Genomic DNA, 144179 nt, shown 5'->3' on the forward strand with positions numbered 1-144179 from the left:
CATTCACCGGCTTTCAATCCCCCCCGGTCCCGGCTCCGCCACATTGTACTGCGCATTGATGTCACACCACGCAGCGCACAAACATCCGCCCACCAGCCCATTTCTGATTCCTGTACTGCTGCGAAAATCCTTCTGTTCTTCTTGTGGCTGTGACTACTTGGGCTCACTGGCACTGTCCACTGGCTCACACAGTCCTACAGGTGAGTGCAGCTACCAGTCTAGGGGGGAAGGAGGGTAGACTGAAAGACACAGAGTGAATGGGGGGTACAGGCTGAGAGGCATATAATGAATGGGGGGTGCAGACTAAGAGGAACAGAGTGAATGCCGGGTGCAAGCTGAGAGTCAGAGTGAATATGGGGTGCAGGCTGAGAGGTAGAGAGTGAAGGGGGATGCAGGCTGAGAGAGAACATGAAGGGGAGACAGGCTGAGAGGCACAGAGTGCAGGAGGTGCAGGCTGAGGGGGCAGGGGCATTTCAACAGAGATGGGGTCCCGTGTGCACCTCCGGGTGGGCCCCCTCCTATGTACAGCGCTGTATACCAGAGTCTACATTGCGCTCGCCATGATCCGGAGACCAATTTGGCTACCGCGCATGCACTGCGGCCATTTTGGTGGTGATTTCCGCCATGAACGCAGTACCCGATGCTGGACTCTGGAAAGGTAGTCTTTTCCTGCAATGCCACACCCCTTCCAGTGAAGCCACACCCATTTTATGTGACCACGCCCCTATTTTGGCACGCACGCAAGGCAGTGTTAGACATGTCCCTTTGACGATGCACCCACGCCTATGGTAAAAGGCCTATTAGTGATGCTAACTGCTAAATGTGCATCTGCATACACTGTTGCTTTGGGTCTGCCAAATAGCCCCTGTTGACGCACCATGGTCCATGCGACTGCGGGAAGTGTCTTTTTTTTTTTTTTTTTAAGTTGAATTTTATTAGTATCACCAAAAGCTGCAAGATGCAACAAAACTACATTGGTAGCGTACACTTTTACTGGGACTTGTGGTACTTGTACATCTACAGTATGTGCGACTAAGTCGCAAATGTGTGTAAAAACTAAAAAGGATTCCAATATGAATGGCCACAGCCAGGGGTAAGTTCATACTAGTAGGATGGAGGTGACATACAGTAGTTGTTGGCCCCGCTTCACTCACATTCACTACCAATGAATGTGAGCAGCACCCAGACACGCACACCCTCTTCAGGTGTGCCGAGTGTGTGGGGGCATGTAACTAATTACCTGGGCCCAGGCTTGTTGGAGGGGCCTGGCCCGGGTCATCTATGAAGATGGACATGGACCCCTCTGCGGCTGCCTGTGCTTCCAGCTGCAAGGTGGAGGAGACATTAGGGTGGGGGGAGTGTGCACTCAAGAGAAAGTCTCTTCCCATAGGTGCTACCTGCTGTTGGGAGGCTGTGGGAAGGGCCATGCCCAGTGGCGTAACTTCCGTGGGTGCAGGGGCTGTAGCTGCCATGGGGCCCCGACTGCCTGTAGGGCCATCATCACCTGCACTTTACATCCGAAAATAGAAACGGCCTTATCTTTGGGGCCATACAGGGGCAGGTCTGATGGGCCAGAGTACTCGCAGCTATGGGCTGGGCAGGGGGGAATATACCCCCCTAGGATGGACCCTTATAGAGGCAATTGGGCTGGTACTCAGCAGGCTGGAAGCACTAGCTGCAACCTGTGCACCACGGCCAGCAAAAAAATAGGAGGCTTTTTTTTTAAATTCTTAAGGAGGCGACCAGGTATGGTTCAGTGGGCAGCCCAACTCCCTGCCCTCCACCATCCCAGGCCAGGATGATGTCAACCACAGGTGGATTATGCCAGAGTTTGTACCGGGGTGCGAAAAAAGTGGCTGTGCTAACCGGGGCTGACTACTGTAATTGCCACCCCAAAAGGGACCACAGCATCGTGGTACACCTTTATGCTTCTCATCTCCATCCAGCACTGCCTCCGTGATGTGAGTTTCTGCCTGTAACCATCCAATCCTCTCCTTCTCCCACTGTATGAGCTACTATAGCCATTGTTTGCACTGCAACTCCTGCTTGCCCCCACATTAGGCACTCTTGTAGCCAGACCTCAACCCCCCACATCCAGTAGTGTACATCCATGTAGCCAGCCTTCAGCCACCTCCCTAGTATGCACCCCTGTAGCCAGCCTCCAGCCACCCTCTGCAGTATGTACCCCTATAGCCAGCATCCAGCCACCCCCTATAATGTTTTCCCCTGAAACCAACTTCCAGTCATCCCCTCCCTCTCTGACACCCTGCAGCTCACCCCAAGGTGGAGACCTGTGCCCCTCTACCTCTTTTATGTGTGACACCTTGTACCCCCTACCTCCCCATGTATGACGCAGGGTACACTAGCTACTCCTTTTTGTATGACACCCTATACCCAGCTGTCCCTGTGTGTATGGCACTCCATACCCCCCTACCCCACCCCCCGTGCATGACACACTATAAACCCTCTACCTCTATTTATGTGTGTAAGACCCTGTACTCCTCTACTCCGCTCCATGTATGACAGTGTAACCCCCTACCCCTGTGTGTGACACCCTGTACCTCTATACCCCTGAGTGTGTTTGTGACACCTTGTACCCCCACTCTACCCCTGTGTGTGTGTTACCCTATTCCTTCCCTATCTGTAGAAGGGTGGCCCTTTCAAAATGTTGCTATGGGGCCTCACTTTCACCACCTCAGCGGCACTCAGACAGGGAGGAACACTGTTGCACATGCTCCCTGGGCTTCTTGCTTATTCCTGCTCTGGGGTGCATAAAGCGGAACCTGGAGCAATAGAGGAGGTCAGTGTGCACCCTTCAGGGCTGTCGCCCTTTGTCTCCTGTATTTATGCCCGTAGCAGCAGCTATTCCTTCTACTGCATTCCATTTTGCTGAATATGAAAGCTAGTACGTGGTTTGTAGCAATTCCTTTATAACATAAGCTGCACCCTAGCAGTTCTAGTACACAGTGAGCAGCTTTGCATACAGCTACAGTGCGATTAAGATGCAGTATATAGTGCTACCCATGATAGAGAGTGTTGGCGTCTCACGCCGTTTGGTTTGGTGTAAAGTCGCTAGTAGCACACATCTGTAAATGAAGTTTATTTACTGCTTCACACACAAATATCGTACACACATCACACCTTTCTGGATTCTGGCACATAGAAATGCTTTGCACAAGCTTATGCAAGTTTGTGAGTCCAGTGGAAATAAGAGTATTTATTTATTTATTAACAGTTTCTTATATAGCGCAGCATATTCCGCTGCACTTTACAACAGGACACAATTAGAAGACAAAACTGGGTAAAAACAAATAGTCATAGAGATAGGAGGGCCCTGCTCACAAGCTTACAATCTATGGGATCACTTCAATCTCTTCAGATATCAGTTTAGTATCATGTTAAGACCATCTTCTCATTCATTTTACCTTTCTTCCTAAAATACTTTTGGGTTCAAACTCATTTTGTTATTAAGATAATCAATTGGATTAAGACTCCATGAAGCCCTAAGTAAAATACTGGTTTGGGCTTCCACTTTCAACCTTTCTTTGTAAATCCTCCCCCAAACTTATAAACAGGTTAGGTTCATCCAGGCCCCTCTATGCCCCACAGTATAGAATGAGATGGTCATGTGCAGCCATGCCAATCAGAAGGTAGGGCTGTTGTCACGCAATGAACTATGTGACATCATAGCTGCACTGAGGCTGAGTAACACAGTTGTGCTTTCTAAAGGGAGGACGAAGGACAGGAAGAGATAGAGCTACCATTTTATAGATACACTATCAATCTATAAAATACAGTTTTTATTCCTCACCCTGAACTGCTTGGACCCCATTCTCCCTATTACCGCGACCATAGAATGCCATGGTCCAAATCTAATTTTTTATATCATGTATGAAATAGTTGCACTCTACCAGTAATCTTAAATTATATATTTATAGTATTTGGCCAAAGTTGACATTTATCCTGTCAAAATGGTCATAATATCAACATTGACCATGTCAACAATCATCATTTAGACAGTGACGAAATGTTGCCATACCATCCTTAGTTGTCCAGCTGTGACTAACCGGCTCCAGCACGGATTCCGGGTCCCAGTGCTCATGTAACATCGCTTCCAAGTGAGACCTCTGATCATGTGATGTTCCAATAAATATTATTACCCTATACCGAACCCTAACCTTTCCTCTGATGCCTAAACCTAACCTCCCCCCACAGTCTAATTCCCTCGTCTGCAGCCTAACGCTAATTTTACATGTTGACATTCTGAGAATGTCAACATATTGCCTGTGACATTTTAACAATATTGACAACATTGTGGATTCAACATTATGTCTGTCAACACTGCAAAAATGTCAACATTCTGACTAGAGATGAGCGGGTTCGGTTCATCGGAATCCGAACCCCCCCGAACTTCACCCATTTTACACAGGTCCGAGGCAGACTCGGATCCTCCCACCTTGCTCGGTTAACCCGAGCACGCCCGAACGTCATCATCCCGCTGTCGGATTCTCGCAAGATTCGTATTCTGTATAAGGAGCCGCGCGTCGCCGCCATTTTCACTCGTGCATTGGAGATGATAGGGAGAGGACGTGTGCAGCGTTCTCTCAGTTGTGTTCAGTGTGCTGCAAATATCTGTGCTCAGTGTGCTGCAAATATCTGTGCTCAGTGTGCTTGCAAATATCTGTGCTCAGTGTGCTGAAAATATCTACGTTCTCTGCCTGAAAAACGCTCCATATCTGTGCTCAGTGTGCTTTATTGTGGGGACTGGGGACCACCAGTATTATATAGTAGGAGGACAGTGCAGAGTTTTGCTGACCAGTGACCACCAGTATTATACGTTCTCTGCCTGAAAAACGCTCCATATCTGTGCTCAGTGTGCTGCAAATATCTGTGCTCAGTGTGCTTTATTGTGGGGACTGGGGACCACCAGTATTATATAGTAGGAGGACAGTGCAGCGTTTTGCTGACCGGTGACCACCAGTATTATACGTTCTCTGCCTGAAAAACGCTCCATATCTGTGCTGCATTGTAGTATATAGAGTAGGAGGACAGTGCAGAATTTTTCTGACCAGTGACCACCAGTATTATATCAGTATGGTACAGTAGTCCACTGCTCTACCTACCTCTGTGTCGTCAAGTATACTATCCATTCATACCTGTGGTGCATTTTAGTTGTTGTGCGCAGTAGTAGGAGGACAGTGCATAATTTTGCTGACCACCAGTATATAATATATAGCAGTACGGTACAGTGGTCCACTACTCTACCTACCTCTGTGTCATCAAGTATACTATCCATCCATACCTGTGGAGCATTTTAGTTGTTGTTCGCAGTAGTAGGAGGACAGTGCATAATTTTGCTGACCACCAGTATATAATATATAGCAGTACGGTACAGTAGTCCACTGCTCTACCTACCTCTGTGTCGTCAAGTATACTATCCATCCATAAAAATTCGGCTGGGTCTGGAGAGCTGACCAAACAGGCGCAATGCGGCTAAGGTGTTAAAGGCTTAGATAAATGTCGCCACATTTAAAACAAGGAATACAATACAAGAATTTTAAGCCCTTTCTACACACTCAGCGCAACATAAAAATGTATATACGTCCCTTTGTTTTCTTCCTTGGACGTTGGTGACTCCTTCTTGCAGATCTTCTGACAGCTAATCTCTATTCCGTTAACTCCAAAATGTGAAAATAAGAACAGAAATAACAACCACCAATGTGTAGTATTTTCTTATTTGGAAATAGTCTCTATATCAATTGTCTCTATATCGAGGTTTAACTCCAGCGTACCAAGACTCACACAAAATAAAATTAATATGTGCTCATAAAGGTATCTTTGTCCTCTCCTTTTAATCATCCAGTGTTCAATTCACCAAAGAATGTGGAGGTGGTAGTGAAATATTTAGGTGAAGGATAGTCTGGTTGGGAGCGTACCCTCAGACTCACACAAAAGATGCAAGCTGTAAACACATCTAGGTTTCTTTGGGGTATAGCGCACTGCGTACCCAAACTCACAATGCACGACGTAAGATGATTCCCATAAAGGTATCTTTCAGGAATTGTGATCCGTCAGTCCTTTCTCCACCCAGATGTCTTGTGTGTTCAGTGTTAGCGTGAAAAACAAAATATACAATAGTGTGTGGTACGTTCTCATGGGTCAATATATAAATTCAACAAAAAGCAGTTTGGACCAACTCGTACCTACGCACCAAACATAACATGTGCCAAAAATTATTCTATGTGTCCTTCCTTTTAACTCCTTCGTGTAAGGAAAATATACCACAGAGTGTGGAGGAAAAAAATAGAAGGGGGTTTTATCCAGAAAGGAGAAAGAGCCATGTGGGATGCGTACCCAAAACTCACAGAAAGAATGTAGCTGGTAAGCACATCTAGGTATCTTTGGGGTAAATTATACAGCGTACCCGAACTCACATTGGAGGATGTATGGTGACTCCTATAAAGGTTTCTTTCAAACACTGTTTACTCCCATCCATACGTCTCCGACCTTACGACTTTATAGGCTCAGAACCGGGGAAGAGGGGGAAAAATAGAACAGAATGTGTAGTAGGTTCTAGAATATGCTGGTAAACTTAACAACAATAATCGAATTGAAGCCTACCCCCACTCACACAAATAGGGAATGGTGTACACATATCAAGGTATCTTTAGATGTTCTTATCCTAGCAGGTGGAAAAACCGAAATGGGAGCCCCCAGAAGAAAACTGATCACTAAAGGATGCGTACCACAACACTCACAGCAACAATGCAGGGATCAAACACATCACGGTATCTTTGGCATGTACAATATTCCAAAATATCTCGTACCCTGACTCACACTCTGAAGTGGAATGCAGCTCCTATCAAGGTATCTTTAATGGGCGCTCAGTGAAGTGTCTTTCTCTCCAGCTTATATCCACCCAAATGGCATGTATCCACAGGTTTTTTCCTAAAAACAAATTTATTGATACAGAACAATTAAAAAGTCCATGGTATAAAAACCATCCGCATAGAAAAAATGAAAATAGGAAATGTCCACAAAAAAAATGTATACAAGAATAAAACTTTCACAGATGAAAAATTGATGTTGGCTACTCACACTCCTGATGGCAGTATCAACGCGTTTTGGTCATGTGACCTTTATCAAGATAATGTGGAGTGTGCAGGAGCCAAGTATTTAAAGAAGGAGTAGCCAATAAAATTACAACAGGAAATGACATCATGCAATTAGTAAAAAACATACAAATATCACCAATAAGGAGCAAGAGAAAACTTATTGCAAGCTCCAGTGTATTGGATTCAAGATGTTAATCGTCCTCATATACATAGTGTTTTTTAACAGCTTTCAATACTTTAACTACAATCTAATAACAAAATCGCGCTGGCTGGAAGTACCCGGCCGCCGGGGCTGCTGGGAAGTGTAGTTTGTTTCTTCAGTGTAGTTCAACAGATGCAATCCCCGGAAGTGACATCTTGTAGGTAAATGAAAATGACCAACTTCCGGAACTGATGGGAAATTTATTTTTTTCTTTTTGTTTCTCTTGTGTAGTTCCATAGTGTCCGGAAGTCCTGCCGCGGGTGTCAGCGGAAATGACGCTCGTCAGAATTATGGGAAATGTAGTGCGGGCCGTACAAAGGATGTAGTTCAAACAGCCAAAAGCAAAAATGACCCGTTGTGATCACATGACGTTTATTAAGCTTGAACGGGGAGCATCATGGGATGTGTAGTTTATTAGCGTTTCTAAAATAAAACAAATTGTCAATATCATACCGAACTTCTATTGCAAGATAGAATAGTACACCTCCTATTGGTTACATGACCTATATCATTACAAAAATTAATAGGAATGCTATCCATCTGATTACAGGATAAAATAGTGCACCTTCTATTGGTTGTGTAACCTATATCATTACAAAAATTAATAGGAATGCTATCCATCTTATTTTCTTAAAGCAAAAGCAGTACATTATATAGAAGATAGATTCCAATGCTAAATACAAAATTATATGGAGGCAGTCCCAAACAAGTATATGTACAAGTATGGATATCCATACAGGATACACATCTGGAAATACAGGACTGGATATATCTCATAGGAACCACTTTAGTTCAAAGTCACAATTCAGCCCATTCGGACTAAGAGTATTATAATTGTATATACAGTTCATTTCCATTTTCGCTAGACTGCTTACTGTGTCCCTATTCCTCAATGTGCTTTGAACATGTCTTATGCCATAGAAACCAGTGTCAAAGTCAAAAATATTACATAGAGAGAACATACAAACCACACACACATTTAAGTCGCTATACTTGCAAATATGCGCAGCGAGCACAGCAATATATGGAAACACACGCATTTGCTCGGACATGGCACGGAGATGGATTCGGCGCTTGTTTCATACAGTACATGGTTATAATAATGTCAAGCACCAGACATCATGGAGATTTAGAATTGGCTGATGAATTGATGTCATGAATATGTATTATCTGAACAGAACCAGATGCGCCCATCATGTTTGGTATTGAAGCAAGCAGAATGATGTGTGGGTTAGTTTGATGCTGGTTGTGAAGTTGTGGGACATTGCAGCGGATAGATATGATTATATGTATAAAAGCTGAGATCACTTTGTTGAGAACAATGGATGATCAAGCCAACCTTTTACTAAGATTTTCAGGGCTGAACCTGATTAACATATACAAAGGAGAGAGAGAGACCCCTCCCCTAGGAACAGACACACAGGAGGATAGTTCCTGTCTGGGGGGGTTGGGGGTCAGTTTTTTGCTGGTGGCCTCAGAGAACAGATGTAATGAAGCGACACTCAGAACAAAGCTCCCAGAAGCATGGCTGGATCATCACCAGGCACCAAAGGCTAAGTATTGAATTCACATGGCTAGATAAGGAAATATAGACAGATTGCTTTCTGGTTTAAATAGGATATTGTAACTTGGTTGTGTGATTGTTGGGTGTTTGTGTGATAGATCTGGGAATCTGTGATGGTAGCTGGGACATTAGACAACCTGTAGCATAGCATTTGTGGTATTTGTTTGCCTATGGTGATTTAAAATAGATTGTACTGGTTAGTTATAATATATATCTTGTTAATCATTAATACCACCATGCAGTTGCGTTTGGGCATGTGCTTGTGGCAGTGGCGGGCTGAGATGTGTGGTTACATTGTGATCTGGTCTTGTGATGAATATGCTCTGGTTATTGAGATACTGAAGTTGTTTGGAATGTGAAAGTGAATAAGATGGTTCTAGGAAGTTGGATTGAAATTGTGAAAGGTGATTTAGATGGTTTGGAATTGTAAAATCAGAACATATGCATTGTTCTGAGGCTTGGACATTTTGGAATAAAATGGAGTCTTGTGTCTTCTGCTATGTGATTGTGGTGTAGTAGAGAGTGCCATGTGTTTGGACCTGCAAATCTAAAATGGCTGCTGCCGGGTGTTTTCCCCTCCCCCTTTCAACCATGTGTTGCAGTCTTCATGGGAGTTTTCTCAAAATGGAGTCTAGCTTCTGTCCCATGCGGTATTGTAGGGTTGTGTATATAGGGACAGCCAGTATGGGTAAGGTCAAGTATTTTCTCCACAAAGATTCTCAGCATTGAATAACTGCGCAGCGATTGTTCCTCACATGTGTAGTTTTATCTGCAACCATATTGTCTCTTATTTAATGTTATAAGTCATTCTCTCTCTCCTTCCCCTTTTAAAAGTAATTGTGTCTTTATTGTATTTTATGTGTAGTAACTTGGTTAGATATTCTATGTTATTTTGGTAGTGTATAGCTTGTATTGTATTATTCTTTTTGAACGTTCATTCTCTCACTAAAGGCGTTAGAACCTTAGACCGATATTTGATTGGTTATTATAAATGCATAAAGGTTTCTCAGAGCGTCATAGTCGCACATACAGCTTTTAAGCTAACAAGGTTACACTGCATTACATCTACACATTGTCACTGCACAAATGTTTACAGTATAAGTACATTCCTTAAGGTATAGTTAAGGGAGTACCCTTGCGGTACTTTTTGCGCCAATTGCGTACTGTGTTCTTTAACCTTTAACGTGTTTTTAATAGGACAAATATTATAGACATTGTCAATTGGGGAGCTCCTCCGGTCTTCACATATCTGCACTAGGTAACTTCAGCAGACATTATCGGTCAGCAAAGAGTGGAAGGTAGTATCCCTCGTTAAACCGTTTGGAGGTCGGGGATACTGCAGTGCTGACCAGATAAGCGCCTGCTTCACTTGGTAAGGAGTGCTGAGGGAATTCGGGAACTGGAAGGTAAGAACAGTACGTTATTGTCTTTGTAAATCTGGTTTTTATTTCTATTTGGTGCCAACTGCACACGCAGATTGGATGGTTTGTCTGTTTAAATAGGTTTAAAATTATTTTTAATCGCCCTGCATAGCGTGATAACTAAAAGGGGCTGGCATGATGATTTTTCTTTGTGACAAAAGGTCTGTCCCCCATTTTGTGTAAACCTCATGGATGGGGGAGGAGCAGCGGCCATTTTGGGAATGTCAAAAAATATATATATTTTTTTGAACGGCTGATTTTCAGTTGACTCAGGAAATAATCAGCCATCCACTGTCAAAAAGAAATCATCATTTAATGAGTTTTTTTTTATGCATTTGTTTAGTCCATATCATAGTCAATCATAAGTAGTTCAGATAGAGTTTAATAACAGTTAATAATTAAATATTTGATTTAAGAAATACACAAGTATTTTTTTTTTTTTTTTGTAACTGTCTCTCTTCAAGAACCTGTTTTAACGCTGCTATTTGTAGGATGGCCATTGAAATGCAAATGACCTGTGGGACTGGTTTGTTGGTTTTTTTTTTTTTTTCTCTCCCAGCAGTGAAAGAAATTGCACATTCATATGCAAAGTAGAAGCACTAATAGGGTCTCATATATGTAATATCTATATGCGTGTGCTTACATCAATATATGTTATTAGATTAATTTAGAATTGCATGTTCTTTTGTGTAAGTTTCACATCTCACCTTCCTGTTTGCCATTTGCATTGATAACGTGCTAAGAAAGATTTGTTGCTATTAGTAGTTAAAAAGATAAAAAGTAATATTTAAGGGTATAATTGTAAAAAGCCCACATGCAACTCTACCTAAGGTATAAGGAGAGATTGGTGTGGTGCGCGGTAGATGATCGAGGATCATCTACATTGATAAAAGTGTACATTGTGTTACGGTGGATATTTGCTTTGCGTGCACGTGTCTCTAACAAAGGGCTGAGACTCGCGTACGCAACTCAAAGGCCGACGCACGCAACGTATATTACGCAACGGAGCGTCCGGGTACGCCCACGTAACTCAAATCACACGATAGTGTTATTGCAACAGGCGGAAAGGTGGCAACGTGGTAAGTAGCGCAAGTCTATTTTAGTGTCCGAAATTTAGATTAACAGATCCTTCTCCAAATTCACAACACATCTGGTCTAAAGAAAATTTCTGCGCAGAAATAGAAATAGAAACAAAAGTGTATATGTGGTGAGTGAGTGTTTGTTTTTACAATTTTTGAGGTTGAACCACAAGAAAAGTCGAGTTCTCGTGAGGTACATGCGTGTAAGTGACGTACATGGTGGCTAGGGAGGCATCCCTGGTTAAAACATACAATTTGAGCATTAGAGTGTAGCAGACCAGGAGGTCATACTGTAACAGACCAGGAGGTCATAGCAGACCAGCAGGTTTAGGTACAGCAGACAAGGAAGTCCGCTATACAGTCCACAGGCACAACACCAAGAAAGGGTTGGTGCAACACCCATATAGGCCATACAAGCTCTGGCTGAAGGAATTCGCAGCCGTAATTTTCGATTCCGTTGGTCGCTCAGTACATAAGATTAGTTGCTTATGTGCTGAACGATTGTACCGCACGTAATTGTGTGCATTAGTAAACCTGACCGGTACTATTTGTGTACGAAGGTCATAAACGCTATTTGTACATTCTAACGTGATTTGTGTAATTTTTTTTATTTTAAGGGAGGTTCGCTGCTCACTCAGGAACTATCCAACAACCAATAGTTACTGGAAAGAGTAAGTGTTATTCGGATCACCCTCACAGGTTCCAGTAAATAGAGGTTCAGGTCGCAGGGGCCCTGGGTCGAGTACGCCAGCACCATATCGGTGTGATCAGGTCGTATTGGTCGGCGTGGGCGAGTGAGTGGGGTACTCGGTAAACCGCCACCGTCAGCCTATTTTGAACATTTTGGTTTGCGTAAGGGTTGGCTGAATAAAGCAACACCTTCGAACTATGGGGGCCACTTGTTCAGGTAGGGGGCGATCAACCTCGGTTCGGGTTGATTCAGTGAACCGACCAGTCGGGTCGGCAAGGTATGTAATGTGTGAGAAATACGGAAGTCACACAGAAGCTTTATGTGATGAATGGGAGAGAATGACAGTACATGACGGGGAGAAATTCCCAAGAGTAGGTAGCTTCAGCACAGAAGTGTTAACGAATTTAAGGAGAAGGATATGTCTCATTAAATCAGCAAAGAGACGAATCAAGCATTATGATTGTTTGCAGTTATGGCAACAGGAAAGTGAAATGCAAAGAAATGTAACTTACATACCTAACTTTCATCTTGAGAGGAGAGACATGGCAATGGAGAGAATTGTGGTTGCAGAGAAAGGCACAATGTTGTATGATAAAAATGCACTTAGTAACTGTATTAAGAACGAAAGTAACAAATGTAATAATGTTTATAAAAATAAATGTATAAAAATCACAAATGTTAACCTGTGCAAGTCGCACCCCATGTTAAACTTCCCTCAGGATTACCAACAAGAAAGTGAGCCCAGAACGATGTCGGCATCTCTTCCAGCAGCCAGCCTACAAGACATCCAGGTGGACGCGACCAAATTGGTAAAGGCAATAATCAAACCCCCTAACGGAGGGTCAGGTGAGGTCGTGTCCACAGGTACGTACAAAGTTTTATATCACGCACAAACAAATGTACCCCATATTGTAAGACCAAAACAAGGTGATGTAATTGAGTTTAGTCCTGTCAGGGTGAATCACAGTCCCCAATGGGAAGACTGACGATCAGGGAATCATTCCCGTCAAGGACAGTGCAATGCGCCATCCCTGGTCCCGGACAGAATTGAGATCAATCATGTCTGATTACCCAGATCCTAGGAAAGATCTAAGTGTATGATCAAAGATTCACAGAAGGTATATGAACCCCCTAGACAACGACATAATCATGGTATCCAAGGAATCAGGTAGGTACAGGGAAAGCGGTTGATGGTGATGAGCATCCAAGCGTTTGAGGAGGCATCAAATCAACCAAAACCCCAGGCCATTGGCACATGGAGGAACTCAAGGATTTGTGATCTTTGCAAAAGAGAAGGGCATTATGCCAGCAACTGTAATAGCCCACATAAAGTCAGACCCCCTAGACCAAGAAATGAGAAAAGTTAGGACACACCAAATTATAAGCAGGGATCATATAGGAAGAATTTTGGGCCACACCCATGATATGTGGTCAGGAAAGGTGATCATTAGAACTGATGGTAAGCCTGAGGTAACGGTTAATAAATTGGGAGGTCATTCCCTGAAGACACAGGAATGACCAGGTGAAACGTTGTAAATGTATCTGTGAAATGTTTCTTTTTCTCTCTCCCCATCTCTGACGAATATTGGTAGGATTCAAACATTGCATATATACTTGGTCTTTGCAGAAGTCTACCAAACCCCAGCATGACCTATCCGCATCAATGTATCCTGGCCAGATACAGAAAGTGGAGTATGGGGTGGCCGTGGCCTGGCTGCTGAGGGAGGCAGACACACATCACGAGAGCTCCTGTGTTCTGGGGCTTATAACCCACCAAAAACCCTATTCCCGAACGCCCCTTCTGCCTCTACCTGCTTCCCTGGACCCTTCTGAGGTGCCCCTGTCTGTGTCGCGGAGTCGGGGAGCGGTATTTAGAGCTCCCGCGGATTGCGGCCTACAGGGGCTCCAGGAGCCGGGGCCTCGATTTATTCCCCGATCCCGGAGGAAGTTCCAGGGACCCCGAGATCGGGCCGTGAGCTCCCCCTTGACCGCCGGCACCCGCATTACTGAGAGCCGTGACGGGACGTGACCGCTGGCTGATATTTACCTGCCTCCGCTGCTGGGAGCCGCTGAGACCTTCGGCGGCTGGACGGAGCCGCAGGACGCCCGGCGGCCATCTTAGGTGAGGCTCTCCGGCTCCCTGCTCTCTCTCTCCTGCCGGGCGCCGGGGCTCGTGGTCGCTGGGAGGTGCGGCTTGCGGGTGAGGGCCGTGCGGCTGAACCCTCGGCTGGGGGTGACGTCATCAAGTCCACCTGACCGCTGCTGGCAACTGCTGGCAACTATTGTATAAATTCATAACTTTCTGCCCATTTCCTGCTTCCCCTGGAGCTGTCACATCAATCTCAGCCTCTGCAGTCTATTATAGCCAGTTGGCCCCCCCTGAGCATACTGATTCTTGGGGATCATTCTGTGACTAGTGGACCCCTGGTGCTACGGGCCACATATGCATATATACATATATATGATTCAACCGGGCTAAGTGCTGATGCGGCGTTGCTGCGGCCAGATGTAAAGACCGTTAAATATGTGTCTGCTTCCCTGATGTTGACCTAGGACCATGTGGGGGCTACTGCACGGCGATGATCCACGCATCTTTATATTGCCGAGCCATGTGACAGGGTGATACTGCACTACTTTCATTACAGACCGATCTCATGGTGAGAGGCATAAAGAAAAAAAAGGCCAAGATCAAGCCAGACGCGGCCCCAACAACTGCGGCCCGTCATTCGTCGGATCTACGGCAGTTCTTAACTTCACCGACCACAGACCCAGCCGCCTCTTTATCCGTTCCGACCTCCCCTTCTTTACACACCCCGGAGGGCGACATGTCGTCCCCCAGGAACACGCAACCCCCGTTAGCCTCTTCTTCGACCGCAGAGATCAGCGAGATTCTGTCTCATGTCAGATCGCTTCCCACGAAACAAGACTTTTCGGCTCTTGAGACTCGCTTGCTATCTACCATCAAGCAAGAAGTAACTGCGATCAGACATGACATGTCTCAACTTGGGGCACGTGTGGATATCCTGGAACGACACGAGACATCTAGCGTTGACACTTTAACCAAATTTCGGGAGGTGCTTTCTCATCAGCAGAATGATATATCTTTTCTTAAATCACGTATAGAAGATATGGATAATCGCGGAAGGCGGAATAATATCAGGGTCAGGGGTCTCCCTGAAAGCGTTCAACAGGCTGATCTGACGAATGCTTTAACGGCAATATTTGGAGAGCTTATCGACTTGGATTCAAACAAAGACATAGTCTTTGATAGGGCCCACCGTGCTCTCCGTCCTCGTGGCATACCACCGGAAAAGCCCCGAGATGTGATTTGCAGGCTCCACTATTATGCCCAAAAAGAAGAGATAATGAGAAAGGCCCGTCAGCTGGATGGTGTTGATTTTCAAGGATATAGGATTCAGTTGTTTCCGGATCTCGCATGGTCGACCCTACAACAACGCCGAGCCTTAAAACCCTTTACTGATTCTCTTCGGAAACTTGAAATGAAATACAGATGGGGCTTCCCTTTTTCTCTTCAGGTTACTATCAACGGCAAAGTAGCCACTCTCTCCAGACCTGCGGATTTACCGGCCTTCTTTACGACCCTAGGCATACCACCAGTGCTCTTACCTGATTGGGTGGCTTTTCATCAACAACCCGACATACCTGCCGTGATCCCTCCAGATGATGTGTGGCATCAAGTGCGATCCCCGAGGATGCGGGGGACTCATCCTGCTAGTTCACAATCCTCTGAGCCTCCATGACTGGGGGGGGGGGGGGGGTGTCTGGACTTGTCTTTGTGAGGTTGCTCCTGTTATTGCTAGCGTATACTAGGTTTTGCTCCGTTGCGCTTCAACGCGGTGCTCACGTGCGTGATTGGAGAGGTTATGTCCCATGTGGACGTGTATTCTCCTGTCGCTCATGTCAAACATTAGGTTCTCTTCCTTAAATAGTGCTATGTGTTGCCCACACGTGGGATCGGTTTTTGTAACTTTTGTAATTTTTGTAACGTTGTAAAGTTGTAATGGTTTCATGGATGAGTGATGGGGTAACGTCGTTATGTTATTTTGTTCTTGTTTAAGCTACATTCATTATTGCTGCGACGATACTCATATACATAATTGCTCAGCTTTCATGAAACTTGGTTAGATGGTTTAAAGATTACACATATGTATATGTGTATATATATATGTATATGTATATACATGCTTACATATTTTTTTTTTTTTTTTTTTTCTACTTTGTTTTTCTCTGTATGTTTCACCTGTGCCTGTGCGCATTCCTCGGTAATACTTTATATTTGTTTAGCTTCTATTTTGTGGATGGTCGCTCTCCTGGGCCCCCCGTAGGACCCCATTATGCTGCATCCCCTGTTTCTTTGGACTGGGAGTCGGCAGGATTCCGCTCCTGTCCTTTTTGCAGCTGTCCTTTTTCTAGTATTCTCATCTCTGCTTAATATTATGGTACTTTGCAGCGTGGTTTTCCACTCTGCATCTTCTTTTTTTCCTCTCTCTGTTCTCCCTCTCTTTCTATTTCTTTCCCTTGCTGCTCTTCCTTTCCCCCCTCCAGTGTCTGTCGGAAGGATGACTATTGTGAAGCCCTTAGGTGTGCCGTAACGATGGGGGCAAATGATTTACATATCACTACCCTTAATGTTAAAGGGCTAAATGTTCCTGAGAAAAGGTCTAAACTCCTCAAATGGCTTAGAGATGAGAGAGTTGACGTTGCTTTTATTCAGGAAACGCATTTTAAGATGGGACATGTGCCGTCCCTAAAATGTCACTACTATCCTCATGTTTTCCTGTCCAATAATTCTGCCGGCAAGACATTAGGCGTGGCTGTATTATTGGCTCGCCACCTGCCTATCCTTAATGTTACCTCCCATAGAATAGCTGAAGGTAGGGGGTTGCTGGTGAAATGTGACATATACGGCCAACGCTTTTCTTTTTTGAACATATATGCTCCCAATGCTAAACAACCTTCCTTTTTGTCCTCGATTTTGGATAATGCAGAGCCTCTTATGGAAGGGGTGGTGGTGATGGGAGGCGACTTAAATTGGACATTAGATCCCCTTCAGGACAATTCTAAAAAGGTTTCCTGCAGGCCGGAGAGGGAGCATAGGGGGGTGAGACGCGCCCTGCTCGACCACCAGCTGATTGACACATGGAGACTGACACATTCTGCTGAGATAGATTATTCCTTTTTCTCACACCCACATCAGACATATTCCAGAATCGATTACCTGTTTCTGAGTCACCGACACCTACATCTCCTTTCTGATGCTTCTATAGGACAAATTGTGTGGTCAGATCATGCCCCAGTTAACCTCACATTGCGCTTGCCTCCCAGCACACATCGCCAATGGTCCTGGCGTTTTAACGACACTTTTCTGCAAGACGCGGACTGTCGGTCCCGTATCGACAACGCCTTAGATTCCTATATCTGTACCAATGACCTAGACGACATTTCTAAAGTGTCGGTCTGGGAGGCACATAAATGTGTCATTAGAGGGGTTTGTGTCCAGATGGGATCTTTCCGCAAAAGGCAGAGGGAGAAACTCCGGGGTGAATTATCGTCTAAGATACAATCTCTCGAGCTTCTACACAAGAAATTCCAAACCCCACAACATTATGCTGATCTTGAAGCTGCCAGGGCCGATCTGAATAAGCTACTCTCTGACAGAGTCAAATTTTCTTATCGGAAGTGCCGTAGCAGATACTATCAATGGGGTAACAAACCCGGGAAGTTACTGGCCAAAGCCCTTAGAGAGCAACGTGCTCTTACTTTTATACATACAATTAAAAATAGTCACGGTCAGCCCCAACATGAGACACCTCACATCGCTAGGGCTTTTAGGGCATATTACTCCACTCTGTATAACCTTTCCGGTCCGAACGGTAGAGCGGATAAGTTGCCCCATCAAATAGCCATAGCTGAATACTTACGTGACTTAGACTTTCCCACGCTATCCATAAAAGAAGTGGAAGAACTAGATGCCCCTTTCTCTACTGAGGAGGTTAGGAAAGTCATTGAATCTTCTCCCAACGGCAAGAGTCCTGGCCCTGATGGGTACACCATTGCTTATTATAAAGCTTTCAAGGAGAAATTGGTACCTCTACTCACGAGAGCCTTTAATACTATATCAGAACACTCGCCCTTCTCCCCGCAATCTCTCGAAGCCCATATTGCAGTTTTACCTAAGGAGGGTAAAGACCCCAGTCTTTGCTCCAGTTATCGGCCAATTTCACTATTGAATATAGATGTAAAACTCTTTGCCAAACTGATTGCAAACCGCCTTAAACTATTATTACCTAGTTTGATACATGGAGATCAGGCTGGTTTTGTTTTAGGCCGAGAAGCCAGAGATAACACCTCAAAAGTGCTCAACATGATTCACTATGCTGGCCAGCTTTCGTCCCCATCAATCATACTGTCGACTGATGCTGAAAAAGCGTTTGACAGGGTGGACTGGGACTTTTTGTCTGGCATACTGAAACATCTAGGGCTCGGTAATACCTGTCTTCATAGAATCCTATCTCTTTATACTTCCCCGTCCGCCAAAATTAGGATTAACGGTTCCCTTTCTGATTCCTTTTCTATTACCAATGGCACACGTCAGGGCTGCCCACTATCCCCATTGCTTTTTGTCCTATGCATGGAAACATTAGCTCGAAGCATTAGGGCTAATCCGAATATCTCCGGTTTGCTGGTAAAAGGGACTGAATACAAATTGGCCTTATATGCCGACGATTTACTCGCTGTAATTTCGAAACCAGTAACCTCTTTACCAAACCTGATGGTTGAATTTGAGAAGTTCGGAGCCCTCTCTAACTTCAAAATAAATTATTCCAAATCTATTGCCATGAATTTAACTACTCCTTCTGATGTAGTAGAGGGTCTGAAGCATGCCTTCCCTTTTACTTGGCATGATCACAAATTAAAATATCTGGGGGTGCTGCTGTCCAATGATTTATCTAAATTATTTTCCCTGAATTTTAGCCCCTTGTTGGCGAAGCTTCGCCTAGACTTCCAGAAATGGAAGAAATTAAGATTATCATGGTTTGGCAGGATCAACGTTGTCAAAATGAACGCCCTCCCTAGGATATTATTCTTTCTCCAGACCCTTCCAATACATATCCCCCTACTTTGGTTACGTGACGTACAGAATCTTATTCGTGCATTTGTTTGGGGATGCAATACACCCAGGTTTAAACACGACATTTTATTTAGGAGAAAACACCAAGGGGGGCAACAACTCCCACATATTTCTAACTACTACCATGCAGTACATTTGAATAGGATTTTGGAGTGGTCGCGTGCTAAAGATCGTAAACAATGGGTTCTTCTGGAGGAAGGATGCCTTCCACATTATATCGAAATTGCACCTTGGCTTCCTATCCTTCCGAGGGTCACCCACCCCACGGTCTCCCCCACGCTTAAATTATGGGCCACACTGAGATCTCAGAGCCATATATCCTCCAAATGGTCCCCTTTAACCTCCTTTCTCTATAACTCCGAATTTGTTCCGGGTCTCCACGAGATAGCTTTTGCTCCATGGGCAGAGGCTGGGATTTTCAGGGTCGGTCAGCTGGTAAGTTCGGGTAGGGTGCGCTCATTTTCAGATGTTCAGTCTCATTGGAACTTACATAGTGCTGAGTTTTGGAAGTTCCTGCAGGTTCATCATTTCATAACATCTTCCAAGAACCTTTCTGATATAACTAGGGATCTCACCGGGTTCGAAAAAATATGCGTTTCTCCTAGCTCTCCCACGCATACCATCTCACAAATTTATGCGCTTATCATGGAAGACTTTTTTCCGCAACCTCCTACCTTCATGGCTTCCTGGGAGAAGGAACTGCCAGGGCTACCTACACAGATCAACTGGGATTCCGTATTTCGTAACGCCCAAGCGAGCTCTTTATGCTTATCGACATTAGAGACCCTCTATAAACTCATATATAGATGGTATAGGACTCCTCAGGTTCTTAATAAAATGTTTCCCTCCCTCTCGAATCTGTGCTGGAGATGTAAAAATGCCCCAGGGAGCTTTGTGCATATCTGGTGGGATTGCCCTCTTATAATTCCATTTTGGGTAGAGGTATTCAAGTGTTCCGAACTGATAGTGGGGGACGTGATCCCGAAAGACCCGGGTTTCTGGCTCCTCAATCACACCTCCGCGGGAGCACACTCCTATAAACACTCCCTATTGCGACATCTTAGCAATGCAGCAAAAGCGGTTATTCCAACTCTTTGGAGATCCACCTCACCACCCTCGATTAAATTATGGTTTGCAAAGATCGAATACTTTTTAGACATGGAAGACCTTATCTCCTTCTCATCTGGGAAAACCGTTAACTTCACAGCTATCTGGTTCCCCTGGTACGACTTTAAGGACTCTTCTATGTATCGGTCATACATGGCTACATAATCCTCCTCATATTCCGTGTACGGTGTCTTTCTAATATGTCTCAGATCCGTAATTGATAAAGTTCCCCCCCTTATCTTCCAAAGAACTTGTCCTTCCTGCGCAGACACTCTTACCTGACTCTACCTTTCTTAACTTTCCCCTTTTTCCCTTTTTTTCTTTTTCTCCCCTCTCTTTCTCTCCTTTCCTTTTATCCTAAGCTGTTTTATTAAAACGTTCTCCCTTTATATGCTCTGATGTAAGCTTTGCAGACAACTTATTTCCACACTTTGGGTGCTTCAAACGTATTGTACTGACATATATGATATGCAATGATTCTGTACCCTTCTTTGGAAATGTATTGTTGTAATGATCTGTCTGCTGCCTTGATTAATAAAAACAGTTTACATAAAAAGAAAGTGGAGTATGGTGCTGGGGGGAGGGACGGCGCAAAGAAACCATTGGACATGTAGATATGACAGCCTGACGATCTGACAATGTTTTAAAATGTTTGAAAAATGTTTTTTTCCTCTTTTCCTATTGATGGCTATTGTTGATTTAAGTAATATACACATGCATATAAATTGTTCTCTCTCTTTTGTTTTTTTTTTGCTGTTGTTGTTTTCTCTCTCTTCTCACTCATGCTTTCATGTTTTAAAGATGGTATGTCACCCATCAGTTAGACAAATGGTAATGCAAGATTTTTGCTCCTTACAGAAAGATCGCTGGTTTGGAGGGAATATTGCATCACCAGAATGTTCGTTTGGAAGACTGAGAGACAGCACCTTTGAGAAGACAGCAGAACAAGAAGAACAACAAGACGAGAGAACTAATTATCGTAACAAGTTTCTCTCCCCCTCAAACTGATTTTCTGTACCCCATTACAAATTTCTTCTTTTCTCCTCCTGTAAGATGGACTTGCCCCGAGAGACTGTGATATGGATTTTCCTGTTGACCATGACGTTGACCTGAGCAGTCTGTTTCGGTGAGAGTACCAGTGAGGTCGAGAAAGGATCCAGAAAGGTTCCAATGACTAAGACGGAGGTGTAAATTTCCAATAGCAACACAAGCACCGAGCAAAGGCGAGTACCGGAAACGATCTAACAGCCATGTTATTTGTAAACATTGTTAGCTGAAAAGAAAACTGTATCTGTAGGCTCTGTAACAATGTAATTGAGGATGGGTGCATTAAGAAATGCCAATCCAGTTTTAATATCCATATGGACCGGCATCCATTGAGTGACTATCACTCCTTAGTGGGTAGCGTGTTAAATAAAACAGATTGTTGGGTATGCTCTCAAGTACCTCAAGGTCATAGCAAATCAGGGCTAGTACCATTTCCTTTAACGGTAGGGGAGGTACTTGAGCTAAAGGGTGGGAGACCGGTGGACAGGAGGTTTAATATCTCTAGTCCTCCTAGTTTGAAGCTCCACCAATATCATGTGGATAGACCCCTAGTATGTTTTAACATTACCAATCCCCGAAAGCCGGGAAATTGGGAAGTGTCATGGAGTAACCAAACCATGACCTTTTCATATAGAGCAGATAGAATGCCGACAGATACAGAGCTTGTACGCCACATAGCCAGTAGAGGAAAATCTTTCCGGTATAGGTATACCTTAGGAAATAGGATTACGAGAGTTGGAGAGGTATCACCAGGATACTGTGCACATATCGTACAACCTGATACGTGTACTAAGCAGATGGAAGAATTAGGGTTAGGAGATTTCACATGGAAGGTGTGTAATATGGTTATGTCCTACTCCGTCCCATATGTTCTCCCCGATGATGCATATTTCATATGCGGGAGAAAGGCGTATGAGCGGCTTGCCCCAAACTCTGAAGGATTGTGTTATATTGGAAAAGTACTACCTGAGGTAATGAGTCTAAGGAGTGAGGAAACTGTAATTCCAATGGACTTGATTTATGACCCAACGGTAGAAACAATGATGTGATGAAAATGCGATTTCTACGGTCCGTTTCCTTCACCTGTTTTTCCGGTTTCTCCTAGGTAAAAAGACCCACTTTTGACGAGGAGTTTGATAATCCTGTATACAGACAACGGATGGATTAAAGAAGAAGTTTTGACAACCTTATACCCAGAGATTTGATGAACTTTGCCATAGATCCCCAGTTTCCCTAGAAATTTTAAAATTACGCTAGCCCAACATTTTTGTAAATCTATGGACATTGACAAAGCTTTTTGCTCGCACCTAATGGGCAAAAGCACAAAGAAGACTGCATTCAACAGACACCGAACAAGACCTCAATCGACGAATGTTCATTAACCTGACATAGAATACCACTGCATTTACCGTAATTATGTCTTATCTTCATCTCTACAACCCTCAGGTAATTATACACATAGTCGATAGGGAATACAGGCACAGATATCAGCAAGCACATATTCCCCCATTCATGTATCATCAACTAAAATGTGCTTCCCCATTTTGTTACAACCACAGCCGAAAAGAGCTCGGTAAAGTTTGACAGCCCATCCACAGACCCGTACCACGGGATAAGAAGGAATTCAAATGTATACTTCGCAATACCTCGAAGCTTGATTTAAAACACGTACGGCACGATGATACATGACCCCCCAAACACGGATTCATACACACATGCTTCTGCTATCTCACTAGGTCATACCCTCTTCACACCTTCTCCTCTCTCCTCCCTTACCCAACCATGGAAATGTATTAACCCCTGACATATATTTTTCTCTTTTTGAAATGTTTTAGGAAGTGGCAGTTATTGGTGACTGCCAAAGGGTGGACTGTCAAAGTCAAAAATATTACATAGAGAGAACATACAAACCACACACACATTTAAGTCGCTATACTTGCAAATATGCGCAGCGAGCACAGCAATATATGGAAACACACGCATTTGCTCGGACATGGCACGGAGATGGATTCGGCGCTTGTTTCATACAGTACATGGTTATAATAATGTCAAGCACCAGACATCATGGAGATTTAGAATTGGCTGATGAATTGATGTCATGAATATGTATTATCTGAACAGAACCAGATGCGCCCATCATGTTTGGTATTGAAGCAAGCAGAATGATGTGTGGGTTAGTTTGATGCTGGTTGTGAAGTTGTGGGACATTGCAGCGGATAGATATGATTATATGTATAAAAGCTGAGATCACTTTGTTGAGAACAATGGATGATCAAGCCAACCTTTTACTAAGATTTTCAGGGCTGAACCTGATTAACATATACAAAGGAGAGAGAGAGACCCCTCCCCTAGGAACAGACACACAGGAGGATAGTTCCTGTCTGGGGGGGTTGGGGGTCAGTTTTTTGCTGGTGGCCTCAGAGAACAGATGTAATGAAGCGACACTCAGAACAAAGCTCCCAGAAGCATGGCTGGATCATCACCAGGCACCAAAGGCTAAGTATTGAATTCACATGGCTAGATAAGGAAATATAGACAGATTGCTTTCTGGTTTAAATAGGATATTGTAACTTGGTTGTGTGATTGTTGGGTGTTTGTGTGATAGATCTGGGAATCTGTGATGGTAGCTGGGACATTAGACAACCTGTAGCATAGCATTTGTGGTATTTGTTTGCCTATGGTGATTTAAAATAGATTGTACTGGTTAGTTATAATATATATCTTGTTAATCATAAATACCACCATGCAGTTGCGTTTGGGCATGTGCTTGTGGCAGTGGCGGGCTGAGATGTGTGGTTACATTGTGATCTGGTCTTGTGATGAATATGCTCTGGTTATTGAGATACTGAAGTTGTTTGGAATGTGAAAGTGAATAAGATGGTTCTAGGAAGTTGGATTGAAATTGTGAAAGGTGATTTAGATGGTTTGGAATTGTAAAATCAGAACATATGCATTGTTCTGAGGCTTGGACATTTTGGAATAAAATGGAGTCATGTGTCTTCTGCTATGTGATTGTGGTGTAGTAGAGAGTGCCATGTGTTTGGACCTGCAAATCTAAAATGGCTGCTGCCGGGTGTTTTCCCCTCCCCCTTTCAACCATGTGTTGCAGTCTTCATGGGAGTTTTCTCAAAATGGAGTCTAGCTTCTGTCCCATGCGGTATTGTAGGGTTGTGTATATAGGGACAGCCAGTATGGGTAAGGTCAAGTATTTTCTCCACAAAGATTCTCAGCATTGAATAACTGCGCAGCGATTGTTCCTCACATGTGTAGTTTTATCTGCAACCATATTGTCTCTTCTTTAATGTTATAAGTCATTCTCTCTCTCCTTCCCCTTTTAAAAGTAATTGTGTCTTTATTGTATTTTATGTGTAGTAACTTGGTTAGATATTCTATGTTATTTTGGTAGTGTATAGCTTGTATTGTATTATTCTTTTTGAACGTTCATTCTCTCACTAAAGGCGTTAGAACCTTAGACCGATATTTGATTGGTTATTATAAATGCATAAAGGTTTCTCAGAGCGTCATAGTCGCACATACAGCTTTTAAGCTAACAAGGTTACACTGCATTACATCTACACATTGTCACTGCACAAATGTTTACAGTATAAGTACATTCCTTAAGGTATAGTTAAGGGAGTACCCTTGCGGTACTTTTTGCGCCAATTGCGTACTGTGTTCTTTAACCTTTAACGTGTTTTTAATAGGACAAATATTATAGACATTGTCACCAGTAATACCCGAAACTAGTGAATCATGTTTGTTTTTAAAGTGGAGAGACAAGGAATGAGTCTCCAGCCCTTTCTTTACATTCCTAATGTGTTCTCCCATTCGTACCTTAAGGGGACGGGATGTCCTCCCAATGTAAAAGAGGTTACATTTGCATCGAATGGCATATATGACATTTTTAGTGTCACATGTGATAAAGTTTTTAATATCTACATCTATACTATTAATGGAAACTTTCTTGATGTTGCTAATGCCATCCCCTTTCACGTTCCTACACCCGATACAGCACCCACACCTAAAACAAACCTTGTGAGGTAATTCTTGTCAGTGGGAGAGATGGTTGAAAGACACTAGAGACCAGCTTAGTTTTTAGATTAGGAGCTTTACGATAGATGTGGACCGGATTATTGGGTATCAAGGTGCCAATCACTGGATCTTTTTTCAAGAGTTCCCAGTGCTTTTTTAAGACCCGTTTGATTGATTTGTACTGTACATTATATTCCGTGATAAAAGCCCATTCGAATTTTTCATCTTTCTTTTTGTGTTGTCTTGTTTTTGATAATAGATCTTTACGTTCTAATGCGCTACTATGGTCCATGGCCTGAGTCACTCTATCTGTGTTGTAACCACATGCCTCAAATTTCTTAGACAATTCTACCGCCTGAGTGCGGAAAGTGTCATCTCTGCTACAACTCCTTTTAAGCCTAGTGAATTGCCTCACCGGAATCGAGTTCAACCAATTATCATGGTGACAACTAGTGGCCATGATGTAAGTGCCACAATCCGTAGGTTTGGAAAAGGTTTTAGTGTTAATCCTCTGATCCTCTACATATACTGTAATATCCAAAAAAAATCAATGGTTTGTTTATCACGGGCAAAGGTAAGTTTTATATTTCTATTGTTGGTATTCAAAAATGTACAGAAACTATCTAGCGAGTCGTCGTCCCCTCTCCAAATAAAAAGATATCGTCTATATAACGGGCATATGACACCAGGCTCGCTCCGAGCCCGTCGTTGGACCAGATGGTTTCGGCCACCCACAACCCCATGAAGAGATTTGCGTAGCTCGGAGCGAACCTGGTGCCCATCGCAGTGCCCGTTTTTTGTACAAAAAACTGTTCTTTAAACAGAAAAAAAATATTTTCAAGGATAAATTGTATCCCATCAATAACCAGATCTTTCATATCTCCCGGCATCCCTGATTGATTGAGAAAATATCGAGTGGCATCCAACCCTTGTTTGTGATCAATTATTGTATACAGAGAGCTCACATCGGCGGTTACTAACCAATCACCCTCCTCCCATTTGACTGTCTCTAGTATCTGGAGGAATTCTTTTGTGTCCTTTAGGTGTGATCTATTCATTAGTACCATAGGCTGTAGAATGAAATCTATGAACTGTGAAAGGTTGGCTGTAATTGAGCCCACTCCCGATATTATCGGTCTCCCGGGGGGATCGGTGAGACTCTTATGTACTTTAGGAAGCACATAAATGACCAGAACGGTCGGATTTTCAGTAATGATAAATTTCGCTTCCTTTTCACTGATCGTCCCCTTCTTCTCATATTTCTCTATCAGATTTTTTAATTTAGACAGAGTAGATTCCGTGGGGTTATTCCTCAACTTTCTATATGTTGCGGGGTCATTTAATTGTCGCATTACTTCACTTTCATATTTATCCTAGTCCATCACCACTACTCCCCCACCTTTGTCAGCTGGTTTAATTGTAATGGTTTTATTCTTTTTTAATTCCCCCAAAGCCTACCTTTCCTTTGATGTCATATTAAACTTCTTTTTCGTATTTGATTGTAATCATTTTAAATCATCAAGCACCAATGTTGAGAAAGATTCAATGAAAGGGCCTTGTATGTGTTTGGGGAAAAAAATAGATTTGGGTTTAAATGGGGTTGTGGAATCACATTCTAATTGTTCCTGATCTGTTTGATTAGCAAAAAAAATTTTTATGGTATGTTTTCTTGTGAATCTTTGTACGTCTAGGTACAATTGGAATGGGTTAATGAAATTCGTGGGCGCATATTTTAAACCCTTTTGTAGTACCGAAATTTCACTTGTGGATAGATTATGGGAGCTGAGGTTGAATATTTTCACTCCTCCTGGTGGATTATTATCGATCTTTTTTTGTAGGTCATGGGGTTTGATGTTTCCATCATCCCCTATAGCTGCCGTGGGATTACTCCGAATAGACTTCCTTGTTTTTTTGGTTTCTTTGTAGGTCTTCTTCTAATTTTAGGTCTGCCTCACCTCTTCCCTCTTTTGGTCTTATATGCATCTATCTGTAGTTTGTCCGGTGTGTATGATCGTCTAAAAAACGCGGTGTTCTCTCTACATTTCTGAATGGTGAGAATCTATTTGTAACAGTCAGGGGATCCCTCCTTATTTGGTACCGTGTTGATCTATACTGTCTCGTGGGGACTTCTCTCCATTCTGGGGTCCTGTCCCTATAGTTATCATTTTCAACATGCCTTCTACCTGGAATTCTTTGGTTAGATCTTGGAGTAAAAGGTGTCACTGATCTCCGGGGGGGGGGGGGGGGGTATTTCTATTCCATTTCCTGCCATTGTAGCCCCAGTTCTTTCTCCACCCAGATGTCTTGTGTGAGCAGTGTTAGCGTGAAAAACAAAATATACAATAGTGTGTGGTACGTTCTCATGGGTCAATATATAAATTCAACAAAAAGCAGTTTGGACCAACTCGTACCTACGCACCAAACATAACATGTGCCAAAAAAGATTTCTATGTGGAGAAAGGACTGACGGATCACAATTCCTGAAAGAAACCTTTATGGGAGTCATCTTACGTCGTGCATTGTGAGTTTGGGTACGCAGTGCGCTATATCCCAAAGAAACCTAGATGTGTTTACAGCTTGCATCTTTTGTGTGAGTCTGAGGGTACGCTCCCAACCAGACTATCCTTCACCTAAATATTTCACTACCACCTCCACATTCTTTGGTGAATTGAACACTGGATGATTAAAAGGAGAGGACAAAGATACCTTTATGAGCACATATTAATTTTATTTTGTGTGAGTCTTGGTACGCTGGAGTTAAACCTCAATATAGAGACAATTGATATAGAGACTATTTACAAATAAGAAAATACTACACATTGGTTGTTGTTATTTCTGCTTTTATTTAACGGAATAGAGATTAGCTGTCAGAAGATCTGCAAGAAGGAGTCACCAACGTCCAAGGAAGAAAACAAAGGGACGTATATACATTTTTATGTTGCGCTGAGTGTGTAAAAAGGGCTTAAAATTCTTGTATTGTATTCCTTGTTTTAAATGTGGTGACATTTATCTAAGCCTTTAACACCTTAGCCGCATTACGCCTGTTTGGTCAGCTCTCCAGACCCAGCCGAATTTGTACGTATTTTTTCACCAGTGGAGAGAGGACCAGTAAGGCAGCAATTTGTGCTAAAATGTTTACTTGTCGGGAACAAAGACACTCTATGTTTGAGAAGCATTTTAGAGGGGACACTGATCAGATAGAACTATTAGATGGAGATCTACAGGGGATGATGGATAAACTAGAAACCACACTCACTAAGGAGAACAAGTTATGGTGGGAAGGTCACAACATTAGAACGATATCTTACTCACGAGATGATCCCACGGGGCTTAAAAATCCTAAAAACCTCAACATTTGAAACCTCAAGGGAGGACTTCAAAAAGGAATGGGAGACTATTATAGATGCCTGTTCTTTTTCCCTAATGCGTCTGATCATTAAAGAAAGAAAAAGGGAACTAACCAAATTAGATGAGGAAATAGCAGTGTATAAATCTTTAGTATCTCCATACGTAAATTCGGAGGAGTACAAGGATTTAGAAAAAGACATTGAGGTAAGACTAAAAAGAACACAGAGACAATTAATGGAAAAGAAACTAAAGAAGTTTAATAGGGACAAATCTGACTCTGAGAGTCCCCCAGAAGTAGAAAGGGATGATAGTATGAGAGGAAGATATAGAAATAAAACCCGAACATACAAAAGAAAACCCCAGGAATTAGGACAATTAAGGACACAGGGTCACTGGGGCTACAATGGCAGGAAAAGGAATAGAAATAGACCCCCCCCCCCGGAGATCAGTGACACCTTTTACTCCAAGATCTAACCAGAGAATTCCAGGTAGAAGGCATGTTGAAAATGATAACTATAGGGACAGGACCCCAGAATGGAGAGAAGTCCCCCCGAGACAGTATAGATCAACACGGTACCAAATAAGGAGGGATCCCCTGACTGTTACAAATAGATTCTCACCATTCAGAAATGTAGAGAGAACACCACGTTTTTTAGACGATCATACACACCGGACAAACTACAGATAGATGCATATAAGACCAAAAGAGGGAAGAGGGGAGGCAGACCTAAAATTAGAAGAAGACCTACAAAGAAACAAAAAAAACCAAGGAAGTCTATTCAGAGTTAATCCCACGGCAGCTATAGGGGATGATGGAAACATCAAACCCCATGACCTACAAAAAGAGGTCGATAATAATCCACCAGGAGGAGTGAAAATATTCAACCTCAGCTCCCATAATCTATCCACAAGTGAAATTTCGGTACTACAAAAGGGTTTAAAATATGCGCCCACGAATTTCATTAACCCATTCCAATTGTACCTAGACGTACAAAGATTCACAAGAAAACATACCATAAAAATTTTTTTTGCTAATCAAACAGATCAGGAACAATTAGAATGTGATTCCACAACCCCATTTAAACCCAAATCTATTTTTTTCCCCAAACACATACAAGGCCCTTTCATTGAATCTTTCTCAACACTGGTGCTTGATGATTTAAAATTATTACAATCAAATACGAAATAGAAGTTTAATATGACATCAAAGGAAAGGAAGGCTTTGGGGGAATTAAAAAAGAATAAAACCATTACAATTAAACCAGCTGACAAAGGTGGGGGAGTAGGGGTGATGGACCAGGATAAATATGAAAGTGAAGTAATGTGACAATTAAATGACCCCGCAACATATAGAAAGTTGAGGAATAACCCCACGGAATCTACTCTGTCTAAATTAAAAAATCTGATAGAGAAATATGAGAAGAAGGGGACGATCAGTGAAAAGGAAGCGAAATTTATCATTACTGAAAATCCGACCGTTCCGGTCATTTATGTGCTTCCTAAAGTACATAAGAGTCTCACCGATCCCCCTGGGAGACCGATAATATCTGGAGTGGGCTCAATTACAGCCAACCTTTCACAGTTCATAGATTTCATTCTACAGCCTATGGTACTAATGAATAGATCACACCTAAAGGACACAAAAGAATTCCTCCAGATGCTAGAGACAGTCAAATGGGAGGAGGGTGCTTGGTTAGTAACCGCCAATGTGAGCTCTCTGTATACAATAATTGATCACAAACAAGGGTTGGATGCCATTCGATATTTTCTCAATCAATCAGGGATGCCGGGAGATATGAAAGATCTGGTTATTGATGGGATACAATTTATCCTTGAAAATATTTTTTTTCTGTTTAAAGAATAGTTTTTTGTACAAAAAACGGGCACTGCGATGGGCACCAGGTTCGCTCCGAGCTACGCAAATCTCTTCATGGGGTTGTGGGAGGCCGAAACCATCTGGTCCAACGACGGGCTTGGAGCGAGCCTGGTGTCATATGATGGGACGACGACTCGCTAGATAGTTTCTGTACATTTTTGAATACCAACAAAAGAAATATAAAACTTACCTTTGCCCGTGATAAACAAACCATTGATTTTTTGGATATTACAGTATATGTAGAGGATCAGAGGATGAACACTAAAACCTTTTCCAAACCTACGGATTGTGGCACTTACATCATGGCCACTAGTTGTCACCATGATAATTAGTTGAACTCGATTCCGGTGAGCCAATTCACTAGGCTTAAAAGGAATTGTAGCAGAGATGACACTTTCCGCACTCAGGCGGTAGAATTGTCTAAGAAATTTGAGGCATGTGGTTACAACACAGATAGAGCGAATCAGGCCATGGACAATAGTAGCGCATTAGAACGTAAAGATCTATTATCAAAAACAAGACAACACAAAAAGAAAGATGAAAAATTCGAATGGGCTTTTATCACGGAGTATAATGTACAGTACAAATCAATCGAACGGGTCTTAAAAAAGCACTGGGAACTCTTGAAAAAAGATCCAGTGATTGGCACCTTGATACCCAATAATCCGGTCCACATCTATCGTAAAGCTCCTAATCTAAAAACTAAGCTGGTCTCTAGTGTCTTTCAACCATCTCTCCCACTGACAAGAATTACCTCACAAGGTTTTTTTTAGGTGTGGGTGCTGTATCGGGTGTAGGAACGTGAAAGGGGATGGCATTAGCAACATCAAGACAGTTTCCATTAATAGTATAGATGTAGATATTAAAAACTTTATCACATGTGACTAAAAATGTCATATATGCCATTCAATGCAAATGTAACCTCTTTTACATTGGGAGGACATCCCGTCCCCTTAAGGTACGAATGGGAGAACACATTAGGAATGTAAAGAAAGGGCTGGAGACTCATTCCTTGTCTCTCCACTTTAAAAACAAACATGATTCACTAGTATCGGGTATTACTGGTTTCTATGGCATAAGACATGTTCAAAGCACATTGAGGAATAGGGACACAGTAAGCAGTCTAGCGAAAATGGAAATGAACTGTATATACAATTATAATACTCTTAGTCCGAATGGGCTGAATTGTGACTTTGAACTAAAGTGGTTCCTATGAGATATATCCAGTCCTGTATTTCCAGATGTGTATCCTGTATGGATATCCATACTTGTACATATACTTGTTTGGGTCTGCCTCCATATAACTTTGTATTTAGCATTGGAATCTATCTTCTATATAATGTACTGCTTTTGCTTTAAGAAAATAAGATGGATAGCATTCCTATTAATTTTTGTAATGATATAGGTTACACAACCAATAGGAGGTGCACTATTTTATCCTGTAATCAGATGGATAGCATTCCTATTAATTTTTGTAATGATATAGGTCATGTAACCAATAGGAGGTGTACTATTCTATCTTGCAATAGAAGTTCGGTATGATATTGACAATTTGTTTTATTTTAGAAACGCTAATAAACTACACATCCCATGATGCTCCCCGTTCAAGCTTAATAAACGTCATGTGATCACAACGGGTCATTTTTGCTTTTGGCTGTTTGAACTACATCCTCTGTACGGCCCGCACTACATTTCCCATAATTCTGACGAGCGTCATTTCCGCTGACACCCGCGGCAGGACTTCCGGACACTATGGAACTACACAAGAGAAACAAAAAGAAAAAACTACATTTCCCATCAGTTCCGGAAGTTGGTCATTTTCATTTACCTACAAGATGTCACTTCCGGGGATTGCATCTGTTGAACTACACTGAAGAAACAAACTACACTTCCCAGCAGCCCCGGCGGCCGGGTACTTCCGGCCAGTGCGATTTTGTTATTAGATTGTAGTTAAAGTATTGAAAGCTGTTAAAAAACACTATGTATATGAGGACGATTAACATCTTGAATCCAATACACTGGAGCTTGCAATAAGTTTTTTCTTGCTCCTTATTGGTGATATTTGTATGTTTTTTACTAATTGCATGATGTCATTTCCTGTTGTAATTTTATTGGCTACTCCTTCTTTAAATACTTGGCTCCTGCACACTCCACATTATCTTGATAAAGGTCACATGACCGAAACGCGTTGATACTGCCATCAGGAGTGTGAGTAGCCAACATCAATTTTTCATCTGTGAAAGTTTTATTCTTGTATACATTTTTTGTGTGGACATTTCCTATTTTTATTTTTTCTATGCGGATGGTTTTTATACCATGGACTTTTTAATTGTTCTGTATCAATAAATTTGTTTTTATGAAAAAACCTGTGGATACATGCCATTGGGGTGGATATAAGCTGGAGAGAAAGACACTTCACTCAGCGCCCAGTAAAGATACCTTGATAGGAGCTGCATTCCACTTCAGCGTGTGAGTCAGGGTACGAGATATTTTGGAATATTGTACATGCCAAAGATACCGTGATGTGTTTGATCCCTGCATTGTTGCTGTGAGTGTTGTGGTACGCATCCTTTAGTGATCAGTTTTCTTCTGGGGGCTCCCATTTCGGTTTTTCCACCTGCTAGGATAAGAACATCTAAAGATACCTTGATATGTGTACACCATTCCATATTTGTGTGAGTAGGGGTACGCTTCAATTCAATTATTGTTGTTAAGTTTACCAGCATATTCTAGAACCTACTACACATTCTGTTCTATTTCCCCCCCTCTTCCCCGGTTCTGAGCCTATAAAGTCGTAAGGTCGGAGACGTATGGATGGGAGTAAACACATATCTCCCAACTTTCTTCTCCTGGGAAGCGGGACATTCGCGCGGCTTCGCCGCGCGCTCCCGAAAAGGGGGTGTGGCCTACGAAAAGGGGCGTGGTTTCGCGGGACGACCCGCGATCGCGAGTCACGCCCCCCTTTTCGTCACTGAGGGGGCATGCCCAGCGCTCTGTGAGCCGCTGGCATGCTCCCCCCTCCGTCTGCACTGAATAGACGCTGTGCGCATGCGCACAGCGTCTATTCACCGCTGCTCTGCTAAGCAGGGCAGCGGGTGACAGAGCCTCCCAACTGCCCCCCCCCACCACCGCGGGACACTGCGGCCCGCGGGTGGGACAGCGGGACAGTCCCCAAAAAACGGGACTGTCCCGCGAAAATCGGGACAGTTGGGAGGTATGGTAAACAGTGTTTGAAAGAAACCTTTATAGGAGTCACCATACATCCTCCAATGTGAGTTCGGGTACGCTGTATAATTTATCCCAAAGATACCTAGATGTGCTTACCAGCTACATTCTTTCTGTGAGTTTTGGGTACGCATCCCACATGGCTCTTTCTCCTTTCTGGATAAACCCCCTTCTATTTTTTTCCTCCACACTCTGTGGTGTATTTTCCTTACACGAAGGAGTTAAAAGGAAGGACACATAGAAATAATTTTTGGCACATGTTATGTTTGGTGCGTAGGTACGAGTTGGTCCAAACTGCTTTTTGTTGAATTTATATATTGACCCATGAGAACGTACCACACACTATTGTATATTTTGTTTTTCACGCTAACACTGAACACACAAGACATCTGGGTGGAGAAAGGACTGACGGATCACAATTCCTGAAAGATACCTTTATGGGAGTCATCTTACGTCGTGCATTGTGAGTTTGGGTACGCAGTGCGCTATACCCCAAAGAAACCTAGATGTGTTTACAGCTTGCATCTTTTGTGTGAGTCTGAGGGTACGCTCCCAACCAGACTATCCTTCACCTAAATATTTCACTACCACCTCCACATTCTTTGGTGAGTTGAGCACTGGATGATTAAAAGGAGAGGACAAAGATACCTTTAGGAGCACATATTAATTTTATTTTGTGTGAGTCTTGGTACGCTGGAGTTAAACCTCGATATAGAGACAATTGATATAGAGACTATTTACAAATAAGAAAATACTACACATTGGTGGTTGTTATTTCTGTTCTTATTTTCACATTTTGGAGTTAACGGAATAGAGATTAGCTGTCAGAAGATCTGCAAGAAGGAGTCACCAACGTCCAAGGAAGAAAACAAAGGGACGTATATACATTTTTATGTTGCGCTGAGTGTGTAGAAAGGGCTTAAAATTCTTGTATTATACTATCCATCCATACCTGTGGTGCATTTTAGTTGTTGTGCGCAGTAGTAGGAGGACAGTGCATAAGTTTGCTGACCACCAGTATATAATATATAGTAGTACGGTACAGTAGTCCACTGCTCTACCTACCTCTGTGTCGTCAAGTATACTATCCATCCATACCTGTGGTGCATTTTAGTTGTTGCGCGCAGTAGTAGGAGGACAGTGCATAATTTTGCTGACCACCAGTATATAATATATAGCAGTACGGTACAGTAGTCCACTGTTCTACCTACCTCTGTGTCGTCAAGTATACTATCCATCCATACCTGTGGTGCATTTTAGTTGTTGTGCGCAGTAGTAGGAGGACAGTGCATCATTTTGCTGACCACCAGTATATAATATATAGCAGTACGGTACAGTAGGCCATTGCTATTGATATATTACTGGCATATAATTCCACACATTAAAAAATGGAGAACAAAAATGTGGAGGGTTAAATAGGGAAAGATCAAGATCCACTTCCACCTAGTGCTGAAACTCCTGCCACTAGTCATGGCAGAGACGATGAAATGCCATCAACGTCGTCTGCCAAGGCCGATGCCCAATGTCATAGTAGAGAGCATGTAAAATCCAAAAAACAAAAGTTCAGTAAAATGACCCAAAAATCTAAATTAAAAGCGTCTGAGGAGAAGCGTAAACTTGCCAATATGCCATTTACGACACGGAGTGGCAAGGAACGGCTGAGGCCCTGGCCTATGTTCATGGCTGGTGGTTCAGATTCACATGAGGATGGAAGCACTCATCCTCTCGCTAGAAAACTGCAGTGGCACTCCTAGATGGGCCAGGTGTTTGTGTCGGCCACTTGGGTCGCTTAGCTTAGTCACACAGCTACCTCATTGCACCTCTTTTTTTCTTTGCATCATGCTGTTTGGCGGCTATTTTTTAAATCTGCCATCCTGTCTGATACTGCAGTGCCACTCCTAGATGGGCCAGGTGTTTGTGTCGGCCACTTGGGTCGCTTGGCTTAGTCACACAGCAACCTTGGTGCACCTCTTTTTTTCTTTGCATCATGTGCTGTTTGGGGACTATTTTATGAAGTGCCATCCTGTCTGACACTGCAGTGCCACTCCTAGATGGGCCAGGTGTTTGTGTCGGCCACTTGGGTCGCTTAGCTTAGTCACACAGCAACCTTGGTGCACCTCTTTTTTTCTTTGCATCATGTGCTGTTTGGGGACTATTTTATGAAGTGCCATCCTGTCTGACACTGCAGTGCCACTCCTAGATGGGCCAGGTGTTTGTGTCGGCCACTTGGGTTGCTTAGCTTAGTCACACAGCTACCTCATTGCACCTCTTTTTTTCTTTGCATCATGTGCTGTTTGGGGACTATTTTTTAAATCTGCCATCCTGTCTGACACTGCAGTGCCACTCCTAGATGGGCCAGGTGTTTGTGTCGGCCACTTGGGTCGCTTAGCTTAGTCACACAGCAACCATGGTGCACTTCTTTTTTTCTTTGCATCATGTGCTGTTTGGGGACTATTTTATGAAGTGCCATCCTGTCTGACACTGCAGTGCCACTCCTAGATGGGCCAGGTGTTTGTGTCGGACACTTGGGTCGCTTAGCTTAGTCACACAGCAACCTTGGTGCACCTCTTTTTTTCTTTGCATCATGTGCTGTTTGGGGACTATTTTATGAAGTGCCATCCTGTCTGACACTGCAGTGCCACTCCTAGATGGGCCAGGTGTTTGTGTCGGCCACTTGGGTTGCTTAGCTTAGTCACACAGCTACCTCATTGCACCTCTTTTTTTCTTTGCATCATGTGCTGTTTGGGGACTATTTTTTAAATCTGCCATCCTGTCTGACACTGCAGTGCCACTCCTAGATGGGCCAGGTGTTTGTGTCGGCCACTTGGGTCGCTTAGCTTAGCCATCCAGCGACCTTGGTGCACCTCTTTTTTTCTTTGCATCATGTGCTGTTTGGAGACTATTTTTTGAAGTGCCATCCTGTCTGACACTGCAGTGCCACTCCTAGATGGGCCAGGTGTTTGTGTCGGCCACTTGGGTCGCTTAGCTTAGTCATTCAGCGACCTCGGTGCAAATTTTAGGACTAAAAATAATATTGTGAGGTGTGAGGTGTTCAGAATAGACTGGAAATGAGTGGAAATTATGGTTATTGAGGTTAATAATACTATGGGATCAAAATGACCCCCAAATTCTATGATTTAAGCTGTTTTTCAGGGTTTTTTGTAAAAAAACACCCAAATACAAAACACACCCGAATCCGACAAAAAAATTTCAGGGAGGTTTTGCCAAAACGCGTCCGAATCCAAAACACGGCCGCGGAACCAAATCCAAAACCAAAACACAAAACCCAAAAAATGTCCGGTGCACATCACTAATTCTGACTACATTCCATTTATTTGGTTGTAGTCCCACACAGGAAGATAAGATAATGAAGGGACTTGTAATTCTGCTGTGTTAAGGGGGTACACACGGAGCAATATTTACTTAACTTCTAAGCAATCTGACTAGATTTCTTAGAAATTAAGCAAACATCGCTCCGCGTGTAGGGGTGCCGGCGACAGCGATGCGCGGCCCTGCGTGTCGCTATCATTGGCTCTAGATTGGGCGTGCATGTATGCCCAACCTAGTGAGATCACTCACTGCGCTGAGTGAAGTGAGTCCCCCCCCCCCCCCCCCTCTGCCTCGCTCAGCACACATTGCGCTGTGTGCTGAGCTTGAGAGATGTGTGCTGAGCAATCTGTGGTAGATTGCTCAGCACACATCTCCGGGACAAATCTCCCGTGTGTACGGGGCTTTACTTTCGGCCTGTTTGTCCTTTACACATATCTTGACCTGTGCACCATAATTCACAATTACATGAAGCTCGATGGAGGTGTTACTTACTATGAGGTGAGACTGAGTCCTTGTCTCACATCATGATTCATGATGCTCAATCTGACAAACAATTATGAAAATAGAATAGGAGTAAGTAAAAGCATGTTATGAATCAGAATATGAGTAGGGAAATTAATCATCAAAAATGATTGCAAAAGATGAATTGTTGAATAATAGTTGAAGAGCTGTGAAGGTCTTGGGAGAGTGTAATCAGAGAGTCAAACTTCTAATACTACTCATGGCAGTGATATGAAAAACCCTCTGTTGTTCTCAGGTCATCATCATCATCATCTTTCTATGGGGGTCATTCCGAGTTGAACGCTCGCTAGCTACTTTTTGCAGCCGTGCAAACGCATAGTCGCCGCCCACTGGGGAGTGTATTTTAGCTTTGCAAGTGTGCGAATGCCTGTGCAGCCGAACAGTACAAAAACAGTTTGTGCAGTTTCTGAGTAGGTCTGAACTTACTCAGCCACTGCGATCACTTCAGCCTGTCCGGTCCCGGAATTGACGTCAGACACCCGCCCTGCCAACGCTTGGAAACACCTGCTTTTTTCCAACTACTCCCAGAACAGGGTCAGTTGACACCCATAAACGCCTTCTTCCTGTCACTCTTCTTGCAATCGGCTGTGCAAATGGATTCTTCATTAAATCCATCGCCCAGCAACGATCCGCTTTGTACCTGTACGACGCGCTTGCGCATTGCGGTGCATACGCATGTGCAGTTGTGACCTGATCACTGCGCTGTGAAAAATGGCAGCGTGCCATCAGGTCGGAATGACCACTTTTATTTGTAAAGGACCATAAATATCTGCATTGTCTGATATCAGATTAAGCTAATTATAATAATTATGTATATACAGAAGCACAGGGGCGCTTTAAGAGAGGAGGATGCCCGTGTGCTGCCTCCTCAGTACGGGCCCCCTCCCCTCTGCAGGAGCGCTGTAGAGTCTGAGCACTAGAGGGTTCAGACCAGAGCCGGATTAAGGGGGGGCCCAGGGGGTCAGTACCCCGGGCCCCCCTGTCATAAGGGGCCCCCCAGCCAAAACTGCTCTGCCTCGCTCTGGTGCTGCTATTCCCTCTCCAGCCTCCGCCGCCAGCAGCAGCTCTCCTGGCAGCAGCGGAGGCTGGAGATTGCTGCTTGCCCTGTCTAAGTCCCTGATCCAAGCTGCCCGTTAGGAGGGGGGAGGGAGACACACTCACAGCCGCGAGCGGGACATCACACACCCGCTGGCAGTGCACAATCCTCCTCCCCAGCAGCCAGTAGTCTTCTCCTCCTCGCCGCAGCTCCTGTTGCCGGTGTCAGGCATTGTTCGGGGGTATGCCGCAATTCGGGCGTCGGAGCAGAGGAGACAGAGCAAATCTAAGATAATTGTTGTCATGTTGACTCCGCCCCCTCTCCGACGAGCCGTGAATCATGGCATTTTTGCCGTGTGAGCGGGGCCTAATGGTGAACTGTGCCCCTTGCTCCCTGCAATATGTCCTGGTTGCAGCATCTTCATCCCTTTACTCAGGGCAGGCTTTTGTAAGTTTACAGAATGTGTTCTATGTGTGTATTTGTTCTATCTGTGTATACTGTATATATGTGTATTTGTTCTATTCGTGTATATGTATGTGTTTTATGTGTATGTGTCAGGGACGTGCAGTGAGCTAAATAGCTCTGGAGGCACTGGCTGGCACCAGAGCCAGGTTTACATGCAATATATGAGCCAAAGCATACATCTGGGCATTATACACAGGTGCAGCAGTATAAACTCCTTGAAATTTGGTGAGTTTTGATCAGAGGTGTGGGGGAAAGTTAGCCAGGTGAGGCACTGCATCACCTGCCATAGACTTTTTATTCCAGAGTTTTGGCTATAAAAATTATTAGAATAATGCAAAGAAGATATTTCAAACATATTCTTTGTATTTTTCATATACTTTATACAATCAAAACTCTGGCACAAACTTTAGTATGACAGGAAAGGCTCTGCCTCACCTGCCTCACCCTACCGCACGTCACTGGTATGTGTGTGTATGTGGGTATATGAGTTCTATGTAATGTGTTTGTGTATGTGGGTGGGTGGGTGGGTATGTATGTGTGTATGTACTATGTATCTATGTATGTATGCACGTGTATTTGTGTGTGTGTGTGTGTGTGTGTGTGTATATATATATATATATATATGTATACAGTATATATATATATATATATATATATATAAACACACACAAATACACGTCCATGCATCAAAGGGTACCCCCCCTTACGAATCCTGCTCTTGCCCCTGAGGGGGGTGGTTGCTGGTGGGCGGGGGCCCTGTCTTGTGTGCCCTGGGCCCCCCAAGGGCTTAATCCGGCCCTGGTTAAGACTCTACTTTGCATGCGCAGTTCTCTGGGAAAATGGTGCGGCAGACATTTTCCCAGAGCTTTCTCTACTGCGCATGCGCAGAACTCCGCGAAAATGACTGCTGTGCCATTTTCACTGGGTTTTATCAGTGCCGGTGAAGTCGGCGAGGGACTCCGGAGGGGTGAGTATTAAACAAATGGGTGCAGTGTGTGCGGTGTGGGCCCCCTCTGGCCCATGTGCACTGCACACACTGCACCCATTATAGAAACGCCAGTGCAGTAGCACCTTTCTCCTTATAGAACTCAGACACATTGTACATTATTTCAGAGGGTGAGGCGACACACTTATTTGCGGTTTTATGAAATCTTTCACATTGGAGCTTACAATCTAAATTCCCATTCACACCACAACATGGTCCATTTTTGGGGGTCATTCCGAGTTGATCGCACGCTGTAACTTTTTGCAGCCCGTGCGATCAACTAGACGTTGCCTATGGGGGAGTGTTTTTTTGCATAGCAAGGCTGCGATCGCTATGCAACAAAAGTTTTGTGCAGAACAAGACCAGGGTATGAGTTACTTACCCTGTGTGATGAATCCAGCGTTGAAGGTCCAGGAATTGACGGCAGACATCCGCCCTCCAAACGCCTGGACACGCCTATGTTCGCAGCACCACTCCCAGAAAACGGTCAGTTGACACCCTGGAACGCCTTTCTCCTGTCAATCTTCTTGGGGTCACCACTGCGACTGCTTTCTTTGCTAGCGGCATCGCCGGGCTACGGCACGCCTGCGCAATGCAGCCGCAGCGCATGTGCAGATCCGACCTGATCATGTGGCTGCGATGAAGTGCTGCATACATTCAGGTCGGAATGACCACCTTTGTCAGAACTGAAATAAACTGGGGTCTAATTGAGTTCTAATCGCTGCAGCAAACTTGTTAGCAAATGGGTAAAACCAAGGGGGTAATTCAGATCTGATAGCTGCTGTGCGTTTTCACTAGAGATGAGCGCCGGAAATTTTTCGGGTTTTGTGTTTTGGTTTTGGGTTCGGTTCCGCGGCCGTGTTTTGGGTTCGACCGCGTTTTGGCAAAACCTCACCGAATTTTTTTTGTCGGATTCGGGTGTGTTTTGGATTCGGGTGTTTTTTTCCAAAAAACCTAAAAAACAGCTTAAATCATAGAATTTGGGGGTCATTTTGATCCCAAAGTATTATTAACCTCAAAAACCATAATTTCCACTCATTTTCAGTCTATTCTGAATACCTCACACCTCACAATATTATTTTTAGTCCTAAAATTTGCACCGAGGTCGCTGGATGACTAAGCTAAGCGACCCTAGTGGCCGACACAAACACCTGGCCCATCTAGGAGTGGCACTGCAGTGTCACGCAGGATGGCCCTTCCAAAAAACACTCCCCAAACAGCACATGACGCAAAGAAAAAAAGAGGCGCAATGAGGTAGCTGTGTGAGTAAGATAAGCGACCCTAGTGGCCGACACAAACACCGGGCCCATCTAGGAGTGGCACTGCAGTGTCACGCAGGATGGCCCTTCCAAAAAACACTCCCCAAACAGCACATGACGCAAAGAAAAAAAGAGGCGCAATGAGGTAGCTGTGTGAGTAAGATAAGCGACCCTAGTGGCCGACACAAACACCGGGCCCATCTAGGAGTGGCACTGCAGTGTCACGCAGGATGGCCCTTACAAAAAACACTCCCCAAACAGCACATGACGCAAAGAAAAAAAGAGGCGCAATGAGGTAGCTGTGTGAGTAAGATAAGCGACCCTAGTGGCCGACACAAACACCGGGCCCATCTAGGAGTGGCACTGCAGTGTCACGCAGGATGGCCCTTCCAAAAAACACTCCCCAAACAGCACATGACGCAAAGAAAAAAAGAGGCGCAATGAGGTAGCTGTGTGAGTAAGATAAGCGACCCTAGTGGCCGACACAAACACCGGGCCCATCTAGGAGTGGCACTGCAGTGTCACGCAGGATGGCCCTTACAAAAAACACTCCCCAAACAGCACATGACGCAAAGAAAAAAAGAGGCGCAATGAGGTAGCTGTGTGAGTAAGATAAGCGACCCTAGTGGCCGACACAAACACCGGGCCCATCTAGGAGTGTCACTGCAGTGTCACGCAGGATGGCCCTTCCAAAAAACACTCCCCAAACAGCACATGACGCAAAGAAAAAAAGAGGCGCAATGAGGTACCTGTGTGAGTAAGATAAGCGACCCTAGTGGCCGACACAAACACCGGGCCCATCTAGGAGTGGCACTGCAGTGTCACGCAGGATGGCCCTTCCAAAAAACACTCCCCAAACAGCACATGACGCAAAGAAAAAAAGAGGCGCAATGAGGTAGCTGTGTGAGTAAGATAAGCGACCCTAGTGGCCGACACAAACACCGGGCCCATCTAGGAGTGGCACTGCAGTGTCACGCAGGATGGCCCTTCCAAAAAACACTCCACAAACAGCACATGACGCAAAGAAAAATTAAAGAAAAAAGAGGTGCAAGATGGAATTGTCCTTGGGCCCTCCCACCCACCCTTATGTTGTATAAACAGGACATGCACACTTTAACCAACCCATCATTTCAGTGACAGGGTCTGCCACACGACTGTGACTGAAATGACGGGATGGTTTGGACCCCCACCAAAAAAGAAGCAATTAATCTCTCCTTGCACAAACTGGCTCTACAGAGGCAAGATGTCCACCTCATCATCATCCTCCGATATATCACCGTGTACATCCCCCTCCTCACAGATTATCAATTCGTCCCCACTGGAATCCACCATCTCAGCTCCCTGTGTACTTTGTGGAGGCAATTGCTGCTGGTCAATGTCTCCACGAAGGAATTGATTATAATTCATTTTAATGAACATCATCTTCTCCACATTTTCTGGATGTAACCTCGTACGCCGATTGCTGACAAGGTGAGCGGCGGCACTAAACACTCTTTCGGAGTACACACTTGTGGGAGGGCAACTTAGGTAGAATAAAGCCAGTTTGTGCAAGGGCCTCCAAATTGCCTCTTTTTCCTGCCAGTATAAGTACGGACTGTCTGACGTGCCTACTTGGATGCGGTCACTCATATAATCCTCCACCATTCTTTCAATGGTGAGAGAATCATATGCAGTGACAGTAGACGACATGTCCGTAATCGTTGTCAGGTCCTTCAGTCCGGACCAGATGTCAGCATCAGCAGTCGCTCCAGACTGCCCTGCATCACCGCCAGCGGGTGGGCTCGGAATTCGTAGCCTTTTCCTCGCACCCCCAGTTGCGGGAGAATGTGAAGGAGGAGATGTTGACAGGTCGCGTTCCGCTTGACTTGACAATTTTCTCACCAGCAGGTCTTTCAACCCCAGCAGACTTGTGTCTGCCGGAAAGAGAGATCCAAGGTAGGCTTTAAATCTAGGATCGAGCACGGTGGCCAAAATGTAGTGCTCTGATTTCAACAGATTGACCACCCGTGAATCCTTGTTAAGCGAATTAAGGGCTCCATCCACAAGTCCCACATGCCTAGCGGAATCGCTCCATGTTAGCTCCTCCTTCAATGTCTCCAGCTTCTTCTGCAAAAGCCTGATGAGGGGAATGACCTGACTCAGGCTGGCAGTGTCTGAACTGACTTCACGTGTGGCAAGTTCAAAGGGCAGCAGAACCTTGCACAACGTTGAAATCATTCTCCACTGCGCTTGAGACAGGTGCATTCCACCTCCTATATCGTGCTCAATTGTATAGGCTTGAATGGCCTTTTGCTGCTCCTCCAACCTCTGAAGCATATAGAGGGTTGAATTCCACCTCGTTACCACTTCTTGCTTCAGATGATGGCAGGGCAGGTTCAGTTGTTTTTGGTGGTGCTCCAGTCTTCTGTACGTGGTGCCTGTACGCCGAAAGTGTCCCGCAATTCTTCTGGCCACCGACAGCATCTCTTGCACGCCCCTGTCGTTTTTTAAAAAATTCTGCACCACCAAATTCAAGGTATGTGCAAAACATGGGACGTGCTGGAATTTGCCCAGATTTAATGCACACACAATATTGCTGGCGTTGTCCGATGCCACAAATCCACAGGAGAGTCCAATTGGGGTAAGCCATTCCGCGATGATCTTCCTCAGTTGCCGTAAGAGGTTTTCAGCTGTGTGCGTATTCTGGAAACCGGTGATACAAAGCGTAGCCTGCCTAGGAAAGAGTTGGCGTTTGTGAGATGCTGCTACTGGTGCCGCCTCTGCTGTTCTTGCGGCGGGAGTCCATACATCTACCCAGTGGGCTGTCACAGTCATATAGTCCTGACCCTGCCCTGCTCCACTTGTCCACATGTCCGTGGTTAAGTGGACATTGGGTACAGCTGCATTTTTTAGGACACTGGTGACTCTTTTTCTGAGGTCTGTGTACATTTTCGGTATCGCCTGCCTAGAGAAATGGAACCTAGATGGTATTTGGTACCGGGGACACAGTACCTCCAACAAGTCTCTAGTTGGCTCTGCAGTAATGATGGATACCGGAACCACGTTTCTCACCACCCAGGATGCCAAGGCCTCAGTTATCCGCTTTGCAGTAGGATGACTGCTGTGATATTTCATCTTCCTCGCAAAGGACTGTTGGACAGTCAATTGCTTGGTGGAAGTAGTAAAAGTGGTCTTACGACTTCCCCTCTGGGATGACCATCGACTCCCAGCAGCAACAACAGCAGCGCCAGCAGCAGTAGGCGTTACACGCAAGGATGCATCGGAGGAATCCCAGGCAGGAGAGGAATCGTCAGAATTGCCAGTGACATGGCCTGCAGGACTATTGGCATTCCTGGGGAAGGAGGAAATTGACACTGAGGGAGTTGGTGGGGTGGTTTGCGTGAGCTTGGTTACAAGAGGAAGGTATTTACTGGTCAGTGGACTGCTTCCGCTGTCACCCAAAGTTTTTGAACTTGTCACTGACTTATTATGAATGCGCTGCAGGTGACGTATAAGGGAGGATGTTCCGAGGTGGTTAACGTCCTTACCCCTACTTAGTACAGCTTGACAAAGGCAACACACGGCTTGACACCTGTTGTCCGCATTTCTGTTGAAATACTTCCACACCGAAGAGCTGATTTTTTTGGTATTTTCACCAGGCATGTCAGTGGCCATATTCCTCCCACGGACAACAGGTGTCTCCCCGGGTGCCTGACTTAAACAAACCACCTCACCATCAGAATCCTCCTGGTCAATTTCCTCCCCAGCGCCAGCAACACCCATATCCTCCTCATCCTGGTGTACTTCAACACTGACATCTTCAATCTGACTATCAGGAACTGGACTGCGGGTGCTCCTTCCAGCACTTGCAGGGGGCGTGCAAATGGTGGAAGGCGCATGCTCTTCACGTCCAGTGTTGGGAAGGTCAGGCATCGCAACCGACACAATTGGAGTCGGACTCTCCTTGTGGATTTGGGATTTCGAAGAACGCACAGTTCTTTGCGGTGCTACTGCTTTTGCCAGCTTGAGTCTTTTCATTTTTCTAGCTAGAGGCTGAGTGCTTCCATCCTCATGTGAAGCTGAACCACTAGCCATGAACATAGGCCAGGGCCTCAGCCGTTCCTTGCCACTCCGTGTGGTAAATGGCATATTGGCAAGTTTACGCTTCTCCTCCGACAATTTTATTTTAGGTTTTGGAGTCCTTTTTTTACTGATATTTGGTGTTTTGGATTTGACATGCTCTTTACTATGACATTGGGCATCGGCCTTGGCAGACGACGTTGCTGGCATTTCATCGTCTCGGCCATGACTAGTGGCAGCAGCTTCAGCACGAGGTGGAAGTGGATCTTGATCTTTCCCTAATTTTGGAACCTCAACATTTTTGTTCTCCATATTTTAATAGGCACAACTAAAAGGCACCTCAGGTAAACAATGGAGATGGATGGATACTAGTATACTTATGGATGGACTGCCGAGTGCCGACACAGAGGTAGCTACAGCCGTGGACTACCGTACTGTGTCTGCTGCTAATATAGACTGGATGATAATGATATGAAATCAATATATATATGTATATATAATATCACTAGTACTGCAGCCGGACAGGTAGATATATATTTATTATGTAATGATGACTGATGACGGACCTGCTGGACACTGTCAGCTCAGCAGCACCGCAGACTGCTACAGTAAGCTACTATAGTAGTATGTATCAAGAAGAAAGAAAAAAAAAACCACGGGTAGGTGGTATACAATTATGGATGGACTGCCGAGTGCCGACACAGAGGTAGCTACAGCCGTGGACTAACGTACTGTGTCTGCTGCTAATATAGACTGGATGATAATGATATGAAATCAATATATATATGTATATATAATATCACTAGTACTGCAGCCGGACAGGTAGATAGATATTTATTAGGTAATGATGACTGATGACGGGCCTGCTGGACACTGTCAGCTCAGCAGCACCGCAGACTGCTACAGTAAGCTACTATAGTAGTATGTATCAAGAATAAAGAAAAAAAAAAACCACGGGTAGGTGGTTTACAATTATGGATGGACTGCCGAGTGCCGACACAGAGGTAGCTACAGCCGTGGACTACCGTACTGTGTCTGCTGCTAATATAGACTGGATGATAATGATATGAAATCAATATATATATGTATATATAATATCACTAGTACTGCAGCCGGACAGGTAGATATATATTTATTAGGTAATGATGACTGATGACGGACCTGCTGGACACTGTCAGCTCAGCAGCACCGCAGACTGCTACAGTAAGCTACTATAGTAGTATGTATCAAGAAGAAAGAAAAAAAAAAAACCACGGGTAGGTGGTATACAATTATGGATGGACTGCCGAGTGCCGACACAGAGGTAGCTACAGCCGTGGACTAACGTACTGTGTCTGCTGCTAATATAGACTGGATGATAATGATATGAAATCAATATATATATGTATATATAATATCACTAGTACTGCAGCCGGACAGGTAGATAGATATTTATTAGGTAATGATGACTGATGACGGACCTGCTGGACACTGTCAGCTCAGCAGCACCGCAGACTGCTACAGTAAGCTACTATAGTAGTATGTATCAAGAAGAAAGAACAAAAAAAACCACGGGTAGGTGGTATACAATTATGGATGGACTGCCGAGTGCCGACACAGAGGTAGCTACAGCCGTGGACTAACGTACTGTGTCTGCTGCTAATATAGACTGGATGATAATGATATGAAATCAATATATATATGTATATATAATATCACTAGTACTGCAGCCGGACAGGTAGATAGATATTTATTAGGTAATGATGACTGATGACGGACCTGCTGGACACTGTCAGCTCAGCAGCACCGCAGACTGCTACAGTAAGCTACTATAGTAGTATGTATCAAGAAGAAAGAAAAAAAAAAAACCACGGGTAGGTGGTATACAATTATGGATGGACTGCCGAGTGCCGACACAGAGGTAGCTACAGCCGTGGACTAACGTACTGTGTCTGCTGCTAATATAGACTGGATGATAATGATATGAAATCAATATATATATGTATATATAATATCACTAGTACTGCAGCCGGACAGGTAGATATATATTTATTAGGTAATGATGACTGATGACGGACCTGCTGGACACTGTCAGCTCAGCAGCACCGCAGACTGCTACAGTAAGCTACTATAGTAGTATGTATCAAGAAGAAAGAAAAAAAAAAAACCACGGGTAGGTGGTATACAATTATGGATGGACTGCCGAGTGCCGACACAGAGGTAGCTACAGCCGTGGACTAACGTACTGTGTCTGCTGCTAATATAGACTGGATGATAATGATATGAAATCAATATATATATGTATATATAATATCACTAGTACTGCAGCCGGACAGGTAGATAGATATTTATTAGGTAATGATGACTGATGACGGACCTGCTGGACACTGTCAGCTCAGCAGCACCGCAGACTGCTACAGTAAGCTACTATAGTAGTATGTATAAAGAAGAAAGAAAAAAAAAAAACACGGGTAGGTGGTATACAATTATAATATTGTATATATATTAATTATATACAATTATATATATATATATATATTAATTAAACTGGTGGTGATTATTAAACTGGTGGTCAGGTCACTGGTCACACTATCAGCAACTTGCAAGTAGTACTCCTAAGCATACAATCACAATATATATTATACTGGTGTGGCACTCTGGCAGCAAAAGTGTGCACTGTACGTTATATGTAGTATGTATGTACTCCTGAGTCCTGAGTCCTGCTCTCAGACTCTAACTGCTCCCCACTGTCAGTGTCTCCCCCACAAGTCAGATAATACAATACAGTCACACTATCTATCACTTCACTTCAGCAAGTACTAGTAGTAGTAGTACTCCTCCTAATGCTCCCCAAAATTACTACTGTGTCTCTCTCTAGTGAGACTGTCTCACTCTCTTCTCGAATCTCTATAAAGTATAAACGGAGAGGACGCCAGCCACGTCCTCTCCCTATGAATCTCAATGCACGTGTGAAAAATGGCGGCGACGCGCGGCTCCTTATATAGAATCCGAGCCTCGCGAGAATCCGTCAGCGTGATGATGACGTTCGGGCGCGCTCGGGTTAACCGAGCAAGGCGGGAGGATCCGAGCCTGCTCGGACCCGTGTAAAAAACCCTGAAGTTCGGGCGGGTTCGGATTCCGAGGAACCGAACCCGCTCATCTCTAGTTTTCACACAGCTGGCGATCAGATCCGAACTGCCCATGCATATGCACCGCAATGCGCAGGCGCGATGGACAGTTGCAAAGGGTATTGCCGATCAGCAACGGGTTTGTGTGAAGGATCTATTCGCATGGACATTCACAAGGAGTTTGACAGGAAGAAGGCATTTGTGAGTGTCAACTGACCGTTTTCAGGGAGTGTCTGGAAAAACGCAGGCGTGTCCGAGCACTTGAAGGGTGGGTGTCTGACTTCAAATCCGGTCCCAAACAGGCTGATGTGAACGCAGCGGCTGAGTAAGTCCTGGACTGTGTAGAGCCTGCACAAAATCATTTTGTGCAGCTCTGCTACACATGCGTTCGCACACTTGCACAGCAAAAATACACTCCCCCTGTAGGTGGCAACTATCTGATCGCAGGGCAGCAAAAATCGCTGCCTGGCGATGAGACCTGAATTACTGTACCTCCCATGTACACTGCAGGGGGGCAGATATAACATGTGCAGAGAGAGTTAGATTTGGGTGGGTTATATTTCTGGCTGCTTTATTTACACTGCAATTAAGATTTTAGTTTGAACACGCCACACCCAATTCTAACTCTTTCTGCACATGTTATATCTGCTCCCCCTGCACTGCACATGGGGGGTCATTCCGAGTTGATCGCTCGCCAGCTATTTTTTGCAGTGCTGCGAACAGATAGTCACCGCCTATAGGGGAGTGTATTTTTGTTTTGCAAGCGTGCGATCGCATGTGCAGCCGAGTACTACAAATAAGTTTTGTGCAGTTTATGCGTAGCTCAGAAATTACTCAGCCACTGCGATCACTTCAGCCTGTTCTTGCCTGGAATTGACGTCAGACACCCGCCCTGCAAACGCTTGGACGCGCCTGCGTTTTTCCAAACATTCCCATAAAACGGTCAGTTGCCACCCACAGTACCTTTGTACCCGTACGACTCGCCTGCGCATTGAGGTGCATACGCATGCGCAGTAGTGACCTGATCGCAGCGCAGCGAAAAATCCTAGCGTCCGATCAGGTCGGAATGACCCCCATAGTTTTGCCCATTTGCTAACAAATTTGCGATCAGATCTGAATTAGGCCCCTGGAGGCAACCCATGTCAAAGCAAGAAGAGTATAAAACCTCAACATAGACAGGAGCCTGGCTGGCATTGAACCAAGGACCAGTGATCCGGCCCTGTGAGGTAAAAATGGCAACCACTGTGTCGCCTTAAGTCCTGGAAACTTTTGCTACAAAATTGTTAACTTATTAACTAATATTTATTAACAGTTTTATCATTATATATTACCAGTTATTTACATAGAGCACACATAGGGCGGGATGTACTAAATGACATCGCCGCCATTCGTCACGATGCTAAACACATATGTACTTACATGTGCGCTTGGCATTGTAAAGGATAGCTCTTTCGACAAGAGCTGTCCTCCACGATTCCCGGCATCTCCTTGACTTCCGGGAATCGCCCCCCTGTGTCATTCTCGCATGTGCAAAATGACGGGGACGGCCACAGGAGCATGCTGGGAGGGATCCCTCACACAGCGCTAGGTTTCTATGGGGTATCACCAGAAAAAGCTGGCAGACCCTTCCGCAGCGCTGTCCTGCCGGCCGGGTGTTAGTACATTAGGAAAATGCGGTAAACCGGGGTTTTACCGCATTTTCCGTTTAGTACATCAAGCCCATAGTGTTTTACAGAGAGAATATTTAGACATTCATGCCAGTCCCTGTCCCAGTGGAGTTTACACTTCATGGGGGCAATTCATGGGCCTAATTCAGCATAGGTTGTAGTTGTGTGACAAATCGCACAACTACAACCCTTTTCTATAACATGCAGGGGGACGCCCAGCACAGGGCAAGTCCGCGCCCGCATGCTGGGTCATGCCCCCCACCCTGCTAATATGCAAGCACATCACTATACAGCAATGCGGTCACATGATTAGGGTTGCCCCTTGTCAATGGCTCACTCTGCAAACGGTCTAGACCTGCCTGCATTGTCCGAACCACGCCCCCAAAATGGTGCGTCGATGCCCACAAAACTGCGACATTGACTCCTGCCCCCACCAGCTCTTAAACTGCTATTGCATGCGCCGAAGTGTGGATATCGGCAAATAGCGATTTCTGCACTTCTGCGAGGCTAGCTGAATTAGCCCCCATATGTGGTAATGCAGCAGGAGGCACCTGGTATAAGTAGATGCCTCTTGCATGCATGTGTGATCCTGCGCTGCATCGAATGATGCAGCATTGGATCACCTGCAACACCATCGGCTGGCTGAGTCACCCATGAGGTTACGCAAACCAGCTGCCGGAGCTCCATCATTTAGGCCAGGAAATCATCTTCCCTTCGGTAGACGGAGACCCTGGCCTCGGCACTCCCATATGTTTTGCAAACTGTCAATCAACTGATGTCTGCAGGTGTACTACTTTCGATGACTCAGGACCCATAATGCATATGTGCAGCACATGTCCGCTCCATGCATAATGTACTGCAACCAAACCTGAATCACCCCCTATCCTTACCACACAAATACACAAGCTAAGGTTGTTGTTATTATTATTTGTTCAGAAGCAAACTAGTACGCCATTATGTTTTTGGAGTGTGAGAGGAACCAGGAGTACTTGGGAGAAACCCACACCAACATGGGGAGAAAGTACAAACTCCACACTATTGCTATGGTCAGTAATTGTACTCATGACCTCATTGCTGTGAAGAAGTAATTCCAACCACTACACCACCTTTTGCTGCCCTTATACTGAGTTGTACCGCATGGTAGTAGCAGCTATACTTCTGCTTGTGAGTTTGATTGTTTACCGAAAGATCAGCCTTTACAAAATGAATAGTTTGAACAGAAGGGACATTATGGAGGTTGCTTTGTCTAGAGATCCTTCAAATGCTTGTTGGCATCAACAGATCTTCTAGTTTAGGAGTCTGTGTACTAAGCACTGGAGAGAGATAGAGTAGACAGAGATAAAGTACCAGCCAATCAGCTCGTTACAGACTGTGTTTGAAAAATGACAGTTAGGAGCTGGTTGGTTGGTAGTCTATCTCTCTCCACTTTTTATCTCTCCAAGGATTAGTACATAGAACCCTAGACTTTCTATCACCTCGATTGAGGATGGAACAGTGTTTTTCTTGTCACCCAGAAAGAGTTCAAGTGCATACTCCCATTACACACAGCGGGCCTTCTCAGTTTATAATTCACTTGGACATCTTTCTAATTGACAAAAATAAGAGCTTGTGTCTCTATGGGGACTTATATTGCCTGTATCTTATGATGCGTCCGGTGACTCCTGTAATGCCCCTTTCAAACAGAAAAGGAAGTGACCGGCTGAAGCAATTCTCACTGGTAATTTGACCGGCAGAGACTGGCAAGACTACCTGGCACTGAAATGTTGGGTATTTGCCGGGATTTCTGTCTGAAAATGGTATAAATGTATCAGTTAACTCTATTAACTACATGCTAACTTCCTGCTTCACCACTTATACAGGTTGAGTATCCCATATCCAAATATTCCGAAATACGGAATATTCCGAAATACGGACTTTTTTGAGTGAGAGTGAGACAGTGAAACCTTTGTTTTTTGATGGCTCAATGTACACAAACTTTGTTTAATACACAAAGTTATTAAAAATATTGTATTAAATGACCTTCAGGCTGTGTATATAAGGTGTATATGAAACATAAATGCATTCTGTGCTTAGATTTAGGTCCTATCATCATGCATGATATCTCATTATGGTATGCAATTATTCCAAAATACGGAAAAATCCGATATCCAAAACACCTCTGGTCCCAAGCATTTTGGATAAGGGATACTCAACCTGTAATAGCAAAGTAGGAATCATTAGTCCCAGAATGTATAATAGAGATGTTGGAGCAGTGGTGCAAAAACTGTCCACCTCCAGTGTTCTACTCTCCATCGGTATCGCATCTGCATTACAGAGATATGGGGCGGGCTGTAATGAAGTCCAAGTTCAGGCGCCGTGCGGGATGCCGGCTGAACATGTATGTTTTTTTTAAAAGTGGCAAGGCTTTACAAGGCTACACCATGCCTTGTAAATGATTGCCCCTTTAAAATAACGTCTGGGTTCGGCAAGCATCCCACAGGACCCCTGAACTTGGACTTCATTACATCCCGGCCATGATGTATACAACAGGTGGAGGTAGCAATGTGCATGACGTGTTACCTCAGAAGGTGCATACGCAGTAAATGGGATGAACTATATACATGTAATACACTATAATGTAATGAATATAGCAATGTTTTGTCGCTTCATCATTCAATTAATAAATATTCAACATTTTATATGTATCTGTTGGACTGATTTACATTGAGAGACCTATCGACAGCAGCCTCTGTGTCCTCATTGATGGTCCCCCTACAGGTGAGGGGAATATACATGTCACCAGGGGCAGATTGGCCATAGGGCTCACCAGGAAGATTCCTGGTAGCTGAAGTGTCTGTGGGGCCTGTTTAGTGGGTTGTAATGTGGCCCCACCCCCCACATGGCAGGCAGTCCACCACACTCAGGAGGTAATTCAGACCTGATCGCTGGGCTGCGTTTTTTTCACCATCTACAGGAAGAGGGTAAATTCGCTGTGCAACTGTGCGTTCGGATATGTAGCAGAGCTGCACAAACTGACTTTGTGCAGTCTCTGCTCAGCCCAGGACTTACTCAGCCGCTGCCATTGCTTCTTGCTGATGGGAGCCGGAGCTGATGTCAGACACCCTCCCTTCGAACGCTTGAAACGCTTGCGTTTGTCCGGACACTCCCTGAAAATGGTCAGTTGCCACCCACAAACGGCCTCCTCCTGTCAATCACCTTGCGAACGCTCATGCGATCGGATTTATCGCACCAACCCATCGATGACCGGCAATCCCCGTTGCTGCGGTCCGTCGCACCTGCGCATTGCGGTACCTATGCATGCGCAGTTCAGATATGATCGCACGTTGTGTGAAAACGCATAGCAGCGATCAGGTCTGAATTATGCCCCCAGTAAGTACACTGCATTGTCCCTATTCATTCTGTTATTCCATCTCTGCAGTACAGCAACTCTGCCCTCCAGTGATGCTGCCATGTCTGCATGGTATGTTATACCTCTTGTGCTGCTCATGTCGGGCCACTTCTACAATATTTTACAGGGCCACATTTAGTTCCTAATCTGCCCCTGGTCTAGACACAACTGCAGCAAAAGACGCAAGGAGGAGGGATCTCGCCCCCCCCTCCCCTCAACAGACCCCACCCCCTCATCAAACCGCACCTCCATTAGGGCTGCTCCCATAAATGTCCCGGGCTAGTTTTCCACCCCAATCCGCCCCTGCATGTTACTCTTCAGACAACAAAACAAACTTAAAAACAACTTAATTTACAGTAAGAATGTCACGTCAGTACCTAAAGGGTAGATCAGTGCTTAAACTCTCTCCGTGTGTATATCCCACAGCGATAGCGATGCGCGGCCCCACACGGTGCTATCGCCGGTGCTAGATTGGCCACAATCTAGCAGGTCACTCATTTCACCACTGACATGAGCACCGCCCCCCCCCCTTCCCCCCTGTCCGCCCCCCTCTCTCAGCACACATCGCGCTGTGCTGAGCGGGGGGGAGAGATGTGTGCTGAGTGGTCACTGATAGATCGCTCAGCACACATCTCTCCCCGTGTGTACAGGGCATAGGATTGTACTCGGTATTTACAAATACTGGATTTCGGGCAGAAAGGTTTAATAATAAGATACAAATACACAGCAATTAAACTAGTAAGTCTCTCAGCTGCTCACAAGGTTTTCGGAATATAGCAAGTTCACAGCAACAGGAGGCGACATTCAGTTTAGATATTTCTGCAATTGCAGGGTAGTCCCAAACAACAGATACACACTGAGGTCTTGGGCTAAATCAGAGATGTATGCACACCGATGGCTTATGTCTCCGATATTACTTGAACTGCGCATGTGCCGATTGAGTCCTGTGTTGTTGGATTCAGTGCCCCCTAAGCCGCAGCTTGATTAACATGCTGCAGCCATTTGAGGATGGAGAAGGGGCGTATACGGACAAAATTTCAGGAAACGGGAGTGTGTCCTTGGATGTAGCTTCACTGGCCCCAGCAGAGTGAAAATACCCAGCAATGTTCATGCATATGATCTGATGCTGTCTCTTTGGATGTAGCAGCCAATCAAAGAAACCAGCTGGAGGAATCTATTTACTAGAGATGAGTGGTTTGGATTCCCAGGAAACCGAACCATTCCGAAGACAGCCCCCCGAGCCATTGGTGAGCCCGGCTTGCGAAGTTTCCACCAGGCTCGGGATCACGAAATAGGCCGAACGTCATCACCCCGCATCGGATTCTCACGAGACTTTCAGTTTATAAAGGCTCGGCATCCCACGGCTTAGCGACATTTCCCTGCATGCTTTCACACTGCGAAGTGCTCTGCTGTTGTGTACTGTCAGTCTTTGTTCTTTTTTAGGGCAAGCTGTCAGAGTGTCCATCAGGGGCTGTGTCAGAGTGTCCATCAGGGGCTGTGCTGTGGGGTTGTCAGTCAGTGTCCATCAGGGGCTGTGCTGTGGGACTGTGAGTCAGAGTGTCCATCAGAGTATGTCAGTCAAAGTGTCCATCAGGGCCTGTCTGTGGGATTGAGTCAGTCAGTGGTATAATGGCCCGGGGCTGAGTCAGTCAGTGGTATAATGGCCCGGGGCTGAGTCAGTCAGTGGTATAATGGCCTGGGGCTGAGTCAGTCAGTGGTATAATGGCCCGGGGCTGAGTCAGTCAGTGGTATAATGGCCCGGGGCTGAGTCAGTCAGTGGTATAATGGCCCGGGGCTGAGTCAGTCAGTGGTATAATGGCCCGGGGCTGAGTCAGTCAGTGGTATAGTGGCCCGGGGCTGTGTCAGTCAGTGTAGTAGTGTACATAAGAGTCTGTCAGCCAGTAGTGTACATCTAAGGGGCTGTCAGTCATTGTGTCCAGCACAGCTAGTGGGTTTTTTGGTGCTGTCACTGTCCATCAAAGGGGATGTGGTGCTGTTACTGCGTCCAGTCCCCTAAGTCTATCACAGTGGTACTGCAGTGACTATGCAGGCCTCACCCCCTGCATACACAGTGCATGTGTGAAAGCGATCTGGCTCCATGCAGTATGGGACAAGCTGCATCCCTAAATTTTTTTTTACAATTGTCAGCTGTTTACATTGTTTGTAGTGTGCACTGCACCCCAGTACACCACAGTTATGTAGTACCATGTGTGAAAGCGGGCTGGCTCCACACAGTGTGGGACAAGCTGTGTCCCCCCCAAAAAATGTGTTTGCTGTTTACATTGTTTATTGTGTGCACTGCACCCCAGTACACAATAGTGGTATAGTACCATGTGTGAAAGCGGTCTAACTCCACGCAGTGTGGGACAAGCTGGTGCTCAAACCCTTTAAAGTAGCCACCTGTGAAGTGAGTTCTGACACTGCTAGCTTGAGTCAGGTGGTTCCCCTAATAAGGTTTTTGGAAAAACAACTGGAGAAATTGAAGAAGGGGATAAAACAAGGCGAATCCGCAAAATATGCCGGACTTGTAGATCAAGTCATTTTTTCGCTTCGCCGGGATCCAAGGGTTCCCAATACCTTGAAATCAGATCACTACATTTTGGCAAACTTGCTTGATCCTAGGTTCAAGTCCTATGCCGTGTATTTCTTTCCAACTGACACAGATCTTAAGATATGCAAAGAGCTGCTGGTGAGCAAGTTGGCAGCTCAAGTGACATCTCTTCCTTCAGTTTCTTCTGAAAAAGCCAGGAATTTTTTTTTTCCCCAGAAGACCTAGTGTCGATGCAGATCAGTCAAAACAACATTTTGACATCTGGTCGGGTCTAAATGAATTGGCCAGTATTAGTGGCACCTCTACCGTGACTCCATCTTATATGGTCACAATCCAAAGAACACTGTAAAAGTAGGCATGTCACAGAGTCCCTTCATGTACTGTATCAGGGAAATCACAATTTCTCCTGTGAGCTGACCTCAGAGTTGTGTATTGTCAAAAGTATAAATTATATGTGGTCTGGGACCCTGATATGACGTTGTAAAAGAGGATTGTATTTCTTTATCAAAAGCAGATATTGTCAAGCTCTGGACATTGAGGTCTGATAAGCCCATTTGGTTTGTTATGTCAATAGGGGGGCTCTGTAAACAGACCAGGGAAGTGTGTCAAATGCCCTGACTGTAAGGTTCAAAAATCCTATTTCCTGGCTAGCGTCATTAACCTCTGGAACTTCAATACACAACTCCATGCTTAGAAAGATGTGACACACAGATCACAGGCCTTCTATAGATATTACAAGGGGAGTGACCTTCCACTGCTGGATATGAATAGGCCCAGCAGAGTAAGGATTAACCTTTCCAAGAGGTGGGGGCTGATGTGCTAAGGTGTTGAGGGGTCTATAACTATGTGACTCACTGATAGATCCTTGTTCATTCTGATGGAAGTGGCTACCAGTGCCTGGATGGATGTCTATTTTCTTTGTGAAGCTTCCTCACACAGAACTTAATGCACTACATAAGAGTAATTAGGTTCTGATTTTCTTTATTCCCTTTTTTGTTTATTGAGACTGCTAGTAACCTGTATATCTTTTCTAAAAATCCTTATAATCTTTGTAATCTTTTTACCCTGGTAAACCCGAAGATATTTCTTAATTATAATAAAAATAATTAGTTCTCACTGCTGTGTTCTTGAACCCAAGTCAAGCCAAATGAAGTACATGTTACCTATTTTTTGCAGAGATTTGTGGTTACAGGTAAAGCTAAAGACCCCTGCAACGTCCGTAATACGTTGAAAAGTCTTTGCTGGCGGCAGTGTAGATTCGCACAGCGCTGGCGCAGCTCTCGGATTGGTGTATCCGGAGAGTGGGGCGGCCGAGGTCCGTGACATGCTGGAAGGAAAAAAAGTCAATATGGAGGCCCTTGTACAAACTGGCTTTGTATTACTTAAGTTGCTCACCCTCCAGTTTGTACTCAAAGTTTTCAGCAGAGCTGGGAACCTTGTGCGTGAACGACGTAGGAGGCTACTTCCTCAAAATGTGGAAAAGATGGTGTTCATCAAAATGAATTGGAAATTCCGCGAGGAAGACCTTACCCAGCAAATACATCGAAATACTGAGATATCTGTAATGGTGGATTCCAGCGGGGATAAATTAATATTGTGTGATGATGATGAGGATGTACACACTGATGAGGGTGAGGATGGCAATGGCGATGACATCTTCTAGACATTGTAGAGCTGTTGCTTTAAGGCAGTTGGTAGCTTGTTTTTTGGGGCCCAAACAAACCAATCATTTCAGCCACAAGTGTGGCAGTCCTAGTCGCTGAAATGATTGGTTTGTTAAACTGTGTGTGTCCTGTTTTATATCCAACATAAGGATGGGAGGGCCCAAGGACAATTCCATCCTGCACCACCATTCATTTATCCCAATGCTGTGTGACAGTGTTTCATAGATATGCTCCAAACTGCCGTCTGTTTGTGCTGCTGCTCTGTCGCCTAGTGAGCTCCAATCCTACAAAATCCTGCCGTTCAACATTAACCAACCAGCTCGCTGCAGACATTGACCTAAAGTGGATGAAAACAACATTGTGAGCTATAAGGTGGTCAAAATTGTCTGCAAATGACTAGAAATTAATGTTATTGAGGTTAGTAACACTCTAGGGACCAAAAAAACGCAAATATTATGTGATTTTGGCGTTTTGGTTTTTTTTGGGATCATTTTTGAAAAAAATCCATATCCAAATCCAAAGCCCGTCACGACTGTTTGGCAAATCCAAATCTCACCAACGAATCCAAATCCAAATAATCGGGTCCGGCGCACATCTCAGTATTTACACAAGACACCTCCTGCAGTATTAGCATTCTTTCGCAAACCAGCTACATCCAAAGACGCAGCTGCTGTGTAAAATGAATCTATCTCTGAATAAGGCCCTCAGATATGTAGTAGGTTAGATACAATCCAAGGTCTAGTAACCGGTATCCAGAAGCAAGTCAGGTACACTCCAAGGTCTGGCAATAGGTATCCAAGTACTAATGGGCAGATATTTTTTTTCACCCTGGACACAAAGGCTCAAGATACTGCATGCACTCTAATATGTCTTCTGGCATTCAATGTTACCATTCTGTGTAATTTTCTTCCAAATCCATCCAGTGTAAAGCCCAGAAGAGGCTCCCTGGTTCAAAGTTCTCCCCAGTCCGACCGGGACCCTAACCCCCCTAAAACCTGGCAAAACAAACTGAGCAATATACTGTATATAAAATAGAATGAGGTAGATTTTTTTTAATTTAAGCCCCGCCAGGGTGGAGATTATCGATACAACAACACAATGGGTGGTATTCAATTGTTTGAAAAGTCAGTTGGGTGTCTGTTTTTTCCTATCTAATAGACAGGAGAAAACAGACACCCAACCAACTTTTCAAACAATTGAATTCCCCTCAATGAATATAGATTCTCCACCCTGAGCTCACACCTTTGCTAAGGTGAGGAGAGATTTGTACTATCTTCTGTACACTGACATTCATATGGATTTGTTTGGTGCTGTCATTTTTTATGCCATTTTATAAAAAAGAATGTTGAACAAATAAAACATCATTGCTTTACTATTAATTGTCATTATCTCTTGGGTGATTTTTCCTGGTGAGAGTGTTTCATCCTAGGGTGCTCCGCATCTGATCTGCCAAAAACAAAGATCTGGTACATTAAGTGCATGACTGGCCCACTAAGGTGGATTCACCTATAACCCTGTTTTGTACACGACTCATGACCATAATTTATATTTTCACAATACCTGTGTATTCAGTTACTATATTTAAAGTGGTATGACCAAACCTAGCTGGCACGGTCCAGTAATACTGAGCTGGAAGCAAGTAGAAATACAGTGATGAATGGCGGATTCAGGCCAGGAAGTAAACTGGTTTGTCTGGGTGGGTTAAGTGCCCCTTATCTACTGCTAACTTCTGGGTGAGTAAGGGTCAGGAAGGAACTTTATTCACTGCTGGTTTCATAGGTTTCTTTTCCATTCTCCGCAGTCACTAACACAGGTAGGACAGGAATGAAAATTGAAAAAACCCAGAACACACAGAGTTCTCCTTCTGTCCATCACTCCCCATAACCAAGTTACTGGCTATTTATTTTAAATGAATTCAAGTCTCTGGCAGAGTGCAGAAAGCAGTATGCTAACAGATGTTCTACACTGGTGGGAGAAACAGAGATGTTTTTTTTTCATTGGATAAAATGCCTCGTGGCTATATGGTTAACCCTTTAACCTATCCGTGACCTACCTCATGCAGGATAATTGTCATTATAACAATATGTGACATATCAACAGCTCGGAACAGCCTTAAGGTGACCTTGTGTCATTTCTGCCACAAAAAGTATCTCTTGAGGCTTTTGGAATTTGTGCAAAATTGCCACAAAATTAGAGTCCTTTTAAACTCTCATTCCCTGGCATCATCTTATTAAGTTGCTGTTTTTGTCATTATTAAACTAATGATGGTAAGATGCAAATGTGAATGAGTAGTTTGCTAATGTATGATAGATGCAACTGTGAGCAACAGCTATATGATGGTGACGCGTAGAGCAATATGATAATTATATAGCACACCGTGCAATCTATACCCTATATCCTAACGCGCAGACCAGGCAACATCTGCAGAGCAGTGTGTACTATAATACAGAATGGGCTATAGGCTATCTTAGAGATGAGCGCCGAAAATTTTTCGGGTTTTGTGTTTTGGTTTTGGGTTCGGTTCCGCGGCCGTGTTTTGGGTTCGACCGCGTTTTGGCAAAACCTCACCGAATTTTTTTTGTCGGATTCGGGTGTGTTTTGGATTCGGGTGTTTTTTTTAAAAAACAGCTTAAATCATAGAATTTGGGGGTCATTTTGATCCCAAAGTATTATTAACCTCAAAAACCATAATTTACACTCATTTTCAGTCTATTCTGAATACCTCACACCTCACAATATTATTTTTAGTCCTAAAATTTGCACCTAGGTCGCTGGATGACTAAGCTAAGCGACCCTAGTGGCCGACACAAACACCGGGCCCATCTAGGAGTGGCACTGCAGTGTCACGCAGGATGTCCCTTCCAAAAAACCCTCCCCAAACAGCACATGACGCAAAGAAAAAAAGAGGCGCAATGAGGTAGCTGTGTGAGTAAGATAAGCGACCCTAGTGGCCGACACAAACACCGGGCCCATCTAGGAGTGGCACTGCAGTGTCACGCAGGATGTCCCTTCCAAAAAACCCTCCCCAAACAGCACATGACGCAAAGAAAAAAAGAGGCGCAATGAGGTAGCTGTGTGAGTAAGATAAGCGACCCTAGTGGCCGACACAAACACCGGGCCCATCTAGGAGTGGCACTGCAGTGTCACGCAGGATGGCCCTTCCAAAAAACCCTCCCCAAACAGCACATGACGCAAAGAAAAAAAGAGGCGCAATGAGGTAGCTGTGTGAGTAAGATAAGCTACCCTAGTGGCCGACACAAACACCGGGCCCATCTAGGAGTGGCACTGCAGTGTCACACAGGATGTCCCTTCCAAAAAACCCTCCCCAAACAGCACATGACGCAAAGAAAAAAAGAGGCGCAATGAGGTAGCTGTGTGAGTAAGATAAGCGACCCTAGTGGCCGACACAAACACCGGGCCCATCTAGGAGTGGCACTGCAGTGTCACGCAGGATGGCCCTTCCAAAAAACCCTCCCCAAACAGCACATGACGCAAAGAAAAAAAGAGGCGCAATGAGGTAGCTGTGTGAGTAAGATAAGCGACCCTAGTGGCCGACACAAACACCGGGCCCATCTAGGAGTGGCACTGCAGTGTCACGCAGGATGTCCCTTCCAAAAAACCCTCCCCAAACAGCACATGACGCAAAGAAAAAAAGAGGCGCAATGAGGTAGCTGTGTGAGTAAGATAAGCGACCCTAGTGGCCGACACAAACACCGGGCCCATCTAGGAGTGGCACTGCAGTGTCACGCAGGATGTCCCTTCCAAAAAACCCTCCCCAAACAGCACATGACGCAAAGAAAAAAAGAGGCGCAATGAGGTAGCTGTGTGAGTAAGATAAGCGACCCTAGTGGCCGACACAAACACCGGGCCCATCTAGGAGTGGCACTGCAGTGTCACGCAGGATGGCCCTTCCAAAAAACCCTCCCCAAACAGCACATGACGCAAAGAAAAAAAGAGGCGCAATGAGGTAGCTGTGTGAGTAAGATAAGCGACCCTAGTGGCCGACACAAACACCGGGCCCATCTAGGAGTGGCACTGCAGTGTCACGCAGGATGGCCCTTCCAAAAAACATTCCACAAACAGCACATGACGCAAAGAAAAATTAAAGAAAAAAGAGGTGCAAGATGGAATTGTCCTTGGGCCCTCCCATCCACCCTTATGTTGTATAAACAGGACATGCACACTTTAACCAACCCATCATTTCAGTGACAGGGTCTGCCACACGACTGTGACTGAAATGACGGGTTGGTTTGGACCCCCACCAAAAAAGAAGCAATTAATCTCTCCTTGCACAAACTGGCTCTACAGAGGCAAGATGTCCACCTCATCATCATCCTCCGATATATCACCGTGTACATCCCCCTCCTCACAGATTATCAATTCGTCCCCACTGGAATCCACCATCTCAGCTCCCTGTGTACTTTGTGGAGGCAATTGCTGCTGGTCAATGTCTCCACGGAGGAATGGATTATAATTCATTTTAATGAACATCATCTTCTCCACATTTTCTGGATGTAACCTCGTACGCCGATTGCTGACAAGGTGAGCGGCGGCACTAAACACTCTTTCGGAGTACACACTTGTGGGAGGGCAACTTAGGTAGAATAAAGCCAGTTTGTGCAAGGGCCTCCAAATTGCCTCTTTTTCCTGCCAGTATAAGTACGGACTGTGTGACGTGCCTACTTGGATGCGGTCACTCATATAATCCTCCACCATTCTTTCAATGGTGAGAGAATCATATGCAGTGACAGTAGACGACATGTCCGTAATCGTTGTCAGGTCCTTCAGTCCGGACCAGATGTCAGCATCAGCAGTCGCTCCAGACTGCCCTGCATCACCGCCAGCGGGTGGGCTCGGAATTCTGAGCCTTTTCCTCGCACCCCCAGTTGCGGGAGAATGTGAAGGAGGAGATGTTGACAGGTCGCGTTCCGCTTGACTTGACAATTTTCTCACCAGCAGGTCTTTCAACCCCAGCAGACTTGTGTCTGCCGGAAAGAGAGATCCAAGGTAGGCTTTAAATCTAGGATCGAGCACGGTGGCCAAAATGTAGTGCTCTGATTTCAACAGATTGACCACCCGTGAATCCTTGTTAAGCGAATTAAGGGCTCCATCCACAAGTCCCACATGCCTAGCGGAATCGCTCCGTGTTAGCTCCTCCTTCAATGTCTCCAGCTTCTTCTGCAAAAGCCTGATGAGGGGAATGACCTGACTCAGGCTGGCAGTGTCTGAACTGACTTCACGTGTGGCAAGTTCAAAGGGCATCAGAACCTTGCACAACGTTGAAATCATTCTCCACTGCGCTTGAGACAGGTGCATTCCACCTCCTATATCGTGCTCAATTGTATAGGCTTGAATGGCCTTTTGCTGCTCCTCCAACCTCTGAAGCATATAGAGGGTTGAATTCCACCTCGTTACCACTTCTTGCTTCAGATGATGGCAGGGCAGGTTCAGTAGTTTTTGGTGGTTCTCCAGTCTTCTGTACGTGGTGCCTGTACGCCGAAAGTGTCCCGCAATTCTTCTGGCCACCGACAGCATCTCTTGCACGCCCCTGTCGTTTTTTAAATAATTCTGCACCACCAAATTCAAGGTATGTGCAAAACATGGGACGTGCTGGAATTTGCACACACAATATTGCTGGCGTTGTCCGATGCCACAAATCCACAGGAGAGTCCAATTGGGGTAAGCCATTCCGCGATGATCTTCCTCAGTTGCCGTAAGAGGTTTTCAGCTGTGTGCGTATTCTGGAAACCGGTGATACAAAGCGTAGCCTGCCTAGGAAAGAGTTGGCGTTTGCGAGATGCTGCTACTGGTGCCACCGCTGCTGTTCTTGCGGCGGGAGTCCATACATCTACCCAGTGGGCTGTCACAGTCATATAGTCCTGACCCTGCCCTGCTCCACTTGTCCACATGTCCGTGGTTAAGTGGACATTGGGTACAGCTGCATTTTTTAGGACACTGGTGACTCTTTTTCTGAGGTCTGTGTACATTTTCGGTATCGCCTGCCTAGAGAAATGGAACCTAGATGGTATTTGGTACCGGGGACACAGTACCTCCAACAAGTCTCTAGTTGGCTCTGCAGTAATGATGGATACCGGAACCACGTTTCTCACCACCCAGGATGCCAAGGCCTCAGTTATCCGCTTTGCAGTAGGATGACTGCTGTGATATTTCATCTTCCTCGCAAAGGACTGTTGGACAGTCAATTGCTTGGTGGAAGTAGTAAAAGTGGTCTTACGACTTCCCCTCTGGGATGACCATCGACTCCCAGCAGCAACAACAGCAGCGCCAGCAGCAGTAGGCGTTACACGCAAGGATGCATCGGAGGAATCCCAGGCAGGAGAGGAATCGTCAGAATTGCCAGTGACATGGCCTGCAGGACTATTGGCATTCCTGGGGAAGGAGGAAATTGACACTGAGGGAGTTGGTGGGGTGGTTTGCGTGAGCTTGGTTACAAGAGGAAGGTATTTACTGGTCAGTGGTCTGCTTCCGCTGTCACCCAAAGTTTTTGAACTTGTCACTGACTTATTATGAATGCGCTGCAGGTGACGTATAAGGGAGGATGTTCCGAGGTGGTTAACGTCCTTACCCCTACTTATTACAGCTTGACAAAGGCAACACACGGCTTGACACCTGTTGTCCGCATTTCTGTTGAAATACTTCCACACCGAAGAGCTGATTTTTTTGGTATTTTCACCAGGCATGTCAGTGGCCATATTCCTCCCACGGACAACAGGTGTCTCCCCGGGTGCCTGACTTAAACAAACCACCTCACCATCAGAATCCTCCTGGTCAATTTCCTCCCCAGCGCCAGAAACACCCATATCCTCCTCATCCTGGTGTACTTCAACACTGAAATCTTCAATCTGACTATCAGGAACTGGACTGTGGGTGCTCCTTCCAGCACTTGCAGGGGGCGTGCAAATGGTGGAAGGCGCATGCTCTTCACGTCCAGTGTTGGGAAGGTCAGGCATCGCAACCGACACAATTGGAGTCGGACTCTCCTTGTGGATTTGGGATTTCGAAGAACGCACAGTTCTTTGCGGTGCTACTGCTTTTGCCAGCTTGAGTCTTTTCATTTTTCTAGCTAGAGGCTGAGTGCTTCCATCCTCATGTGAAGCTGAACCACTAGCCATGAACATAGGCCAGGGCCTCAGCCGTTCCTTGCCACTCCGTGTGGTAAATGGCATATTGGCAAGTTTACGCTTCTCCTCCGACAATTTTATTTTAGGTTTTGGAGTCCTTTTTTTACTGATATTTGGTGTTTTGGATTTGACATGCTCTGTACTATGACATTGGGCATCGGCCTTGGCAGACGACGTTGCTGGCATTTCATCGTCTCGGCCATGACTAGTGGCAGCAGCTTCAGCACGAGGTGGAAGTGGATCTTGATCTTTCCCTAATTTTGGAACCTCAACATTTTTGTTCTCCATATTTTAATAGGCACAACTAAAAGGCACCTCAGGTAAACAATGGAGATGGATGGATACTAGTATACTTATGGATGGACTGCCGAGTGCCGACACAGAGGTAGCTACAGCCGTGGACTAACGTACTGTGTCTGCTGCTAATATAGACTGGATGATAATGATATGAAATCAATATATATATGTATGTATATATAATATCACTAGTACTGCAGCCGGACAGGTAGATAATATATTTATTAGGTAATGATGACTGATGACGGACCTGCTGGACACTGTCAGCTCAGCAGCACCGCAGACTGCTACAGTAAGCTACTATACTATAGTAGTATGTACAAAGAAGAAAGAAAAAAAAAAAACCACGGGTAGGTGGTATACAATTATGGATGGACTGCCGAGTGCCGACACAGAGGTAGCTACAGCCGTGGACTAACGTACTGTGTCTGCTGCTAATATAGACTGGATGATAATGATATGAAATCAATATATATATGTATGTATATATAATATCACTAGTACTGCAGCCGGACAGGTAGATAATATATTTATTAGGTAATGATGACTGATGACGGACCTGCTGGACACTGTCAGCTCAGCAGCACCGCAGACTGCTACAGTAAGCTACTATACTATAGTAGTATGTACAAAGAAGAAAGAAAAAAAAAAACCACGGGTAGGTGGTATACAATTATGGATGGACTGCCGAGTGCCGACACAGAGGTAGCTACAGCCGTGGACTAACGTACTGTGTCTGCTGCTAATATAGACTGGATGATAATGATATGAAATCAATATATATATGTATGTATATATAATATCACTAGTACTGCAGCCGGACAGGTAGATAATATATTTATTAGGTAATGATGACTGATGACGGACCTGCTGGACACTGTCAGCTCAGCAGCACCGCAGACTGCTACAGTAAGCTACTATACTATAGTAGTATGTACAAAGAAGAAAGAAAAAAAAAAACCACGGGTAGGTGGTATACAATTATGGATGGACTGCCGAGTGCCGACACAGAGGTAGCTACAGCCGTGGACTAACGTACTGTGTCTGCTGCTAATATAGACTGGATGATAATGATATGAAATCAATATATATATGTATGTATATATAATATCACTAGTACTGCAGCCGGACAGGTAGATAATATATTTATTAGGTAATGATGACTGATGACGGACCTGCTGGACACTGTCAGCTCAGCAGCACCGCAGACTGCTACAGTAAGCTACTATACTATAGTAGTATGTACAAAGAAGAAAGAAAAAAAAAAACCACGGGTAGGTGGTATACAATTATGGATGGACTGCCGAGTGCCGACACAGAGGTAGCTACAGCTGTGGACTAACGTACTGTGTCTGCTGCTAATATAGACTGGATGATAATGATATGAAATCAATATATATATGTATGTATATATAATATCACTAGTACTGCAGCCGGACAGGTAGATAATATATTTATTAGGTAATGATGACTGATGACGGACCTGCTGGACACTGTCAGCTCAGCAGCACCGCAGACTGCTACAGTAAGCTACTATACTATAGTAGTATGTACAAAGAAGAAAGAAAAAAAAAAAACCACGGGTAGGTGGTATACAATTATGGATGGACTGCCGAGTGCCGACACAGAGGTAGCTACAGCCGTGGACTAACGTACTGTGTCTGCTGCTAATATAGACTGGATGATAATGATATGAAATCAATATATATATGTATGTATATATAATATCACTAGTACTGCAGCCGGACAGGTAGATAATATATTTATTAGGTAATGATGACTGATGACGGACCTGCTGGACACTGTCAGCTCAGCAGCACCGCAGACTGCTACAGTAAGCTACTATACTATAGTAGTATGTACAAAGAGGAAAGAAAGAAAAAAAATCATGGGTAGGTGGTATACAATTATGGATGGACTGCCGAGTGCCGACACAGAGGTAGCTACAGCCGTGGACTAACGTACTGTGTCTGCTGCTAATATAGAGTCTAGACTGGATGATAAATTATTGATAATGAGATGAAATTAATATAATATCACTAGTACTGCAGCCGGACAGGTACTATATATATTTATTATGTAATGACTGATGACGGACCTGCTGGACAATGTCAGGTCAGCAGCACCGCAGACTGCTACAGTAAGCTACTATAGTAGTATGTATAAAGAAGAATGAAAAAAAAAACACCACGGGTAGGTGGTATACAATATTATATATATATATATTATATACAATTATATATATATATATTAAACTGGTGGTGATTGATTATTAAACTGGTGGTCAGGTCACTCACGTTGCAACTTGCAACTAGTACTCCGAGTCCTAAGCAGACAATCACAAAATATATTATTATACTGGTGGTCAGTGTGGTCACAACAATGGCAGTGTGGCACTGACTCTGGCAGCAAAAGTGTGCACTGTACATTATATGTACTCCTGAGTCCTGCTCTCAGACTCTAACTGCTCCCCACTGTCAGTGTCTCCCCCACAAGTCAGATAATACAATACACTTACAGTCACACTATCTAATCTATATCACTTCAGCAAGTAGTATAGTAGTATAGTAGTACTCCTCCTAATAATGCTCCCCAAAATTACTACTACTGTGTCTCTCTCGTCTCTACTGTGTCTCTCTCTTCTCTAAACGGAGAGGACGCCAGCCACGTCCTCTCCCTATGACTCTCAATGCACGTGTGAAAATGGCGGCGGTGCGCTGCTCCTTATATAGAATCTGAGTCTCGCGATAGAATCCGAGCCTCGCGAGAATCCGACAGCGGGATGATGACGTTCGGGCGCGCTCGGGTTAACCGAGCAAGGCGGGAAGATCCGAGTCGCTCGGACCCGTGAAAAAAAACATGAAGTTCGGGCGGGTTCGGATTCAGAGGAACCGAACCCGCTCATCTCTACTATCCATGACATTCAGACCTGTCTATAGGGTATATTAGTTATAGGACAAAGAGCTGGTCAGCACTACGTTAAATATAGAACATGAATTCAATCATTATTTAATTTGGTAATGGCATGTTTTGTTGTTGTTGTTAAGTGCGTAGTGCCTACACAAAGTTTTTAAAGGCAAGTACTCCCCAAGCAATAACTTCATTAAACTTTTAAAGAATCACACTACGGATTGGGATTGATTTGCCGGCGCTCAGGATGCCGGCGGTCATAATATCGACTACGTCGTTCCAATAGTCAGAATCCCGACAGGGAGAGGTAAGTATACTTACTTTCCAATAATGGACCCCTAACTCTAACACCGCTCTAACCCCCTGGGCCGCAGACTAACCCTGCCCCACATCCTAAACCTTATGGCTTACAAGTCAGTGTTTCCGGCAGCTGCTCGTAGGGGATCCCAATGGACAGGATTCTGGCGCCAAGCTTGTGACTCTATTCTGGATGCCGGTGTCGGCATTCCGAATAGTGTAGGAATTCTGGCGTTGGTATTTAGATGGGATCCTGACTGGAATCCTCACCCTACATAAGCTGAATAGGAAGTGGAGCTACAATAAGGATACAGAGGCTACTTATCAATCCCATTTTAGCTTAAAATGATGTGGAAGCAGCATTTTTGGCATGATTTATGTATTGGGGTTCTCCAACAACAGTATAATGAAGAAGATAGCAGATATGCTAAATAATGCTGCAATCCATAGTCCCTATTATACACAATGGGGAATGCAGTCTGGCCCTGTATACTGTAAGAAGATCAGTAAAGCTTACATTTTCATATAGGCTACATTGACATCTTTTTTCAGAGATTCTGCTCCAGTAACCTTCCCTTGCTCGTGTACAGTACAATAGGCAGGTTGTGCACACTGACTTGATTCAGGTCTTGACGCTTCTGTGGCACATGCCGAATACCAATGTACTGCGCATGTGCGGTATGGGTCTGCAACATCGGTCACACTACAGCATCAGACTGTCAGTGATTTGGGGGCGGGAAGGGGGCAGCGATGGCCTCTCTTTCCCAAAACAGAGGCGACCGCATCATGACATGGCTGCGTCCGAGTGTGAATAAGGCCCACAATCCATCAGGTACAACACTGACCCAGTGTGCAATAAAATGGAAATAAATTAAATATCTGACACACAAAGAAATTGATCCTCCACTTGTGCCAAAGTCTTCTCCTTGTGGCTAGTCCTGAACTAAAAGTAATTCACAAATTCAATCTACTGTAAATTGAGTTGGTCAGCTTATCATGTGTCTCACTATGTGGAACACAGAGTACATATAAAGCACCTACATCATACTTGACTACTCTCCCGGAATGCCCAGGAGGCTCCTGAAAATCGGGTGACCCCCTCAAGCTCCCACGGAAGAGCAGGCAAGTCTCCCGATTTCAGGGGTCCCCCCTGCCTGGCCGCCCACTTAGCGAGTAAAGTGGGCGGTCCGGGCAGGCGATGACGCGATTCTTGTTGAATCGCGTCATCATACCCACGCTCCCTGCTGTATAATGCCGGTAATAGCGGCATTACACAGCGGGAGGCGTGGCTTAAATGACGCAATCCTGCAGCCATTTCCCCGTTCCGCCTCCGCCATGCCCCCTTTCCATCTCTGGAAAAAAAAGTGCTGTTTTTTTGCATCATCGCTGCGCAGCGAACATTTTCAGCTAGCGATCAACTCGGAATGACCCCCAGTATGCAATGCTTTACAGAGACCATCTATATTTGCATTAATTTTTGCGGGAGCACAGGGCAAATTTTCAGGTGAATAAGTAACTCCTATCACTCTGTCACTTTCTCTGTGGTGATGTATCATTGTTGAATCACAGAATGTAATTTTTCTTGCCACAATGAGTAGTTTTTAAAACAAAAAATTATATTTATTTCTATGAGAAAAAGTTTAATAAATAGGTTTCTAAACCTGTGACATGTATGAGAGTTGCAGAGCAGTGTGCATACAAGGCTGGGAGCGAGACAGTTTGCGTGATTTTGCACTGTGAATTATGTCCCGAATCTGAGTATATGCATGTAAGAGTGATGCACACAGTACATGCTCTGAATCTAATTACACATATGTAAGAGTGATGCACACAGTACATGCCCTGAATCTAATTACACATATGTAAGAGTGATGCACACAGTACATGCCCTGAATCTTGTACATGCCCTGAATCTAATTACGCACAGTGTCGGACTGGGGCATGAAGGGCCCACCGGGGGGAATGCTTCTGTAGGGGCCCATGCTTAAAGGTGTAGCCAGGTTCCAGTGGGGGCGTGGCCAGCCACCACAGAGGTTTGGCTAAACATTACATATTCTGTGCCCCTTGGTAAATATATAATAAACCAAATTATTGTGAAGTATAATGTAACATATGTATAATGCATAAATCCAGTGCACTAGGATAGTCTGGAACTTGATCCCTAGAGGAGGAGGTGGGCCCACAGACAGTGGGGCCCACCGGTGGTTTCCCCTGTTCCCCTGTGGGCCAGTTCGACCCTGATTATGCATATGTAAGAGTGATGCACACTGCACATGCCCTGAATCTAATTACGCATATGTAAGAGTGATGTACACTGTACATGCCCTGAATCTAATTACGCATATGTAAGAGTGATGTACACTGTACATGCAACAAATGAGTACACATATGTAAGAGTGATGCACGCTGTACATGCCCTGAATCTAATTACACATATGTAAGAGTGATGTACACTGTACATGCAACAAATGAGTACACATATGTAAGAGTGATGCACACAGTACATGCCCTGAATCTAATTACACATATGTAAGAGTGATGTACACTGTACATGCAACAAATGAGTACACATATGTAAGAGTGATGCACACTGTACATGCCCTGAATCTAATGACACATATGTAAGAGTGATGTACACTGTACATGCAACAAATGAGTACAGATATGTGAGAGTGATGCACACAGTACATGCCCTGAATCTAATTACACATATGTAAGAGTGATGCACACGGAACATGCCCTGAATCTAATTACACATATGTAAGAGTGATGCACACGGTACATGCCCTGCATCTAATTACACATATGTGAGAGTGATGCACACTGTACATGCCCTTAATCTGAGTACACACATGTAAGGGTGCTGCACACTGTACATGCCCTGTATCTAATTACACATATGTAAGAGTGATGCACACGGAACATGCCCTGAATCTAATTACACATATGTAAGAGTGATGCACACGGAACATGCCCTGAATCTAATTACACATATGTAAGAGTGATGCACACGGTACATGCCCTGCATCTGATTACACATATGTGAGAGTGATGCACACTGTACATGCCCTGAATCTGAGTACACACATGTAAGGGTGCTGCACACTGTGCATGCCCTGAATTTGAATGCACAAATGTACGGGGGATGCAGGCGGTGCATGCCCCGAATCTAAGTACACACATGTACGGTTGATGCAGGCGGTGCATGCCCCGAATCTAAGTACACACATGTACGGTTGATGCACCCCGTACATGCCCTGAATCTGAGTACACGTATGTATGGTCAAACTTTGGATTGCACCTCCCGTGTGTAGAATTTCATAAACTACAAAAATGGTCCCGTCACTTTTACTGTATCTGCTACGGGTGCTCCTCGGGTAACGCCAAGAACCATGGATTCATATTTACTTACATTAAGATGTGTCAAATTTACAGCTCTACAGATTTACCACATTTTTAACACTCATTTATGTTTGCAACCGTGAAAATTAGAAACTCCTGTACGAAGAACGGGTAGAACAGCTAGTATAAATTATAAATATATATATATATATACACTGCTCAAAAAAATAAAGGGAACACTAAAATAACACATCCTAGATCTGAATGAATGAAATGTTCTTATTAAATACTTTGTTCTTTACATAGTTGAATGTGCTGCTGACAACAAAATAACACAAAAATTATCAATGGAAATCAAATTTATTAACCCATGGAGGTCTGGATTTGGAGTCACCCTCAAAATTAAAGTGGAAAAACACACTACAGGCTGATCCAACTTTGATGTATTGTCATTTAAAACAAGTCAAAATGAGGCTCAGTAGTGTGTGTGGCCTCCACGTGCCTGTATGACCTCCCTACAACCCCCACAAGTGGCTCAGGTAGTGCAGCTCATCCAGGATGGCACATCAATGCGAGCTGTGGCAAGACGGTTTGCTGTGTCTGTCAGCGTAGTGTCCAGAGCATGGAGGCGCTACCAGGAGACAGGCCAGTACATCAGGAGATGTGGAGGAGGCCGTAGGAGGACAACAACCCAGCAGCAGGACCACTACTTCCGCCTTTGTGCAAGGAGGAACAGGAGTAGCACTGCCGGAGCCCTGCAAAATGACCTCCAGCAAGCCACAAATGTGCATGTGTCTATTCAAACGATCAGAAACAGACTCCATGAGGATGGTATGAGGGCCCGACGCCCACAGGTGGGGGTTGTGCTTACCAATGCCACGTTGCACCACAGACTGTCCAGGAGTTGGCGGATGCTTTAGTCCAGGTCTGGGAGGTGATCCCTCAGGAGACCATCCGCCACCTCATCAGAAGCATGCCCAGGCGTTGTAGGGAGGTCAAACAGGCACGAGGAGGCCACACACACTACTGAGCCTCATTTTGACTTGTTTTAAGGACATTACATCAAAGTTGGATCAGCCTGTAGTGTGTTTTTCCACTTTAATTTTGAGGGTGACTCCAAATCCAGACCTCCATGGGTTAATAAATTTGATTTCCATTGATAATGTTTGTGTGATTTTGTTGTCAGCACATTCAACTATGTAAAGAACAAAGTATTTAATAAGAATATTTCATTCATTCAGATCTAGGATGTGTTATTTTAGTGTTCCCTTTATTTTTTTGAGCAGTGTATATAGAAGATAAACAGAGGCACTCTCCAGATTTTTACTAATATGCAAAAAGTTTTCTCCTTTAATATGATATACGTTACATGATCCACTTGGATAGTATCCCCAAGCGCTTTCGGCCCACAGCGGGCCTTCCTCAGAGGCTATGTGCAGCAAATACGTAACAAATGATGAAATCAGACGACAAATAATCCCAGGTATCCAGCAGTAAAGTTGGTCATGCCTGACTGGCTCTATATACACCCAGTTTCAATTGAAATTAACGCCAAAAAACGCCCTCTCATGACCTCATAACAGGGCAACTTATCATGTAGTCATCCACATCATAGACAACAACCTAACTCAATAACTATAAGAAAGAGTGCAAAGCCCATTCATGTTGTGCATTAACAAAGTGCTACTTACACACCAATGTAAACAAGGGGTCTCTGATGAGCTCACACACGTGGACCATCCAGCCCGTAAGACGCTCGCGTCAGCGGGACAAAGGAGGGACAGCGGTGCATCTCACCAAGCGTTACTAGGTGACGCCGACCACTTCCGGCCCGTGAGACGCATACGTCACCCGGCCGGAAGCATGGCCGCGTCAAATGGAACGCAAACAGGAAGACTCCCCACGGCGGCACAGCATCAGTGAATTTCAATTACCTTATGCATGTGTTCAAAACATCTAGGTATAATTATTATCAGGCACAATCCTTACCCCTAGAAATATCTGCAAATAAAGGTACATAAATAAAAATGTCTTACCAACATGAATGCGCAGAGGAGGAGCATGGCACATCGGCTGGTTTCCAGCTGCAATGCACTTTGAAGTTGTCAGCGGCTGCCTTCCATTCCTGTCGACCGGCTGCTGATCAAAAGCTCTTTGACTCTGGCGCCGATTGCATGCCAGCCAATGAGAAGCTGCCACTTGGCAGCTTCTCATTGGCTGGCAGCGTGCGAGCCGTGATTGGCTCACGCAGTTTAAAAAAATGCCTTGCTTCCTTTTAATTGGCAGCCGGTCCACCCATGATGCAGGATTGGCTGGTGGCCACTGCTAGCTTTAAAGTCCACACTGAAGCCGGGACCAGATGCTAGTGGCTGGACGGAGGCGGAACTGGTTCCGCCTTCATTCAGAGGTGATGGAACGCAGTGTAAGCACTGTATATATATACATATATATATGTATATATAAAAAAAAATTAAATTCTGCACTCTGTGATCTTGGTAATGTCAATAAATCACATCAACAAACTGGAGGTATGCAACGTTTCGGCGTTTAATGTCCGTCGTCAAGCAGCACATAATCTATCTATCTATCTATCTATCTATCTATCTATACAGTATATATGAAAAATCATACATGCTCTATGTATTTTTACTATATACACATAGATATTATATGTATATATATATATATATATATATATATATATATATATATGGAAAACTTATCTGAGGGCGCTAATAATGGTGTTCCTTATTTAAACCATCCATAGTAGACAGTTTAACAATGCCCATATATTTAACAATAAAACATCACTTATTTAGAAAATGTATTCACAATAAGATTGTTTAAAATATACAATAATCCATAAACAAAATCTGCACAATTTTGCAGAGTTTTAATGTATATTTATCCAGCAGGATTTCAGTGAAACATTGGGGGTAATTCAGACCTGATCGCTGGGCAGCGATTTTTGCAGCCCTGCCATTAGATAGTCACCGTCTACAGGGGGAGTGTATTTTAGATGTGCAAGTGTGCAAATGCATGTGTAGCAGAGGTGCACAAACTGATTTTGTGCAGTCTCTGTGCAGTCCAGGACTTACTCAGCCGCTGCGATCACATCAGGGAAATATGAATGCAGCAATGTACAGAGACATCCTGGATGAAAACCTGCTCCAGAGCACTCTTGACCTCAGACTGGGGCGATGGTTCATCTTTCAGCAGGATAATGACCCCAAGCACACAGCCAAGTTATCAAAGGAGTGGCTTCAGGACAACTCTATGAATGTCCTTGAGTGGTCCAGCCAGAGACCAGACTTGAATCCGATTGAACATCTCTGGAGAGATCTGAAAGTGGCTGTGCACCAACGCTTCCCATCCAATCTGATGGAGCTTGAGAGGTGCTGCAAAGAGGAATGGGCAAAACTGCCCAAAGATACAGTAGGTGTGCAAAGCTTGTGGCATCAAATTCAAAAAGACTTGAGGCTGTAATTGCTGCTAAAGGTGTATCAACAAAGTATTGAGCAAAGGCTGTGAATACTTATGTACATGTGATTTCTTATCTTTTTATTTTTAATAAATTTGCAAAAATCTAAAAAAAAAACTTTTTTCACATTGTCATTATGGGGTATTGTGTGTAGAATTTTGAGGGGAAAAAATGAACTTATTCCAGTTTGGTATAAGGCTGTAACATAACAAAATGTGGAAAAAGTGAAGTGCTGTGAATACTTTCCGGATGCACTGTATGTATGTAATATATATATACATATATACTGTATATATTTCATGTTCTAACAGTGGCACTGCTTGGTGTTGTCATTTCAAGTGCCGCCGTTAGAACTTGAACATGGTGAATTGCACTGCACAGTACATGAAGCCTTTTGAGGTGCAGCACCATCCACCCCATTGTTAATCCATCCATGGGTCTGAGCAGGGGCAAATTTAGGGGTCTGCCACTAGGCATATTATTGGCCGCCACCCCATCCCCCCCCTTCCTTCATCACGTCATGGCCCCCTTCATTTCTGGTGCCAATCTGGATACCTCAAAACCACCAAAGCAGCTCCAGCCTCACCTTACTACCAACTTCTGGACCACAATTTGCTGCCCATTGTCCCACCCCCATCATATGTTAAACAAAATATATATATATAAAAAAAGTTGTAATGACACAAAAAAAAAGAATCACTTGGCCCTTACCAGTCTGGTGTGCCGCCCCACAGCAAGTGACGCCCCTAGGCATGTGCCTCATGTGCCTAGTGGGAAATCGGCTATTGGGTCTGAGAACTGGTACTCACTGGTGGCATTAAGCAGGGCTGTCCTAACAGCATTGTAGGCTTTGGGCAAAGCGCAAATCAATGTACTGGGGCCCTATCCATCTGTTCATGGGAATAAATTAAAAAAAATCTAAATTACCCCATTGTGCAGTCTCAGCGCTTTCTATCCACATGCTTCCATACAGTAAATGGCTGTAAGCACTTTGATTAGTGGATAGCTCCAGCCATCTACAGGGCTGTAGAAATCTTTCACAGACCCCGGTAGAGGGCAGGGCCTATTCACAGAGATGTGGCCACCAGAGCCGGCGGAACCCGCTCAGCGAAGGGATGCAGTGCAGGTAGGCGCCAGGCAGGAGAGGCGCTTTCCCTACACTGCATCCCTTCACTGTGTGCTGTTGTTGCCGGCTGCCGCTGCGCCTATCACTGTACAAGCAGCAGCAGCCGGCAGCCTGGATCGCGGAACTTCTGTCCCCCCACTCCAGCCCCACCTCTTCCCATCCTGTAACAGCGCTGTGTGACGCTAGTAAGGGGAGGTGTGGGGGCGGGACCAGCAAAGGACGACTTCAGAAGCTGAGAGCCGCAGTCACTGCTGACTGCAGTACCGCCAGGAGCCACTAGATGCCCCCATCCCTATGGACGGAGCCGTCTCATCACCTGACAGGACTCAGGATCAGGAACAAAAGAGAGACTGCCCGAGACCAGTACAGAGGAACTAAAGTGAGTTTTCTTTTTATGTGTGATTGTCTATCTATCTATCTATCTATCTATCTATCTATCTATGTGTCTGTCTATTATCTATCTATCTATCTATCATCTATCTATGTATCTATGTATCTATCTATCTATCTTTCTATCTCTCTAATGTTTAAAAAGGGGACACTGTCTGCCGTAATGTGTAAAAAGGGGACGCTGTCTGCCGTAATGTGTAAAAAGGGGACGCTGTCTGCCGTAATCTGTAAAAAGGGGATGCTGTATGCCATAATGTGTAAAAAAGGGGACACTGACTACCTTAATGTGTAAAAAGGGGGACGCTGTCTGCCGTAATGTGTAAAAAGGGGACGCGGTCTACCTTATGTGTAAAAAGGGGACGCTGTCTGCCGTAATGTGTAAAAAGGGGACGCTGTCTGCCGTAATGTGTAAAAAGGGGGACTGGCTGCCGTAATGTGTAAAAAGGGGACGTTGTCTGCCGTAATGTGTAAAAAGGGGACGCAGTCTACCTAATGTGTAAAAAGGGGACGCTGTCTGCCGTAATATGTAGAAAGGGGGACGCTGTCTGCCGTAATGTGTAAAAAGTGGGACTGGCTGCCGTAATGTGTAAAAAGAGGGACTGGCTGCCGTAATGTGTAAAAGGGGTTCTACCTGGTGTAGTGGCGCTACTGTGTGGCGTAATTTGAATAATGGAGACTACCGTAATATGAATTGGTATTATTTTGTGGTCACACCCCTTCCCCATGAAGCCACACCCCTATATTTTTTCTTTTTATGTGTGATTGTCTATCTATCTATCTATCTATCTATCCATCAATCATCTATCTGTGTGTCTGTCTATTATCTATCTATCTATCTATCTATCTATCTATCTATCTATCTGTGTGCCTTTTATCTATCTATCTATCTATCTATCTATCTATCTATCAATCAATCATCTATCTGTGTGTCTGTCTATTATCTATCTATCTATCTATCTATCTGTCTGCCTTCTATCTATCTATCTATCTATCTATCTATCTCATATCTGTGGGGGAGTGTATTTTAGCATAGCAGGGCTGCGACTGCTTGTGCAGCCCTGCTATGCTAAAAAAGTTTAAAGCAAAACAAGACCAGCCCTGCAGCTACTCACCAGTGCGAAGGATCCAGCGATGATGTTCCCGGCTGTGACGTCAGACATCCGCCCTCCATGCGTTGGACCCACCACGCCTGGAAAACAATGAGTATCTGCCCCGGAACGCCTCCTGCCTGTCCGTCTTCTTGCGATCGCCGATGCGATCACATTTCTCGCTGGCGGCGTCGCTCCCCGGTGATGGCATGCACAATGCGTCTGGCGCGCATGCGCAGTTCCGACCCGCTCGCACCGCAGCGAAAAACCGCTGCGTGCGAACGGGTCGGAATGACCCCCAGTGTGCGGTGTAATGTGAACAAGATTGTGCTACTTTCTAGATTAATTTGAATTGGTACTATTGTGTGGCCACACCCCACTCGCTTCTTGCAGCGTGCGACTTCGGTGCGCACTGTCCCTTTATTAAGTATGGGAGGGAGGGCGCAAATTTATAGTTTGCAGGGAGGCGCCGAACACCCTTGCCACCCTGGTGGCCACAACCCCTTTTTTTAATAACAAGCCTTATAAAATTAAAAGAATTGGAAATGGAGGCATGATGTGAGTCCACACCCCCTGACTCACAGCATGCCCCCACCCGTCTCCATGAAATTGGGGGTGTGCCGTGAGTCCATTCCCCCCAGACTTGCGGCACGCCCTCGTTGGTGGTGTCCGCACGCCCTCTTTTGCGGCGCTCACGCCCCTGTCATGTACACGCAGTGGGGTAACAGGTGGAACTGTGATACAAAGATAATACTACAGTAGGAATGTGTATGTGATGAAAGTACTTCTACAAAAATGTGGCTTGAGAGAGATGTGGGCAAAATATAAGTGAAAATAAGAAATTCAAAAGTACTATACAATACAAAAGTGAAATTAGCACCACTAACCTGGGTATGTATAAATAATTATAGATATCACAATTATGTAGATCACATGGAGACAGGTCTGGATCAAGGGAGGGGCGACAGGGCCTGTTGTCGTAACTAGGGTTTTTGGATCCCAGGGCAAGATCAATAATGGTGCCCCCCCCCAAAAAAAAAATAATAATAATAATAAATAAATAAAATACAAAAGGAAAGTATGTGCGCACGCCACTGGCGCACTCTGAAAAAAATGGCCATGGCCACACGCCAGAAGGGGGCGTGGACACTGAAAATAGGATGCGCCAAAATGACACGCCAGCTGTTTCATGTCGTACTGGGAACATTCTTTTTAATTCCACATGCACCTTACCATCATCATCTCCTACACAAATAGGTGTCACTGTGTATAAAGATGTCTGGGTGTGTATGTATAGATGTAGGTGCAGCGGTCGAAGTGGAAGTTTTGAAGTGAGGGTATGGAAAAGTGGAGGGTATAATTATGCGCGCGCCGAAGGCACGAGCGCTCCGGAAAAGCGGCCGTGGCCACTCAAAAGGGGGGGGGGGGTCTTTCAGTGTAGTAGGACCCCTTATACTATCTACTACTGGTTATACTAGTACTAGACCGTATACTATCCTTATACTATTTAATACTAGACCGTTCACATTTTAGCATGCGGTATTAGCCGAAATTCACATTATAGCACACAGAATGAGCCAAAATTCACATTATAACACACATAATGAGCCAAAATTCACATTAAAGCACACAGAATGAGCCGAAATTCACATTAAAGCACACAGATTGAGCCGAAATTCACATTATACCACACAGAATGAGCCAAAATTCACATTTTATCTATCTATCTATCTATCTATCTGTATACACACGCGCACGCACACACACACACACACAAAATAAATATATATATATATATATATATACACACTCACAGTTGCGAAGGCACTCGGATATAAATACAGTAGATGCAGAGTATTACTACAACAATAGTAACGGGGGCGACTTGCCTCTGCTTTGTGTATATCCCCCCCCCCATTCTATTCCTCTCTTTGTGTATACCTCCCCCTATGCTATGCCTCTCTCTGTGTATAGTATACCCCTCCCCTATTCTATGCCTTTCTTTGTGTATAGTACACCCCCCCCCCTATAGTATTATAGTATATCCCCCCCTCTCCCTCTATTCTATGCTTCTCTTAAGCATGGGGGGGGGGGGGGGGGTATATTATACTATACACAAAGAGAGGCATAGAATAGGGGTAGAGGGGTATACTATAATACTATAAACAAAGAGAGGCATAGAATAGGGGGAGAGGGCTATACATAATACTATAAACAAAGAGAGGCATAGAATAGGGGGAGAGGGGTATACTATAATACTATAAACAAAGAGAGGTATAGAATAGGGGGAGAGAGGTATACTATAATACTATAAACAAAGAGAGGCATAGAATAGGGGGAGAGGGGTATACTATACTATAATACTATAAACAAAGAGAGGCATAGAATAGGGGGAGGGGGGGTAGTCTCTTTGTGTGTCACTATCTAGTGTTTCCCCCCCTTCCCCCTCCTCACCTCTCAGCGACGGTGAGGGCTGGCGGCAGGCAGAAGCTTAGGGAGCGTGACGCTGGCATCGCGGTTACGCTCCCGGCAGCAGCCCTAGCAAGGAGGGAGGCTAGGAGCTACTGCAGTAATGCCGCCGAGCACCACAGCGGGACTTGCTAGGCGGCGAAACAGGTGCAGGCAGTGGCGGCGGCTGCGGGCGGCGGCTGCGGGCGGTCAGGCGGTGGCAGCTGTGGGTGCGTGGGCGGTGCGATGTCCTGGATGGCGGCACGGGCGCCCCCCTTAGGTGTGCCTGACACGGCACCCAGGGCACGTGCACTGCTCGCCCTACCCTAGTTATGCCTCTGCCATGCAATCAGGACAGGGGCTGCCACTGCTCAGACTGCATACAGTACAGGGCAGGGCGGCTCCTGAGTGGACTCCTGAGTGCCGTCATCAGCGCACATCACATATGTGCCACTGATGAAGGTACTTGGGAGCTGCTTTGCCATGCACTACATACAATAGCATGAGCAGCAGCACCCCCTGTCCCAATTGTAGGGTAAAAAGAACGTAGAACACGGGAAGTGGGGTCCACACAATGTAGTTGTCCCATGGGGCCTAACAATCCTTAATCTGGCCCTGCCTGGAGATCAGCAGTTGCATTTACAGGGTAGGACTAAAAAAGTGAAATGATGATGCAGCTGCTAGAGATCACAGGGCCTGTGCACTTATGTGTATGGAGATCTGCTTTCCCCCATTGTGCCTAAGCAGTAAAAAGGGGAATGTGAGTCTCAACACAGGCAGAGGACTTATTAGAATAGAGTCGCACCTGCTGACCCTGGTGCACATTATTGCAAGGTGATATGGTGTATGGTCCTCTGATAAGAGTGCCACTGACACAATAAAGCATAAGACAGCAAAGGTGTAGACCAGATACCTGTTGTAAAACTCTTAGGTGATCAGGGTTTGTGGTACATGGGGATCCTTATGCACCCAAAACTACCCTTAGGGGACTTGACGTACATTTTGCCGGGGCTTGTTCCTATAAAACAGTAAAATTAAAATGATCCTAAAGAAGTAGTAAGGGGCTGATTCACAGTTGGGGGTAAATTTACTGATCATCGATTTTGTTTTTCAGTGACTTCCCGTCGATTTGGCAAATTGGAGATTTAGGGGGAGATGTACTAAGCAGTGATAATAGTGGACAAGTGAGCTATTAGAGAAGTTGCCCATTGCAACCAATCAGCATTGACGTAATATTTATAATTTGCATACTATAAAACTATACAGAGCAGAGCACCATACCCTCCAACATGACCCATTCCATTAGGTACAAAGGGGCAGATGTATTAACCTGGAGAAGGCATAAAGAAGTGATAAAGTGGTGTTAAGTACAAGGTGATAACACACCAGCCAGTCAGTTCCAATATGTAAATTGAAAGTTATGAACTGTTTGGCGGGTGCGTTATCACCTTGCACTTATCACTTCTTTATGCCTTCTCCAGGCTTAATACATCTGCCCCATTATGTTCTGTTCCTGGACTTCCTTACCAGTGGCAGTTGCAGATGTCGCAGTCCAAAATTCAGATAGGGGAGCCACACCAACTGCCACCCCAAAACAGTTGGTGTGTCTCCCCAATTTAAATTTTGGTATGTGCTGATGCAGCACCTTTGTTACTGCCACTGGCAAAGAAGTCCAGGAACTGAGTATTTTGTACCTAATGGAATGGGTCATGTTGAAGGGTATGTTCCACTGGCTCACTTCTTCACTTTTATCACTGCTTAGTAGTTGTGCCCCTTACTGTACTAATGATACAACCGACTGCTATCTTAGCCAATCAGGGCTTCCCCCATTAATTTCTATGACAGTGTCCTGGGATGACTTGGGGCTCAGGATTTTGTTTTATTTTCTGAAGACCAGTGAACTTCTACATGGACCAAAGAGAATCTGATCCGATGTGTTTAGTGAGTATGATACCTTTAATGTGTGATTACTGTTATTTTAATATTTTTTTACAAGCAGGCTGCACATTTTTAGTGTCTAGGCATGCTGGCACCTGTTGTTCCACAAGTGCCAACATGCCTGAGAAGGATTGCTGAGACCTTTAATTCCACTGTAAGGAGCAATATTACAATATATTTTTTACACCATTAACTCAGCACTGCCACCAGGAGTGCAGGGAATAGCTCCGGCCTTTCAGCCCAGGCCTGGGGATTTCTCGGGAGAGATCAGAGCCGGCCATAGGCATAGGCAAACTAGGCAATTGCCTAGGGCATTTGATATGCCTAGGGGCATCAGCAGCTTCTGCTGATTAAAATGATATGCGGCATGCCTATATTCTGTGTGTAGCATTTCATATGCAGATACAGCCACAGTCTCACACAGTATATAGGCATGCTGCATATCATTTTAATCAGTAAAAGCTGCTTGTGCATCCTAGCTGCATAGCAATGCAAATAAGATGCATTTTCATTAAAAAAAAGGTGCCAGATGTTAGCATTGAGGCAATATTTATGAGGACACATCTGTATCCAAGCAGAGGCAGAGGTTACAGTGTTTGTGGCAGTGTGATTGCTGTGTGCATGTGAGTGGGTTGGTTGTGCAGTAGTGTTCGGAATATGTGTAAGGAGCATTATGTGTGTCATGTAAAAATGCATTAATAATGTGCAACATATGGGTAAGGGGCAATATGTGTGTCATTATGTGTATAAGGGCATTAATGTGCGGCATATGTGTAAAAGGGTACTACTGTATGTGTGTCATTATGTGTATAGGGGCACTAATAATGTGCAGCAAATGTGTAGGGGGCACTATGTGTGTCATTATGTGTATAAGGGCGTTAATAATGTGCAGCTTATGTGTAAGGAACATTATGTGTAAAAGGGCATTAATATGGTTGTCATAATGTGTAAGGGTAAGGCGCATTATGTTTATAAGGACATTAATAATGTGTCTCATATGTGTAAGGGGCATTACTGTGTGGAATTATGTGTATAAATGCATTACTAATGTGTGGCATTATGTGCATAAGGTGCTCTACTATGTGGCGTTGCGTATAGAAAGAGCACTACTGTGTCGTCTAATGTGAATAAAGAGCTATAGTGTGTTGTAATGTGAATAAGGGGCTGTACTGTGAGTAGTACCGTTTATAAGGTAAAGTGATACTACTGTAGGATGTAATATGAATTATGAACACTATCGCATGATCAAATGTGAATGAAGTTGCAGTACTGTGTGGCGTAATTGGAATTGGGGTTACTATTATGTGGCCATGCCCCATGCCAGCAAAAACACACCCCTTTTTGGGCTGTGCGCCAAATGTGCAAACTGTTCCTATTTAAAATATAGGGGGTACAAACACCAAAATAAGGACTGCTATGGGTGAGGGGTGATGGTGCTGGGAAAGAGGTGCAAGGTCAGAGGCGGAACCAGCAGTGGTGCTAGGGGGCACCAGCCAAAATTTTGCCTAGGGCATCATATTGGTTAGGGCCGACTCTGGGAGAGATGACCCCATCTTCTCTGGGGTTCCCACTTTCAGACAAATTCCAGGCTTAAGCTGACCAGTTTGGGGCTGGTTTGCATTATGGCAGGGGAAACACATGCTGTGTCTTTCCCTACTATATCATACAAACCCCCACCCCCAGCTGGTTTAGCCCAGTGCTGGTTATTAGAGAATTGTGGGGACCCCAATGTCAGGTTTTTCCCTAATTTTCCAGTACCAGGACTTGTTGTCGTTTTGGGAAGGATAATGTCTCAAAAATGATATGTAATTGTGGCTGTGGGGCCACATAATGTAACTGTTGCACAATTATCACCCATTTTAAGATTTTTTGAATTAAATAACGCAAGAGACTCGTGCATATTCTCACTACTATTTAATTGCAGCAGTAATTAATTTATATATTGTAATGCCGGTGTGATATCCAGTATATTGGCAGAACTACACAACACCCTAGAAGTAGAATTTCAAAGAACAGAACTAATATATGTATAGGGTGTATTTATCATTAAAATACTGATTATAATACTTTTAAATTACTGCTTATTGCAATGTGATAATTGCCTGGGGCAATAATTCTGTATTAGGCAAGATAAGAAATCTGCACAGAATATATAGTACAAAAAAAAAATCACAGGTTTGCTAAAAATGTCCTTGATTCGGTTTATTGGGTTGCTATTGCTGCCATTATTTAATCTCAATCTGCTGTACTGCTAATGATAAAAGGTGAGACGCCTCCAAACGTAGACAATTATTCCTTTGTTGTGATCTGTTCCACTGCACTGACAACTATTATTTTACAACTCTCCCTTCATTCTATGTTACTTTTCCAGTATTTATTTTATTTACAGTATGTACTCTGTAGTTAAAACTCTCTTTAATATAATATATCTTTTGAATGAGAGAAGACATCAAGGCCAACGTTTTCTATATGCCGACTATATATAAGTAAGGTATTGTATGGCATATGTGTATTTGGGTATGGGACTCAGGGTCGACACCCATTAGGTTGACACCTATTGGTCGACAGTGGCTATGTCGACACTAAAAATATGTCGACATGGCCATTAGGTCGACTTCAACATGGTCGACATGAGATTTGTCTTTTTTTGTGTCGTTTTCTTCGTAAAGTGACCGGGAACCCCAGTTAGTGCACCGTGTCCCCTCGCATGGCTCACTTCACTTGCCATGCTTCGGCCAGTTCCTCGTGTCACACACAGCTCTGTGTGAGCTTAGAAGCTGAGCTCCCTAAAGGTAACACTTGTACTTCGGTTCCTGTATAACTCTGCTCCTTTGCTACCCAGTCTGGATTACATTTGGGTTACCATTGATATCCAGTATTCTACAGTTTCATCTTAAAGTCACAGTTGCAGTATTCTACAGTTTCATCTTAAAGTCACAGTTGCAGTATTCCACAGTCTCCTCCTAAAGCCACAGCTGCAGTATTCTACAGTTTCATCTTAAAGTCACAGCCACAGTCATCGTTCTACTTTCAATTGCGTTTCCAGTTATATCCAGTACCAGCCCGAATTACAGTTGCGTTCTAGTATACCGGTACACAGCCCGGTTCACAGTGCTATTCCCAGTCTCACCGATAACCAGCCCAGTTGCAGTCTCACCAGTAACCAGTCCGGTTCTCAGTCTCAACAGTAACCAGTACGTCTTACTATCTCGCCAGTAACCTTGAGTACATAAGCACCTACTCCTGTGACACTATATCCAGTTCAATCTCATCTATACAGTCATCATCCTGCTATCAAAACCAAGTCCCTGGTGATCCAGTGGTCAGGATATGGCTTCCTCTGCCGAGGCTCGGGTTTGATCCCCGGTCAGGGATTGCTCCTTCTTCTCACTGATTCCTACAGACCAGCCTAATATACACATAGTCCTCCAGTCACCCGCACAGACTTCACTAACACCGGGTTCACAAAAACAACAGTCATGACAGTATGAAAGAGTTAAAAAAAAATGAAAAACTCATGTCGAACTTTTTGCATGTCGACCTTGTTCATGTCGACCTAATGGTTGTGTCGACCTTTTCATTGTTGACTAATGGGTGTCGACCTAAGTGGTGTCTACCCAGAGTCCAGATACCGTGTAATTACAGGTTCATAGGCTTGTTGCACATTAGAATGTGTACAAATTACAGTTGGGCAGATTTTTTACACCCACTTACAAGGCCAAACAGTTCTGATAGATGCTGTAAAATCAGATTTGGTTACAAATATGAAAGATCTCCACAATTACACTTTATTTTATTATGTTAAATATAATGTATGCAGATATCATTAATTCCCTAACAGGTGCTGTCCACGTGCCCAAAAGGATGCAGGTCCTGGTATATTTCTGATGTTTGCCCCAAATGCCTATTCATGATATCATGCATTTGTACATAGAATGTGCTGCTGGTTTGCTTCATATCTAGACTACCCGTAGTCTAACTCCCTGTAACACATAGATCTATGTATATAAATAAAGCCTAATGCTCTGTACTGTGTAAGTCTGTTTGGAGTAAGTTGCATAAATTTGCCCATAGCTTATGCGGAAATGAAGCGTGCATTGATCTGACTTTCCCATCTCCTATGCTTGGATAGGCAGTACGGGAGAAGGCAGAGCCGGCCCTATCCAATATGATGCCCTAGGCAAGATTTTGGCTGATGCCCCCTAGCACCACCACTGGTTCCGCCTCTGACCTTGCACCTCTTTCCCATCACCATCACCCCTCACCCACAGCAGTCCTTATTTTGGTGTTTGTACCCCCTATATTTTAAATAGGAACAGTTCGCACATTTGGCGCCGAGCCCAAAAAGGGGTGTGTTTTTGCTGGCAAGGGGCATGGCCACACAATAGTAACTCCAGTTCCAATTACGTCACACAGTACTGCAACTTTATTCACATTTGATCAGGCGATAGTGTCCATAATTCATATTACATCCCACAGTAGTATCACTTTACCTTATAAACGTTACTCCTCACAGTACAGCCCCTTATTCACATTACATCACACTGAATTGTTCCTTATTCACATTACACCACACCCTATTGCTCTTTATTCACATTATACGACATAGTAGTGCCCTTTCTATATGAAACACCACATAGTAGAGCACCTTATACACATAATGCCACAGAGTAATGCCCCTTACACATATGAGACACATTATTAATGTCCTTATAAACATAATGTGCCTTACACATTATGACAACCTTTATTAATGCCCTTTTACACATACTGTAATGTCCCTTACACATATGCAGCACATTATTAATGCCCTTAGTGCCCCTATACACATAATGACACACGTACAGTAGTACCCTGTTACACATATGCCGCACATTATTAATGCCCTTATATACATAATGACACACATAGTGCCCCTTACACATATGTTGCACATTATGAATGCATTTTTACATGACACACATAATGCTCCTAACTCATATTCTGAACACTACAGCACAACCAACCCACTCACATGCACACAGCACTAACACTGTGACCTCTGCCTCTGCTTGGATACGGATGTGTCCTCATAAATCTTGCCTCAATGCTAACGTCTGGCACCTTTTTTTATGAGAATGCATCTTATTTGCATTGCTATGTGGCTAGGATGCACAAGCAGCTTCTGCTGATTAAAATGATATGCAGCATGCCTATATACTGTGTGAGACTGTGGCTGTATCTGCATACGAAATGCTACACACAGAATATAGGCATGCCGCATATCATTTTAATCAGCAGAAGCTGCTGATGCCCCTAGGCATATCAAATGCCATAGGCAACTGCCTGGTTTGCCTATGCCTATGGCCGGCTCTGAGAGAAGGAAGGGGCATATTCCTGCAGCCTAGCCTACATTAATGGTATTATTTTGTGTAAATGTAGCTCCTGCAGAGCTGCAAATATGTTTATAAGTAGGCATCACTTGCAGGAGTATAAGGGCTGGTGAAAATTTTCTTATTGATGATGATCATGATGAATAAGGACCAACACCGGAATCTCGACACCACTCAGGGCACCGGCACCAGATCACCAAAAGCAAACATACCAAAGGTTTGGTCACTAGGGCGGGGGTTAGCCCTAGGTGCCACCCCCGGATGGTAAGCCATAGCCAACAACCCGAAGTGTTAGCTCTAGGGGCCACCCCCTAATGGCTAGGAGTAGGGGGCAGGGACGGGGGAGGGGTAGAAATACTTACCCCCTCTGGTGTCGGGATCCTCAATATCAGTATGCCGTGGTAGGTCATGTGATCACCGGCATTCCAGCCGCCTGGATATAGTATGTATTCCGCTCTACTTTAGGCTGCTAGTTGAAGAATCAGGGGTCCAGATGGAAAACTGCTACAAGCTATCTTATGGACAGGTGAGCTGGGGACACTGTACAAGGGAATGTGGTCCACTTGCTGTATTGTCTACCAGCCCTAGCTCTTTTAGCACACGTCTGAATTTCATAAGGGGGCGAGAACCCTCCAAAAATAGTTCTCGTCTCTTAGGAGAAAACAGCACTGCTGTGGTGGACTTTTGAAATGTAATGGTGTGAAGAGCGGCCGATGAATCACCTAGTAGTATATATTTGTGATGAAAACTGTCATGATAAGGTGATTAGATGTTTAAATCTACAAGCGCAAGCATACTAAAGGCTACAAGAGCATGCTGCCATTTGTTGACCTACAAGTGTCAGCATGTTCTGGCACCAAGGACTCGCAAGAATCCGTACATCACCTGTAAAAAAATACTGGAAAATAAACAGACACCATTGAAAAGTTCCTTTATTTGAAATAAAAATGTGCCACACAGGTTCTTCTTCACATTATTTCACATCTAGGTCTAGAGCGGTATCTTTTTGACTTTAGGCTTGCAATTCAAATGTTTAAAAAACCTGCATTACCAATGAGAGGATTGTTCCAATACAAATAACAAGCTTTGAGCCAGTCATTCTAACTAAAAAGTATAGCTTTGCCCTGCAATTATCTGTGCTGGTGATCCTCATAACCAGCAAGGATATTTGCACCATCCTCAGGCATTTGCAAATGAGGTAGCTTGCCACTTTATTTTCACAATTATATATATTTTTTTAAACTACAGTTGAAAACAGCCATATCATCAAGATGATGATGATGACTAGTGTATGAAAGAAGATTACAGTACATGCTTAATGAATTACCATCATGCTTTATGCAAATGCTTGCAATTACTCCTATGGGGTGTATTCAATTGGTGTCGGATCCTCTCTGACGGAGAGAATCGGACACTGCACTATTAATCTGCGGGCATTTTCTACAGGTTTAGCCTGTTTTCAACAATGCCAATCCTACTTTTTTTTAAAGTCGGATCGGCATTCTCGAAAATGGACCAAAAACCTGTCGAGAATGCCTGCAAATCCAACAAAATATTAGAGATGAGCGGGTTCGGTTTCTCTGAATCCGAACCCGCACGAACTTCATGTTTTTTTTCACGGGTCCGAGCGACTCGGATCTTCCCGCCTTGCTCGGTTAACCCGAGCGCGCCCGAACGTCATCATGACGCTGTCGGATTCTCGCGAGACTCGGATTCTATATAAGGAGCCGCGCGTCGCCGCCATTTTCACACGTGCATTGAGATTGATAGGGAGAGGACGTGGCTGGCGTCCTCTCCGTTATAGTAGAAAAGAGTAAAGACTGAGTGACTTAGTTATAATTGTGGGGAGGATTGGGGACGGGGAGCAGCTGTTAGGGAGTACAGTGATTTAGATTAGGAGAGAGAGAGAGAGATTGACCTGATTTACTGGAGCTTAGGAGTACTGTAGAAGAGAGTGCAGAGTTTACTAGTGACTGACCACAGTGACCACCAGACAGTGCAGTTTTATTTAATATATCCGTTCTCTGCCTGAAAAAAACGATACACACAGTGACTCAGTCACATACCATATCTGTGTGCACTGCTCAGCCCAGTGTGCTGCATCATCTATGTATATATTATATATCTGACTGTGCTCAGCTCACACAGCTTATAATTGTGGGGGAGACTGGGGAGCACTGCAGTGCCAGTTATAGGTTATAGCAGGAGCCAGGAGTACAAGACAGTCACATACCATATCTGTGTGCACTGCTCAGCCCAGTGTGCTGCATCATCTATGTATATATTATATATCTGACTGTGCTCAGCTCACACAGCTTATAATTGTGGGGGAGACTGGGGAGCACTGCAGTGCCAGTTATAGGTTATAGCAGGAGCCAGGAGTACATATTATATTAAAATTAAACAGTGCACACTTTTGCTGCAGGAGTGCCACTGCCAGTGTGACTGACCAGTGACCTGACCACACTGACCACCAGTATAGTTAGTAGTATACTATATTGTGATTGCCTGAAAAAGTTAAACACTCGTCGTGTGACTTCACTTGTGTGGTGTTTTTTTTTTTATTCTATAAAAAACTCATTCTGCTGACAGACAGTGTCCAGCAGGTCCGTCATTATATAATATATATACCTGTCCGGCTGCAGTAGTGATATATATATATTTTTTATATCATTATTTATCATCCAGTCGCAGCAGACACAGTACGGTAGTTCACGGCTGTGGCTACCTCTGTGTCGGCACTCGGCAGTCCGTCCATAATTGTATACCACCTAACCGTGGTTTTTTTTTCTTTCTTCTTTATACGTACATACTACGACATCTCTTTATCAACCAGTCTATATTAGCAGCAGACACAGTACAGTACGGTAGTTCACGGCTGTGGCTACCTCTGTGTCGGCACTCGGCAGTCCGTCCATAATTGTATACCACCTAACCGTGGTTTTTTTTTTCTTTCTTCTTTATACATACATACTACGACATCTCTTTATCAACCAGTCTATATTAGCAGCAGACACAGTACAGTACGGTAGTTCACGGCTGTGGCTACCTCTGTGTCGGCACTCGGCAGTCCGTCCATAATTGTATACTAGTATCCATCCATCTCCATTGTTTACCTGAGGTGCCTTTTAGTTGTGCCTATTAAAATATGGAGAACAAAAATGTTGAGGTTCCAAAATTAGGGAAAGATCAAGATCCACTTCCACCTCGTGCTGAAGCTGCTGCCACTAGTCATGGCCGAGACGATGAAATGCCAGCAACGTCGTCTGCCAAGGCCGATGCCCAATGTCATAGTACAGAGCATGTCAAATCCAAAACACCAAATATCAGTAAAAAAAGGACTCCAGAACCTAAAATAAAATTGTCGGAGGAGAAGCGTAAACTTGCCAATATGCCATTTACCACACGGAGAGGCAAGGAACGGCTGAGGCCCTGGCCTATGTTCATGGCTAGTGGTTCAGCTTCACATGAGGATGGAAGCACTCAGCCTCTCGCTAGAAAACTGAAAAGACTCAAGCTGGCAAAAGCACCGCAAAGAACTGTGCGTTCTTCGAAATCCCAAATCCACAAGGAGAGTCCAATTGTGTCGGTTGCGATGCCTGACCTTCCCAACACTGGACGTGAAGAGCATGCGCCTTCCACCATTTGCACGCCCCCTGCAAGTGCTGGAAGGAGCACCCGCAGTCCAGTTCCTGATAGTCAGATTGAAGATGTCAGTGTTGAAGTACACCAGGATGAGGAGGATATGGGTGTTGCTGGCGCTGGGGAGGAAATTGCGCCTCTTTTTTTCTTTGCGTCATGTGCTGTTTGGGGAGGGTTTTTTGGAAGGGACATCCTGCGTGACACTGCAGTGCCACTCCTAGATGGGCCAGGTGTTTGTGTCGGCCACTAGGGTCGCTTAGCTTAGTCATCCAGCGACCTCGGTGCAAATTTTAGGACTAAAAATAATATTGTGAGGTGTGAGGTATTCAGAATAGACTGAAAATGAGTGGAAATTATGGTTTTTGAGGTTAATAATAATATGGGATCAAAATGACCCCCAAATTCTATAATTTAAGCTGTTTTTTAGGGTTTTTTGAAAAAAACACCCGAATCCAAAACACACCCGAATCCGACAAAAAAAATTCGGTGAGGTTTTGCCAAAACGCGGTCGAACCCAAAACACGGCCGCGGAACCGAACCCAAAACCAAAACACAAAACCCGAAAAATTTCAGGCGCTCATCTCTACAAAATATGTGGATCCACAGCTAATCCGCCGATCCACGTGTTTTCCGACTAGTCGTAATTCCTGACTTGTCGGAAAAACGGCACTTGACTTGAATAGGTTGAATCCAGATTCAACCTAAAAAAGTCGGAAAGTGCCATTTTTCCGACTAGACAGCAATTTCCGAATAGACCCCTATATGATGAACAAGCTCTCTCAATACACATACACATATACATTTAAAGTATTCAAGTTGGATCATTTTGTGTACAACTATGCTTTGTGTCCATAAACTTTAGAGCAGTAGGTTGCCATTAGTTTATAAAAATTATTTTGTGGTAAACTCCAAAGTAGTTTATACATTGCACAAAATTGAAGTACTGGATTATCAATGGTTTATTGTCGAGACTTCATAATAGTATGTTCTCCTGCATATGTCTCATCAGAGACCAATTTTACCTACTCCATATGATTTGCAGTTGATAGCGCAACATAGGCGTACTTTACTATAGGTTTTGGACCACAAAACTTGTTATCCCCACAGATATTTATTTGTAAGATTTTCAAGTAAAATATTTTTCTAAATGACAGATTTTTTGTTTGACTTTTTGGGTTGAGTTTAGTTTTAGATAATATTCACTTAGGTCTTTTATTTTGTACAGTGTCACTTAGTGACCTACAGTATGTCTACCTAGAACACAGTTTTGGGTTGAGTTCCAAAACATATGCACAGAATATTTCTTAAATAAGGGACATCTTATGAAAGAGGGGGCCAGTTTGTCAACAGGAAAATGGAGCTGGTACCATCTTCTTAATGATTTCTTTACTTTGTATGTGCCATTTTTCCGGAGATGCAGCTACAAACACAGTATATTGAATGGATGCAGGTTGTGTGGTGTAGCCTCACGGGCCATGTGCATACACTGCACCCTATATACTGTCTGGCTTTCTACCCATTCTGAAAGGCGCCCATACACACCATATGAATGATGAAGGATATTGGAGAACGATTTCCCTTGAGCATCCAGGCATACTTGATGAAAGATGAAAGATATTGTGCATACACACTGAACGATTCTTTTCAAACGATATGAACGATGAACGATATTGCTAGCATCGTCTGAGATGGTGGCTAATTTAAGTAGTGGACTGGCATTACAGAGTGGCTATTATGATGAATATCGTTCATATCATCCTTTGTTCATCGTTCACTGCGTACACACTGAACGATATACACTTTTACATGAACGATATAGGCAAAATTGAGATGCAAGTTCATAAGACATAAACCTTATCTGATGACGGGCAGGACGCGCAACGTTCATTGTTCATTGGGGGTCATTCTGACCCGCTCGCTGCTTTTTGTGGCAGCTGAGCGAACGGGTCCCTACTGCGCATGCGCCGGCACATGTCAGATGGCCGAAGGCCGTAGCAGGGCTGCGATCGCCTCTGCCTGATTGACAGGCAGAGGCAATCGCTGGGCGGGAGGGGGTGGAACGGCAGCGTTTGGCCGCCGGTTCGTGGGAGCGGTCCGGCCAATGCAGGCGTGGCCGGACCGAACGGGGGGCGGGCCGCAGCCGCTGCGTGACGTCACACACAGCCGCTGTGGGCCAGGGAGCGACGAGTAGCTCCTGGCCAGCACTCTAAACCTGCACTGGCTCGGAACTACACTTGAAGCGCAAAGGCATTGCCGCTGTGCGATGCCTTTGCACTTCTGTGGGGAGGGGGGGGGGGCGGCACTGACATGCGGGGCGGACTAGCACTGTGCTGGGCATCCCCCCGCATGTCAGTGTGAATGATCGTAGCTGTGCTAAATTTAGCACAGCTACGATCAACTCGGTATGACCCCCATTGTACACACACTGGACTATATTGTGAACTACATTACTCATAAAGCCCAAAATGAGCGATATAGTTTACAATATCGTCTAGTGTGTATGGGCCTTTACTGTATGTCTTCTGGAGTCATGCAATATTCGCTTAGACTACACAGTGCGTGTATCAAAATAACCCCCCTTGGCTGGAACAAGGAGAATAATGTTGGAACATCACAGGCATAGGGTGGAACGTATCAATGTGCATTTTGTGTCAAACCTCAGAAGATTTAGTTATTGGAGGTCTGGCTGCTTATTGCATATGCACCAAGCTCCGGAATGTGATACACTTTAGATGGTGTTACTCAATAGAAGCCTGTGGGCTTGAGTTTGCATTGGCTCTCCACAGCATGTGTACGTCATACGACGCATGCGCAGACAGACTCCTGGATCATAAACCCGGAAAGCCTCCACACCACAAAGGACAGCTCTTATCTGGAGAGCTGTCATTTGCTGAAATCTTCATGAATACGGCGTTCATAAACGCTGATATGCATGCAATGACTGGCGGGACACATCGCATTCAACATTTGATGCTTGATGCATCCCACCCTTTGAGCGAACTGCTTAATCCTGTAGAATGTTAGACAATGGGATTTCATCCAACTGATATTTGAGTTTTCGAATGAACCTTTAAAGGAATAGAACAATTTATCGAAAAACTAAAAAAAAAGTACAAAAAGCACACACAAAAAAATCAGTGTATTAGTACTGTAGTTTCATGAGACAAATTAATTGTCATAAATTCACAACATACGTGGATATTTACTGTAGTATATCATTAAAGATATTGGAGAAGAATATGCTGGCATTTCCACAATACCTGGAGAGCCACAGGTTGCTTAACATCTCCTTTACATTAAATACTGTAAGCATACAATTTATATTCAAATTAAGGTGGGATTAATAATTATACACACAAGCCTTAGAAATGATGCTCCAGGTGATTTAGCCATGTTGTTAGTCCTGCCATTTTCTATCCCAAGCCCAATCAAGTTTATAATGTCTATGGGGGTCATTCCGAGTTGTTCGCTCGCAAGCTGCTTTTAGCAGCTTTGCACACACTAAGCCGCCGCCTACTGGGAGTGAATCTTAACTTCTCAAAATTGCGAACGAAAGATTAGCAGAATTGCGAATAGACACTTCTTAGCAGTTTCTGAGTAGCTCCAGACTTACTCGGCATCTGCGATCAGTTCAGTGCTTGTCGTTCCTGGTTTGACGTCACAAACACACCCAGCGTTCGCCCAGACACTCCTCCGTTTCTCCAGCCACTCCCGCGTTTTTCCCAGAAACGGTAGCGTTTTTTCAAACACTCCCATAAAACGGCCAGTTTCCGCCCAGAAACACCCACTTCCTGTCAATCACATTACGATCACCAGAACGAAAAAAAACCTTGTAATGCAGTGAGTAAAATTCCTAACTGCATAGCAAATTTACTTGGCGCAGTCGCACTGCGGACATTGCGCATGCGCATTAGCGACTAATCGCTCCGTTGCGAGAAAAAAATGCAGAGCGAACAACTCGGAATGACCCCCTATTTAAAGCTGGCCCCAATATGTGTTCAGGTCCTGAGGCTTTGACCATGGCTTTATCCTTTAGATTCCTCACTACATTTATTTTTATAAAGCGCACATCACCTGTTACCTCTATATTATAAGCGATTATGAAATGATGAAAATTCCTGATTTAATTGTGTACATCTTGATTGATTTCAGGCCTTGTGCTGTATTGTAATTAGCTGCTTTGCACCTTGGTTCACTTTCAGAAGGCAGGTACTGTGTGCAGATGTGTTATGGCTGTCTACAGGCATAGGGCCTAATTCAGACCTGATTGGTGCTGTGCGTTTTTGCACAGTATTGATCAGGTCTGAACTGCGCATGCGCCAGCACTGAAGTGCACCGGTGCATGCCAGACCACTGACGGCGGCCTCAGCCCTGCGATCGCCTCTGACTGATTGACAGGCAGAGGCGATCGCTGGGCGGGAGGGTGTGGGCCGGCAGAGTTTGGCCGCCGTTTAGGGGGCATGGTCCGAGCAATGCAGGCGTGCCCGGACCATTGGCGGAGCGGGCCGCTGCGGCTATGTGATGTCATGTACAGCCGCTGCGACCCTAGCAGCGATGAGTAGCTCCCGATGAGTAGCAGGAGCTGCGCTGGCAGGGAGCTACTCCTAAAGTACAAAAGCATCGCCGCAATTTTGTACTTGTGTGGGGGGTCGGGCCAGACATGCGGGGCGGACTAGCCCTGTGCTGGGCGTCCCCCCGCATGTCTGTGTGACTAATCGTAGATGTGCTAAATTTAGCACATCTACGATTAGGTCTGAATTAGGCCCTTAGTTCCCAACTGTCAGGCTTGAGGCGGTGACATGTACGGACCAAATCCAGAGCAAAAAGCACAGAGTGTCAGGAACTCCACATAGATAAAGATCTGGTGCTGAGTAGGGACCTTCACAGATTCAAATAGGGTGCAACTTATGAGGGTGGTTTGTGATTGAATGATGCATTAAGTCTGGCACTGCTACCTATAGCCATGTGAAGATGGCAGTGATCACTGCATCCAATCACAGACAAACTCCTAGTTGTCCCAGCTTAATCATATGGTAACCAATACTGTACCTCGGTCCCAGAGAGTATGAGCCACAGGTTGGGGCATAACACCAACTTTTATGATCATTGATCCTGAATATTAGGGTAGATTTATCAAAGATTGGAAAGAACAACCAATATGATCATATCCTTTTTTTCAAATACAGGGTTGAGTATCCCTTATCCAAAATTCAAAATCCCACATTTTTGGGTCCCCTACTGAGATAATGACATATATATTATGTATTATGTGTATATTCAGATATATATTATATATATATATATATATACATACATATATGTGTCATTATCTCAGTAGGGAAACCAAAAATGTGTTATTTTGAATTTTGGATAAGGGATACTCAACCATTTAAATTACAGGAGCTGACTGATTAATACTTTATATTTCTCCACTTTATTTGTCTCCAAGCTTGATAAATCCAGCCCATAGAGTGAACATTAATGGCTAAGGGTATATTCAATTACAGTCAGATCTTCTCCGATGGAGAGTATCTGACAATTTGGTATTCAATAGAGGGCCGTTTCCGACCGTTTCCCCACCAATTCCGACCATTAATTTCCGCCCTCTCTTACGGGCAAAAATTAATGGTCAAAAACAGCCTTTTTGAATAGCGGCGGGGTCGAAAACACATGGATGAGCAGAGATTCTGCTCATCCATGTGTTTTTCAACTTGTCGGAATTTTCAACAGGGCAGAAAAACACTTCAATTGAATATTGAAATGTCGGAAAGTTCTGATTATCGGTGGAAAGTATCGCCTTTCCGCCCTGTTGGAACTTCCGACTGTAATTGAATATCCACCTACAGTAAATGTAATCGCCTATGAGCTGCCAGAGGTCTGTGTCTTTGTGCAAGTCTGCCCGTATTTTTAAAGCAGGATCCACTGACAAGACAAAATCAAGTTGGTTTGCCTTGTAAATGATTACTGCTTTAAAATTATGGGCAGACTGGCACACAGGGGGTCATTTTGACCTGATAGCACGCTGCCGTTCATCACAGCGCAGTGATCAGGTCAGAATTGCGCAGGCGCCGCAGCGCGCCGGCACATGGCTGAGAGCCGACGGCTGTCACATAGCGATCGATGGGCGGGAGGGGGCGGCACAGCGCCATTTCGTGGGTGCAGTCCGGCTAATGCAGGCGTGGCCAGACCATGCAAGGGGGTAGGCCGCAGCGGCTGCGTGACATCACACGCAGCTGCTGCGACCCGGGCAACGACGAGTAGCTCCTGTCCAGCACACACAAGCTGCGCTGGCCGGGAGCTACTCCTGAAGTGCGAAAAGCATTGCCTCTGTGCGATGCTTTGTACTTCTAACAGCTCACAGGCTATTACATTTAGCCCTAACGGTTGCATGGAGACACAGCAATATTATGTAAATGCCACCCCAGGGGTATCTGTGGTGCGTCTATCCCTTTTCCGTCTTCACTCATCTGGAATGTGTTATGCAGCAATGACTATACCAGTGGTCAATTGAGAAATACTTTTAGAGAGTAAAAGTTACGACCCAGAGAGGTCCTCTTAAAGGGCAAGGTCACACAGGTGTTTTAGAACCACAATATTCTGAAGCAAACAATATAATACATTGAAACAGTCCGCCCCGCATGTCAGTCTGCCCCCCCCCCCCTGCAGAAGTCCAAAGGCATCTCACAGCGGCGATGCCTTTGCGCTTCAAGAGTAGCTCTCGGCCAGCACAGCTTTTGCGTGCTGGCCGGAAGCTACTCATCGCTCCCTGGCCCGCAGCGGCTGCGTGTTACGTCACGCAGCCGCTGAGGCTTGCCCCCGTTCGGTCCGGCCACGCCTGTGTTGGCCCGAACGCTGCCATTCCGCCCCCTCCCGCCCAGCGATCGCCTCTGCCTGTCAATCAGGCAGAGGCGATCACATCCCTGCTATGGCCTTCGGCCATCTGCCATGCGCTGGCGCACTACGGCGTCGGCGCATTCGCAGTAGGAACCCGTTCGCTCTGCTGCGTAAAAAAGCAGCGAGCGAACAGGTCAGAATGACCCCCTAAGTAACAAGAACATTAAAGGTTCCCTTGCACCAAAGCAATGGTACTGTCAAAATGCTGCATACAAAAGCAATTGTGCAAAAAGCTACAAAAATGTCACAAATAGCGAAGCTGTTAACATTTTGAGCAAAAAAACTAAATTCATGGCTACAAAATGTTACAGTAGGCATCATTCACAACAGGATATAAACGAAAACAGTAATTAGCAAACCAATGCAGAACCTGTAGTGCTGAGGAATTAGTCTAGCAGCTTACTGTTTCCACATACCTTTTTGTTGCATTATTAAATAAGCATATTTATTTAGTAATCTACTCAGTTCCTTTGGCAGCATACATTCTCCCTGAGAAGATCATATAGCAACTGTACAATTTACTTGCAGATATAAATGGCCAGTGTTAAAGAATATACGGAGAGCAATGTTTCAGAATGGACTGAAATATAAGTTTCGCTGTCTATGAAACCAACAGCGCCCTCTGCAGGGATTGTCACAAGACAAAACATGCTTTGTCTTCTTTCACTAGTAAGAACTCAATTGGGTTTCACTTTCAGCACCGCATTTTTTTTTATGTACCTCCGTGTAATATTATATTCAGCATTATTGTTGTAATTAATGAATGTTGCAACTCCTTATTCACCTTTCAAGATGGGCTGATACATTAAAGATTGTGCTTGCACACGTGCTAATGATCCTTTAAATAATGGTATGTTTGGTTTAACCATTGTTCCTAGGTTGAGCAAGGGTGAACCTTACAGGTTGGGTATGCCTTACCGGCGCTGGGGACCCCGGCGGTCAGCATACTGACCGCGGTATCCCGGCAACAGAATGCCGGTGGGGGTAGGTGAGCGCAATGAAGCCCCTTGCGGGCATGTTGGCGAGCTGGGCTCATCACAGATTCTATTCCTACTCTCTGGGTGTCGTGGACACCCACGAGTGGGAATAGTCCCTGCTAGTCGGCATGCCTACTGTCGGGATTTAGAGGGGTGGGATGTAGCCGTCGGTATTAGACCGCCGGTCACATAACTATATCCCAACCTAACTAAATCTATAACCATCCCATGGTGCATCTAGCTAACAGAAACAGGTGCACACCTTCAGAATGGCCTGAGAATATGTCTTACTAAGAGGTGCCAAGTGCTACTTTTAGTCACAAGAGGGAAATGCAAATTGTAACCCTTTATTGCAACATTTCATGTTTAATTGAACACACAAACATTAAAGTAATGCTGCGTACACACTATGCAATATTGTTCACGATCCGAATGATATTGTTCGGTCCTAAACGAAATTGCATAATGTGTACACACGATCCGACATACAATGCGTGCTCCCACGCGGTCACATGAGACATCGTACGTTAGACTGCATGCAGTAATGATGAGGTGATACTGAGTGTGCAAACACAACAACAACACTCCCAGGACAGGCCCATAATCCGGACCATCTCTGTGCATTTGCTAAGCCAGCTCCCCAGAAACTTCCAGCACTTTTCCAAGACATCTCTGATACCATGCGTTTCAATCATAACAGCGCCTTGTGCATACACTCTGTGTTACACTTGCACTGTAAGAGTATGTTAGGGTGTTTTGTGCACTACCAAAAAATTGCTCAGCTCCATCAACATCGGCATTATGGGGGTCATTCCGACTTGATCGCTCGCTGCCGTTTTTCACAGCGCAGCGAACCGGTTGCTACTGTGCATGCATATGCACCGCAATGCGCAGGCGCGTCATATGTGTACAAAGCGAGTCATTGCTGGGTGATGGGTTTTACGAAGAATACATTTGCACAGCCGATCGCAAGGAGATTGACAGGAAGAGGACGTTTATGGGTGTCAACTGACGTTTTCTGGGAGTGGTTGGAAAAACGCAGGCGTGTCCAAGCGTTTGCAGGGCGGGTGTTTGATGTCAATTCCGGGACCAAAAAGACTGAAGTGATCGCAAGGGCTGAATAAGTCCAGAGCTACTCAGAAACTGCAAAAAACTTTTTTGTCCCGCTCAGATGCACACGCATTCGCACACTTGCAAAGCGAAAATATCCTCCCCCGTGGGCGGCAACTATGCGTTTGCATGGCTGCTAAAAGTAGCTAGCAAGCGATCAACTCGGAATGACCCCCTATGTGCGGCTCTGAATAAGATCCTCTATGTACTATCAGCATAGCTGTCCTGCTCCACCACAGTCCTCCATTTTGGAGCAGAGCATCTCCATGTAGAAGAAAACGTAAGAATCTCTGAAATCTTTGGGTTAGATGTATTATATTATTTTGTGTTATGATGTTTAGTGGTAAGCGCACGTTATGTGCACTGATACCGCTTCTCTCCCATATATTAATGTTTAGATGTTGTTGAAATGACAGGACCGCTATGTGTCCCTGTCTTTATTGCCACTCCCATCTTTTACATAGAATGCCAATATTCTAGTCAATGTATGAACCGTCAGTGGCACTGACCTGACAACTGCAGCTATCGAGAATTGTGCAGACAGAAACAATAAAGTTTTTTCTTTTTCAGTAAGAGGCAGGTGCAGCTGAGGAAAAAATAGTATCTAGATTAATACATGTGGCTGTTATCTGAACCAGCTTGACTGCAATCCAGAGGTGAAGCGTGTCTGCACAAATAATGGCTGTAGCCAGGACAATGGAAAAGGGTTGCCCCCTTCAGGGTCGGCGGCAAATGCTTCCATTGTCTCTGGCAGTTCCGCCTCTGTATCTGTTAACAAACCATGTTGCAATGCAAGAGGTGCAAATACATTTATTAGCTTTGCATGCATGGTAAATACTGGCAGCTTTTGCATGTAGCACACAAATGCTGGACAGCTTTATTTTTACAATGTAACTAACATTTGAGTTTGCACACGCCTCTCTCAAATCTAAATTCTGCACGTTTTACATCTGCCCCACCTGCAGTGCAATTTGGGTGCAAAGTTACTTGTTTTTTTATATTTGCATTGCTCCATGGTAATCACAAAACATTATACATCCAGAATGTCGACAAAGATGGGCGGTCAATATTTTCATAATGTCGACGGTACCAGAATGCCAATATTGTGCATGGCATCAGTTGTCATGTCACCATGCTGTTTTCCATTGATGTGGGAGTTATTCCTAACCCTAAACTCCAGCCTACCTCTAACTCCAAAATCGAAATAATTGGCGGATGGCATTCATTATGTCATGTTATAATTCTGTCATTGTCTACATTGTAAATGCTGGCACGTTGAATGTTGACATTCTATCCGTGTCGAGATTATGCATATCAACACCTTCACATTTAGGTGTCAAAATTAGAGATATGTGGTTCGGTTCTTTAGAAATCTGAATCCACTCAAGTTTTGTGGATCTGAACCAGCCCGAGTCATGTTTCATACTGTATATTCCCTCGGTTCGGAATTGGGATTTTTACTCCAAAATTTCGGGTTTTGGATTGCAAAATGTACATGATCTTAGCTGTTTTAATTCATTTTCAAGAAATCCAAATCCCAAGCTTTGGATTCTGAAGCCAAAACCAAAATATGGCGATGAAATCAGAACTAAAACACGAGGCTCAGTGTCAACATTCTGAATATCAGCATTTTGTATGTAATCCCTACAAGGTTATAAGAGTGATACATGGAATAGTTTTTCATTCTCACCTCCTTGACTCATTCATGGTGGCCTTTTATGTATGGGATATGTACAGACAGGTCAGTTGAGTGCAGGAGGTGTTACTGTCTACATTCAGAGCTTTTGTACAGGAGTTTGAGCTGAACACTTAGCAAAAAGCCTCCTAGTTCTCCATTCCATTGTTAATGGACCTTGACTGTCAAATACTGTAAATGGGTGAGGCCCTGAAAGCTCATTTCTTTTACAATGAAATATATTGTTCTCCACTAGAAGGAGCCACAGTCTATGTACATGTTGCAGCTAAATTTTCGTCCTTTGTTAGTGATGATTCTACTTTCAGACAGCTGGATTTCAAATACAATTTATTTTAATGTTCGTTTCGCAAAGTTAAAATATTTTGTGCTGCATACAGTATTTACCTTGCTTGGTGCCACCACAATAATACATCAAACACATTAACATAACCTGGTTTAAGATGAGAGACAGTCATTTGTAAGCGTGTTATTTTTGTATTGTATGGTGACCGAATGAAAGGGTGCGGCAGCAAGACAAAGGCATCGCACCAGGTATCTTACTTAAGTCTTGGCTATCTCAATTTTAATGGTCCTCCTCGGCTTGGCTTCTTCTTTCTCACCAAATCCATGTGATCCCATAAGGTCACTGAAGCCATAGAAGAACTATTTGTACTGTAGTTTAAAGTAGAGATGAGCGGGTTCGGTTTCTCTGAATCCGAACCCGCCCGAACTTCATGGTTTTTTTCACGGGTCCGAGCAGACTCGGATCCTCCCGCCTTGCTCGGTTAACCCGAGCGCGCCCGAACGTCATCATGACGCTGTCGGATTCTCGCGAGACTCAGATTCTATATAAGGAGCCGCGCGTTGCCGCCATTTTCACACGTGCATTGAGATTGATAGGGAGAGGACGTGGCTGGCGTCCTCTCCATTTAGATTATAAGAGAGAGAGATTTACTGGAGCTTAGGACTAGGAGGAGTACTGTAGAAGTGTAGAGAGTGCAGAGAGTTTACTAGTGAGTGACCACCAGACAGTGCAGTTTATTTAATATATCCGTTCTCTGCCTGAAAAAAGCGATACACACAGTGACTCAGTCACATACCATATCTGTGTGCACTGCTCAGGCTCAGCCCAGTGTGCTGCATCATCTATATATATTATATATCTGTCTGACTGCTCAGCTCACACAGCTTATAATTGTGGGGGAGACTGGGGAGCACTGCAGTGCCAGTTATAGGTTATAGCAGGAGCCAGGAGTACATAATATTATATAGTGAGTGACCACCAGACAGTGCAGTTTATTTAATATATCCGTTCTCTGCCTGAAAAAAGCGATACACACAGTGACTCAGTCACATACCATATCTGTGTGCACTGCTCAGGCTCAGCCCAGTGTGCTGCATCATCTATATATATTATATATCTGTCTGACTGCTCAGCTCACACAGCTTATAATTGTGGGGGAGACTGGGGAGCACTGCAGTGCCAGTTATAGGTTATAGCAGGAGCCAGGAGTACATAATATTATATTAAAATTAAACAGTGCACACTTTTGCTGCAGGAGTGCCACTGCCAGTGTGACTGACCAGTGACCTGACCACACTGACCACCAGTATAGTTAGTAGTATACTTATATTGTGATTGCCTGAAAAAGTTAAACACTCGTCGTGTGACTTCACTTGTGTGTTTTTTTTTTATTCTATAAAAATAAAACTCATTCTGCTGACAGACAGTGTCCAGCAGGTCCGTCATTATATAATATATAATATATACCTGTCCGGCTGCAGTAGTGATATATATATATTTTTTATATCATTTATCATCCAGTCGCAGCAGACACAGTACGGTAGTTCACGGCTGTGGCTACCTCTGTGTCTGCACTCGGCAGGCAGTCCGTCCATAATTGTATACCACCTAACCGTGGTTTTTTTTTCTTCTTTATACATACATACATACTACTACGACATCTCTTTATCAACCAGTCTATATTAGCAGCAGACACAGTACAGTACGGTAGTTCGCGGCTGTGGCTACCTCTGTGTCTGCACTCGGCAGGCAGTCCGTCCATAATTGTATACCACCTAACCGTGGTTTTTTTTTCTTTCTTCTTTATACATACATAGTTACATAGACATCTCTTTATCAACCAGTCTATATTAGCAGCAGACACAGTACAGTACGGTAGTTCACGGCTGTGGCTACCTCTGTGTCTGCACTTGGCAGGCAGTCCATAATTGTATACTAGTATCCATCTCCATTGTTTACCTGAGGTGCCTTTTAGTTGTGCCTATTAAAATATGGAGAACAAAAATGTTGAGGTTCCAAAATTAGGGAAAGATCAAGATCCACTTCCACCTCGTGCTGAAGCTGCTGCCACTAGTCATGGCCGAGATGATGAAATGCCAGCAACGTCGTCTGCCAAGGCCGATGCCCAATGTCATAGTACAGAGCATGTCAAATCCAAAACACCAAATATCAGAAAAAAAAGGACTCCAAAACCTAAAATAAAATTGTCGGAGGAGAAGCGTAAACTTGCCAATATGCCATTTACGACACGGAGTGGCAAGGAACGGCTGAGGCCCTGGCCTATGTTCATGGCTAGTGGTTCAGCTTCACATGAGGATGGAAGCACTCAGCCTCTCGCTAGAAAAATGAAAAGACTCAAGCTGGCAAAAGCAGCACAGCAAAGAACTGTGCATTCTTCGAAATCCCAAATCCACAAGGAGAGTCCAATTGTGTCGGTTGCGATGCCTGACCTTCCCAACACTGGACGTGAAGAGCATGCGCCTTCCACCATTTGCACGCCCCCTGCAAGTGCTGGAAGGAGCACCCGCAGTCCAGTTCCTGATAGTCAGATTGAAGATGTCAGTGTTGAAGTACACCAGGATGAGGAGGATATGGGTGTTGCTGGCGCTGGGGAGGAAATTGACCAGGAGGATTCTGATGGTGAGGTGGTTTGTTTAAGTCAGGCACCCGGGGAGACACCTGTTGTCCGTGGGAGGAATATGGCCGTTGACATGCCAGGTGAAAATACCAAAAAAAATCAGCTCTTCGGTGTGGAGGTATTTCAACAGAAATGCGGACAACAGGTGTCAAGCCGTGTGTTCCCTTTGTCAAGCTGTAATAAGTAGGGGTAAGGACGTTAACCACCTCGGAACATCCTCCCTTATACGTCACCTGCAGCGCATTCATAATAAGTCAGTGACAAGTTCAAAAACTTTGGGTGACAGCGGAAGCAGTCCACTGACCAGTAAATCCCTTCCTCTTGTAACCAAGCTCACGCAAACCACCCCACCAACTCCCTCAGTGTCAATTTCCTGCTTCCCCAGGAATGCCAATAGTCCTGCAGGCCATGTCACTGGCAATTCTGACGATTCCTCTCCTGCCTGGGATTCCTCCGATGCATCCTTGCGTGTAACGCCTACTGCTGCTGGCGCTGCTGTTGTTGCTGCTGGGAGTCGATGGTCATCCCAGAGGGGAAGTCATAAGCCCACTTGTACTACTTCCAGTAAGCAATTGACTGTTCAACAGTCCTTTGCGAGGAAGATGAAATATCACAGCAGTCATCCTGCTGCAAAGCGGATAACTGAGGCCTTGACAACTATGTTGGTGTTAGACGTGCGTCCGGTATCCGCCGTTAGTTCACAGGGAACTAGACAATTTATTGAGGCAGTGTGCCCCCGTTACCAAATACCATCTAGGTTCCACTTCTCTAGGCAGGCGATACCGAAAATGTACACGGACCTCAGAAAAAGACTCACCAGTGTCCTAAAAAATGCAGTTGTACCCAATGTCCACTTAACCACGGACATGTGGACAAGTGGAGCAGGGCAGGGTCAGGACTATATGACTGTGACAGCCCACTGGGTAGATGTATGGACTCCCGCCGCAAGAACAGCAGCGGCGGCACCAGTAGCAGCATCTCGCAAACGCCAACTCTTTCCTAGGCAGGCTACGCTTTGTATCACCGCTTTCCAGAATACGCACACAGCTGAAAACCTCTTACGGCAACTGAGGAAGATCATCGCGGAATGGCTTACCCCAATTGGACTCTCCTGTGGATTTGTGGCATCGGACAACGCCAGCAATATTGTGTGTGCATTAAATATGGGCAAATTCCAGCACGTCCCATGTTTTGCACATACCTTGAATTTGGTGGTGCAGAATTTTTTAAAAAACGACAGGGGCGTGCAAGAGATGCTGTCGGTGGCCAGAAGAATTGCGGGACACTTTCGGCGTACAGGCACCACGTACAGAAGACTGGAGCACCACCAAAAACTACTGAACCTGCCCTGCCATCATCTGAAGCAAGAAGTGGTAACGAGGTGGAATTCAACCCTCTATATGCTTCAGAGGTTGGAGGAGCAGCAAAAGGCCATTCAAGCCTATACAATTGAGCACGATATAGTAGGTGGAATGCACCTGTCTCAAGCGCAGTGGAGAATGATTTCAACGTTGTGCAAGGTTCTGATGCCCTTTGAACTTGCCACACGTGAAGTCAGTTCAGACACTGCCAGCCTGAGTCAGGTCATTCCCCTCATCAGGCTTTTGCAGAAGAAGCTGGAGACATTGAAGGAGGAGCTAACACGGAGCGATTCCGCTAGGCATGTGGGACTTGTGGATGGAGCCCTTAATTCGCTTAACAAGGATTCACGGGTGGTCAATCTGTTGAAATCAGAGCACTACATTTTGGCCACCGTGCTCGATCCTAGATTTAAAGCCTACCTTGGATCTCTCTTTCCGGCAGACACAAGTCTGCTGGGGTTGAAAGACCTGCTGGTGAGAAAATTGTCAAGTCAAGCGGAACGCGACCTGTCAACATCTCCTCCTTCACATTCTCCCGCAACTGGGGGTGCGAGGAAAAGGCTCAGAATTCCGAGCCCACCCGCTGGCGGTGATGCAGGGCAGTCTGGAGCGACTGCTGATGCTGACATCTGGTCCGGACTGAAGGACCTGACAACGATTACGGACATGTCGTCTACTGTCACTGCATATGATTCTCTCAACATTGATAGAATGGTGGAGGATTATATGAGTGACCGCATCCAAGTAGGCACGTCACACAGTCCGTACTTATACTGGCAGGAAAAAGAGGCAATTTGGAGGCCCTTGCACAAACTGGCTTTATTCTACCTAAGTTGCCCTCCCACAAGTGTGTACTCCGAAAGAGTGTTTAGTGCCGCCGCTCACCTTGTCAGCAATCGGCGTACGAGGTTACATCCAGAAAATGTGGAGAAGATGATGTTCATTAAAATGAATTATAATCAATTCCTCCGCGGAGACATTGACCAGCAGCAATTGCCTCCACAAAGTACACAGGGAGCTGAGATGGTGGATTCAAGTGGGGACGAATTGATAATCTGTGAGGAGGGGGATGAACACGGTGATATATCGGAGGGTGATGATGAGGTGGACATCTTGCCTCTGTAGAGCCAGTTTGTGCAAGGAGAGATTAATTGCTTCTTTTTTGGGGGGGGTCCAAACCAACCCGTCATATCAGTCACAGTCGTGTGGCAGACCCTGTCACTGAAATGATGGGTTGGTTAAAGTGTGCATGTCCTGTTTATACAACATAAGGGTGGGTGGGAGGGCCCAAGGACAATTCCATCTTGCACCTCTTTTTTCTTTTCTTTTTCTTTGCATCATGTGCTGATTGGGGAGGGTTTTTTGGAAGGGACATCCTGCGTGACACTGCAGTGCCACTCCTAAATGGGCCCGGTGTTTGTGTCGGCCACTAGGGTCGCTAATCTTACTCACACAGTCAGCTACCTCATTGCGCCTCTTTTTTTCTTTGCGTCATGTGCTGTTTGGGGAGGGTTTTTTGGAAGGGACATCCTGCGTGACACTGCAGTGCCACTCCTAGATGGGCCCGGTGTTTGTGTCGGCCACTAGGGTCGCTAATCTTACTCACACAGCTACCTCATTGCGCCTCTTTTTTTCTTTGCGTCATGTGCTGTTTGGGGAGGGTTTTTTGGAAGGGCCATCCTGCGTGACACTGCAGTGCCACTCCTAGATGGGCCCGGTGTTTGTGTCGGCCACTAGGGTCGCTAATCTTACTCACACAGCTACCTCATTGCGCCTCTTTTTTTCTTTGCGTCATGTGCTGTTTGGGGAGGGTTTTTTGGAAGGGACATCCTGCGTGACACTGCAGTGCCACTCCTAGATGGGCCCGGTGTTTGTGTCGGCCACTAGGGTCGCTTATCTTACTCACACAGCGACCTCGGTGCAAATTTTAGGACTAAAAATAATATTGTGAGGTGTGAGGTATTCAGAATAGACTGAAAATGAGTGTAAATTATGGTTTTTGAGGTTAATAATACTTTGGGATCAAAATGACCCCCAAATTCTATGATTTAAGCTGTTTTTTAGTGTTTTTTGAAAAAAACACCCGAATCCAAAACACACCCGAATCCGACAAAAAAAAATTCGGTGAGGTTTTGCCAAAACGCGTTCGAACCCAAAACACGGCCGCGGAACCGAACCCAAAACCAAAACACAAAACCCGAAAAATTTCAGGCGCTCATCTCTAGTTTAAAGCACATGCAGTCATTGGGAATGATGGGGTGTGGGGTCAGTGGGGTTGGGGGTGGACCTGTCTAAAACAAAATAGGACAGGAAAGAGACAATGGGAAAAAAAGCTTACTAGAAAAATGCCTATATTTACAGAGTCCACTTTCATAGCTCCTCGCAGGACATCTTATAAAGATCTATTGTCTTTTTCAGAGCCCTTTGAACCAAGTGTAATGGTTGATAAGTATCCTTATATTAATTCTTTTTGATTGGTGCAAAAGGTGAAAGGTTAAGGAACACCTGCTGACATCAAGTACCTTTCCTTACAATGCACAGTACCTGTTTTAGGAATTTAGGAGCATTTCACTTGTCACCTTTTATATTTGACATTACACATCTGAATTGTAGTTTAATGTGGCTGTTTTGAAGAATTAAAGTAAAGCTGATTTCCAAAAACTAAAATATATATTTTTAAACTCAATGAACAAGGTATCTATTCTGTACTATGATAGTGGTGAGTAGACCTAGAATTAGCCTTATAGCACATACCTTTCTATGATGAGATTTCGCAAAGCAGGTTATATACTGGACATTGACATGGTGCAGTGGGAAAAAGACTTTCACCAAAATAAATGCCTAAATATATTTTTTAGACATAAACTGCCATAATAAAAAAAAAAAAAAAAAAAATGTAGGAAGTTTAGAAAGAATAAAATGATTTTGTACAGTTGCTGTATAGCATAAACATTATACCAACCTCTCTTCCAGTCAGGCTTCTGGTCACAACACTCCACAGAGACAGCACTGACAAAAGTGGTTAATGATTTGGTCACTGCGAAGTCTAAAGGCTCACTTCTTATTCTTCTAGATCTTTCTGCTGCTTTTGACACTGTTGACCACTCTCTTCTCATACAAACACTACAATCCCTAGATCTTAAAGACACAGCCCTTTCTTGGTTCCTATTCTACTAATCGGTCCTTCAATGTTTGTTTCTCTGAATCTACATCCCCTTCACTACCTCTTTTAGTTGGAGTATGTCACGATCCGGGTATCTGGACGCCATTACCTGCCTTTCAGATGTCTCCTGAGGCTCGCTCAGCGTTCCAAGGCCGGATCTCATCTGTGTCCACATACTGCACATCCCTCCTGTCACGCTGAGATGCTGTCACAGCGGCGCCATGTTTGAATCCTGCATGGCGTCTCCCGTTCTCCGCGGCCTCCGCCGCCGCTCCTGTGTTATAGGTGCAGGTTGTCAGTGTGGTGTTCCATGCCTGCCGCGGCCTCCGTTGTCATCCACAAGTATCAGCATACATTTCTCAGTCTGGCGTCTCCTGTCCTCTGTGGCCAGCGCCGCCATTGCAGTTATGTTTCCACATGGTTTTCTAAACCAGTTTTCCCTCCAAGTTCTAACATAGGCGCAGCCATGTTGGATTCAATCACATGCTTCAGTTCCTCCAATCCACTGCCTCTGGAAATCTGCATAATTGCCCAGCCAATACCTGCATTGCTGCAGGTATAAGTATCCTGTGCCTGGGCCAGGAAATGGTCAGTGCTTTGTTTGTCATACCTTGTTCCAGTCTCTCTCCTGTGGTTGTGTTTCCAGGTTACAGCTCCTGTCTCCAGCATCCACTAAAGAGACCCGCACCTGCCTACCATCCTGCGGTGCAGCCTGACTCTGCAGTCCTCCGTGGCTGATCAAGTTTCCAGCTATTTCATCTGCTTCCAGCAGTATCCACTACCACCGGTAATCATCCTTCAACTCCTCTGTTTCCACGCTGCCTAGCATCTTATTATATTCACTCCGTGTTTCATCACCTGGCTGGTTCCACCCAGCATTCATTCAGTGACTTTATCTTCTGGCTGATTCCATTCCGCATCCACTCCGTGTCTTACCACCTGGCTGGTTCTATCCAGCAATTACAACAGCTGATTCAAGTTACCAGCTTCATCTGTTCCATCTACTGGCATGTTCCTTGGATATCTTCACTACTACAGCCAGGCCTGGTAAGGTTATTCCATCTAAGGACTTTAACAACTGTTCTTAACCTACCAGTGTCCTGTGAAACCATTTCATGGTCAGAGTGCTCCAGGAATCATATTATTTATCATTGCCATTTTTATTATTTGCTGTCTGTTGTTACACGGAGTTTGTCAATAAACTTTTAATTTACTTTTACCTGGTTGTCATGGTTACACCTTCGGGTTTCCTTTTAACACTTACATGTCCAGGGGTCTGATTAAACCTCCCCGGTTTAAGTTCCTCTCAGCCCCTACAACTGAGGCTTCCTCCTGTCAGCTAAAACCCTCAGTTGTGACAGTAAGCACTGACCCTATGAATCCAGCCGGAGACCAGGATCAAGCGGCCAGGCCGATGCAAGAACTGGCAGCCCGACTTGAACATCAGGAGGCTGCACAAGGCCACATCATCCGCTGTCTCTAGGATCTCTCTACGCGGCTGGACAGGATTCAAATGACCCTCCGTGGACCTGGCACGTCCGGTGCGTCCACAACAGTGACACCAGCTGTAACCCCACCCACCTTACCCATTTCCATTCCACGTCTTCATCTCCCAACGCCAGCAAAATTTGACGGATCTCCAAGGTTCTGCAGGGGATTTCTTAACCAATGCGAAATCCACTTTGAGCTTCAGCCTGGCAATTTCCCCAGTGACCGTACTAAAATTGCCTATATAATTTCCCTTCTCAGCGGCTCAGCCCTTGACTGGGCATCACCTTTATGGGAGAAGTCTGATCCCCTGCTGTCCTCCTATACGGACTTTGTGGCAACATTCAGGCGCATCTTCGACGAGCCAGGCCGGGTAACCTCTGCTTCATCTGAGATTCTCCGTTTACGCCAGGGAACACGTACTGTGGGACAGTATCTCATACAGTTCAAAATCCTGGCATCTGAACTGGCATGGAACGACGAGGCCCTGTATGCTGCATTCTGGCATGGCTTATCAGAACGCATCAAGGATGAGTTAGCTACCAGAGACTTGCCCTCTAAGTTGGATGAGCTAATTTCTCTTTGCACGAAGGTTGATCTACGTTTCAGAGAGAGAGCAACCGAGCGAGGAAGATCGTCTGCTCCAAAATCTTCTGCTCCTCCTCTTCGTCAACCGTCTCCATCCAAGGATGAGCCCATGCAAATTGGCCGTTCCAGTCTATCTGCCGCTGAGCGCCGAAGACGTCTCTCTGAGTCTCTCTGTCTCACATTATCAATGCCTGTCCCAAACGTCCGGGAAACTCCAAATCCTAGCTCGCCAAGGAGAGGGCCGGCTAGGAGTAATGATCTCCTCTCCATCTCCTCATGATTGTAATCTCCCAGTCTCGCTCCAAATTGTTCAACGTTACAGGAACGTCATTGCCCTCCTAGATTCCGGGGCAGCTCGGAATTTCATAACCGAAGCTTATATTAAACGGTGGTCCCTACCCACCGAGAGACTTCCTTCGTCCATCTCCTTAACTGCAGTAGATGGCAGCAAGATTTTTGACGCAGTTATTTCTCTAAGGACTCTACCAGTTCGTCTGAGAGTGGGAGTTCTTCATGCAGAATTTATTTCCTTCCTAGTGATTCCAAGAGCCACACATCCAGTGGTTTTGGGCCTTCCATGGCTCTGTCTCCACAATCCGTCGATTGACTGGACGACTACGCAAATACTAGCATGGGGTCCCTCCTGTGCAAAGACTTGTTTGTTCAAAGTGCTTCCTGTTTGTTCTTCTTTCCCCAGGTCGTCTGATGTTCCACCTCCTCCATATCAAGACTACACGGACGTGTTCAGTAAAGCTTCTGCTGATATCCTTCCTCCTCATAGAGAATGGGACTGCCCAATTGATCTCATTCCAGGGAAGGTTCCACCTCGAGGCCGAACTTACCCGTTGTCTCTGCCTGAGACGCACTCCATGGAGGAGTACATCAAAGAGAACCTGGCGAAAGGTTTTATCCGACCTTCTTCTCCAGCTGGCGCAGGCTTCTTCTTCGTTAAGAAGAAAGACGGTGGTCTGCGACCGTGCATCGATTACAGAGGTCTGAACGACATTACCGTCAAGAACCGGTATCCTTTACCTTTGATTACAGAGCTCTTCGATAGAGTCAGCGGAGCAACCATCTTTACAAAGTTGGATTTGAAGGGTGCCTACAATCTCATCCGGATCCGTGAGGGTGACGAGTGGAAGACCGCCTTTAACACCCGTGATGGACATTATGAGTCATGCCCTTCGGATTGAGCAATGCTCCAGCTGTCTTCCAGCATTTCGTGAATGAGATCTTCAGAGACATTTTATACTGCCATGTCGTGGTTTATTTAGATGATATCCTCATCTTTGCCAATAATCTAGAGGAACATCGTTTCTGGGTAAAGGAGGTTCTGTCCCGTCTCCGTGTCAATCATCTCTATTGCAAATTGGAGAAATGTGTCTTTGAAGTTAAATCCATTCCGTTTCTAGGTTACATTGTGTCCGGTTCCGGACTAGAGATGGATCCTGAGAAACTACAAGCAATCCAGAATTGGCCGATACCCTTGACCCTCAAAGGGGTCCAGAGGTTCTTAGGGTTCGCCAATTATTACAGAGAGTTCATACGAGACTTTTCCACCATTGTGGCGCCTATCACTGCATTAACCAAGAAGGGTGCTAACCCGTCCAAGTGGTCTGAAGAAGCTACGCAAGCTTTTCATCTTCTAAAACAACGTTTCATCTCTGCACCAGTTCTGAAACAGCCCGACACCGACTCTCCTTTCATCTTAGAGGTGGATGCCTCCTCCGTTGGAGTAGGAGCGGTGTTATCTCAGAGGGCTAAAGATGGCCATCTACATCATTGCAGTTTCTTCTCCCGGAAGTTCTCCCCAGCTGAGCGCAACTATGCCATTGGCGACCAGGAGTTGCTAGCCATCAAGCTCGCTCTAGAGGAGTGGAGATATCTGTTGGAAGGAGCTTCTCATTCAATCACGATACTTACCGACCACAAGAATCTTTTATACCTGAAAGGCACACAATGTCTTAACCCTCGTCAGGCCAGATGGGCATTTTTCTTTTTCAGGTTCGACTTTAAGCTCCAGTTCTGTCCGGGCTCTCAGAATCGCAAGGCCGATGCCCTTTCCCGCTCTTGGGAGCAAGAAAACGAGTCAGAGTCTTCAGACAAGCATCCTATTATTAATCCGTTGGCATTCTCCACGGTAGGGATGGACTCTACGCCCCCACCAGGGAAAAGTTTTGTGAAGCCGGTGTTGAGGAAGAAGCTCATGCATTGGGCCCATGCTTCCCGTTTTGCCGGACATACAGGCATTCAGAAAACCCTCGAGTTTATCTCTAGGTCCTACTGGTGGCCAACTCTGAAGAAGGACGTCAAGGAGTTTATTGCCTCTTGCCCAAAGTGTGCCCAACACAAAGTCCCCCGCCAGTCGCCTGCGGGGCAACTGGTTCCATTATCTGTTCCCAGTCGACTGTGGACCAATTTGTCGATGGACTTTGTCACAGATCTGCCTATATGCAACAAGTTTAATACCATCTGGGTGGTAGTTGACCGGTTCACCAAGATGGCACATTTCATACCCCTTACCGGTCTTCCGTCAGCTTCCAAGTTGGCTCAAGTGTTTATCCAAGAGATCTTCCGACTTCACGGTCTCCCTGAAGAGATCATCTCCGATCGTGGAGTACAATTTGTAGCCAAATTTTGGCGAAGTTTGTGTCAAGCCCTCCAAGTCAAGTTAAAGTTTTCTACAGCTTACCATCCTCAGACCAATGGTCAAACCGAGAGGGTGAATCAGGACTTGGAGGCCTTCCTCCGCATTTACGTGTCTTCCTCCCAAGATGACTGGGTTCAACTCCTTCCTTGGGCCGAGTTTAGCCACAACAATCAATACCATTCCTCATCCTCCTCAACACCATTCTTCATCAACTATGGATTTCACCCTAAGGTTCCAGAATTCCAACCGCTTCCAGCAACTTCTGTTCCAGCAGTGGATGTCACCTTGCATCAGTTTTCAAACAACTGGAAGAATGTCCGCGCAGCCCTGCTTAAAGCCTCATTTAGGTACAAGAAGTTTGCCGATAAGAGCAGGAACCGCTCTATGCTTCCTAAGGTAGGTGATCGAGTATGGTTGTCCACGAAGAATTTGAGGTTGAGAGTTCCCAGCATGAAATTTGCTCCTCGTTACATCGGTCCTTTTAAAATTGAACAAGTCATCAATCCTGTTGCTTACAGACTCCAGTTACCTCCCTTTTTGAAAATACCCATGACATTCCATGTTTCCCTGTTGAAACCGCTGATCCTGAATCGGTTTCATTCTGCACTTCCTCCAACTCCTAAAGTTCAGACTCAACGGGGAATCGAGTATGAGGTGGCCAAGATTCTGGACTCACGTTTCCATTACGGTCAGTTGCAGTATCTTATTGACTGGAAGGGCTATGGTCCTGAAGAAGGCTCTTGGACCAATGCGTCTGATGTCCATGCTCCTGCCTTGGTCCGGAATTTCCACTCGAAGTTTCCTCTAAAGCCTAAGAAGTGTCCTGGGGCCACTCCTAAAGGGGGGGGGGGTGCTGTCACGATCCGGGTATCTGGACGCCATTACCTGCCTTTCAGATGTCTCCTGAGGCTCGCTCAGCGTTCCAAGGCCGGATCTCATCTGTGTCCACATACTGCACATCCCTCCTGTCACGCTGAGATGCTGTCACAGCGGCGCCATGTTTGAATCCTGCATGGCGTCTCCCGTTCTCCGCGGCCTCTGCCGCCGCTCCTGTGTTATAGGTGCAGGTTGTCAGTGTGGTGTTCCATGCCTGCCGCGGCCTCCGTTGTCATCCACGAGTATCAGCATACATTTCTCAGTGTGGCGTCTCCTGTCCTCTGTGGCCGGCGCCGCCATTGCAGTTATGTTTCCACATGGTTTTCTAAACCAGTTTTCCCTCCAAGTTCTAACATAGGCGCAGCCATGTTGGATTCAATCACATGCTTCAGTTCCTCCAATCCACTGCCTCTGGAAATCTGCATAATTGCCCAGCCAATACCTGCATTGCTGCAGGTATAAGTATCCTGTGCCTGGGCCAGGAAATGGTCAGTGCTTTGTTTGTCATACCTTGTTCCAGTCTCTCTCCTGTGGTTGTGTTTCCAGGTTACAGCTCCTGTCTCCAGCATCCACTAAAGAGACCCGCACCTGCCTACCATCCTGCGGTGCAGCCTGACTCTGCAGTCCTCCGTGGCTGATCAAGTTTCCAGCTATTTCATCTGCTTCCAGCAGTATCCACTACCACCGGTAATCATCCTTCAACTCCTCTGTTTCCACGCTGCCTAGCATCTTATTATATTCACTCCGTGTTTCATCACCTGGCTGGTTCCACCCAGCATTCATTCAGTGACTTTATCATCTGGCTGATTCCATTCCGCATCCACTCCGTGTCTTACCACCTGGCTGGTTCTACCCAGCAATTACAACAGCTGATTCAAGTTACCAGCTTCATCTGTTCCATCTACTGGCATGTTCCTTGGATATCTTCACTGCTACAGCCAGGCCTGATTATTCCATCTAAGGACTTTAACAACTGTTCTTAACCTACCAGTGTCCTGTGAAACCATTTCATGGTCAGAGTGCTCCAGGAATCATATTATTTATCATTGCCATTTTTATTATTTGCTGTCTGTTGTTACACGGAGTTTGTCAATAAACTTTTAATTTACTTTTACCTGGTTGTCATGGTTACACCTTCGGGTTTCCTTTTAACACTTACATGTCCAGGGGTCTGATTAAACCTCCCCGGTTTAAGTTCCTCTCAGCCCCTACAACTGAGGCTTCCTCCTGTCAGCTAAAACCCTCAGTTGTGACAGAGTACCGCAAGGCTCAGTCTTAGGTCCTCTGCTTTTCTCTATCTATACCTCATCTCTTGGAAAATTAATCAGCTCTTTTGGATTTCAGTATCATCTGTATGCAGATGATACTAAAATCTACCTATCCTCCCCAGATTTGTCTTCATCTATACTTGGCCATGTCACTGAATGCCTTTCTGCCATTTCATCTTGGATGACATCTCTCCACCTCAAACTTAATATTTCAAAAACAGAATTAATTGTATTTCCACCGGCCAATAGTAGTTACCAACCTGATATCTCTATCACTGTTGAAAACTCGACAATCTACCCTACCCCACAAGCTCGCTGCCTATGTGTCATCCTTGACTCTGATCTGTCCTTTGTACCCCACATTCAATCTGTCTCAAAATCATGTTACATGCATCTAAAAAACATATCCAAATTACGACCATACCTTACACAAGACACTGCTAAAACTCCAATCCATGCTCTCATTATCTCCCGCATTGATTATTGCAATAGTCTCCTAACTGGTCTTCCCAAAATGAGACTCTTACTACTACAATCCATTCTGAATGCAGCTGCGAGGCTAATCTTCCTTGCTAGACGTTCATCGCCTGCAGATCCACTCTGTCAGTCCCTCCATTGGTTACCTGTATGCTACCGTATTCAATATAAAATACTTTCTCACACACAAGGCCATTAACCAAACTACACCATCGTGCATCACTTCGCTTATCTCAAAATATCTCCCAACCCAACCTCTTCACAAAATCTGTGTCTGTCATCCACACTCATTACTCGCTCCCACTCACGATTGCAAGACTTTCTTCGGGCTGCACCCACTCTGTGGAATGCCCTACCATGCACAATAAGACTCTCCTCTAGTCTCCAAATCTTCAAGCGTTCCCTGAAAACTCACCTCTTCAGGCAAGCATATCAAATTCCAGAACCATTCATCTAGCTTTCATAAACTTTCCTATCAAATTGCATCCACTCTGCATAGTCCACACATATCCTCACGTCTTCTCATTCTTCACTTTCCCTTACTCCTGACCCCGGTTCATCATTGCTGTGTGACCATATCATACAGCCCTCCAAGAACCTTTGCAATCTGGTGGACAACTATGCAATAGATAGGCATGGATACACAAGGATAGGTGCTATTTCCCTATAGATTGTAAGCTTGCGAGCAGGGCCTTTCCTACCTCTATGACTGTTTGTTATTTCTCAGATTTGTTATATCATTGTTATTTCCAACTGTAAAGCACAACGGAATTTGCTGCGCTATATAAGAATCTCTTAATTAATAAATAAATAAATAAATAAATAAATGCTGCTACAGAAATACTAATAAATTATCAACATACAAAATTATAGATGAGGAAAGCCTAGCAGCCAGCAGCATGAGGACAAGTGGTGTAAAAGGAGAGAACCTTTGTTTAATGCTACAATTATTATTTTTATACTTTATTTATATGGCGCCACAAAGGTTCCACAGCGCCCATTACATAAATAATCAAAACAGGAAAACTGCACCTTACAGTTGAAGACAATACAGGACAAGTACAGGGTAAATAAAAATAGCTACATCAGCAGATGACATTGAAATGCGTACGTGCCTTGCTAAAGTATTCACCCCCTTTGCATTTTTCATGTTTTGTTGCCTCACAACCGGGAATTAAAATGGATTGTTTGAAGGTTTGCATCATTTCAGTCACAGAACACGCCTACAACTTTGAAGATTTAATGCCCTCCTCGTCCGGTCTGTGAGTTTTGGTGGCCGGCCCTCTCTTGGCAGGTTTGTTGTGGTACCATGTTCTTTCCATTTGAAGGCGATGGATTTGATGGTGCTCTGGATTTGGATATTTTTTTTTTTTTTTTTATAACTCAACCCTGACTTGTACTTCCCAACAACTTTGTCCCTGACTTGTTTGGAGATCTCCTTGGTCTTCACGGTGTGATGCCTCTTGCTTTGTGGTGTTGCAGCCTCTTGGGTCTTTCAGAAAAGGTGTGTTTATACTGACAGATCATGTGACACTTAGATTGCACACAGGTGGACTTCATTTCACTAATTATGTGACTACTGAAGGTAATTGGTTGCACCAGAACTTTTGAGGGGCTTCATAGCAAAGGGGGTAAATACATATGTACATGCCAATTTTCAAATTTTTATTTATAAAGATAATTTTTTATATACATTTTTCTAGTTTCACTTCAGCAACTTAGCTATTATGTGCATATCCATCAAATAAAATTCAGATAAAAAAAGAAAATTAAAATACAGGTTGTAATGTAACAAAATAGGTAAAAAGCCAAGGGAGGTGGATACTTTAGCTAGGCACTGTATCAGGTGGCAGAAAACAGCAGGATTTGGTGCAGTTAAGGATAATTAAAGTAAGAAAAGGATAAGCACATTAGGGAAGAGGGCCCTACTCGTGAGAGCATACATTCTAAAGGGGAGGGACAGACAGGGGTGACACAGATGGGGTAGACAGGCAGCGTGGAACAGAGGGTTAGGATGAGAATTGGCTGGGTTTGGTGAAGAAGTTGGTCTTGAGAGACCGTTTTAAGTTTTGTGGAGAGTCTGAGAGGGAGAGGTAGGGAATTACAGAGAAAGGGAGCAGCATGTGAAAAATCTTGGCAGTAGGAGTGTGTGTGTGGGGGGGTAATCAGTAGGCAGGAGAGGCAACATGCATTAGAGCAAAGAGAATGGGTGGGAGTCTTAAGGGAGATAAGATCAGAGATGTAAGAGCGAGAACAGTGGGTGAAGGCTTTGTAGGAGAGTGTGAGAAGCTTGAATTGTATTCTGAAAGAGAAGGGAAGCCAGAGAAGGGATTATAGGAGAGAGGAGGTGGATGTAGTGTGTTCGGTGTGGAAGATGAGCCGGGCTGCAGCATTGAGGATACACTGGCGTGGAGAAAGGCATTTTTCAGGGATGCCATTCAGGAGGAGATAGTCTGTAGTCTAGAGATAGCTCATTACAAAGACTAACCACAGATCACACCGACAATAAATTGTCTTTCAATAATGTAAGTAGTTAGCTACAGTACACACAGAGTAGCTACAGGGCTACCCAGCTTTTGTAGATCTCCCAGCTCACCTTGCCTCATGGCTGGTAGTGTATGATTGCACATGTGTGACCACAGCAGTGTGCCCAGCACTCTACAGGAGGTTATGCTTCTCTCACTGCAAAAGATTGTCATGGCACTCGTTCTTAAAATGTGCCATGTGGCCCTGTTAAGCCAATGTTTTACTTAGGTTATTTAAAGTCAAGTTACAGTACAGGTATATTAATATAGGTGTCCCCACTTTATTCCATACATATAACTTAGAACTTGTAATAGATTATTGCAATGTGTCAGTGGGTTCACGTTTTCATAGTTTTTAGGTTTCGTCCACTACAGGCCCGATCCCGAGTCACATGTATAATGCGGTCCTAACTGCAGACAATTTAAGTGAAATCCATTATGAACATCCTCCTGTATTCTGAGATGGACCCATCTATCGGATTGCACAACCTTTCTGGAGTCCTGCGACGGACGCTGCAGCTGCAGGATTCCAGAAAGATGCTTCAGACGCGGCAAAATCACACCCAAAATCACACCCTGCGCATGCGCAGTAGACTCTGGAACAATGCCGGAGCCTATGGCGCAATGGAGAGGCACCCTCCTCTCTTAAAATGCTCCTGACTCACCGGCATGCATCCGACTCAGAATCATCCCTATGATCTTATGATTGTTTTACCTGAGCACTCAGTAATTGTAGAACACAGTGATTTTTTTCAAAGTGTAGCCATGCTAATAATAAGGGCAGTTAGTACAATTATGTTTCTTTCTTAGTATCAATATTTAGTATGTTGTCTGTTTCTAAGAAGAATAAAAACATTAGAAAATGTTCAAAATAGGTTTCTGGGGCCAGGGGAAATGGTGCACCTCCTCCCTACTTAGCATGGAACCAGCCCATGGTCCAGTAAAGGGCTCCATACACTACAATGATATGTCTGAGGCTGAAGTCGGAGGCGATTTCCCTAGAACTCTCCCCGGAGATTCCCGGGACTGATACCATACGATTCCATACGATTTGGTAAATTTTGCATGCGATATATCGTATGCTATCCCAGCCATGTCTGCGGGAACCGACATATCACGAGTGCAGCACTAACGATCAAGGGGAGCCGATCCGACCCTCACGGGAACGCGGATTTGATCGGATTGGAAATAACCAAAATGCCCGATTTCACCCGATATATCGGCTCGAATGCCTGAAATTGGATGAAATCGGGCATTATCGTTCTAGTGTATGGGGCCCTTTATGCACAAAAACAAATTAAGTATCAATTCCAGATACTATTAAGTAAACAAGCACAGGACTTGGATTTGAGCTGGAATATTCACATAAAAACAAAAAGCAGAGACATTAGTTTACTATATGCACTCCATGAAATTACCCGGCATCAGGAGGTAGTTGAAGCTGAGCTGAAAGCAGTGAAGAATTAATTAGCTATTTTAAAGAGTGGTTTAGAGCAACAGAGGATAGATGAGAAAAAGTAGAAAAACAATATAGACACTTAGTAGATGCAGTAAATAAGCATAGATAGCAAAGATGGAGAAAATAATTATCAGCACAGGTTATATCACTCAAGTAACACTAGGGGTAGGGTGCGGAGGTCACACAACATGACCTCTGGACAGATGATCAGGCCCACAAGAGAATGTACTCCCCCACACCACCACCCATAAATTCCCCCAAAGCATATCCAGTGATTGCCAGACATGCAAGACTGAATGCAGAAGAAAAGGCACAAACTAGCCAGCAGATGGGGAGAATAATAAGTGTTACAGGAGCACAAACCACGGAGAGTACAGCCTAGCAGGTGGAGTGGACACATACTGTAGGCTGCCAGACTATGATGGTGACAACTCAAGCAGCACTGGTTGGGTCCAATCTCTGTCACAATAAATTACAGAAAAATTACAAAACTACAATGCAGGAGAGATACATGATGTCATCACAAAATAACACAGGACAGAAAATTAAATATCTTGTTACAAATCTAGAGCTACTATTTACTGCTATAGTGGTCATTGATCATCCAGATATTGGTGTTGACTGGATTAACAAGAATACTTCACTAGAAGATTTATTTTATAATAAAAGTGTGAGTGTGTGTGTGTGTGTGTGTGTGTGATCAGAACAGGATTTTAAGCACCAACAGAGATGAGTACTGCATAGGGAGAGATGCCCATGATTACATATTCTCTGTACAGTCATAGGTGTGCGCAGGGGGGGTGCCTTGTGCGCACAGGCACCCCCTAATGTCCAGCACCCCGATGTCACATGCCTGATGCAGCGATCACCGAGCAGGCTGATTACTGTCCCCTCTGCACTGCACCCTGTCAGGACTGCATTACTGACCAGACGCCTGGGTTAATCAAGGGTGCCACTGCCACCGGCTTTCAAACTCCCAGCTCCACCTCCATGTACAAAAACAGCGTGATGTGATTACGTCATGCTGCTCGCATGGCCACCCGCCACATGCCCACCTCTCTCCTTCTATGCTATGCCAATGCCAGCCACTGATGAGGATCAGCATGCAGCCAGCGTTCCTCTTAGGAAGACAAGTTCAATACTGGCAGGCGGTTGGCAGCAGCATTGACACGTCACTCGTTTTTCCAGCAGCACTAGTCTGCGACTGTCAGTGTCAGTGAGTGACTGACTTGTAAATAAGCTGCTGCAGCTTGCAGAGGAAAGAGAGGGGGAGCCAGACCAGGCTGAGGAGGAGCAGTGTAATTGCAGTTAGTGCCATCAGGGGTGTTTGTTTGGTGCACACCACAACATCTGACAATGTATCTGCTTTATTAGGATTGGTACAAAGGGTGGATATTTTATATTGCGTTGACCGTCAATAGATGGTGCTAGACAAGCCCAAAAGGCGGTGCTAGACACACCCCTCCGACGGTGCACCCCCTAATAAAATGTGCTGCGCACGCCTATGTGTACAGTGCTGAGTAATAGGATCAGCACTCTATACATGTTATGACTACTAAGCTTCTGTGTGTGCACATGCAGGAAGAACCTGAAATGAGGTCAGCTGAAGCCAGGTGAAAATTAAACAAGGTTTATTGCAGTGAAAGAACCAGTAAGATATCAGCATACAGAGAATGGATCCTTGATAAACATGGATGCAATATTCCCAGATAATAGTAATGACTTGATATTTAACGGAGAGTATGATTATGCTTGAATTTAGATACAGTCCAGATTAATTGCAGAGGTGAACATGAACATGAAGAAATCCAGGTTAAAACAAAGCAGAGGGAAAATAACATACCAAAATGAAGTAACCAGGCTGGGGTGGAAACAGACTGCAAATAATAATTCAGGAATGCAGATATTGCTCCAGCAGGGCAAGAAGTTTCATAACAAGGCATAGGTGAAACCAGGCTCCAGGAAATGTCGGTATGGCAGAAGCAGGACAGGATAACTAGAGAGAGCCTAGTCACAATCCACATGGAACCACAATGATCTGCACATGAATGGGGGCGAGCTGGAGCTAAATAGCAGCACAAGGTGTTGGCCACAGCTGCTCACAATCAGGTAATCAACCTGCCGGGACAGAGTGTGCAACTGCCATTCAGACCTAAGGCAGCAAGTGAGACCCCTAGAGGCAGGAATGAGATAATGCAAGGCAACACAAACACACAGACATTCCTAACAATACATAAGTGATAAGAAATAAATATTGCAATAAACCATATCAAGTTTTTATATTTTCAAAGAATTTTATCAGGGCCATATCTAGGGGTGTGCATGGAGAGTACAGCTTTGTGGGTGACACCAATACTGCTCCACAGTCCCTGCATCTAAATAGCTGGTGCCTGGATTGGTACCCTGCAGCCATAGTCTCTGCTGCAGTGCCACCCTGAACATCCTGTAGACACTCCAGGCAGGCACCCTGCAGTGGCACTGAGAGGGGTGGTGGTGGTGGGTACTCTTTACCCGCGCACGAGTCTGTTGGAGGGGCCCGGCTGGGTTCCGGTTCCCGCTGCCCCCCCCATTGCAGATAGCATGCAGGCAGGGAGAGAGGCTGACTGCTTCAGTCAGCCTCTCTCCTATGTACTGTGGGGAAGACTTGTACCTGCCTCCCCGCCATCCACCAAATCAGATATAGGTGCCCCCACTCCAGCATGCGCTCTCACTTTACTTCAACACATAATAGTTTTTTTTTGCTAAGGAAGGGGCCTGGCCACATCTCCCCCTTGCCCACTCCCCATCACAATACCAAGCCCGGCATATCTTACGGTGCCCCCGGCATCCTGAGGACAATCTGGGCCGTTCTGCACTTACCAGAGACATTGCCCCCATCCCCTTTACGATGTGACCGACCAGCATTTTATGTTCCTGTCTTCAAGTTACAGCGGACATGTGAGATATTGGGAACTTTTGTAGATCTTTTGTCTTTGGGAAATACCAACTTAGATTTATGTTGTTTAAATTTGTCTGCTGAGAATCTCAATAAACTCATGGACCCAACTCTACATCATTAAATTGGGGAAGGAATACAAATGTGTTTGTGAGACAGCATTAGGAATGGAGAATTTGACGTATAAGAATTATATTTGAGATATGCACAGACCCCCGTGTTTTGGTTCTATTTCATTATCGTGTTTTGGTTTTAGTTTTGGTTCTATTTCATCATCATATATTGGTTTTGGTTTTATAATAGAGATCTATATTAGATATATTAGCGATGTGCACAGACCCCCGTGTTTTGGTTCTATTTCATTATCGTGTTTTGGTTCTATTTCATCATCATATATTGGTTTTGGTTCTATTTAGAGGTGTGCTTCGGCCATTTTTCGGACTTTGTGTTATGGTTTTGACTCTGGGGGCTAGATGCATCATCGCTAGGAAAGTGATAAAATGGAGAGTGAAAAAGTACCAGCCAATCAGCTCCTAACTGTCATGTTACAGACTGTGGTTTAAAAATGGCAGTTAGGAGCTGATTGGCTGGTACTTTTTCACTCTCAATTTTATCACGTTCCAAGCGATGGCGCATCTAGCCCTGGATCTCATTCGTGTTTTGGATATGGATTGGTTTTGCCAAAACCACCCTTGGAGATTTTGGTTTTGGTTATGGATCTAGATTTTTTTTTCAAACATATCATCAAAACAGCTAAAATAACATAATTTGGGGGTGTTTTTGTTCCTACAGTATTAGTAACCTCAATAATATTCATTATCACTCATTTCCAGACTATTGTGAACACCTCACAGCTCACAATATTGGGGGTAATTCAGACCTGATTGCTAGGGTGCGTTTTTTGCATCCCTGCAGTCAGGTAGTCGCCGCCTACAGGGGGAGGGGGAATTTGCTGTGCAAGTGTGTGTTTGGATGTGTAGCAGAGCTGCACAAACTAATTTTGTGCAGTCTCTGTGCAGCCGAGGACTTACTCTTCCAGTGCGATGATCGGGGCCGGAGCTGATGTTAGAAACCCTTCCTCCAAACGCCTGATCCCTCCTGCGTTTTTCTGGACACTCCTTGAAAACGGTTAGTTGCCACCCACAAATACCCTCTTCCTGTCAATCTCCTTGCAATCGCTGGTGCGTTCGGAATTTTTGCACCATCCCGTCGCTGCCCAGCGATCCCCATTGCTGCAGTCCGTCGCGCCTGCGCATTGTGGTGCATATGCATGCGCATTTCAGACCTGATCGCCCGCTGTGCGAAAACGCACAGCAGCGATCAGGTCTCAATTAGCCCCATTGTTTTTATCCAGTTTAGACCAAAAGGTTGCACCGAGGTAGCTGGACGGAGCAGTAGCATCCCTTGGATGTATATAGTTTTCTGATAGCTCATTGTATACAAACTTTGTTTAATGCACAAATATTGTATTTAATGACCTTCAGGCTGTGTGTATAAGGTGTATATGAAACATAAATTAATTGTGTGAATGTACACAAACTTTGTTCAATGCACAAAGTTATTAAAAATATTGACTAAAATGACTTTCAGGCTGTGTGTATAAGGTGTATATGAAACATAAATGCATTCTGTGCTTAGACTTGGGTCCCACCACCATGATATCTCATTATGGTATGCAATTATTCATAAATACGGAAAAATCCGATGTCCAAAATACTAAACCTCCTAATGATAATTTGTGGACCCCTTATTCAAAAGTAAAGCATTCAGTACCTTTAATACCAAGAAATAATGACACAGAGACTTGAATTTGGCAGAAAATTCTTAGCTATTTCTTGTACCCTAACCATTAGAAAACTTGTAAATTTAAAATTTTAGTTAACATGCCGATTCAGCCGGCATATGGTGGCAGAAAAAAGAACGGCTATATTCAACTGCCGATACCCTTAAAACATTAAATTTCCAAACTATCCTAATTTAAACACAAACTATAAAATAGGTAATAGGTGCCCGACTCAGACCCCCACGGTGACTACCCACCCTGATGGGTGATGCCGCTGCCCCCGGATGGGTGGTCAAGCGGCCTTAAAAGTCAATGGAGGTGAGTGCACCTAAACCACACCAAACTGTAAATCACTGCAACTAACAAGACAAACTACAACCTGCCGTTCTTTTCCGCCAACAAATAGCCAACGATAAAACCAGACTAACAATTCAAAGCCAAGGCACTCCGTGCCAGAACCTCTACCAAATAGGGTGGGAGGGCGGGAAGGCAATTCAGCAGCAAGAGAGACCAAGCTGGCCTAGCAGTCCCTATATATACTGACCCTCCCCTCTCACCATGGGCTGTACTTTTCCTCACAGCTAGGTCCACCCCTCACAGGAGGTTTAACTCTCTCTATTCCTATGCAGTCATTTCGCTCTCCTTCTGGTCCCAAGCATTTTTTATATGGGATACTAAACCTGTATAATAATTACACACTGCGCTTGACTGCACCGACAGCATTGCACAATGCGTTTATGAGTAGGAAATAATATACTGCGGTCTGACCAGCAGTGTTAAAGTACTTATGAAAATGAAATAAAAATTGTAAAGTCCACTGGGGTACAGCACAAATTTTATTTTTTTTTTAAATATAATTATAATTTTAGGCTTTTTGTTTTTAGCTTTTATTATTTTACATTTACACTGGGGTGGAGCCCCTGGATGGACGGACAGATCACCCCTTCAGATACATCAGACAGGGCACCCCTCTCAAATACATAATAGAAATATGTTTTTGGCTCTGGATCACACTCACAGATATATAGCAGTAGTGTACGGCAGGACTGGTAGTCATCACTGAGTGATGCACCAATAGAAATATATTTTTGCTCTGGATCACACACAGAGGATATATAGCAGTACTCTACAGCTGTAATGGTAGTCGTCACTGAGTGACGCACCAATTAAAATATATTTTTTGCTCTGGATCACACACAGAGGATAAATATATGTAGTGTATAGCAGCCGCTGTTCCAATTGTTCAGAGTGACGCACCAGTAGAAATATTTTTTTGCTTTGGATCACACATAGAGGATATATACTAGCAGTAGTGTATGGCAGCAGCTGTACTAGTAGTCAGAGTGACGCACCAACAGAAATATATTTTTTGCTTTGGATCACGCAGAGATATATAGCAATAGTGTACAGTAGTACTGGTAGTCGTCACTGAGTGATGCACCAATAGAAATATATTTTTTGCTCTGGATCACACAGAGAGGATAATTAACAGTAGTGTACAGCAGTACTGGTAGCCGTCACTGAGTGACACGCCAACAGAAATGTGTTTTTTTCATATGTCCTAGAGGATGCAGGGGTCCACTTCAGTATCATGGGGTATAGACAGTTCCACAGGAGCCATGGGCACTTTAAGAGTTTTCAAGGGTGTGAACTGGCTCCTCCCTCTATGCCCCTCCTCCAGACCTCAGTTTAGAAAATGTGCCCAGGCAGACTGGATGCACTCCAGGGGAGCTCTACTGAGTTTCTTTGAAAAGACTTAGGTTTTTTGTTTTCAGGGAGAACCGCTGGCAACAGTCTCCCTGCTTCGTGGGACTTAGGGGGCAGAAGTAGGAACCAACTTCCTGAATAGTTTCATGGCTCTGCTTCTGACTGACAGGACACCATTAACTCCTAAGGGGAACTGAAGGCTAGCTGCGGCTATGCGCTCACTCCCACAGCCCGCCGTCACCCTCCTTGCAGAGCCAGAAGTCAGAAGACAGGTGAGTGTTAGAAGAAAGAATCTTCAATCAAAGTTACGGCTAAAGGTACCACGCGGCTGGCGGGAGCGCAGCGCGCCATGCTGTCCACACATACACAGGCACTGCAGGGTGCAGGGTGCGGGGCACCCTGAGCAGCATGTAACCTACCAAACTGGCTAGAATAAGGGGCACAGTCCTACCCCCACCAGTATAAATATCTGTATCAAAGAAGCTGAGGAGAAACGCGCCATTACGGGGGCGGGGCTTCCTCCTCAGTCAGCCAGCACACTGCTCAGCACCATTTTCTCTCTCCTCAGGCTGCAGAGACAACGCTGGTCCTCCTCCACTGCTGAGTACAAGTATCAGGGTGACAAACCGGGGGGGGGAGGGGGCACAGTGAAATTTGGTGCTATATATGGTGTGATAATATCATTATAAAAGCGCTGCAGGTCTGTGGGCATTTTGTGTTTCACAGACATTTGGTTACTGGCACTGGGTTGTGAACTAGCAAATCCTATCTGTGTCCTTCTGACAGATTTTACTGTGGGTCTGTCCCCTATAAGTCCCAGAGTGTCTGTGGAGTGGTTGTGCATGAGTGACATGTCTGAGGCAGGGAGCTCTTCCCCTGAGGGAGCCATTTTAGGGACACAGAGTTGTAATGTGGTGGCGCTGCCGACACACCACCACTAGCCTGCATGGGTGAAAGAATTACGTGATAGTGTGAATCATATCAGTAAGAGATTGGATAATTCTGAGTCTCATGCAGAAAGCTGGAGAAAATCAGTGGAAGATGTGATTTTTCATGGTTCTGCCTTTTCATCCACAGGCAACCCCTCTGGGTCACATAAGAGACCTTTTGCAAAAATTGTACATACTGATACCGACACGGACTCTGATCCCTGTGTCGACGATAGTGATTCCAGGGGGATAGATCCTAAATTGGCAAAAAGCATTCAATATATGATTTTTTGCTATAAAGGAGATCTTGGAAGTTACGGAAGCCCCTCCTGTACCTCAGGAGAAGGCTTATTTCTATAAAGAAAAGAAAATTAATGTAACTTTCCCTCCTCAAGAGCTAAATACTCTTTTTGAGGGAATTTAGGTAAACCATGAAAAGAAATTTCAGATTCCCAAAAGGATTCAGGTTGCTTATCCTTTCCCAGCAGAGGACAGGAAAAGATGGGAATCTTAGACAGTGCTCTGTCAAGGTTAACAAAAAAGGTGATTCTCCCTGCACCTGGGACGGCTTCACTAAAGGAGCCGGCAGACCTCAAAATGGAGACTACGTTAAAATCTATTCATGTGGCCAATGGTACACTGCTCAGGCCCACCATTGCTTGCGCGTGGGTGAGTAGTGCTATTGAAAAATGGACAGATTACTTGACATCGGAAATTGACACGATAGATTGAGACGAGATACTCCTAAAGTTAGGTCATATCAAAGACGCTGCCGCATACATGCTAGAAGCTATGAAGGATATTGGACTCTTGGGTTCAAAAGCCGCTACCAGGGCAGTATCGGCTCGGAGGGCGTTGTGGATTCGCCAGTGGAAGCTGATGCAGATTCCAAAAGAAATATGGAGGCTCTCCCATATAAAGGTGAGGCCTTGTTTGGAGATGGGCTGGATGCGTCAGTCTCGGCGGCTACCGCAGGTAAGTCGACATTCTTGCCTTATGCTCCTGCACCGGCAAAAAACACACATCCCTCTCAGATGCAGTCCTTTCGGCCCAACAAATACAAAAAGGCCAAAGGTTCCCCCTTCTTTGCAGGTAGAGGGAGGGGAAGAGGAAAGAAATCTGCAGCGTCTCCAGGATCGCAGGAGCAGAAGTCAACCCCTGCTTCTGCCAAATCTGCAGCATGATGCTGGGGCTCCCTTGTGGGAGTCCACTCGGGTGGGAGCACGTCTGAAGCTTTTCAGTCAGATCTGGATTCCATCTGGCCTGGAACCATGGGTCTTACAAATAGTGTCCCATGGGTACAGACTGGAGTTTCAAGACGTCCCATGCCGATTTTTCAAATCGACCTTGCCAGCTTCTCTTCCAGAAAGAGAGGCAGTAACAACGGCAATTCAAAAATTATGTCAGGATCAGGTCATTGTACTGGTATCCTTGTCACAGCAAGGAGAAGGTTTTTATGCAAGCCTCTTCGTAGTTCCGAAGCCAGATGGCTCGGTCAGACCAATTTTAAACCTGAAAAATCTGAATCTCTACCTGAAAAGGTTCAAGTTCAAGATGGAATCTCTGAGGGCAGTGATTTCCAGTCTGGAGGAGGGGGACTTCAGGGTGTCAGTATAAATAAAGGATGCTTACTTGCATGTTCCCATTTATCCTCCTCACCAAGCTTATCTGAGATTCGCAGTGCAGGATTGCCATTACCAGTTCCAGATATTGCCGTTCGGTCTCTCCATGGCACCGAGGGTATTCACCAAGGTGATGGCAGAGATGATGGTCCTCCTTCGACAACAAGGAGTCAATATAATTCCTTACCTGGACGATCTCCTGATAAAAGCGAGATCCAGGGAAAAGTTGGTGCAGAACATTGCACTCTCCCTATCAGTACTCCAACAACATGGTTGGATCATGAATTTTCCAAAGTCGCAGTTGGAACTGACGACAAGATTGTCCTTTTTAGGTATGATACTGGACACAGAAGTACAGAAAGTATTTCTTTCAGTTGAAAAGGCTCTGGAAATCCAGAGAATGCTCAAACAAATTTTCAAACCAACAAAAGTGTCGATCCATCAATGCATTCGGTTGTTGGGGAAGATGGTAGCAGCCTACGAGGCCATACGGTTTGGCCGATTCCGTGCCAGAGTATTCCAGTGGGACCAGTTGGACAAGTGGTCCGGATCCCACCTACACATGCACCAGAAGATAATCCTGTCCTCCAAAGCCAGGATTTCGCAGGTTTGGGATTCAGGACTGGGTCCTGGTAACCACGGATGCAAGTCTCCGAGGTTGGGGAGCAGTCACACAGGCGGAAAGTTTCCAAGGAAAATGGTCAAGTCAGGAAGCCTGCCTTCACATAAACATTTTGGAATTGAGAGCCATTTACAACGGCCTTCTACAAGCGGTACATCTTCTTCAAAATCAACCCGTGCAGATCCAGTCGGACAATGTAACAGAAGTCGCGTACATGAACCGGCAAGGCGGAACGAAAAGCAGAGCGGCAATGGCAGAGGTGACAAAGATCCTCCTCTGGGCAGAAAGACATGCAAGAGCTCTGTCAGCAATTTCATTCCGGGAGTGGACAACTGGGAAGCAGACTTCCTCAGCAGACACAATCTCCATCCAGGAGAGTGGGGCCTCCACCAAGAAGTCTTCGCAGAGGTGGCAAGTCTTTGGGGAGTTCCTCAAATAGACATGATGGCATCTCGTCTCAACAAGAAGCTTCAGAGATATTGTTCCAGGTCGAGAGACCCGCAAGCAATAGCAATGGATGCACTGGTGACCCAGTGGGTGTTTTGGTCGGTATATGTCTTCCCTCCACTTCCACTGATTCGAAAAGTTTTAAAAATCATAAGAAGAACAAGAGTTCGAGCAGTCTTCATTGCCCCAGACTGGCCAAGGAGGGCTTGGTATCCAGATCTTCAGGGGTTGCTCATAGAAGATCCTCGGCCTCTTACTCCTTGCGAGGACCTGCTACAGCAGGGGCCGTGCGTGTATCAAGACTTACCGTGGCTACGTTTGACGGCATGGCTGTTGAGCGCCAGATCCTAGCCCGAAAGGGTATTCCCAAGGAAGTCATCCCCACTCTTATTCAGGCCAGGAAAGGAGTAACGTCTAAACATTACCACCGTATTTGGAGAAAATATGTGTCTTGGTGTGAATCCAAGAAGGCTCCTACGGAAGTGTTTGAGTTAGGACATTTTCTCCATTTTCTGCAGGCTGGTGTGGATGCGGGCCTTAGACTGGGTTCAATCAAGGTCCAGATTTCGGCCTTATCAGTTTTCTTTCAAAAACAATTGGCCTCCCTTCCAGAAGTTCAGACGTTCATGAAAGGGGTTCTGCACATCCAGCCTCCATTTGTGCCTCCTGTGGCACCATGGGACCAGGGCCGTCTTAGCAGCAGTGTGGGCCCCTGGGCACAGCAATACACTGGGGCCCCTACCCATCCTCCATGGGTGGGGGTGCTATTAGCGGCAGTTTTGATGTCCCGCAGGCGGTAGTGGGTGTACTATCTTCTGCTCAGCATGTAGGACCTGGAGCAGTAATTTCTGCTAATTACTCCTTTACTGCACAGATGGGGCGGGAGGGAGATCACTAATCTGTGGAAGGGGGCATTGGGCTGAATGAAAGGGCCCCGATACATGACTTCCAGGGTGCTATGGGGTGTTTAATACATAAGGGAGGGGTTGATAGTGGAGTGGGCTTAATTTTCATCATTTTCTGGTGGGGGGCAGCTTGCTTGACTGCAGATATCTCAAGTACCTGGAAAAAGATTTCTTAGCTTTGAATGGGATAAAAATTAGAGTGTCCCACCTATCAGGAGGTACTGGGGACACCTGTCAGGAGGTACTGGGGACACCGATCTGGAGGTACTGGGGACACCTGTCAGGAGGAACTGGGGACTTGGATATTAGAGTTCAGGAGCCAGGGTAATCCACCAACAAATATATATAAAACTGCATATTAGGCGTGTGGAGCTTGAGCAGGGACCAGCTGCTTGAAGGATGATATCTCTGGTTCTTGGCATAGTAGAGACAAGCTGCCAGTGTCCACCGAAAGTGGAGAGCCCCAGCTTTTGAAATGTACCCTCAGAAAAACTCTAAGTTATACAGAGCCCGAGATATCTAGCTGGGAAGAGCAATTAACAGGCTTGGATGGGGACCACTGCTTTGAAGTCGGATATCTCTGGTTCCCTAGGGCCGATTTTAAAAAATCTGGTACCCCTGGAAAGAGGGGACCCTCAGCTATCAGACTAGGGCCCTTATACTCCTGGGGCCCTTGGGCAAGAGCCCATTGAGCCCATACGAAAAGACGGCCCTGCATGGGACCTTAATGTGGTGTTGCAGTTCCTTCAATCGAGTTGGTTTGAACCTCTACAGGAGATAGAGTTGAAGTTTCTCACTTGGAAAGTGGTGATGCTTTTGGCCTTGGCATCCGCAAGGCGGGTGTCTGAGTTGGGTGCCTTGCCTCACAAGAGCCCTTACCTGATCTTCTATGAAGATAGGGCAGAGTTAAGAACTCGTCAACAATTTCTTCCAAAGGTGGTTTCGTCTTTCCACATAAACCAACCTATTGTGGTGCCAGTAGCTACTGACACTTTCACTGAGTCAAAGTCTCTTGATGTGGTTAGAGCTTTGAAGATTTATGTCGCAAGAACAGCTCGGATAAGGAAAACGGAGGCTCTGTTTGTCCTGTATGCTCCCAACAAGATTGGGTGTCCTGCTTCTAAGCAGAATATTACGTGCTGGATCAGAGGAATGATTCAGCACGCTCATTCCATGACAGGATTGCCGGTACCGAAGTCAGTAAATGCCCATTCTACTAGAATGTGGGCTCATCCTGGGTGGCCGCTCGGGGCGTCTCGGCTTTACAATTTTGCCGAGCAGTTACTTGGTCAGGGTCAAACACGTTTGCTAAGTTTTAGAAGTTTTACACCTTGGCCAATGAAGACCTCAAGTTTGGTCAATCGGTGCTGCAGGGTCATCCGCACTCTCCCACCCGTACTGGAGCTTTGGTATAACCCCATGGTACTGAAGTGGACCCCAGCATCCTCTAGGACGTATGAGAAAATAGGATTTTAATACCTACCGGTAAATCCTTTTCTCCTAGTCCGTAGAGGATGCTGGGCACCCGACCTAGTGCGTAATTTACATGCAGTTGTTAATTTGTAGTTACACTAATGTTGTGTTACGGTTATTTCAGCATTTTGCTGCAATTGTTCATGCAAGTAGGCGTGTGTTATGTTGAATGCCATGTTGTGCGGCATGGTTGAGGTGTGAGCTGGTATGAATCTCTCCATTAAATTAAAAGTAAATCCTTTCCTCAAAATGTCCGTCTCCCTGGGCACAGTTCCTATACTGAGGTCTGGAGGAGGGGCATAGAGGGAGGAGCCAGTTCACACCCTTGAAAAGTCTTAAAGTGCCAAATGCTCCTGCAGAACCGTCTATACCCCATGGTACTGAAGTGGACCCCAGCATCCTCTACGGACTAGGAGAAAAGGATTTACTGGTAAGTATTAAAATCCAATTTTTTTGCTCTGGATCACACATGGAGGATATATAGCAGTAGTGTACAGCAGCCGCAGTACTAGTCATCACTAAGTGATGCACCACTAGGAATATATTTTTTGCTCTGGATCACACACAGAGGATATATAGCAGCAGTGTGTGGCAGTACTGGTAGTCATCACTGAGTGATACACCAATAGAAATATATTTTTTGCTCTGGATCACACACAGAGGATATATAGCAATAGTGCATGGCAGCCACAGTACTAATAGTCTGAGTGACGCACCAATAGGAATATACTTTTTGCTCTAGATCACACACAGAGGATATATAGCAGCAGTAGTGTGCGTCAGTACTGGTAGTCATCATGGAGTGACGCACCAATAGAAATGTATTTTTGCTTTGGATCACATATAGAGGATATATAGCAGTAGTGTATGACAGTACACAGCCCCTTATAGACAGAAAAGAACTCCTGGTCCTATACACAGCCACAGTATGCTATGTGCAGTGCACTGTGTACTATGCAGAGCCCTAACACAGTAACAGTCACAGCACACATACACAAGCAGCACCCCATGTTAACTCAACTATCCTGTTGCAACCCCTCTGCTCTCTCCTGCCCCCCTTCCCTAACCTGCCTATCCAATTACAGCAGAGAATACACCACAGAATACAGCACAGAAGGAACACGTCCTTACTGTGCACTCTCCAAGTCCGGAGTGAAGATGGCGTCGATCACCGGGACTATATATAGAATCCAAAACCCCCGAGATTCGACAGTGGGATGATGAAGTTTTCTTTTATTTTCGGATCAGAGTTAGGCGCGCAAAACTGAGCCTGGCTCGGATCCGGGCTCAGATCTCAAAGTTCAAGGGGGTCGGTTCTCAGAGAACCGAACCTGCTCATCCCAAGTTTTATTTCAGCATTGTGTTTTGGTTTTGGCAAAATCACCTTCAAATGTTTTGGTTCAGATTCAGTTTTTGGCTTGGTTAAAAATCAATAATCATTGATAAAAATATATAAAAACAACTAATATCATATAATTGTTGCAGTCCAAAACCCAAAATTTCAGAATTAAAATCTGAATTCCAAACTTGCGGGGAGATCCAAGCAAGTTGAAAAAGTTTATTGGGTGCTTTTGGCAACGTTTACACTTTATCTCTCACCGAGGCTTAATACATCTCCCCCTAAGTCTAATTAGATATAATTAAAGGACATTTTGTAAAATTTTAGATATACCAGGTGGTTTTGTTTTGATTAACCCATTTACACCCAGATACTCTTATTGTGACAAATTAGCAGCAGCTTGTGGGATATTTTTAGTTAGAAAGTGAAGAAGACATGGGGGATTACAGATTTTGGGGCAAATGTATCCAGATGAGATCCTTTTAGCATTTTGACAAAAACAAAGGTTTTTTATATCTTTCAAAATGTATAGAAAAGGCGTTCTATTCAAAAATCAGAGATTTCTACATCGGTGTCTAACAGTTTGGACAACTTATCAAGCTTTTATTTATATAGTAATTTATTTAATTTTGGTTCTAATTTCATCCTCATATTTTGATTTTGAAATTCCATTCTCAAGTATTTTGGTTTGGATTCAGATTTCGGTTCAGTTTAAAGTTGATAAAATAAACTGATAATCATTGATAAAAGTTCATAGAAATCCATAAAAACAATATAAAATCATGTCATTGTTGTAATCCAAAAGTCGTCGTTGAAATTCAAATTCCGAACTGCAGGACGATCCAAACTGAGATTCAGTTCAGTTCGGATCTCTTCGGGAGAACCAGACCGGGTTTTGGTTCAGTTCGGATCCACAAAATTTGTGTGGATTTGAATTTCTGGAGAACCGTACCGCACATCTCTAGTTAAGAATTTCAAGTGTTTTGTGTGCGGGACGGGATGTCAACTATTTCTTATCAGTTTCTTGCTCTTCTTTCAGACTTTTGGTGATGTTCCTTTCATTTAGTAGGAAGAACGTCTGATCACATATACAGTGCTATAACTACACATTTTGGTGCCCTGTGCCAGAAAAATAATTAGTACCCCCCCTCTCCCACCATATTCTAAATTTGCACCAAAAATATAGGGGCATGGCAACATAATAGTACCTATTCACATTACACTACACAGTAGTACCCCTTACACACATTATACGATTTAGTATGAAATGCAGACGCTTGGGATCCTGGTTGTCAGAAGACCAACGCTGGGATCCTGATTCTTGCAATGCTGACAGGGGTCAGTTAAGGCTGTTCTCCCCTCTTCCCTACCCCCTAACCCTAACCCTCCCTTCTCGCATCCTAAACCTAACCTACCCATTTGGTTCCTAACCCTAACCACCCTGCGGCGGTGGCTAACCCTAACCTCCCCATCCCTGAGCCTAAACCTAACCCTCCCTTCCCTGCAGCCTAACCCTAACCCTCCTCGTGGGTGGCTAACACCCCTCTCCCTGCAGCCTTACCCTAACCCCCTCCCCTGCCGAACCCTAACCTCACCCAGGGTCGGCTAAACTACCTCCCCCCACCCCTGGCCTAAACCTAAGGCAGGCGCTATACTTACATAGGTCGAGATGCCGTGTTCTGACCATTTCGAGATTACGGCACAAGCATTGTAAAGTAAATTAACCACTTCCCCATTACATGAACTTAGAGTTCATTACACACATTACACCACAGTAGAGCCCCTGCTACACATTATGCCAGTTAGAGCTAGAGATGAGCGCCGGAAATTTTTCGGGTTTTGTGTTTTGGTTTTGGGTTCGGTTCCGCGGCCGTGTTTTGGGTTCGAACGCGTTTTGGCAAAACCTCACCGAATTTTTTTTGTCGTATTCGGGTGTGTTTTGGATTCGGGTGTTTTTTTTTTAAAAAACACTAAAAAACTGCTTAAATCATAGAATTTGGGGGTCATTTTGATCCCAAAGTATTATTAACCTCAAAAACCATAATTTACACTCATTTTCAGTCTATTCTGAATACCTCACACCTCACAATATTATTTTTAGTCCTAAAATTTGCACCTAGGTCGCTGGATGACTAAGCTGGGCGAACCTAGTGGCCGACACAAACACCGGGCCCATCTAGGAGTGGCACTGCAGTGTCACGCAGGATGTCCCTTCCAAAAAACCCTCCCCAAACAGCACATGACGCAAAGAAAAAAAGAGGCGCAATGAGGTAGCTGACTGTGTGAGTAAGATAAGCGACCCTAGTGGCCGACACAAACACCGGGCCCATCTAGGAGTGGCACTGCAGTGTCACGCAGGATGTCCCTTCCAAAAAACCCTCCCCAAACAGCACATGACGCAAAGAAAAAAAGAGGCGCAATGAGGTAGCTGACTGTGTGAGTAAGATAAGCGACCCTAGTGGCCGACACAAACACCGGGCCCATCTAGGAGTGGCACTGCAGTGTCACGCAGGATGTCCCTTCCAAAAAACCCTCCCCAAACAGCACATGACGCAAAGAAAAAAAGAGGCGCAATGAGGTAGCTGACTGTGTGAGTAAGATAAGCGACCCTAGTGGCCGACACAAACACCGGGCCCATCTAGGAGTGGCACTGCAGTGTCACGCAGGATGTCCCTTCCAAAAAACCCTCCCCAAACAGCACATGACGCAAAGAAAAAAAGAGGCGCAATGAGGTAGCTGACTGTGTGAGTAAGATAAGCGACCCTAGTGGCCGACACAAACACCGGGCCCATCTAGGAGTGGCACTGCAGTGTCACGCAGGATGTCCCTTCCAAAAAACCCTCCCCAAACAGCACATGACGCAAAGAAAAAAAGAGGCGCAATGAGGTAGCTGACTGTGTGAGTAAGATAAGCGACCCTAGTGGCCGACACAAACACCGGGCCCATCTAGGAGTGGCACTGCAGTGTCACGCAGGATGTCCCTTCCAAAAAACCCTCCCCAAACAGCACATGACGCAAAGAAAAAAAGAGGCGCAATGAGGTAGCTGACTGTGTGAGTAAGATAAGCGACCCTAGTGGCCGACACAAACACCGGGCCCATCTAGGAGTGGCACTGCAGTGTCACGCAGGATGTCCCTTCCAAAAAACCCTCCCCAAACAGCACATGACGCAAAGAAAAAAAGAGGCGCAATGAGGTAGCTGTGTGAGTAAGATAAGCGACCCTAGTGGCCGACACAAATACCGGGCCCATCAAGGAGTGGCGCTGCAGTGTCACGCAGGATGTCCCTTCCAAAAAACCCTCCCCAAACAGCACATGACGCAAAGAAAAATTAAAGAAAAAAGAGGTGCAAGATGGAATTGTCCTTGGGCCCTCCCACCCACCCTTATGTTGTATAAACAGGACATGCACACTTTAACCAACCCATCATTTCAGTGACAGGGTCTGCCACACGACTGTGACTGATATGACGGGTTGGTTTGGACCCCCACCAAAAAAGAAGCAATTAATCTCTCCTTGCACAAACTGGCTCTACAGAGGCAAGATGTCCACCTCATCATCATCCTCCGATATATCACCGTGTACATCCCCCTCCTCACAGATTATCAATTCGTCCCCACTGGAATCCACCATCTCAGCTCCCTGTGTACTTTGTGGAGGCAATTGCTGCTGGTCAATGTCTCCGCGGAGGAATTGATTATAATTAATTTTAATGAACATCATCTTCTCCACATTTTCTGGATGTAACCTCGTACGCCGATTGCTGACAAGGTGAGCGGCGGCACTAAACACTCTTTCGGAGTACACACTTGTGGGAGGGCAACTTAGGTAGAATAAAGCCAGTTTGTGCAAGGGCCTCCAAATTGCCTCTTTTTCCTGCCAGTATAAGTACGGACTGTGTGACGTGCCTACTTGGATGCGGTCACTCATATAATCCTCCACCATTCTTTCAATGGTGAGAGAATCATATGCAGTGACAGTAGACGACATGTCCGTAATTGTTGTCAGGTCCTTCAGTCCGGACCAGATGTCAGCATCAGCAGTCGCTCCAGACTGCCCTGCATCACCGCCAGCGGGTGGGCTCGGAATTCTGAGCCTTTTCCTCGCACCCCCAGTTGCGGGAGAATGTGAAGGAGGAGATGTTGACAGGTCGCGTTCCGCTTGACTTGACAATTTTCTCACCAGCAGGTCTTTCAACCCCAGCAGACTTGTGTCTGCCGGAAAGAGAGATCCAAGGTAAGTTTTAAATCTAGGATCGAGCACGGTGGCCAAAATGTAGTGCTCTGATTTCAACAGATTGACCACCCGTGAATCCTGGTTAAGCGAATTAAGGGCTCCATCCACAAGTCCCACATGCCTAGCGGAATCGCTCCGTGTTAGCTCCTCCTTCAATGTCTCCAGCTTCTTCTGCAAAAGCCTGATGAGGGGAATGACCTGACTCAGGCTGGCAGTGTCTGAACTGACTTCACGTGTGGCAAGTTCAAAGGGCATCAGAACCTTGCACAACGTTGAAATCATTCTCCACTGCGCTTGAGACAGGTGCATTCCACCTCCTATATCGTGGTCAGATGTATAGGCTTGAATGGCCTTTTGCTGCTCCTCCAACCTCTGAAGCATATAGAGGGTTGAATTCCACCTCGTTACCACTTCTTGCTTCAGATGATGGCAGGGCAGGTTTAGGCGTTTTTGGTGTTGCTCCAGTCTTCTGTACGTGGTGCCTGTACGCCGAAAGTGTCCCGCAATTCTTCTGGCCACCGACAGCATCTCTTGCACGCCCCTGTCGTTTTTTAAAAAATTCTGCACCACCAAATTCAAGGTATGTGCAAAACATGGGACGTGCTGGAATTTGCCCATATTTAATGCACACACAATATTGCTGGCGTTGTCCGATGCCACAAATCCACAGGAGAGTCCAATTGGGGTAAGCCATTCCGCGATGATCTTCCTCAGTTGCCGTAAGAGGTTTTCAGCTGTGTGCGTATTCTGGAAACCGGTGATACAAAGCGTAGCCTGCCTAGGAAAGAGTTGGCGTTTGCGAGATCCTGCTACTGGTGCCGCTGCTGCTGTTCTTGCGGCGGGAGTCCATACATCTACCCAGTGGGCTGTCACAGTCATATAGTCCTGACCCTGCCCTGCTCCACTTGTCCACATGTCCGTGGTTAAGTGGACATTGGGTACAGCTGCATTTTTTAGGACACTGGTGACTCTTTTTCTGAGGTCTGTGTACATTTTCGGTATCGCCTGCCTAGAGAAATGGAACCTAGATGGTATTTGGTACCGGGGACACAGTACCTCCAACAAGTCTCTAGTTGGCTCTGCAGTAATGATGGATACCGGAACCACGTTTCTCACCACCCAGGATGCCAAGGCCTCAGTTATCCGCTTTGCAGTAGGATGACTGCTGTGATATTTCATCTTCCTCGCAAAGGACTGTTGAACAGTCAATTGCTTACTGGAAGTAGTACAAGTGGGCTTACGACTTCCCCTCTGGGATGACCATCGACTCCCAGCAGCAACAACAGCAGCGCCAGCAGCAGTAGGCGTTACACGCAAGGATGCATCGGAGGAATCCCAGGCAGGAGAGGAATCGTCAGAATTGCCAGTGACATGGCCTGCAGGACTATTGGCATTCCTGGGGAAGGAGGAAATTGACACTGAGGGAGTTGGTGGGGTGGTTTGCGGGAGCTTGGTTACAAGAGGAAGGGATTTACTGGTCAGTGGACTGCTTCCGCTATCACCCAAAGTTTTTGAACTTGTCACTGACTTATTATGAATGCGCTGCAGGTGACGTATAAGGGAGGATGTTCCGAGGTGGTTAACGTCCTTACCCCTACTTATTACAGCTTGACAAAGGCAACACACGGCTTGACACCTGTTGTCCGCATTTCTGTTGAAATACCTCCACACCGAAGAGCTGATTTTTTTGGTATTTTCACCAGGCATGTCAACAGCCATATTCCTCCCACGGACAACAGGTGTCTCCCCGGGTGCCTGACTTAAACAAACCACCTCACCATCAGAATCCTCCTGGTCAATTTCGTCCCCAGCGCCAGCAACACCCATATCCTCCTCATCCTGGTGTACTTCAACACTGACATCTTCAATCTGACTATCAGGAACTGGACTGTGGGTGCTCCTTCCAGCACTTGCAGGGGGCGTGCAAATGGTGGAAGGCGCATGCTCTTCACGTCCAGTGTTGGGAAGGTCAGGCATCGCAACCGACACAATTGGACTCTCCTTGTGGATTTGGGATTTCGAAGAACGCACAGTTCTTTGCGGTGCTTTTGCCAGCTTGAGTCTTTTCAGTTTTCTAGCGAGAGGCTGAGGGCTTCCATCCTCATGTGAAGCTGAACCACTAGCCATGAACATAGGCCAGGGCCTCAGCCGTTCCTTGCCACTCCGTGTGGTAAATGGCATATTGGCAAGTTTACGCTTCTCCTCCGACAATTTTATTTTAGGTTTTGGAGTCCTTTTTTTACTGATATTTGGTGTTTTGGATTTGACATGATCTGTACTATGCCATTGGGCATCGGCCTTGGCAGACGACGTTGCTGGCATTTCATCGTCTCGGCCATGACTAGTGGCAGCAGCTTCAGCACGAGGTGGAAGTGGATCTTGATCTTTCCCTAATTTTGGAACCTCAACATTTTTGTTCTCCATATTTTAATAGGCACAACTAAAAGGCACCTCAGGTAAACAATGGAGATGGATGGATACTAGTACTAGCTAATAATACTAGTACTAATACTAGCTAATAATAATAGTACTAGCTAATAATACTAGCTAGATACTAGCTGCTAATATAGACTGGTTGATAATGAGATGTAGTATGTATAAAGAAGAAAGAAAAAAAAAACCACGGGTAGGTGGTATACAATTATGGATGGACTGCCGAGTGCCGACACAGAGGTAGCTACAGCCGTGAACTACCGTACTGTGTCTGCTGCTAGTATAGACTGGATGATAAATAATGATATAAAAAATATATCACTTCTGCAGCCGGACAGGTATATAATATTATATAATGACGGACCTGCTGGACACTGTCTGTCAGCAGAATGAGTTTTTTTTAGAAGAAAAAAACACCACACAAGTCACACGAGTCCACGACGAGTGTACTTTTTCAGGCAGACAATCAATAAATATAGTACTATAGTACTGGTGGTCAGTGTGGTCAGGTCACTGGTCACAGTGGTCAGTCACACTGGCAGTGGCACTAGTCTCTCTCTGGCAGAAAAAGTGTGCACTGTTTAATATGTACTCCTGGCTCCTGCTATAACCTATAACTGCTCCCCAGTCTCCCCCACAATTAAGCTGTGTGAGCACAGTCAGATATTAATGACGGACCTGCTGGACACTGTCTGTCAGCAGAATGAGTTTTTTAAAGAAGAAAAAAACACCACACAAGTCACACGAGTCCACGACGAGTGTACTTTTTCAGGCAGACAATCAATAAATATAGTACTATAGTACTGGTGGTCAGTGTGGTCAGGTCACTGGTCACAGTGGTCAGTCACACTGGCAGTGGCACTAGTCTCTCTCTGGCAGCAAAAGTGTGCACTGTTTAATATGTACTCCTGGCTCCTGCTATAACCTATAACTGCTCCCCAGTCTCCCCCACAATTAAGCTGTGTGAGCACAGTCAGATATTAATGACGGACCTGCTGGACACTGTCTGTCAGCAGAATGAGTTTTTTAAAGAAGAAAAAAACACCACACAAGTCACACGAGTCCACGACGAGTGTACTTTTTCAGGCAGACAATCAATAAATATAGTACTATAGTACTGGTGGTCAGTGTGGTCAGGTCACTGGTCACAGTGGTCAGTCACACTGGCAGTGGCACTAGTCTCTCTCTGGCAGCAAAAGTGTGCACTGTTTAATATGTACTCCTGGCTCCTGCTATAACCTATAACTGCTCCCCAGTCTCCCCCACAATTAAGCTGTGTGAGCACAGTCAGATATTAATGACGGACCTGCTGGACACTGTCTGTCAGCAGAATGAGTTTTTTAAAGAAGAAAAAAACACCACACAAGTCACACGAGTCCACGACGAGTGTACTTTTTCAGGCAGACAATCAATAAATATAGTACTATAGTACTGGTGGTCAGTGTGGTCAGGTCACTGGTCACAGTGGTCAGTCACACTGGCAGTGGCACTAGTCTCTCTCTGGCAGCAAAAGTGTGCACTGTTTAATATGTACTCCTGGCTCCTGCTATAACCTATAACTGCTCCCCAGTCTCCCCCACAATTAAGCTGTGTGAGCACAGTCAGATATTAATGACGGACCTGCTGGACACTGTCTGTCAGCAGAATGAGTTTTTTAAAGAAGAAAAAAACACCACACAAGTCACACGAGTCCACGACGAGTGTACTTTTTCAGGCAGACAATCAATAAATATAGTACTATAGTACTGGTGGTCAGTGTGGTCAGGTCACTGGTCACAGTGGTCAGTCACACTGGCAGTGGCACTAGTCTCTCTCTGGCAGCAAAAGTGTGCACTGTTTAATATGTACTCCTGGCTCCTGCTATAACCTATAACTGCTCCCCTGTCTCCCCCACAATTAAGCTGTGTGAGCACAGTCAGATATTAATGACGGACCTGCTGGACACTGTCTGTCAGCAGAATGAGTTTTTTAAAGAAGAAAAAAACACCACACAAGTCACACGAGTCCACGACGAGTGTACTTTTTCAGGCAGACAATCAATAAATATAGTACTATAGTACTGGTGGTCAGTGTGGTCAGGTCACTGGTCACAGTGGTCAGTCACACTGGCAGTGGCACTAGTCTCTCTCTGGCAGCAAAAGTGTGCACTGTTTAATATGTACTCCTGGCTCCTGCTATAACCTATAACTGCTCCCCAGTCTCCCCCACAATTAAGCTGTGTGAGCACAGTCAGATATTAATGACGGACCTGCTGGACACTGTCTGTCAGCAGAATGAGTTTTTTAAAGAAGAAAAAAACACCACACAAGTCACACGAGTCCACGACGAGTGTACTTTTTCAGGCAGACAATCAATAAATATAGTACTATAGTACTGGTGGTCAGTGTGGTCAGGTCACTGGTCACAGTGGTCAGTCACACTGGCAGTGGCACCAGTCTCTCTCTGGCAGCAAAAGTGTGCACTGTTTAATATGTACTCCTGGCTCCTGCTATAACCTATAACTGCTCCCCTGTCTCCCCCACAATTAAGCTGTGTGAGCACAGTCAGATATTAATGACGGACCTGCTGGACACTGTCTGTCAGCAGAATGAGTTTTTTAAAGAAGAAAAAAACACCACACAAGTCACACGAGTCCACGACGAGTGTACTTTTTCAGGCAGACAATCAATAAATATAGTACTATAGTACTGGTGGTCAGTGTGGTCAGGTCACTGGTCACAGTGGTCAGTCACACTGGCAGTGGCACTAGTCTCTCTCTGGCAGCAAAAGTGTGCACTGTTTAATATGTACTCCTGGCTCCTGCTATAACCTATAACTGCTCCCCAGTCTCCCCCACAATTAAGCTGTGTGAGCACAGTCAGATATTAATGACGGACCTGCTGGACACTGTCTGTCAGCAGAATGAGTTTTTTAAAGAAGAAAAAAACACCA

This window comes from Pseudophryne corroboree, chromosome 10 (assembly GCF_028390025.1).
Source record: "Pseudophryne corroboree isolate aPseCor3 chromosome 10, aPseCor3.hap2, whole genome shotgun sequence".
NCBI lineage: Eukaryota > Metazoa > Chordata > Amphibia > Anura > Myobatrachidae > Pseudophryne > Pseudophryne corroboree.